Below are 144,179 nucleotides of genomic sequence, written 5' to 3' on the forward strand. Positions count from 1 at the left end.
ACTTTTTTATTTTTTTATATTTTTAATTAATTTTATTCATTCACTTTAAATTTATATATATATATATATATATATTTTTTTTTTTATTTTTTTTTTTTTTTGCAGATAGTACTACATTCGTGAAACACATGTATATTTTATAGACTTTTTTAAAACGATAGCTGTATACTTAAATGACAATATATATGGGCACTATGGTGAACATTTTTTTCTTCTTTTTCTCTTATTTGTTTTTGCTCTTTTATTTATATTTTTTGCTTCACTTTTATTCTTATTTTTTGCTGCATTTTTATTCTTATTTTTTGCTGCACTTTTATTCTTATTTTTTGCTGCACTTTTATTCTTATTTTTTGCTGTACTTTTATTCTTATATTCTGCTGCACTTTTATTCTTATATTCTGCTGCACTTTTATTCTTATATTCTGCTGCACTTTTATTCTTATATTCTGCTGCACTTTTATTCTTATATTCTGCTGCACTTTTATTCTTAATTTTTCCCCTTTTTTTCTGTTTTATCTTTTACTAGAAAGATTGTCCTGAATGAACATTTTACAGTTTCACTGCAAAACGTATATATTCTGTGTTATTACTTTTTTCATATGAACACTAGTAAAAATGATAGATAGAATATGCGTGTTCATGCTTTAGTGTAGCATTATAGTACCCAAAAAAAATGGGGGGAAAGAAAAAGGTTTATATTGATTTAACTTGTAATTTGATTTAATTTGATCTTATACGATATAATTCTATATAATTCGTTTAACGTATATTTTATTTTTTCCTTTTTTGCTGAAGTACAAATAGATTCCTTAAATTATGAAGAAAATATATTTACCTTTTTTTAATTTAAGAAAATTGGCCTATTGAAATTTTTTTTTTTTTTCTTTTTCAAATAACAAAACGTTGGGTATATTCTTATTTATCATTTTGTTTATGCAAGAGTTTGTGTAAGCTCCTATTAAAGGTGTAATAACGTAGGACAACATTTGTTCAAGAGCATATACATATGAATATGCACATGTATACATATATACATACATACATGTGCACGTCTTAATGTTAACAAATAGGATGATAGCTAGGAATTTAATCTTGCATTTTTACGTCCTCTTTCAAGGCTTCGTAGAAAACTATCATAACTTAACTTTTGTACCAGTCATACAATGTAAATTAAAATTAGTGATAAGAGAATACTAAATGATGAAAATATTGTGAAATGTGAGTACTTTACATAATTCTTTTTTTTTTTTTTTAGTTGTTGTTTAGCCATCATAATCTTATAAGTATATAATTAGAGAAATCAATAAAAACATTTTGTGAGTAGGGCAAGTAATAATATAATTTAAAAAAAATATTTAAAAAAGAATTATGATAAGCCTAATGTATGATTTACCTTTTTGTTAATTTCCTTAACTTCTTATATTTTTTTTTAGTTCATTTAGTTACATGCATGTTACTGAAACATCTAAACGCATATTAACATATTCATAAATTATGACAAATAAGGGAAAAAAGAAAAAACGGTATGAAGGTGATAAAAAGGAAAAACAAAGAATTCTCCGTTGATACAAATTCTGAGGCAATTAATTTTTTGTGTAAATTTTCATATCCCTTGAAAATGTGTACATATATTTTATTTAATTACCATATTTTATATTTTCCCTTTTTCATTTTAATTAAAATTGAAGCTATAATATAATGATTATATGTGAAAAGAGAGGAGTAAAAATAGCTAGTCTTAGTGTCTTTTTTTCTTTTTGTTTTTCTTTTTGTTTTTCTTTTTGTTTTTGTTTTTCTTTTTTTTTTTTTTTTCATCCTTTTGGGTAAAATTAAAAAATATTCAGTATATATTTTTACACAGTGTAGAAATAGAGATGATATGCTAAAATTCTAAGCTTTATGAATGCAATAGAACTACAGAGTTACCATATGTATTATAAAACAATTCCTTTTCTTTTTTCTTCTTTTTCTGAAATGTTGAAATATATTCTTAATTTGAATTTTATCATATACAAAAATAATTTTAACTTATCCATAGTGTATTTTGCATTTTAGGAAATTACAAAAATATGAATAAAATTTTGCTTGGCCATTTTTTTTTTTTTTTTTTTTTTTTAATTTCTCCTTTTCAAAAACACTGTAGATATATAAACCGCGCTAAATAGAAAAAATAACTGCGTTCTTAATAGGACGAAAAAAAAAAAAAATAAATAAAAAAATGAGATAAAATAAAATAAAAAGGCCATAAATAGCATATTATATAAATTAAAAAAATTAAAATGCTTTATTCTTTGTTATGTTGAAAAGGCATCAAAATTTACGTTACAGTCTTTTAAATCAATTTAAACTGCTGAAGAGGCAATAACATATTTAAGCAGTTATAAGTGCAAACGCAAAACATGTGCATATATACGTACGTATATATACATATGTATTGTATATATGTATATGTATGTATATGAATGTATGTATATGAATGTATGTATATATGTATACATGTGTTTATGTATATATATGTATGTACATGTATATGTAGCAATCACAAGGTTAGCGCAAAAATGATTTACAGCAGCTAGTTGAAGGGTACATATTAAAAATTATCCAGGTTCTGTAAAGTACATATATTTTAAGGCTATTTAAACAAAGCCGCAGATACACGCAAGTGAGCACGAATAAAATAAGCTCAAAGGGCATATATATATATATATATATAATGTACATATGTACATATGTACATGCGTAATATATTTATCTATATGCATATACCCATACATACATGTACGATTTTAAAGCATAACGCAACAGAGTAATTATGCTCAACTTTCTGTTAATCACGAACGATTTTAAAATATCGAAGCATTAAGGAAAAATAGTAAAGGGCAGAAACACCTATACTTGTTAGCAGATAAATAAATGTAGAAACGTACAAATATAAATGTGTACATAGATACATACACAAATAGATACACACACAAGTATATACACACGTCCGTACAGAAACCCACGTACTTACACGCTTGTTCCATTTTCAACTCATCTCACTTACGTTCGTAAAAAAAAAAAAAAAAAAAAAGGTATCAAGATGGACATGAATTTTGGCTTCGGAAATGACGCATTTTTTGAACAAGGGAACAGATCAACGGATAAAGAAGATACAGAAAAAATAAAGAAAAATGAATCAAGTGAAATAATAAAGAAAAATAATGAAATAGATGAAGAAAAGGAATTGCCAAAAGAATTGTGTGTACCTGTTACTATAAAATTATTATTAAATAAAATGGCAAACAATGAAGAATTTAAAATACATGATTTTCAAATTAGTGGAATAATTGTATTTGGAAAAGTTTGTAAAATTAAGGAACTAGCTAGTGCAACCATTTTTGAAATTTGTGATTACACAGGAAATATTGAAGCAAAATATAATAAAGATGCAAAAAATGAAAAAGTAAAAAATCATATAGAAAGCATAAAAGTCAATGATCATATTAAAGTAGTTGGAGTAGTATACTCTCCAGAAAGTAAAACCGAACTAGTACAAATAAGTATATCATATATTAATAAAGTTGATGATTGGGTATCCTATTTTTCTTATTTCACCTCAGATGTAATATACTGTTATTTAAAATTATTAAAACTAAAAAATATATATGCATCTAATGGAACAATTAATGAAGAGAAACCATGGTCTCATATAACATTAGATTCATATTACAATCATATGGATGATATTGACACAGATATTATAAAATATTTACACACAACTGCAGAAAAATATGCAAATCAGCAAGATATTTTTAATAATCTTCAAAAATACCATTCAGAAATGAATATAAAGAAATCGTTAACAAAACTTATCGAACAGTACGATTTGGCTCAGTATGAAGATATCATAAGCATACCTTAAAGAAGATATACAGAGAGGCAGAAATTAGAGATTGAAATTGTTGCCGTGGTGAGAGTTCAGATGCATAGGTAGAGGAAGGTGGACAGATAAATAGCTACCTCCCCAATGAAAAGGTAGTTACAGTGATTTGCATATACTCAATAAATGAAGCATAAATGCGATGAAACCAATAGGAAGCGAGTGATATGCGTGCGCTTATGTTTTAATATACATTCATGCATACATACACCATGCGTACATGTGTGCATGTGTAAGCATAAAAATAAGCGGTACACATTGATGCTCATATGTGTTTAAAAAAAAAAAAAAAAATGTACTCACTAAAAGAAACAAAGAAACGTAAAATTAAAATGCAATATGTGCTTGTGCGTACATGGGCAATTTCATATACGTCCATGAGGATGGAGAAAAAACGTAATTGGTCTTAGCAGTGAAACCAAACATTTATATATATGGCACTTTCTTTTTTTTTTTTTTTTTTTTTTATGAAAAATTAATATGAATATGAAAAACTATTTACCTATTAATTTGGAATAATATTTTAAAATAAATTATGTAACATTATTTCATTTTCCACCGCGCCCTTTTTTTTTTAAGTATCATTACACCCCTATTTAGGTTAAACGTTACGACTTACTGCTTTTGCATTTGAATTTTCAAAGGCAAATTATTTTACTGCACTTTTATTTCATCTTTTTTCTTTCTTGCTATTTCTGCTGCTACTGATAGTGGTATTACTACTACTATTCCTTTTATTATTATTATTATTTTTTTTTTTTTTTTTTTTTTTTTTTCATTTTTCTTCCTTTTTTTATAAATATTAAATGACCTTTTTTGGACAAGTTCTCGCACATGAGTTGTTCCTCAACAAAATGAAATTAAAAAAAATTGTACAAACAAACATATGAGATAAGCAAATGAGTTAAGAAATAAATTAAAAAAGAGGCGAACAAATAAGTTGATAAAATGGCAAACAAAGGCGTTAAACGCATGAGTTAAATGCGCATATATTATTATAGGAGAGCTGATTAGTTGTCCACAACGAGAGTAATAAACGGAAGCAGCGATCAGTATAGCGCACATACGTAATATATATATATATATATATGTTTTTACAATGTGCGTGCATGTGGGATAATTTCCAATTATATGCCTTAAATTTTGCGCTTGTTTTAGTGCCAATTTTTGTACTCCTCTCCAGATTCAAATATGCGGGATGATGGAAACCTATTTTTATTTAATTTTTTTTTTTTTATCTAATAATACTGTTTGATAGAAAAAATAACCTACGCCTATAAAAACAATGATTATACTAATAAGAAAATAAAAAGAGAAATATTTATCAGTATCCGATATAAAGGGAAATTTAAAAAAGTAGAGAACTACTAAAGTAATAGGAGTGGATGATTTTAATATTAAAAAACATTCAGCTGATGAATAATTACTATAAAAGGAGGAAACGCTTAAATTAAATAAAGCATTTACAAGTATATACAAAAAGTAAACAACAAAAGAATATCTACAATTTTCATTATTTTCCATTGTATATCCTGAAAAACACTTAAGACTATCCGTGATATATAAATAATAAGACACTTCTTTATTTTTATTAAATAATAATTGAAAGTAAATAATGAATGGTAGTAAAAGAATTTGAATAAGTGAAACATTGAATGATAGCAAAAGGACACTCATTTTGTCTTCTCCCTTTTTATATTCTTTTTTTCTACTCAAATTATTTTTATAAGAGCAGTCCTTTTCTACTGCTATTTGTACTACTTCTTTTTTTGTGCCTTTGCTTATCATTGGGGATACATTTCTAAAATGAATTGTCCTATCGTTATCATTATCACCTTCATCAGTGTCTTTAAGAAATCTCTTAGTATTACTTTCTTTTTCTATATTACTCTTTAAACCTGATGAATTGGAATTGGAATTGTTGGCATAATTGCACGTATCTTCCTCTTTATTTATAAAAGAATTATCTTTATTTGTATCAAGATTAGCGTATTCTTTTTTACGGTTTATGCAAACGTTTTCTATATTCATTATACACTTATTATTTTGCATAATTTCGTTATGTTCCTTGCAAACCATATAGTTGTCTTTCTTTTTCTTTTTTTCAATTATTCCTTTCGCTTCATTTCTATCCAATGAAGATGCATATTTTACGTCTTCTATTTGGCACAACTTATTTTTCGATTTTCTTAACTCGAACCCAGCACAAGAATTGGTTTCTGGTGTGCTTTTTCTGCCCTTTTTGAAAAAGATTAGCAAGGCGTTTCGACTGCGACTGCTTCTTTTGTCTTCTTCTATTCTGTTGTTTACTTCGCGTTCTATTTCGTCTTCTTTGTCTTTATCTTTTTTTTTTTCTTCTATTTTTTCCTCCTTTTCATCATTTTTTTTTACTTTCCCTTCTTTTTTCCTCTTTGTCCCCTTTTCTTCTCTCTCCCTGATGTATTCGGAAAAAAATATTTCCCTGACTATACCTCCAAATGATGTTAAGAAAATTGAAAATATGCAAAAGAGAACTGAAGCGAATAAACTGAATGGCGCTGCACATAATGGCGAATTACAGGAGTAAAAGGAATTATCAAGAAGATTGCTGTCCCAATTATTTTGATTAAGATTTATATAAAAATTTAAATTGATAAAATAACTAACTAACACTTGCTTAGTTACATTTGTTATGGTCCATTTGTATACGAATGGGAAATAAAAAAAAAAGAAACCTATCAACACAATTACAACTGATATAGCATGATGTATATTATATTTCCTTTTTAAAATTAAAAAAGATAAAATAATGGAAAAAATAAAATTTAGCTGATTAAGTAATAGTAATATAGTTAATGGAATTGCTAGCTGGGATACAAAATACAGAGTATTGGATATTATATCTAATAGAGCCAGTAACACAACATACTTAAAGGCCCCTAAACATTTCCATTTATTTTGTATAGCCAAAATGATTTTGTACCTTTTCGCTTTTTTATCAGAAATAATGTCCTCACCTTTTTCATGATATTTATAATTTTCTAAAATGCCCTTTATGGTTTGTTCGTTAAAATATCGCATATCTTCTTCATCTGATATGTCTTTCTTCAAACTAATGCTATATGAGTTACTAATTTTACTTGCATTTTTATTTTTCTTATTTTTACAATAATGTGGACTATGTTCTTTTACATTTTTATTTTTCTCAATATTACAATAATGTGGACTATGTTCTTTTGCATTTTTATTTTTCTCAATATTACAATAATGTGGACTATGTTCTTTTGTATTTTTATTTTTCTCAATATTACAATAATGTGGACTATGTTCTTTTGCATTTTTATTTTTCTCAATATTACAATAATGTGGACTATTTTCTTCTGCATTTTCCCTTAAATACATTTTTTTCCCATTTCCCTTATTTTGAGGACACGCACATGGGATGCTTGGATATGAATTTCTTTTCTCCACTATGAGCTTTTCATATTTCCTTTGATGTTTACTTCCACTCCCATGCTGACTCAAACAGGGGTTCTTATCATAATTTACTATTCTGCACTTATTTTCATCATCACTCCATGCACTGTTATGATACCGTCGCTCCTGTTCATTACCCTCGTTCACCAATAAAGGTTCATATATTCTTTTTTTGTGAATATAGAAAAATTTCAAAAAATTTTTTTTTCCCTTTATTACTTCTCTATCATTTGAGTCAGCTAAATAGTTGTCCTCTTTCTCTTTTTTTTTATCACTCCTATTCTTTATTTGATTACTTTTACATTCACTTTCTTTTTTTTTCTTTTTTTTTAAAAAGAAATTATTTATGCACGGGTATATATAAGACCAATGTCTTTTCTTTATGCTTCCAAATTTAAAATAAACAATACACAAGATTAAATAAATTGTTACATACGCAATGGCATTGTAGGAAGCAGTTAGACTATCAAAATTTTTCAAAACCCTATTTCGCATTCTCCCGCATATATTATTACTTACTCCTAGAATAACAACTAAACAACCATTACAAAAAATTAAAAAAAAAAATTTTATTTTATTTTCAGTGGATGAATCTTTCGGAAAACACTTTTTTTCTTCTTTCTGTGAAATATTTCTTACCTTATTACTCTCCTCCTCGAAGTACTCATAATTTATACTTATCTCATCCTGACTGTTTAGTTCTACGTAATGTTGTTCTGTTCGTCCATTACCTAGGCAGTTATGTTCCTCAAAATTATTCATAATGGCTTTTTTGCATTTTCTTTTCGAATGCTTACCCCCACTTGCGTTGTATTTGTCGATAACGCATCGATTTTTGCTTGCGCTAAGTTTTTCAGTATTCCTATGATAATCTCCTAAAATGTAATCTTCATTTTGCGTACAGGAAAAATTGCAATCATTAATAATTTCTTTTTTGTTACCCTTTTGGTTATCTTCCTTCTTTTTTTGCTTCTTTTCTTCTTTTTTTTCAAAGTATTCTTCGTTAATAATTTTATCCGCAGCTTTAATTTTTTCTCTTTTTATTTTTTTCAAAAAATTAATGAATGAAACACTTTTGTAATCCGTAAATTTTAAAATACAATTATTCCTATTAATATTATCTGCTTTAATTTTTTTATTCTGAGCATGCAATCTATTCTTTTTTTTATAATATGCAATTTCCTTTTTTCGTTGTTCCACTTTTAGTTCGCTGTATGCAGTATTTTTTTCCGCAAAGGGGATATTTTTTTCCTCGCACTGAATTTTATTTGCGTCCCACTTTACAAAATTTCCCTTGTACACTCCTCCTGCTTTTATTTTCTCCTGGCACCTTTTTGCTTTTTCAAATTGTATATTTTCAGCATTAGATTTTTTTATATTTGCATCATTTAGTATATTTATATTTATATTTATATTTTCATCAATCAGTATAGTTTTTATATTTCTATTTTCATCAGTCAGTATAGTTTTTATATTTCTATTTTCATCATTTAGTTTATTTTTATTTTTATTTTCATAAGTTAGTAAATTTATATTTTCATTTTCATTAGTTAGTACATTTTCATTTTCATTAGTTAGTATATTTTCATTTTCATTAGTTAGTACATTTTCATTTTCATTAGTTAGTATATTTTCATTTTCATTAGTTAGTATATTTTCATTTTCATTAGTTAGTATATTTTCATTTTCATTAGTTAGTATATTTTCATTTTCATTAGTTAGTATATTTTCATTTTCATTAGTTAGTATATTTTCATTTTCATTAGTTAGTATATTTTCATTTTCATTAGTTAGTATATTTTCATTTGCATTTTTAATTTTTTCTGTTTTACGTTTTTCCTGCACTATGCAATTATTTTTTGCCCCATTAGGTAAAAAAAATTTGTTAACACTTTCGGGATGTTCATTTTGTTTATGGGAGTTATTCTTTTCCTTTTTTCCACAATTCACTTCTATATTTGTATTCATTTTAAAGAAAATTTTTTTTTTTTTTTGTAAGCGTTATTTGACATTTTATTTGAAATTTTTATTGAATTGTTTTACTTAATTTCAGTATTTCTGTCACTCCAATTTTTAGTGCTCCACATCGTTTTTGAAAAATCCACTTTTTCTTTCTTTTTAACTTACGTTTCAAAGAAAAAAAAATGGTGTTTGTGTTGAAGGGGTTATAAACATGTGAAAAGGCTTTAAACATATATATGCATGTATATATGTATGTGTACATATGCGCAACGTTGAACGGGTCCCCATTACAGGTGTTTCATAAAAGGTAGAACAACTTAACTTAGTATGAAGCGCTAAACAAGCCGCTAAATGGTTAATGGCCACTGCAAAAATGTACATATATGCCCATACGCGTATATATACATACATACACACGCGCATACATACATGCATACATACGTGCATACCTACATGCGTATATACACGTGCAAACGTATCAAGGGGAAGCTAGCCAATTGTCCTGCCTGGAAGGATATACTAACAAAGCGCAATGCATAAAGGAAAAAAAACATGGCAAGTCAAATTTTCTTTTTTTTATTTCTTAACTTTTTGAACAAATTAAAAAATAAATTAAAGAGTTAGAGGCATGAAACATATCTACAATGACTATTTAAAAAATTGTTATGTTGCAAAATATAGCAGCGAGTTATGTACGTAATACATATTATATATATATATATATATATATATATATATATATTAACTGTACATTTATATGAGGTGAAAAAATAAAAGATGATACCATTTTTATAACCTCCATTTCGTTAAATTCAATCACATATGAATAAAATATAATGAAATAAGAAATTATTTATTTTTTTTATAAATACCTTTTTACGTAAATTTTATGCGTATTAACCATATACGCATTACGCTGCTAGACAAGAAATTGAAATTTTTTTTTTTTTTTTACAATTTAATTTGTCTGTGTAGAAACATTAAAGGGGTGTGGCTGTCCTTAGCTCATAAGTATGTATATATTTCTTTTCTTTTCTTTTTCCCTCCCTTTGTTCATAAAATATTTCACAACTAATTGAATGAGTCAGTTTCTTCCTTTTTTTAAAATAAAAAAAATACATACCTTAATTAGCTTCATAATTGTTGAACGTATAAAAGGAGGAAAGAAGTAAATACTTCATTTCCCCCCCCCCATATATTTAAAAGAAAAAAGAAAAAAAAAAAAGGGATGACTGTTATACAGTTATAATGAAAAAAAGAAAAAGCAAAACTGCAGAATTAGCAGCAAATTACAATGAACACATAAATGATATAAAAAAAAAAAATTATTGCGAGGGACCCATTTAAACAAAATTACTTGTGAACATCCCCCAGTGGTAGACCCGCATGGGGGCAGGGGTATTCTTCAGTACCGTTCCGTACAACGTGAACATAAGCATATATATACATTTACGAATATGCTTATATATATATACGAATATATAAATGAATACACACATGTATGCCTGCTTTGCAGTTGTGCTTCCTCTGAACAACAGGGAGAACAAATTTGTTCTCATTTTTCCAACACACGATTTAAGTAGTAGTACTATTCTTCGAAATGCAAAATTAAAGGAATATTTTTTTTCATATTGTTGTAAATTTTAATGTTTATTATAATAAAAAAAAAAAGAAAGAAAAAAAAAAAAAAGGTCCTTTTAAATGATACTTAAATGAAATGTAGCTTTGCTTTATTCTTCCTGCCAAAATGTGCGTCAGTACACATATATATGTACGTATGTATAAATATATATTAATATACGTATATTTATAAGTCTAATGCACACAAAAACCTCAGTACCTTTAATTTTTTTAAAGCGATTATTCCTTATAGGCTGCATAAGGGAATATGGCTTACCATTTATGTAATCCATTTTTCTTTTCTTTTTTTTCCCTCATTTTACAACTATAATTTATGTACAGTTAGGCTAAAAAAAAGTGCAGTCAAAAAATAAAAAAAAAATGTTGAATAGAGGTATTAAAGATCATTTAAAGAAATTACAAAAATGTTGTAAAAATGTAAAAATATCTTAAAAGCATTTCCAAATTGTTTGTAAAAATGTAAGAATATAGTAAAAGCATTTCCATTGTGTTTGTAAAAATATCATAAAGAACTTTTAAGTAGACAATATAAAAATCTGCACCATAAAAAAAAAAAAAAAAAAAAAAAATTTTTTAAATATGTAAGATCTTATATTTGAAAAGGAAAAAAAAGTCATAAAAAGTTAGAATTTAAAAAACAAAAAATTGGTTGTATATACAATATTTTAAAAAAGACAGAACATTTTTTAAAAATGCTTATCTGTTTGATCTTCAATAGAAAAAAAAAAAAAATATATATATATAACCAGATAAATGACCTAGTGAATAACTAAACGAATGACTGAATAAACGATTTTAACTCTCATCAATAGGGATCGAAGAGCTATTTTTTGTACACACAAATTTAAATGTTTGCTATAAGGTACCCCTTCATTCAAGAAAGGAGAAAGAAGAATAGTAAAACTTGGATGAACAAATTCTTGAAAATAAAGCGGCGGGGGTAGAGCGCACAAATATATATATATATATATATATGTGCGTATATACACATATGTATGCTTATACACACACCCATATCCACGCTCGCTTGTAACAATGCTTGATAAGGAATCCCAAGAGTATGAAAATGCGCAAAGTGAGCTAAGTGCTCAGAGTGTCCAAATTGCCCTAAGTAAATATAGCAACACCGAGAGCGAAAAAAAGAAAAGGATGCAAAAATTAAAAGATGCATTTGTAAAATGCCCTAACGATTTAAAAACGTACTTATACAATATTTGTGTTAATTTTTCGTACAGTGATATTTATCAAGAATATATTAGCAGACTGAGCTTAAATACATACAACAACTGTGACTACGATCAAATAAGAAGTAGTTCTTATATATCTAAAAAAGATTTTCTAAAATATTACAATTTCCAATTTTATGATAATAAGTTTGAATTAGAATCTGACGAATATTATGAGGACACACTTTTTGAAGACTCAGATAATTTTAGTGATATGGAGGAGGTGGGAAGGTATGTACTAGCACGATGTATGGTAAATACATACAATGGTCAGACAAGTAAAATGAAAAATTTACTACTATCAAAACCTCAGTATGAAGTTGCTCCTTCATATCGAAAGAAGAGAGGTAAGGAATGGGCAATCCAGAAACCTCATGTTGATGGAAAAATTGAAAGAAAAAAAAATAATAATAAATGTAGAGGAATGGGAGTAGAAATAGGACAAGGAGAGAGAAAAGAAGAAGGAAAAAGTGCGAAGAATACTAATTCAAAATCGTATACGTCCCAACTGCTAAATCTAATTAGCCAGCGGAATTCCCACAGGAGTAATGCCCAGAGTAGCAGTAATTGCAGCAATGCAAGCAGCGACAGTGGTTTCAGTGGCAGCTCTGAGGAAGTCTTGAGAGCACACATGAGAAGAGAACAAAATTGCTGGAACAAAATGATAACAAGGAAGTGTTTTTCAGTTGTTACCCATGTAAAAGACCCAAGGGAGTATTCTTTTATGCCCTTTAATTTTTACTCTTTTAATAATTACGATATTAATAGGAAGAAAATAAAGAATTCATGTAATAACAATTACTTTTATATGCTAGATAATTTGGAGGAAGCTCAAAAGGATCAGTGTGTTGAAAAGTATTACAAGTACATGAACAAAATAGTAGATAAGGAATATTTCAAAATAAGCAAAAGTGGAGAGGAGAAGAAAATAAAAAAAAAAAAAAAAAAAAAAAAAAAAGTAGAGCAGCAGCAACAACAACAACGAAAACAACGACATGTACGTGTACATGCTCATGGAATGATCAGACATGGGTACAAAAATAAATACGAAACGGAGAATAGCTCAATGTTTAAAAGCGATAAAAGGTTGGTGTGGAATGAGGAAAATATGAATACAGATAAAAAGGACGAATGTGTAGTCCCATTGGAAGATTTACACACAACTGAGTGGGGAAAAACGCCAAATAAAGCAAATGAAAAAGATGCGGTAAACGCATATTTCGAACAGCAGATGAAGGGGACAAATGTAGACAAATCAAAGAGCTGTAGTCTCTATAGCAACAAGAGCATAAAAAGATTATGTTCTGAAGAAATAGAAATATTTTTTAAAAAAGCTTTAAAAAATGAAATTATAAATTTTAATCAGAAAAGGATTGACAATAGAGATAGATGGAATTCGTTATATCAATTTATATGCTCTTGTTTAGGTGCCTCTTTAGCTACTCAGTGTTACTTAGATCTACCTGAGTTAACATCAGGATTAGATTACATACTGCTTTTACTGCTAGTCCTATTTTGCTATATTTTTATAGGTTTACCATTAGTACAAATCGAATATGCATTAGGACAAGTATCACAAAGTTGTATAGTAAACAGCTTGAGCTTTTTGAAAAAAAAATATAGGGGAATAGCAATAATTTCTTTAATAGTATCCTTTCATGTATTAACGAAAAACATTAACACCAGCATAGACACGGCAATAATTATTGCAGGTTCGCTCAAGAAACCCTTGTCATGGAATATGAGAGATTGTGAGGGAATCTTGCACAGAATGAACTGCATTAAGAATGACAAGTGCAAATGGGTGGGGGTACCCGCCGACAAGGGCTCTGGAATGGGTGATAATTACAGTAGTACACATAGCAGTAGTTATAGTAGCCAACATAGCTATAGCAACTACAGTGGAAACAATGACAAGCATGTTTTTTTGCAGAACTTCGAGGGTAAAACTTCCATTAGTGGTAAGCAGTGTGTATCAGCTGGGATTTCAGAAGGGGTGAGTTATTTGTCGGAAAAAATAAAATTTGTGTGGAAATTTTGCTCCCTATGTGTAATCATTTTAATTTTATATTTTTTATTAATAATAGAAGGAATGTCACTGCATCAGGGTTTACGGTATTGTTTTTTTCTCTTTTTCACTATTTCTTTTTTTCAAATGTTTCTACTGTATTCTGAAGTACAGCAAAAGCGGGTACAGTTAGCAATAGAGGGAAATAATATGATAAATGCCAAGTTTTATAACACCATATTTTTTAGTGAAGATAATTTTCTTTACTTAAATTTTCCACTCATAGCCCAAATATTTAGCATCGTACTACTCTCTCTTAATTGTTCTACTGGAATAAATTATATGTTTTCTTCATATACAAATATAGGAACAAATATTTTAATTTCTGCTTGGTATGTTATATTTGGTTCATGTATAAGCACAATAATACATTTCGCTTATTACTATTTATGTTTAGACCTTAGTACCAATTTTGCATCAGTTAACGAAAACAAAGTTATGGTAAACCATTTGCTTAATGACGTTTACAGAATAGTATTCCCTATAAGCAGTTCCTCTTCTTCTGTAGATTTTTTAATTTTAAAAAAAAATAAATATTTCCTAATATCCCATAGTATATATATAGTTGCCTTATCAAGAGTAAAATTTTCCAATATAATGAGTTTTGCATATTTTCTTTCTTGTACTTGTGTATTACTTACAACTTGTGCTATACATTTAAAAGGAGTAGTCATGATATTAAAGGAAAGTAATAAATTTAAAAAAGTTAAGAAAAAATTTATTAGTCTATTTATAATTATCGTATATTTCTTCCTAGGAATATATAGTTTATTCCCTTTTGGGTATAATACTATTTCACTACTAAACTACGTAATATTACATTATATTTACTTGTTTGTTATTGTTCTACAAATAGTTGTCATAACATGGTCATATGCATATGAACATACAGGAAAAATAATAAATAAAAAAGGGTTACAGTATTACTGTTTTTTTTTCTTTTTTTTTATTTCACTCTTGGTAAGTATACCTATTTTGCTTTATTTTTATAAACACATCTTTCCAAACTTTTATTTTTTAATGTCTTGTTTATCCTTCTTGTTTATACTAATTGTATGTGTTAATGTATTTGTCCTTCTAAGAATTAAAACTAACACACGGTTGAGAGAAAAGATGTATTTCTTTTATATATATAACATGGACTTGTTAAGGAAAAGGATAAATAATATACTGGTTGGGAAAAGTCGAACCTATGATTTGCATAAAAAAAAATATAAAATTAGCAATTTCTTCCAAGAATTGACAATCCCATGGTGCTATCTATTGAAATATTTTATTCCGTCAATTTTAACTATTTTAGTGTTTTCTAATTTTTTGTATGCCATTCATATTTTAGGCCTTAGCAGGAGTAGCAGCATTCAAAGGAGTTTCCATAATACTCAGATACAGGAGAAGGATCATCCAGAACAGGTCCATATGGTCCCCTTTATCCGTATGCCTAATTTAAGGACGTCGAAAGGCAAAAATCGAGAGAGCCAACATGGAGGCAGCGTAGAGCAATGGGGTGCCTATATCAAAAGTCATTGGGGGGAAAAAAAGAATAATCCCAATTTACATGACCATGGACAGGTAACAAAATTTACACTAATGATTGGTAGTGATGAAGATGTAAAAAAAGGTGTGCATACAACTGTAGAAGACAAAAAAAGCAAATCAGATTATTTCTTCAAATGTTCCATGCAGTTTGTCGTTACTGTGTTGTTATTACTGCTTACGTTTGTTGTTTCTTTAATTTCTTTTTTATATCCTGGGAAAATTAGTATATTCATTTGTCCTCCAACTAATATGTGGAAAATTAGTGATATACATTTAAAAAAACAAAAACCACTAAATTGTTTGTATACAAGACGTATATTTTTCTTTGAAGAAATTTTACCAATTGAAAAAATTATGCCTGTTTATGTATGGCGTCATATAGAGAAGCATATAAACAGGGAGAACTTTATATCCTCCTTACAAAGAGAAAATGAAAATAACGAAACTATTCATGATAAGACTTACACATATTTAAGTAAAAATGAATTTGAGAATTACATTTTCGACTTAATCGCTCGAGGTTCTAATTTGTGTGACTTTACGGATAGACAACGAGGGCCGTAAATCATTTTTTTTATTTATTAAATGGGACATACTACGTATGTATATATATATATATATATATATGTATTTACATATATTTACATGTATTTACATGTATAACCGCATTTTTGAAGATTAAAATGTGAAATGAGTTCGCTTAAACATTTTCACTGACAAATTATGGAAATTACACAAAATAAGGAAGTCCTCAAAAGAAATAGCGTTGTACTTTTTTTTTTTTTTTTTTTTTTTTTTTTTTCGATGAAGCAAATAAAGCGTAATTTGCGGGATGAAATTAAGCTATGTTCTGAGAAAGGGGGGGGGTAAAACAAATGGAACAGTGGAACAGTGGAACAATGGAACAACGACAAAGCATACATGGAACAATATAACCTTCTACAAATAGTAATCCATTTATTTCGTTTTACCTGTCGTAATTTTTCTTCACATTTTGATGATTTTTTTCTTTTGTACAAAACAATAGTGCACATATTAACCTAACTCTTTCCTACAGCCATGAATTACACAGTGTTCGTTCTACAACGCAGTGAAATATTTGATTGATAAGTATTGAACAAAGAAAAAAAAAAATGTCTTCACATTAATATGTATGTCAAATGTTATAAAATGGTATGCAAAAGAAAAAAAAAAGAAACAAAAAAAAAGTACAAAAACGAAGAAAAATGGAAATTAAAGCTAAACAAAGCAAAGATGAACGAAACAAACGAGAAGGACGAAAAAAAAAAATTAATTTTTTCTATTAATCACAACTCATTTGAGTGGCTTCATGCCTAACTCTTTTCTAATTTGGTTCCATTTATCAATTGGTAGTCCGTCCTTTTTATTTTCATCATATGAAGAGCCATCATTTTTCTTATTTTCATTTTTTATATTTTCATTTTTTATATTTTCATTTTTTATATTTTCATTTTTTGTATTTTCATTTTTTGTATTTTCATTTTTTATATTTTCATTTTTTATATTTCTCCTTTTTTTTTTTTTTCTATGTTTTTTCTCTTCATCGATGTCTTCACTCATACGTCGATTCCTCTTCTTCTTACTAACCGCATATAACTCTAAACTGGTGCGCATTTTTTCCCCCTCCGATGAGTATTGTTTTTTTTTGTATTTGTACCATGCATACTTCTTCTGGGACTTTTTCTTATCCTTTCTACTGACACTTCTGCGGCTACTACTACAACTTTTTATGCTTCTATTTCTACGCCTGCCTCCACTACTACCACTGATTATGCTTCTACTTCTTGCCCTACTACTACCACTGCTTATGCTTATACTTCTACTTCTGCCGCTACTATTACCACTGCTTATGCTTATACTTCTACTTCTGCCGCTACTATTACCACTGATTATGCTTCTAGTTCTACTTCTACTTATGCCGCTACTATTACCACTGATTATGCTTCTACTTCTACTTCTACTTATGCCGCTACTATTACCACTGCTTATGCTTCTACTTCTACTTCTTCTTTTGATTCTTCTCCTTTCCCATTCTTGGTCCTTTTTTCCAGACTTCTCCCTCCTTCTGATTCCCCTCTTTTCCTGCCGCCCTTCATTTTCATGGTCATACTTTTTACCTCTTCTTTTTCTTGCTTTATGCCTTTCTACGCTGTCCATACGGCTCTTCCTATACGTGTTACGCAGTTTTAATTTTAAGTTTTCTTCATTACTCCGGGATGTGCAGTCATCTTCATTCCTCTTCATCTTCTTCATTTCCATTTCGTTTCCCTGTTTTCCTCCTTCTCTGTCTGATGGAACATTTAACAATTCTTTGTAGTATTCTAGGTTAATTTTTTCTAATAGATTATTCTCTTCCAAAACTTGTCTTTTGGTTAAGGTAGGAAAATCCACATCAAAAAGATTATTTAATACTAAGCAGTTGTCAACAAATACATCCATATATATTTTTTGAAATGTACCATCATTTGATCTCATTCTTATTTTTCTATAGTCGAATAAAATGGGTTCTAAATTTTTATAAATTTCTAAACTTTTTCCTATGAGTCTTAGATAAAATATACCTAAAGCTCTTAAATAAATAAATTCCTCATTTTTTATATACTCATATATTATATCTTTGTCGGGCTGAATTTGTAGTAACTTTAAAACTAGACATAAAAAGCGAGTTGGTTTTCTGTTACCTCCATACGTCCCTCCAACGTATTTTAAATTTACCGCTTGGTCTATTATAGATTCGGCTAAAAAAAAGGAGAACGCGAAAATAAAAGAAAAAATATATTTATAATTAATACATGTGCAATGTCATTATGTGATAATAAAAACCTGAGCATGCACGGATAAAGAAACTTTCGTGCATCAGAATAGAAGCACATCATCACATAGGCATATATCCTCATAGTCACATGCCCCCATGAAAATGATGAAACATTGCTAAGAAATGTACGGCAAAAAAATTAATAACTAAACGTTAACAAATAAATAAAATGGAGCATTCATAAACGGACATGTCAAAGCGAAGCATTTCTCCTTCCAGTATGGGCTTTCATATATTTTGCTTCTTATGATATTTGAAATTAAGTATTGCGGATTGGATCCAAAAATTTTTATGGCACTCGCATCTGTTCGATTGGCCATCCTTTCATTTCATCTATCGTTACCGGTTAGTCGCCACGTATATGTTTACATATGTAAATATACGTACAAATGTATACGTATTTATAACCAAAGATTTGTAAAAGTAAAACATCAAACTGTTATGCTTCTAGTTGTGGGTTGTTCATATTATCCTCTGTACTTGGGATTAAGAATTCTTTTTTTTCTTTTTTTCTTTTTTTATTTTTTTTTATTATATATATATTTTAAAGCGTCCTGTGTTTCCCGTTGTCATTTGCCCTCTTCATTCGATGGACATTTTGGTTTATAAACATTTTCTCTTCATATTTCTCTTTTTACATGACAAATTTAACTTTATACTAGTACGATGTTTCTGCTTCCTCTTTTACATATTACCCTGTTTTTTCATGTTATGTTTTACCATGTTTTGTTTTGTTTCTATTTTTTTATTCTTGTTTGTTTTTCAATGTAAATTTTATTTTATTTTTTTTTTTTTTTTGGTACATTCCTCACTGTTATACTATTCTTTTGTTTTATAGGAAAGAAAAAAAAAAAAAAAAAAAAAATAAAATAAAATAAAATAATAAATTAAAAAAAAAAAAAATAAAAAAATAAATAACTGTACGAAATACGCTATTTTTCTAAGCACGTGGAATAGTGCCTTTATCTTAAGAAAAAAAAAAAGAAAAACCTATGGCACTACCTTTTTCGAAGTCAACAGTAAATCATATTAGGGAAAATTCAAAAATATCTGCCGTGCATATTTTACAAGCATATCTGTTAAGCGTTTTTGCTATTTTTGAGATGTTGAGAAATTGAATGAGGGAAATGTTTCTCGTTCTCGTTCTCGTTCTCGTTCTCGTTCTTTTTTTTTTTTTTTTTTTTTCTTTTGATCATACGCAGCTTTGGCGTAACCGTATCCCTTTTCTTTGCAGTTCATGGCTGTGCAAGGGATTAAGTGCTATAAATGTGAATATAGTGCAAGCTAGTTTGTCCTTATATATATGTCTATGTATGTGTATATATATTTATGTATGTAAACACAATGAACAACAAAATATCTGGCGTACGAAATGGTCTCCTGCTGCTACTACGTAAGAGACATTTTGCCAGTATTTACTCTCCTAATATTAGAAGAAACGTACCTGAATATATCGACTTCAATACCTTTTTTCCGAAAAAGGAAATCAAGCCAGATATCATATCCGCCTTTACTATTGCAAAACAACAAAGACTAGAAAAACTTTTAGAAAATAATCCTTTAGTATTGTACAGAGGTAGAGTAGTTAAAAATTTATCATGTCCAAAAATAAAATATTCAGGTAGAAATAATGTAGGCAAAATAACTACGCGTCATAGAGGGGGGGGTCATATAAAAAGGTTAAGATTTATTGATTTTAAAAGATCTAGAAAAGATATATATGGAACCGTTTTAAGAATAGAATATGATCCATCGAGAAGTGCACATATTGCTTTAATTCAATATGAAGATGGTGTGTTATCTTACATTTTAGCTCCTCTTTTATTAAGACCAGGAGATAAAATTATTGCTAGTAAACATGCAAATATAAATCCAGGTAATTGTTTACCTTTAAAAAATATTCCAGTTGGTAGTATTATTCATAATATTGAGATTAGACCCGGAGCAGGAGGACAACTAATCAGAGCAGCAGGTACATATGCAACTGTGTTAAGTAAAGATAGCCAGTATGCAACCGTCAAATTGAAATCTACAGAAATAAGAAAATTTCCTTTAGAATGTTGGGCTAGTATTGGGCAAGTGTCTAACTTAGAAAGACATATGAAAATTTTAGGAAAAGCTGGGGTTAACAGATGGTTAGGTAAAAGACCTGTAGTAAGAGGTGTAGCAATGAACCCTTCCAAACATCCACATGGTGGAGGTACCAGTAAAAAACATACCAAAAGACCAAAGTGTTCACTGTGGGGTAAATGTAGAGATGGGTATAAAACCCGAAGCAAGAAAAAGCCGCTCGGATTAATCATTAGGAGAAATTTGTGCGGCCGTTTGCAGAAGAAGTATGGTGTTCCTGTGTAGTAGTGAGTAGTCCACTCGAAGTTCTCCTTTTTTTATTTTCTCTTCCCCCTTTTGCATATCGTTCAGGGAGGGGGAAAAATTCAAATAGTTATAAATTCTAAGCGGGGTTAATGGGGAATATTTTGCCGCTTAAAGAGAAGTGGTTTCGTTAATTATCAAGTGAAGCAAGATGTGATGTGTGTAAATAGTTGGGTGCATGCGCATATGAGGATGTATATATTTGTATATATGTGGATGTGTAAGTACATGTATACATTTATGTATGTGTACGTATAAATGAGTACATAATAAGGCCCTTGCAGTTTTATTTATATGTAAAGGTATTCTAAAACTACCCCACGGGCAAGTGTTCCATTTAAACAGTTAAGTGGTGCTATTTCGGCCAATTTGCATCAAAAAAAAAAAAAAAAAAAAAATATATATATATATATATATATATACGTGTATTATATCTGAAAATTATGATGAAAATCTCTCTATTTATAATCCATAAAAACGGGAAGAAATGAAATACAAATAATAGACGAAGCCTTGGTTTTTGAATGCTAACTCAAAAAATGTAGTGAAAAGGAATTTTATTAAAAAAAAAAAAAAAAAAAAAAAAATATTTTCATTTAACATCTATGAAAAAGGTTAGATAAGTTTTATATATTCAGAAATATTCTTATTATGTTTTTATGAATTTAATTTCCCCATGCAGCATTTAGCACAAAAAGTATATAAGCTGCTTTAACAAATATTAAAGCAACACCCCTCAAAAAAAAAAAAAAAAAAAATTCACGAATCTTGATTTGTTCAGAAAATATACTTCGATTTTTTTTAGTCTATTCCCCAATTCGCCATTTTATTTGTTCAAAAGTTTATATATTTAAATATTTATATATTTAAATTTTTATATATTTAAATTTTTATTTATTTATTTGTTTATTTGTATATATATATTTATTTTTTTACCACTTTGTTTATTTGCCTACTTTTAAGGTGCAACATAAACAAAAAAAAATTTACTTCTGTATGTATAAATGTAATATAAAATTTTCCTTTTTTTTTGTCTTTTTTTATACATGAAAACATTCTATTACACGACACCACAGTAACAAAAAGAAAAAAATAATTAAATATAAATTAAATACAAATTAAATATAAATTAAATACAAATTAAATACAAATTAAATACAAAATAAATACAAAATAAATACAAATTAAATACAAATTAAATACAAAATAAATACAGAATAAATACAAATTAAATACAAATTAAATACAAAATAAATTCAAATTAAATACAAAATACATAAAAAAAGTAGAAAATAATGTTTTAGTATTTTTAAAGTGTTAAATGTAAAATGTAATGTTTTAAAAAAACAATCTTAACATATATTAACATTTAAAATAATTTTTTGTGTATACATATTTTATTTGCATATTGTTAACATACTTTTCCCGGTGTGGTTATATAGTGCAAAGGGGACAATTCTTTCTAATAAGTAAGAACAGATACTAATTTTTAACTAACATATATTTTAAATATGATACAAGTATATTATAAATACCTGTAGATGCAATTCTGAGTAATTTTTTGACATATGCAGTATTATCAGGTTGTTCACAACTTAGGCGCATACGCATGTATACATACATACATACATACATTCATATTAGCATATATACACATAAACAAGTATGCATATCACCATACATGCAAACGCACGTACATACAAATGCAATTACATACATATCCATGTTCCTCTTTAAAATTACCTGCTTTCAATTAAACGCTTTACGTAGACTCTTTAAAATGTGTTCATTTAAAAAAATTTTAACAATAAAAATTTGAAATTTTTTTTTAATTTGTTCATCGTAAAAAACAAACAGTGGTGAATGCATATTTTATTAATGTTTTTAAAGTTCCCCTTTCAACTATAGGTATACATATATATATATATACATACGTACATAGGTAACATATATCATATGGACAAATATATGCACAGGCATATGCACATTTATTACTAATTCCCCACAAAGCGTATTTTCTCCCTCTGCGGAAGAAGAATAATATGTACATTTTTCTTTAACACACACACATACACATATATATACACATAACGAAGAAAGGTAGTTAATTTTTATTTTCCACTATTTTTACCTTTTGTGGGAATATTTGCTTTTTCCTTCAATTTTTATTTTTCCTATTTTGAAAGTGAGAACCTCGAATTTGTGTTATTGATTTAATTTTTACATTTCTCATCCTCCTGCATATCTTTGCATATATGTACATATATATATATATTATTTTTAATGAATAATTTTAATTTTGCTGACATTTGTCCATATATTCATTCATTCCGCATTCATTAATTTATTTACGTATTTACCTAATTGCATAGTTATTTACTTATTTGTTTATATATTTACTTGTTTGCTTATTTATTTACCTTCATTTTTATTTATTTACCTATTTGCTTATTTATTCATCTATATGTTTATTTATTTACCTATTTGCATATTTACTTATTTACTTCTTCACATTTTTTCGATTTCACTTTTTTTTTTTTTTTTTTCAAATTCTCTTTTAAATCAATTCAAAAAAACAAAATGCAGATGCGTTCATGTAATACTCATGTGAAAGAATTCGTAGGAGAGTTTATAGGAACATTTGTGTTGATGTTTTTTGGGGAAGGTTCAACAGCAAATTATCTTACAGTTGAAAGCGCAAAAGATTGGTTAAGATTATGTATAGGATGGAGTTTAGGTGTATTTTTTGGAATTTTAGTATCAGCCAAACTAAGCGGTGCACATTTAAATTTAGCAGTGTCAATAGGATTAGCAAGTATTAAAAAGTTTGAATATGTGAAAATACCTTTATATTTTTTAGCACAACTACTAGGATCCTTTTTAGCTACATCATCAGTATATGGATTATATCATGGTTTTGGAATTAATAAAATTCCTGAATATTCATGGGAGACGTCTAGAAATGCGGCTGTTAGTATTCCAAGTGCTTTTATTCATGAATTAATATTAACGGGAATATTATTATTTGTAATATTAGTTGTAACTAATGAAACAATATGTGGAGAATTCCATGTTTTGAAAGTTAGTGGAGTAGTTGGATTAACCATTTTATGTATTGGTTTAAGTTTTGGTGGTAATACAGGTTTTGCTCTTAATCCTTCAAGAGATTTAGGTGCTAGATTCCTTTCGTTAATTGCTTATGGAACAGATGCATTTACAAAAGATAGCTTTTATTTTTGGATTCCTCTTACTGCTCCAATTGTAGGAGCTGTAATTTTTTGTCAATTTTTCGATAAAATAATTTTCCCATTAGTAGAAATGGTAGAAGACAATAAAGGTGTAGCAGAGGTATAATTTTTGAAAAACGTTCATACTATTTTTTTTTTTTTTTTTTTTTTTTTAATAATTATTATATATTTCATCATCTCTCAGCACTTATTTTAGCTGAAGTAATGACATCTTTATAATATTATGTTATACCTTAAAAATTACTGTTTTTATATTTTAATTTTTTGCCATTTTTATACACATCCAATTTGCTATGCGTTTGTTTATAAATACATCTTCTGTTGCCTATTTATTATTAAATCTGTGTTCTCGAGGGTGCACATAAATAGACAAACAGATAAACGTATGCATATAAATATATATATGTATATATAAATAAATAAATAAATATAAATATAAGTAAATATATATATATATATATATATATATATACGCATTTTTAACGATTTCACGGGACTATGAAAAAATACGATCTTCGTACACCCATGGTGCACAAAATTTTCGAGTGCGTGTGTACTCATCTACATGTATTTATGTGTGAATCCAGAACTGCAATTATTTGTAATCATTTCACTTTAGCTGCAATCTTTAAAATTTGTTTCGTTTTCTCTCCTTTTTCCGGTATGCTTATATATATATGTAATATGTGAGAAGGTGCATACTAAAGTTATTAGGCGGAAAAGAAGAAACACCACAATTTTTTTTTTTTTTTTTTTTTTATATATTTCAATCCTTATGATTTTAGAGGTACTCTTTAATTATTCTCATTTTGGTAGATGTGCTTGCGTTGTTCATATTTTAGTAAGTACGTGAACAGGTAATGAGTACTTAACAAATATGAATTGTTAATGAGTACTTCGCAAATATGAATTGTTAATGAGTACTTCGCAAATATGAATCGGTAATGAGTACTTCGCAAATATGAATCGGTAATGAATACTCGGTAAATACGAATTTATTATGTTAGTATGTGAGAACTGGTAATACTTGGTAAATCTGAATTTGTTATGTTTACCCAGCAAATGAACATTCGTTATGCTATATTTTTTTTTTTTTATTTTGCTTTGAATTATTAAAAATTTTCGCAGGAGATGAAAGGACAGTAAATAAGAATTATTTAAAATGTTAGCGCATGAACATGATTCAGAAAAAGTAGAGAGAAACACCCATATTTAAATAATATCGGCGTGAATTAGTTATCATAAGAAAAGAAACAGAAAAAAAAAAAAAATAAATAAATAAAAGAAATAAAAGAAAATAAAGATTAGCATAAATACATATAAATATGTAAAAAGAAATATAATATGTTTCACAACTGTGTCTTTATTTCATTTTTGGTACCATAATTCTGAAAATTCATTTTCTGAACTATTTATAAAAATTTTTTGTGGAGCATAACTCTGGCTTGTTACCTTTTACCTCCTGGCAAATATTATTTTATACAGGGGAATTTTCCATTTCTATTTACGTTTAATTAATTATCTATAGAATTAACAGCATATTCGCACAGTCTACTAATATAATTCGTTAGAATGGAATATCCTCAAAAAATTTATACTACTCTAACAAATGTTATTAATATTGGTGGTTCATTTCATTTTATTTCAGTTCGTAGCGTAGTTATATTCTTGAATTTTGTATTTAAATGAATGAAAAAAAAAAAAAAAAAAAATATATATATATATATTTATATATATATATACATATATATGCAAAGAAAAAACGCGCATATATACTGGCAGTTCTACGAACTCTAAACAAGCAAGTGAAAAATAAAACATAAAAAATAAATCGTATTCGAATAATAAGTACATACACGTATACATTTATATCTATGTACTTATGTATGTACATATATGTAAAGGGAATAAAATTTGTTAATGCTGTTTAATTCCAGTGGCTGCATCATGTGCTCTCTCAAGTTTTTAACAATTTGGAAAAAAAAAAAAAAAAAAATTTCATTTTTATTTTCTGATGTATAGCAAATACATAATTACTTACATATAAACCCATTTTCATTTTGACACATTTTCCTTTATATCCATATCAAACCTTTTGATTTTTAAATAGCCCCACTCTGTTTCTGTTAATGTTTGAGCTACTGTTATTGTTTCTATTTCCGTTTATTTATTTATTTATTTTTTTTTTTTTTTATTGTAACTACATGAATTATGTTATCTGACAAAATGATAACGCTTAGAAGATCTTTCTCTTATAAGAAGTTTATCTCTTTATATGGTCCGTGTACTTTTAAAAGATTTGTAACGTATTATACTACAACGCATGAATACATTAAAATAAATGAACAAAATTTGAATGATTTAAAAAATAAAAACAACGTGCAATGTAAAATAGGAATAAGCAGTTATGGAACTGAAAAATTAGGAGAAATTGTTTATATAGATATAACACATAACATAAATGATTATATAAAAAAGGGGGATTGCATAGCAACCATTGAAAGTGTTAAAAGTGTAGGGGATGTATATACCCCTATTAGTGGTAAAATTGTCGACATAAATAGTAAAGTAATAGATAATGTCAATTTAATGAATGGACATTCCGAATCCGAAGGATGGATTATGGAATTATTAACAAACGATATAAATGAAAAAGAAATAATGGACAGTACTGAATATAAGAAAGCATGTGAAGAAGAAGAACAAAAGGAAGAAAAGAAAATGGAACAGAGTGAAATTAATTGCCTAGAAGAGAAAAACAAAAATAAAATTTTTGATTTAAATGATATCAAAAGCATTGAAAATAAAGGGAAAAATAATTAAGATAAAGTAATTTTTGAAATAGAATGACTTACTCATAATTTTCTTATTTATTCTGTCTTCTCAAAGAAGAGGGTTTTATACGTCATAAACGGTGTTATATATGAGGAAAAAATGTACACCCCCATACATTTATATATTCGCGAAACTCCATGTAATTTTTTATTATTATGAAATGGAGTGTATATAAAAATTAGAAAAAAATAATAAAATGGCTAATATTTTTTTTCTTTAAATATTCTTCATACCAAGTAAAAGGTGAAAATATAAAGGAAAAAGAGACACCACCTCAGTTATAGAGAAATACGCCTTTTTGTATGTTATCAAAATAAACCCTTAAAGGTATTAGCATATTACCGTATTAGCATATTAGCTTATTAACATATTAGCTTATTAACATATTAGCTTATTAGCGTACTACCATATTAGCATGTTACGGTATTAACGTGTTACCGTATTCTTATGTTGCTTTTCATGGATTTTGCAATTTGGAAAAGAACAGATAAAAAATATTATGAACAGTTCTACGCAACAACTTGCGTAAGACAAACGTTAGACTTTAAAGTTTTATTAACCATATAACCGCCATTTATTATTCTATATATATATATATATTTTTTTTGTCCTATGTATGTAATACGGTGCAACCTTTTTTTTTTTTTTTTTTTTTTGTTATACTTTTTAAAATTTAATTTTGCGTACATTTCAATAAAACGAATGAATTACAATTTCGTACTTAATAAAATTGTGTAAAATTATTTATTTTGTTATTTTATTTTTTTCTTTATATTAAAAGAAGTTTGTATTAAATACTTTAATATAAAACTAATGAAAAATAACGTATTTGTTGTACATTATTTTTGCATGAACAGTTCATAAAAAATGTACAAAAATTAACAGTTCATAGCTCAAAAAAAAAAAAAAAAAAAAAAAAAAAAACATGCAAACTGCAATATTCTAAGTATGAATAATTTTTCCGTTCGCAATATTTTGCCTGTTGCTTGTGGTTTTTCGAAAAAAAAATTTTATTATTTTTTTTTTTTTAAAAAAAAAAATTTCAAAATAATAAATTGTAATAACTAAAGTATTAATCAATTAAAAATTCAACTAATGATCTATTATATTGTTTTTCCATTTAAAAAAAAAAGATCTTAGAAGTATTTGTGTATAGAAACACACAACAATTCAAAAAAAGCAAAATACTGTTGTGCATATATGTACGTTTATACAAATATATATATATATAACACTTTTTTGTGAAAGGAAAAAACTTCCATTTTATTAATGCACAGTAATACACACAAACAAATTTGAAATACGTTATTTATAAAACATTCATAAATAACTGAGAAAATATTTTTAAAAACTTTGAAGAATCTTTTGACAGTCACAATTTAATAAAAATGTGTTGTTGTATATGCGGATTATTGCTTTTATTACTGGTAGCTTTGATTGTTGTATTGGTTCTTAATGGGGTTATAAAACTGACCTAATATATTTCTGGGGAAAGAATAAGGAAAAAACATGTTCTGGAATTGGTATTGTGTATTATATGAGAGAATAAAAATGATTATGCGGTTATATCAAGTGTTAAACTCAAGGACTGAGGGATTTTTCAAGTATTATATTATCTTTTCAAGCACAGAACATAACAATGGAATCAATTACATTTTTACACCAGAACTGAATATCAACAAGAAGTAAAATAAACAAAAATAAAAAATGTATTATCTTCCGGAAGCGCAGTAAAAAAGAGCAAGAAAGCATTTTCCTTTCTTTTGTGTACAAATATGAACATGTACACATATAGACATGTGTGGGTATGCATGTATGTATGTATATATGTATATATGTATATGTATCTGTATACGTATATGTATATGTATGTGTATATGTATGTATATTCATATGTTTATACACGTATAAGTTCAGCGTCAATGTGGGAGCTAATAAAACTATATTTTGGCCCTCTATACCTTTCGATTTTTCTTATTTAACAGTAGTTTGTCTTAACATTATGCTTCATTTGTATATTTATTTTTCCTTTTTCCTTTTTTTTTAAATAATTTTTTTTTTTTTTTTTTTGTATTTTATCAAAAAAAAAAGAAAATCTATCATAAAAATTGTTATAAAATTTGTGTATACGTGCAAGTATATTTCTTAATTAGCATATAAAGGTTTTTTCAATGCAAATAAATTTAACTATACTTTTTGAAAGAAATGCCAATCTTTTGACAACTCAAAACTATAGCGGAAGGTTAAAATGTGAATACACAAATGTATATGTACATACATATACATACATATATATATATAAGTATATATATATAAATTTCTTCAAACACCCTAATATAATCATCACAACGCTTCTTCACATTTTTGCACTCATAAATAACATAGTTATGGGAAGCAACCCTCAGATAGTAAGGACAAAACAACCATATATTATCTTGCAGTGTTGTGAATGAATAAAGGAAAACATAAAATGCAAAATTTTTGTAAATTCATCATATAATATAAAATGCGTATTCTCTTTTTTCATTTTTTTTTTTATTTTTAATATAAATAAAAATTCTTTTCACAATTAGAGAAATAACTGTTTAATTTAAAGAAATTTATTTTACATTTAATCAATCAATTTCTCGGCTTTCGTTTTCTCCATTTTTTTTTTTTTTTTCATAAATAAATTAGTAAAAATAGAAAGGTAAAAAAAAAAAAAAAAATTCCATTCAATTTTGTTTGTATATATTTGAGATCTAGTATGCGATGTTATGTAAAAAGATACATGAAAAAATCCTGTTTTTACATATATACCTTACGAGGAAAAAAAAATTTTTCAAAGTATTTAAATAAATGCATTAAAAAAAAATATAATTTTTTTGTTTTCCTTTTTGTCGAATGGATTTATGGAAAAAAGAGAAAAAAATATACGTTTGTGTTTGTTTTTCTATATCTATTTATTTATTTTATATTTTCCCATTTTATATAATTAAAATGAAGCGTATATGTATATAGAGAAAAAATGCTATCATACCAAATTTTCAATATTTAAGAAAATATAAACGGTGAGAGCTTGTACATTTAAGTATTCCCAGCTGAACCAATCACAAATTTATGAGTTTTGATTGGAAGAAAAATATAGGCCCAAACGAAAATAGAAATGTATGAAAATAGCAACATACATAAATAGGAATGTACGAAAATAACAACCTACATAAATAGGAATGTACGAAAATAACAACATACATAAATAGGAATGTACGAAAATAACAACATACATAAATAGGAATGTACGAAAATAACAACATACATAAATAGGAATGTACGAAAATAACAACATACATAAATAGGAATGTACGAAAATAACAACATATATAAACAGGAACAGATAAAAATATAAAGCATTAAAACAATAAATCAGTTCCGCTGCTTTTCAGTTTTAACGTATATATATGTATATATAGATATATATTACAATGGCTCAACATAACATATTTGACACCAAGGGAACGAAGGGTAAGAGAAAGAAAAACATCATAAGAACAAAAAATAGTAAAGGGAGAATTCCTGTGCCAAAAGAGACCAGTGAAAGATATAAAAGCATTTTAGATTATTATATAAAAGAGAAAAAAACAAACAAATTTATTGACAAGAGGAAAGGTAAAAATTTGCATAAAAGCAGTAGAAAACGTGAAAAGAAAAGAATTTTTAATTTAAATGATGATTCAAATTTAATTGATAAGCATATTAGCACAAATTTTGATAATCCCACTAGTGACAATTCCGGGAGTTCCGGAAGTAACAGTGGGAAATTACGTGGTAGGTTAAAAGATAACCGGAACAGTAATACTAAAAATAGCTATTTTCAAAAAAAGATCGAAAAAAAAAAATTATGGAAAATTAAGAATTACGGAATAAATGATAAGTTACTAAAATTTGACGCACATTTTGATGACATTAGAAGGAGTGTCCTTTGCGTAAATAACAATATTAGTAGTGAAATAAAAAATGGGGATTTGGAGAATAGAAGAGGGGAAAAAATAAATGATATTAACGTTACACATAACACTGAACAAGTAGAAAAACTTAGTGTACACAGCAAATGTAAGCATACCGAGCCAGTTGGTGAGAACACATATACAAGTGTAAACAGGAAGGGAAAAGATCGACTATTGGATTTAGATAAATACTCAAACAAAAAAATTTATGAAAAGAGAAATAAAGTTATTATAGTGAACCAGAGAGTGGTGAGTACTAATGGGCATGATGGTAGGATAGAACATGGTTCCAAGATCTCTTCTGTAACAGAACATGAAAAAAGGTGTACTCCACATGTAGCAAGTGAAGAAGAATTTCATACGAATAAGTTAATTAATGCGAAAAAGGAAGAGAGTGGTAAAATTGGCTTGTCTGATAAAGAAGGAAAAAATGAAGATAATTACAAATGCGCAAAGGGAAATTCGTTCTGTTATATTTCGGACGAGAGTGACAATGAAATTATTGAGGAAATATTTAATTATAATTCAATTCCAATCAATACAACAGAAACTGTTGATATTCCAAAAGACGAAATAGATGGAGTATTAGAAAGATTTTTAATGGACGGAAATAATAAAGTTAGCAGCTATTTTATTAACGATTTAAATGAAGAAAAAAATAAATTACCTATCTCTATTTGTATTGAAAATAAAGTATATGAGCTGAAAGATATGGTACAACTGATGGATAGACATAATTTTTGTTCACAAAAAAAATTATTATATAGAATATACTATTTAAATGTATTTAATAATGAAAAGAAGAAAAGGAGCATATCTCATGGGTCTCTCTTTTTTTCCTTATTGGATTATTGTGTACTAAATATATATAAATGTTTAAGGCATAACTTAAAATTATATAATCTTTTCCAAAATTACAAAGACATAATTTTACTGTTTTGTCATAGTATGAAAAAAGAAGTTTATTTGTATATTTCATTTTTATTGTTAATTACATTCTGCAAAACTGTGAAAGGCGAAAATAAATATAATGAATTTTATAAAAATAAAAAAAGAGTTTTGAAGGAATATATAGATTTAAACAAATGTAAGGCAAATAAAAAATATGATGTTTATATATATTCAAGAATATTAGAAAGTGCAGAATTGTTTAATTCAATTTTTGAAAAATATTACCAAGATGGTGGTAATGTATCGTATATGCACTTTTCCATTTTATTTTTAGCCTTACTTTTATACCCAATAAATAAAAACAGCACCAATGCAAAGATGGCGCATGGTGAAAGTAATAATGATGATAATATCAATAATGATGATGATATTAACAGTAATACCACGAAAGGGAAAGAGAGGAACATAACGCACAACTATTTTATAGACATCAATAAGCACAATAAGGACGATGAAATCATTTTGAATAAGTTTCTTCATTTGGAAGAGGATCATAGCCATTTGGAGGAGGAGGAGGAAAAATCAGTATTCATTTCCTACATAACGGAATTTATCGAATATTTGTTTTACACGTATTTTTATTCAAACAATAGTAATTTAGTATGTAAACAAGTTGAACAAAATTATGATTATATATTTAATGGTAACACATACGCAGATGGAACAAGTATAGAAGAATGTATAAGAAATATTGAGCATTCTTTTTCTTTTAAATGTTTTTCCGAAAATATGAATGATGAAGAAATAAATAAAGAATTAACAAAAGGTGAGGATAGTAAAAGAGAAGTAAAAATGGTAGTTATAAACCACCACCTTGGAATATTTAAAAAAAAAAAAGAGTTAAAGAATGCCGTGGTGTTGTTAAATATATATAACATAATTTTAGAAAATAGTAATAAAAAATATAGCCCTGCTTTTTTTTATTTGTCATTTAAAATTTTAAATACTTTGTTATATTATATTATTTATGAAAAGAAAAAAAAAAAAGAAGTAAAAAATAGGAGTAATAAAGAAGACGAACAGATAAGAAAAACAGGAGAAGAGCGATATAGGAAAAACAAAGATTATTTATATGAATTATCATTTAATACATTTAATAATTTAATATTATTTTTGAAAGGTTATATTGACAATGATATGAATATTTACATATTGCTAAACCACATAGTTGTACCAAGCCTATTTTATTTGTACGCAAACTATTTACATTTCATAATTAAATTTAGCATAAAAATTGATTTTATGAATATTATTACTAGTATTCGAAATTCAACTATTTCAGAATCGTTAAATGCATATAATAATACTTCTAAAATATATAATAGTAAAAAAAAAGAAAAATATTTCTTTTCCCTACTATATATGTATAAACTAGTGGAGTATTCAACGGCATTTCGTATTAAGACAGTAATACACACAAGTAGAAACCAACAGAGTATTCCTGTATTTACCCCCAAATATGTCAATAATAGGAACGCCAAAGACCTTTATTTTATGAACAACAATCAAAGGAAGTTTGCAGAAATGAAATCTTTAAAAAAGAAAATCAAGCAGCAGAAAAAATTGGATTACAATGAGGTAATACGCGAGAGTTTATGCGCGTGCGCGTATATGAGTTATCGTTTGTTCGTTTGTTCGTTTGTTTTCTCGTTCGTTTGGTCATCCTTTTTTTCTTTTTGCTTTTTTCAGATGAAGAAGGAGAATAGTTACCTCATCGGGCTTAAGGCAAGAGAAGAGCAGGAGAGGGTAAGGAGAAACCGGGAAAAATACAAAAAAATAAAATTGATGGCAAAGCAGGATGTTGAAGAATATAATAAAATGAAGACCTACACGCACTAAGAGGGGGTGAGAGGTAAAAGGCACCCGAGGTACAAGCTCACGCACACACACACATCATTACCGCATACGTGAATACATGCCTATGTATATATATGTGCGCACGTGTACACCACTACAACATCCAATTTTTTGATGAATTTTGGTAGCTACTACTGCCTTTGCCTTGTTCCCCTAGTAGTATTTTATGGTATGATAATTTTATTGTCATGCACGAATTTTAATATTAAACATTAAGCCGTATGCGTAATGCATAATGAGTAATGTGTTAAGCATTAAATATCTTAATAGTTTAAAATTAAAAAAACAATAAAATTACAATAAAATTACAATAAAATTACAATAAAATTACAATAAAATTACAATAAAATTACAATAAAAATACAATAACAATACAATAATATTAAACTATAAAATAAAATTAAAGTATATTTATAACATAGTTTAGCTTTTTTTCGTGTTTATATGCATCGCTAATATAATTAATCATGTAAGTGTATCTTTGATGATTTTCATAAGTAGAATAAATAAAATGATATAAACCAAAAGGCATAATGAAATTTCCTTTTCTTCATTAAATACGAATAAATTTAATGGCAATATAATAAAAATATGACGCAAAAGTAAAATTAAACCTTATATAAAGAAAGTATTAAGGAGAGAAAAAAGGATAAGAAAGGAATGGGGAGAAATAAAAAAAAAAAAAAAAAAAAAAATGATACTATACGAAAAGTCAATCACTTCGTAAATATTGCAAAGTTTCTTCTGCGGCTTGACAGTTTGTGCATGTACATATATATATATATATATATATATATATATATATATACATACATATTATATACATTTCTTATTGACATACATTATAAACATACATTATACAGACAAACACGTACGTTCACAAGATATATATAGAAACGCGTATTCGTTCATATACACATACACCTGTATTGACGTACACTCAAGCCCTTGCCAATTTTTCAGAGCACGCATCCATTAATGGATCTTAAATTTAGTTAGACACCTTTTTACTTTTTTTTGGGGGACTCGAAGTTAAAATCCTCGTTCATCATATTACGTATGTGCTTTAATTTTAGCCCACACCACTCATATTTATTTATATACGTTGATGTGTAATTCTTTTCATTTAATTTATTTTGCATAGATATATGATCATATAAATTATTTATGTTCGTTCTTATTTTTATTATACTTGAAATGTTTTCATTTATGTCCTCATAAAAAATATTCGAAATTAAATCCCTCCATCCGTTTCTTTTTAATAAGCCCAGGCTTTCCCTTTCCTCCTTCTTGGGAATCATGTAGTACATGTACAGTTCACTGCATCCTGGGAGGCACGCATAAAGGGGAATAAAAAGGAAATACAGTGATATAAAAAATATAAAAAAAAATCATTTTTTGCGCTTATTTTTTTATCCTTTTTGTTCATAAATTTTTATACACACACGCACATATATATATATATATGTATAGTTTATTTGTTTGTACATTTATGCACTTTCTTTTTTTTTTTTTTTTTTTTTTTGCCCATTTACATTTTGAACATCTGCTATCATTTTACGAACTCACCTATGATCCTTTCATAGGAATCCTCAACATCGGATATATTATTTTTGATTGATGTGCATGGACATGTATTTGATAATTCAGCTGTTTTTCCAATATTTTCTTTTTTAATATTCTTAAGGTTCAAGTCATAATGAACAGAAAAACAATCTGTGTCATAGTGCATGTTTAAACACATGTATTTATATGAGCATAACAATAAATAACACTGTCTGGGGAATATATCAATATCACTAAATATTATGTACAAAAATTTATCCGACAACTTTTTGTTATTATTACATTTATCATCTTTTAATGATTCATTCTGACTAAAAGTGGGGTACGTATAATTACAATTATGCTCAACATTATGATGACATATATCATATTTATGTATTGTTGAACTGTTTAGAATTGATGCGCATTCTTTATTAAAATTTAGGAAGTACGTAGCAGGGTACAGATAGGCAGAAAAATTGCTAAAATATTGCTCTTCACTTTTTACATATGTATTATTATTATTATTACTATTACTATTACTATTACTATCATTATCATATTCAAAAACAATATTATCGTTGCTATTACCATTTTTGTTACTCTCTCGAAGTAAGTGTAATCTATCATAAAAGCTTTTCTTTTTCTTCGATGAGTGTTTTGTTCTGGTAGTTTCTTTTTCTTTTTCTTTTTCGCGGTGGTCCTCCCCCATCTGCTGCTCTTGTTGCTTCTGCTGCTGCTCCTCCTCTTCGCTGCCAACATCATTCATGTGCATATCTTCCCTTACTTCTTTCCTGGCATTCGCCGCATTAACTAACTGATTACAAATAGCTTTATTTTCTGAACATATATTATTATTTAGAAATGCCTCTAAAATAACTCTAGGTAGAAACGCACACAAAATATGATACGTTGATTTAGCATTCAAAAATGGATGAGCCCAAATACATTTAATATTTAATTCAGATGTACCTAAATACTCAATTAAACAACCACATATAATTTTAGAAATATGAATAGAATTTCCATCAACTGTTGTCGGAAAAGAATTAGTATTTAATGTTATAATGATACCAGAAAAATCATCTAATAGTATATCATCATAACTATTTTGTATATTTTCTAATAAACTTTTATCCAATTCTAATAATTGAAAAGGTAAATTTCTATTTCTAATATCATTCTTTTTATTAATCAAGTTTTCCACATAGCTCCAATTTATTAACATTTTTTCATGTAAAAAATGACGATGTCTATATATATTAGAATATTTGAAGAAATTTAAACTACTGCTTAGTATTACATCAATCTTTTTTTCCTTAATTTTAATTTCTGTTATTGTTTCTTTTAATTTTTTATACCTTACTTCTTCATTCTTGATCTTCTTGTATTTCATATAGTTCTCTTCTTCGCTATTATTAGCCGTTAAACTGTTTATAAGATCGCGGATGAACTCGTTTTTGGCTCTTTTTATCTCACTTTGCTTATCCGTCGTACTGCTAGTATTAGTTGTGCCGCTAGTATTAGTTGTGCCGCTAGTATTAGTTGTGCCGCTAGTATTAGTTGTGCCGCTAGTATTAGTTGTGCCGCTAGTATTAGTTGTGCCGCTAACATTTGTTGTGCCAACGTATTTCTTCATTCCTCTCTCTTTGGCCTCTTCTTGGCCAACATATTCACCTCGATTCAATTTTTCAAATATACCTAAAAAATTTTTATATTCTTTTTCTATAACCTCTTTAGCACTATCACTCAAATAATTTAAATTATCATAAGAATTTCCCTTTTCCAATTTTTTATTTTCAACTTCTTTTTTTTTTTTTATTTTTGCATGACTGCTCTTTTTGTATTCTCTTCCGTTATTCTCGTTATACGGACCGTTTATTTCCTTATTTGAAAAAAAAGCCTTATCTTTCGAAATGAACTCCAGTTCGTTTTCATCTACATCAGTTTCACAGCTGTTTATGTCATGGTTATCATTATGGATACCATTATAGCCACCACTGCAACCACCATTATTGCTATCATCATTACTGTTCTTTTTACTAATTACCAATTGCGGGAAATCCAAAAGGTTGTCAGCACTTACCAATTCCTTATCCTTTTCTTTATCATGAGAATCTATTATATGCCTAACGATACGTGTGTCATTATTATTTTCATTTTTGTCCGAACATATATCCATATTCACATTGGGAAATGTGGGATGTTGTTTCTCTGTGTTTTCTTCTTTGGAATATTTTTTTTCATTTTTCTCATCCTTCATGACATTCTCTTTTTTCTCCTTCTCTTCCATCTCCCCCTTTGCTTTTGCTCCCTCCTCTTTTTCCTGGCCTCCCTTTTCCGTTTTCATCTCAGAAGTAGCTTCCTCCCTCTTACTGCCTTCTCTTTTTCCCTTTAATTCATTTTTATAATCATTTATTATACTGACAATTTTCTTTTTTTTTTCAATAAGTAATTTTAAATCATCTGGAATACTAATAGGTAGGTGTTCAATTTTAAGATTTAAATTATACATTTTAAAAAATTCATTCGTTTCATTAATTAATTTTTTACTTTGATCAATAGCAAAATCTGGGAATTTTAATTTTAAATTACTGGTATAATTTTTTTCATTTTTCTCATCATTCGTTTGTATTTTGTTTAGGTTATCTTCACATTTCACTTCGTTAGAACTATTTAATATATTATCATAAATTTCATTTTTGCTTATATCACTTACGATGCACAATTTTTTCTCTTTATTATTCCTCTCTTGTATATAACCCTCATTATGATCGTCAATTTTTTTTTTATTTTTTTTTTTTCCTCTAAATCATTTGTTGGACTATCTACATTTATACGCGTATCATTAGGATAGACTACAAATTTAATGTGTTTATCTAGATGACCTTCATTTTTCCAGTTGGCATTTATGTTATCACTTGTATAGGGTTCATCACTGTGTAGATTGCTTCCACCGACCTGGATAACATTATCATCATTATTATTACAACCATTCGTGCTGTTACCACCATTCGTGCTGTTACCACCATTCGTGCTATTACCACCATTCGTGTTATTATCACCATTAGTACTGTTCGTACTATTATCATTATTTTTATCATCGCCGCAGGTTTTACTATGTTCGTCCAACTCATTCCTTTTCTGCGTTGTATCCCCCGTTTCAGTAACCTCCTTTTCACTAGAATTGTCCAAACCATTTTTACTTGAGCTAATTATACCATTACAAATGTAATTACATGTGTCATTTCCACTATCCTTGTTATATTCCTTCAACTCTTCAATATGTATTTCTAACAAGCCAACCTCATCACCATTAACTTTATTGCTATGTGCAGTTCTTTCATGAGATAAATCTGTGTTCTGAGTGTTGGAAGCGTAAGGAAGGAACTCCTTTTTTCCATTTTTCTCTATTAGACTTTTAAAAATTTCATCAATTCTGTTTACTTTTTTGTCTTTTCCACTATTTTTTGCAAAATTTAAATTGTTCATTTCGCTTGTTGTAGTACTACTTACTACTTTTGTCTTCTTGGATAAGCTTTTTTTTGTTATAATTTTTGTTTTCTTTTCTTCTCCTCTTGTACTACTAATATCATTTTCATCTCTTATGCCTATTTCTACTTCATTCTCTGGTAAACTGTTTTCTACACTTTTCAAACTTGTTCCTTTTACCTTTTTAGCATTATCTGTAGCTGTAACTGCAACTGTAGTTGTAACTGCAACTGTAGCTATAACTGAATCTGTATCTTTTTTTATGATTTCATTATTAGATTTGTTCTCATCTTCATTTAAGCTCTTTACATTGAAGTACATCTTATTGCTCGCATCGAATGTTTTGTTTTTCTTTTCCTCCTCATCCTTTTTAAATGATAAAAAAGTGCATATACTAGGAGTATATGACGTACTCGTAGCAATGCAAGTGGACACGGGTGAAAAAGCACTTAACTCGGTAGCAGTAGCAGTAGCAGTAGCAGTAGCAGCACCAGTAGCAGTTGCTGTGGTTGCAGTTTCTGTGGTTGCAGTTGTAGTTGTAGTTGTAGTCGTAGTAGTCGCAGCTGCAAAAATCATGGGGTTGCTTTTTTTTGTATCCCTTGCACTCGCATGATTTACAATATCGGTGCTCTTCTTTATACTAATAAAGTTATCAATTAAATAAACATTATCTTTATTGTGTAATTTCATTAATCTTCTTTTTTTATTTACATTCACATCATTTTCTTTTTGTTCTAAATTTTGGACTTCTTTTTTTTTTTTATTTTCATTTTTTGGGCTACTAATATTTTCCTTATTTATGTCCTTTTTTTCTGTATTCAAATTGTCCAAATCATTTTTTTCTTTCTCCGTGCCATTAATATAAGTATTATTAATTTTATTTTTATCAGATGAAGATACTTCTTCCTCTTTATTACTCCCTTTTTTCAAAATCGAAAATACATCTTTTACTTTTTTTGTAAAAAAATTTTCCATTATTTCTATTTATATGAGCTCTTTTTTTACTGCTCAGAAGGTTGTCCTTTAACAATACTAGTAAAACGAAACAATAATAAGTTATATGGTAAAGATAGCGTGCATATATATACATGCGTACACACATATATATACATATATATGCATATATATGTACATATACATAAACTGATACATATATGTAAATATGTTATTGAGAATAGTGCTCAGTAAAAATTAAATTTTTAACTAATTGCCTGAATATACACAAGTTACTTCTTATTCTTTCCCTTATTTTTTTGTTTTGCTCACCCAAGAAATAAATATATGCAAGTATGTGTACTTATATCATTGGCATATATATACAAGTATATGCTTCATTATAAGCATAAACGTAAAAAAAAAAAAAAAATATATAAGAAAATTTGCAATCTTTCTTATATCAAGAAAACTTTTCTTAAAAGGCAGCATACGTGTAAAAAGGAAAGTAAACTGTTAAAATGGGTTAACACAGGAGCAAAAGATGGGCAGAAAATAAAAAAATGAAGATATAAAGAAATGAAGAAAAGAACAAATGAAGAAATAAAGAAATGAAGAAAAGAACAAATGAAGAAAAGAACAAATGCAGAAAAGAACAAATGCAGAAAAGAACAAATGCAGAAAAGAACAAATGCAGAAAAGAACAAATGCAGAAAAGAACAAATGAAGAAATAAAGAAATAAAGAAATGAAGAAATGCTGAAATGCTGAAATGATGAAATGATGAAATGATGAAATGCTGAAATGCTGAAATGATGAAATGATGAAATGCTGAAATGATGAAATGATGAAATGATGAAAGAAATAAAATAACGAAAAGAAAGAAAAGTAAATAATTAAAAAAAGGAAAAGAAAAGAATGAAAAAAGGAAAAGAAAAGAATGAAAAAAAGGAAAAGAAAAGAATGAAAAAAAAGAAAAGAAAAGAATGAAAAAAGGAAAAAAACGTATTTGTAATTAAAAATTAAAAATACAAAAATGGTTAAAATTTTTTTTACGTTTTTTCTCCTGCACTTGCATGTAATTCTATAAAAAATCTAAGCATACATACGTACAAACACATGTGTATAAGCATATAAACACTTGTGAGAGTGCACATAAGCACTTGTAAATGGGCGTACTGACATGTACACATAGGAATATACATACATATTCACATACACATACACATTCACATACTCATACATATTCACATACGCATACATATTCACATACGCATACATATTCACATACGCATACATATTCACATACGCATACATATTCACATACGAATACACATTCACATACGCATACACATTCACATACACATTCACATACGCATATACATACTTGATACATGCGGCCTGTGTCAAAACAGATGATACTGTTAATATCATTTAAATATGTAAAAATATTTTTAGTCCTTAAAAATATATGTGCATTAAATAAAAAATAAAGGAAAAAGTGAAAAAGAATGGCGAAATAAGTGAGGAAACATATTACAAAAAATGACGAAACAAATTACAAAATATAAGAATAATATATTTGATAAAATTTTACTTCAAGGATGATAAACCCATTTACTGTAGTTCAAGAACCTTATTCTTGTTTCTTTTCATACTTTTTAATTTTTATCAAAAATGCATAGTTGAAATAGCAGCAAGAGACTTTGCAGAATTTTTATAAATGAATTACTTTTTAAAGCCAATAATGTTTTAATTTCCTTAAAAAGAAAAAAGCTGATTAAAAAATAATTCATGCTGTGATAAAATTTGCCTAACTTGATCATACAGCCACGATGTGCTATTATAAATATGTATATATATATATATATATATGCACTTATATATGCATATTCACGTATATACATATATATGTTATCTATATGTGTTTAAGGAATACTACTACTGTAAAGACTTCCGTTTTATCCTGCTAAAAATCAGAATCTTTTATGGAATAATACAAACTTATCAAAGATTTTTTTTTATTTTTTATGTATACAATTTGGAACCATAGAATTTTATACGGGAAAAGGAAAAAAAAAAAAAAATCTTTCTGTATCAAAATGAACATTTAATATATTGTACAAATATAGCTTTTGCATTTGGTACGTTCTACGTTCATATTTTTTTGCATCCCTTTGGTAATTGTATAGGTATTCATCTCGTTAACTATTACAATAACAAGTACGTTAACAACCACCATAACAGTCAAGTTAAAAATCAAGTTAACAGTCATGTTAACTGTTTAGCTGAACTTTTGTCACATATGCAAAACGCATTGTGCATAATTAAATTTAAAAAAAAAATATAATGTATTAAAATATTATTTACTTATAATGTTTAAGTTAAAAAAAAAAAAAAAAAAAGTAAAGGAACAATAAATGAAAGGATGTTCTATAAAATGTAAAAATTTAGTTAGCTCTTAGAAGGGTGTATAAGTGCGTGTGTGTGTGCATACGTACACATACGTGCATACACATGCATATTCTCGTATTTTCCAATTTCTAAATTGCATTTTTGCACACACGCACATTGCTGTGTATATAGAAATTGAACAGGGTCGTTTTTCTTTTGTAGTTTCTAAACTCACGTATAGTCGTCTTGAGTACTTCAATTAAACGGTTAATATTATATGAACATGTGCACATCCCATTTGATGTACATATATATATATATATATATATTTGCATTATAAATGTATACTTGTACGTATTTGAAAATACGGATGATTACATTTCTCTCATACATTTAGTGTAGTCACTTTATTTTAATATACGTTTGTGCTTCGTTTGTGCTTTGTTTATGTTTATATTTTTTCTCTATTTTATTCTTTACGATCTTATAAAAATGACCAAAAAAAAAAAGGGGTCAACATAATAGTAAATATTTTAATGCTGCAGTTGCTACACCTTTGTTAAGTTACACGTAAATTCCGAATTTTGTCATCAATTTGCTTTAAAGGAAAAGAGGAAAAGCACATAACAGATTTTAACTTTGGTAGATTAAAATATTTATAAGTGCTAATATGCATATATTTACATATATATATATATATATATATATATGTGAATAAACTTTGAATTGGTCTAATTAAATAAGAAAATTTTCAAATAGAAGAGAACTAGGACCAAGGAAATGCATACGATATTGTAAAGAAAAAATACAAAATAAGCAAAAAAACGGAAAGAACGCAAAAGCGAAGGAACAAGATAACGAAGGAACAAGATAACGAAGGAACAAGATAACGAAGGAACAAGATTACAAAAGAATAAAAAAATGAAAGAACATAAAAACCGAATGAACAGCTTATTTTCCCTTATCCCGCATTGCTCGTTTGGACTATCACAGTACGAGAAATTGTAAAAAAAAAAACATTCAGAAGTGCACATAAGTATGATTATAAAAATGCATATTCATATAAAAATATATATACGATTAAATAGAAAAAAAAAAAAAAATGAAAAATAGGAGAAAAGCAAATTATTAAAATTAGTTTATTATTTTTTTTTCAGATCAAATTAGTTGTTTATCTTTGCTAGCCAATTATTTCTTAGTTTCTCCTTTCTCGTTTCTTGTTTTTCATTTTTGCAAATTTGTTATAATTTTTCTTTGTTGTATTTCCCTTTTTTGCGAAAAAAATATTAGTGCATTATTAATTTTTATAAATGGAAAATTTTTAAGTGGAAGAATAAAAAAAAAATAGTACAAGAAAGATAACAAGGAAAACGAAGCCGTTAAAAAGGTATATGCATGTGTAATTATGCACTTGCGCAATACACGAACAAAATTTTATATTTCAAGCTAGGGGCCTATCCAGCATATTCTCCTTAAAAATTAACAACGAAAAAAAAAAAAAAACAATACGTCTGAATATATGGAAAAATGCAATTATTATTGGATAAACATGTTTAAAATTTTTTTTATGTTTAAATTACATTTTTATTTTGATAAAGCTGATTATGATATAAAAAATTATGATAAAACCGATGATGATGAAACTGACAAATATTGCATAATTTTCACTGTCTTTAGCGAGAAATAACGCTTGTACGGGCATATGCGATTTTAAGAAAATTTATACACGCATATGTGAACTTCCATAAATAAACCTATATATACATTTTCGTGTGTGCACTCTTATGTTTACTTCCGCATATATATATATACACACTCGTATGTACAATTGGGGTGACGCAAGCAGTTGGCGAAGGAAGGAGGTTTAACATGACGAACCCAAAGAAAGAACATAGTGAAATTCCCCCCCAAAAGGGAAAATTATATTACAAAAAAAACTCGAAATATATAAATTTTATTTATAAATTTGTACAATGGTATAGAATAGAAAAAGTGGTTGGACCCATATGGGTGCATAAGTATTCTGCAACGATATCATTTTTACTATTTCTCTTTTTTTTTAATTTAATACTTGGTATTAACATATTGTTATTGAGTTCACGATATACTGAATGTAGAATCCCATATGAATATAAAGATCAGTCTTATACGAAATATACAATAGTTAAAGTAACACATGAACACTGTAATGGAAATAAACATTTGAAGGTACTTGAAGGGCAAATAAATGTCCATTATGAAATTCATGGTATTCAACAGAATCATAATGGGTTTATAACGAGTTTAAAAAAAGAACAATTAAGTGGAAATATATTTTTAAAAAAGGAAGAACTGAATGAATGTTTTCCCTTGATTACATATGAGCATGAAGGTGTAAATAAATTATTACATCCGTGTGGTATATTGCAATGGAATGTTTTTACAGACAATTACATGTTTTATGATAGTCAACCTGATGAAGCACCATTTCCAAATTCTTTACCATTAAAACAAAAGGTAGAAGACATAACAATAAAATATTTTAGAAAATTTTTTAAAAATCCTAGTCCTATACTTGTTAATTTATATAAAAATAAAGTTTATTTTTGGATGGATGAAGAAATACAATCATATATTTTACAAGAAAATAATGAAACTAATGAAAAACTAGTTGTCTTGCCTCAATCTTTAAAATATAACAAAGCAGGAAATGCTATTGAAAATAGTCATTTCATAAACTGGATGATACCTTCAGCATTTAATTATGTTAAACGTTTGTATGCAATACTTGATGGCCCTTTAACATTTCCTTTTTATATTTACATTGAGAACAATTTTAAAATTAATTATACGAAAATAATTGTTATTTCCAATTCCAATTTTTATCTTAGTACAACTTTACTAGGAGTTATTTTTATCATAACATCCATTTTAGCTCTTATATTGGCTTTTATGCATCTCATACGAATGAGAAAATATAATTTTAAATAGGTGTATTATAACCTCCTTTCCATTTTTCACCGTTGGCAGTTTCTAATGGCACGTATGAAACTGTTAGCTAATTTGAGTAATACATTAGTCCATCCGAAGAAGCGGTACCTCCAACTGACCGTTCACTCCAATTATTAATACAAAGACGTTTTCGCTGGTCCATTTTGGAAAAAAAATATTTACATGTACCAAGGTGTGCACTTTATAATGACTGGAATTTTCTCCCACCCAGTTTTTCCTTTTATTGCTTTGTTTTTGTATATTTTATGTATTTTGCTTATTTTGTTTATTTTTCATATTTTGCATACTTTGCGTATTTTGCATATTTTGCGTATTTTGCGTATATTGCATATTTTTCATATTTTTCATATTTTGCAAATTTTGCATATTTTGTACATTTTATACATTTTGTGCATTTTGTCCTTTTCTCTGTGAACATTCTTATCATTAGCTATTAACCGTTAATTATTTTTCCTTTTTTCTCCCATTTTTCTCCCATTTTTCTCCCATTTTTCTCCCATTTTTCTCCCATTTTTCTCCCATTTTTCTCCCATTTTTCTCCCATTTTTCTCCCATTTTTCTCCCTTTTTTGTCCCTTTTTTGTCCCTTTTTTGTCCCTTTTTTGTCCCTTTTTTTCTGTAATGTTGGAATAAAGATTTGATGTCCCTTCTAAATAATATCAATTTAAAATATATTTTTCAAAAAATCGAAATTTTTTTTTTTTTTTTTTTTTTAAAGTACACACATGTGTATGTATGGCCTTAAATATTTATGAACACAACAATTTACAAATGTAGCTAGCTCATCAGTAATTTTGTGTTTCCATGAGAATTTTTTCATCTTTTTCGAATTTTTAAAATATAGTTATGAGGTACACTGTACTTAACAGAAAAATGTATATGCATTTATGCGCGTATATATATGTGTTTGCGTGTTCGTATGCTTTTGTTTTTGCTCACTTGCGTATGTATACGTGCGTCTTTTCTTATTTGAAAAACTGTGTAGTAGCAAAATGTGTAGTAACAAAAAAAAAAAGTTGTTACAATTTGACTACAGTTCTGCTCGAACATTTTTCCCCTTTATCACATTTGATAGTACCTTTTTTTTGTTATTTGATTTTTTGTTAATAAAAAAAATTGATGTTATTTTATTAACCCGTAAAATAAATTACAAGATATTAGATCACTACTTGCATAAAGAGGAAAATAAATTCAGAGGGAAACAAAAGGACAATGTAAAACGCGAAATGGGAGAAAAAAAAGAGAACGTGGAAACATGACTTAACTAATTTAACACTCTAAAAGGTGAATACTTGTTTTTTCTTTTTTTCCCCATTTAAAGAACATACATTTTTTTTTTTTTTTTTTTAATTTGTAATATATGTTTTATATCCCAAACATGCAAGTTGCATAATGGGTCTATAAAAATGTTATATAGGCTTATTACTTTTTTTGAATAATTTCACAAATTGAAAAAAAAATAATAAATTAGTCCTTCAACAAAACTAAGATTTCAAATATGTAAGAAAGAGTTTGTTTCACTTAATTTTTTCCTTTTTAATAAAAAAACTATTCGGTATCTTAAAATATATAAGAAAAGGGAAAAAAAAAAAAAAAAAAAAGATTTAACATAAAATAATTTTAACAAAAATTATGCTTTTTCTTATCTTTTTTTTTCTTATTCTTTTTCTTTCCATTTGCATGTGCTATCAAAATAAGCACTATAAAAAAATGGTGTAGCTTTATTCAGATCCATTTTATAGAGAAAGAGAAAAAATATAGGCACAGTAAAATATTTTAAAATATGGTTAGCAAAAAAAAAAAAAGGGGTGTAAGAATTATGCTCATGTTTATATATGTTCTGCCGTTGTACAGAGGGATTAAAAAATATGCCTTTATATTTAACCTAACGTAATATATGTATGTACATATACATATATATATATATATATATATATATATATATATATATATACTGAACTTTCACTTTTATATTACATGTGGTCACTTCCTATGCTATACTTATGTACACATATTTGAAATAGTGTAAATTTTATGTGTAAAATAGTATTAATTTTTTGGTATTCAATTATAATTTTGAAATAAAAAAGCTTAAATTATTACTTTTTCATTCTTGAAAAAAAAAAGGTACATAACATAAAAAAAAGTAACATATTTTAACAATACTGTTATAAAAAAAAAAAAAAAAGAAAAAAAAATTTATAAGACGTTATACTTCAACTTGCTCTTTTTAAAATTTTCCATTTTAGTATATATACACATATGCACATGTACAAATGTACACATGTACATATATACCTGTTAATATCTACTTATTTGTTTATTTCATTATTTCATAATTACATTATTTCTTTTTTTCGATTTTTTTTTTTTTCTTTTCTTGATCATATATATTTGTTACCAAACAAATAATTAAATTCAATGGTTCTTGTGCCTTTTAATTTTTTTTCCTTTTACTTTTTTATTGTTGAGTGATTTAGCTCCAGTTCTAGCATGCAACTGTTGTAAAATAAAAAATAGAACCAGTTCGATTTGTTTTGTTGCTGTATTTGTTACTTTTGTTGTTGCTCTTGTTGTTACTCTAGTTGTTACTCTTTCTGTTTGTGTTCTGCTTTTCTTTTCTTTTTTCTTATTCCACGTTATTTTTTTTTTTTTTTTTTTTTGTGTATTATCCACAAAATATATATAAAATTAATTGTTTTTTTCTTATTGTCCATTTTTTTATTCGTTTTTTTTCTTTTTTTTGTTTTTTACTTGAACTTTTTTAAATGAGAAATTTAATGGAAAAAAAAAAAAAAATTTAAGCAAAAAACTTGCTTTGTAACTCAAAAATTTAATTAAGTTCTTTATTTTTATTTTTATTTTTGTTTTTTTATTTTTTTTGTTTTTTCTGCTTTTTTTTTTTTTATTTTTTTGTTTTTTCTGCTTTTTTTTTTTTTATTTGTTTTCTTTGTTGTGTTTCTTCTTTTGGAGAATCTCTTATTTGAATTAAGAAAATATAAAAGCAGTTAAAGTAGATCTATTTATTTTTAATGCACAAGATAAAAAACTTTAAGTGCAAAAAAAGAGAAACAGAAAGAGAAAAAAAAAAGAAAAAATCATAGTTACACATTGCCATTTGAATTATAAGATATATGTGTAGTATATTTATAAAAGTATAATTTTCCATAAAGTAGATTATTTGTGTAACACATGTGTACTTAATAAAAAAAAAAGGAGGAAAATTAAAAATATTTAATTTAATTTATTTAACTTATTTCACCTATATATCTCATTTGTCATATATAACTTATTTTACTCGTTAAATTTGCTTAATTTGTCAAATTTTTTTAATTTTATTTAATTTTATTTAATTTTATTTAATTAATTTTTTTTTTTTTTTTTTTTTTTTTTTGAATAACCATAGAATTGGAGTGGGTTTTATACAATTTTTTTAGGAGTTTATCATAAGTGTACATGTGGATATATTTATAAGCACTTCTATGTATATGTATATATAGATGTGCATAATACATGTATACATAAGTACATCATAATTATTTTATAGCTATATGGTAGCTGCTTTCCCAAATTAATGCGTTAAATTAAAAGTACATAATTTTTTCAGTTATATTTATTTTAAGCAAAATGAAGAAATTATACTACATTTTACTTTTGAGCACTCAATATTTAATACATGTTTATGCCAGCCCAAGAAATGCAAAACACGGTAGGTTAAATGGTAGTGGTGGCACATTAATAGAAAAAGGACAAGTAGTTGAAAGAAGTACACGTATGAGTAATCCATGGAAGAAATATATGGAAAAATATGATGTAGAAAAAACACATGGAGCAGGTGTTAGGGTTGATTTAGGTGAAGATGCAGAAGTCAAAAATTCAAAATATAGAATACCAGGTGGGAAATGTCCAGTATTTGGAAAAGGTATTATTATTGAAAATTCGAATGTAGATTTTTTAACTCCAGTAGCTACCGGTAATAGAAATTTAAAGTCAGGGGGTTTCGCTTTCCCAGCTACAGATGATCACATATCTCCTGTTACTATAGAAGTACTTAGAAAAAGATATGAAGAACATGCGGATCTTATGAATTTAAATGATTTATCTTTATGCTCAAAACATGCATCAAGTTTTGTTATATCAGATGATTTAAATACATCATATAGGCATCCAGCTGTTTATGATGAAAAAACGAAAACATGTTATATTTTATATTTATCAGCACAAGAAAATATAGGTCCACGATATTGCAGTAAGGATGCTGCAGATAAAGATACTATGTTTTGTTTTAAACCAGCGAAAACGGACAATTTTAAGCATTATGCATATTTAAGCAAAAATGTGGTCAGTGATTGGGATGTTAAGTGCCCTCGTAAAAGTTTAGGTGTTGCTAAATTTGGTTTATGGGTCGATGGGAATTGTGAAGAAATTCCATCTGTTAAAGCATTTTATGCTGATAATTTAACCGAATGTAATAGAATTGTTTTTGAAGCTAGTGCTTCGGATCAACCTACACAATACGAAGAAAATATGACGGACTATAAAAAATTAGAACAAGGATTTCGAGACAACAATCCGGATATGATTAAAGGAGCATTTTTACCAGTAGGAGCATTTAATGCTAATTTTAATAAGAGCAAAGGAAAAGGTTTTAACTGGGGTAATTATGATAAAATAAATAAAAAATGCTTTATTTTTAATGTAAAACCAACATGTTTAATTAATAATAAAGATTTTATTGCAACAACTGCTTTATCACACCCAGAGGAAGTACAAGAAGATTTTCCCTGTGATATTTATAAAAATGAAATCGAAAAAGAATTGAAAAGAAACTCGGGGAATGTAAAACTATATAGTCTTGATGGGGAAAAAATTGTACTACCTAGAATATTTATTTCAAATAATAAGGACAGTTTAAATTGCCCATGTGAACCTGAAAAAATTACCAACAGTTCTTGTGATTTTTATTTGTGTAATTGTGTAGAAAAAAGAGCAGAAATTAAGGAAAATAATGAAGTAGTAATAAAGGATGAATTTAAAGAAGAGTATGAATACAACGAAGGAAATTCAAATAATAAGAAAACGTTAATAATCATTGGATTAGCTGGAGGAGTAGGAATCTTGGCTCTTGCTTCCTCCTTTTTCTTTTTTAAAAAAAAAACTGAGAATGAAAAATATGATAAAATGGACCAAGCAGATGTTTATGGTAAATCCACCACAAGGAAAGATGAAATGTTAGATCCTGAAGCATCCTTCTGGGGGGAAGAAAAAAGAGCTTCACACACTACCCCCGTTTTGATGGAAAAGCCATATTATTAAAGAAGGAAAGCAAAAAAAAAAAAATTAAGTAAACGTGAACAAAAAAAAAAAAAATATTCTAGTAGGCTAGATACAAAATTAATCCAACTAAATAAAAGAAATAGCATTAACTTCTAAAGGGATATAATGACTATAATTTCTTATAATCACGAAAAGATAAAATATGACTAAAAATTGTAACACGAAGCATTTATTAATATGCAACAAGGGCTAAAATAATTCAAAAAAAAAAAAAAAAAAATAGTAGTAATAATTGCGAAAAATTAATTTATTAGAACGTTTGAATGGATCCATAAAAAAGCTAGAAAAAAAAAAAAAAAAAAATTAAATTGAATGTAGAAGTTACATAAAACGTTGTGCAAGTTATGTTTTAAAAACATTAATTTGCTATGTCGAAACGTTCCTGTCCGTATTAACAAGTAATAATAATTTTTCCTTACTTTATATATATTTTTACAATCTTTCAAGAAATATTCATAACGCTTTAAATGCATTTTTTTTTTTTTTTTTTTGTTCCTTTTTATGATAACCTTTTATAATTAAATTGTTGTTTGTTTGATCCGTTCCTGCCGTGTATATATGTTTGATGTATGAATAATAAATGTATATGTATACATATATATGTATACATATATGAATGTATATGTAAACATATTTATATATGCACATATATATATATATGTTTACCAGCACATATGACGATTAAACGTTATAAAATGAAAAACAAAATAGGGAAAACACATTTTTATATACTTTTTTCGAATGTTTTGATGTTTACACATAAAACAATATAATCCTAAATTTCTAAGATTTTGTTATGGGTATTTTGTTTATATTTTTTTCACGTATTTTTTAAATTATATTTTATTTTAATATTATAATTTATTTTAAAATTATATATATTTTTTTAAATTTTTAATTTGCTTTTTCATAAATACGATACCTAAGGATGTTTTATTTACATTAATATACGTTATTGTTACACTTTAATAACCTCCTTTTTATTTAATTTTACAATAATTTGAGTTTTTACTTTTGTTTTATTATCACTTTATTTTCAACATTTAAAAAATCATTACATACATTCCTTTTGTTTGTTATATATTATTACTTACATATTTTATTATATTAAGTTCCTATTTTTTTTTTTTTTTATTTTTTTTTTTTATTTTGTGTTATGATTAAAAATTACTTCATTATTAACACAAAAATTTACTTATTATTTAGAGGATAAGAAAAGAAAATGACTTAATAATAATTTTAAAAAAATACAATAAAATAAGAAATATTAGATTGTGTCTAATATAGTAAGACAATTTGGAAGGAAAATATCCTCGTGGAAAAACAAGCTTTACATTACAGCTTAGGAAACATAAATTTATTTTTTTTTATTTCAAGGGGAAAAAATATGTTATATTGACGTTAAGCGTGAAATAAATAAAAACTATTCTTGTTATTATGTGTAAGCTGGCACAATAAGTTTAATAGAAATAATAATGGAAAATCAAAATGATCACAAGTACAAATATATTTTTGTATAATACCAATACATATATATAATATAGAAATGGAGAATGATTCATGAAAAGGGTAAGCATAATTTGTAGTTCGCTAATCCTTTGTTCTCGTTTATTTTGTGAGAAAAAAGCGATGGGAGCAAGAGAAGAACAAGACTTCAAAAGGGAGAAAAAAAAAAAAAAAAAAAAAAAATACACATAGGTACGTTTGTATGTATGTAAGTATATGTACATGTAGATGCATATTAATTTGCATAAATAATTACCTGTTTACGTTTGTATGCGTTGCGTACGTAAGTTCACATGCATACTGCTGATACGTTCCATGGTACTTAGTACACATAGCACATAACATATTGTTATGTTCACTCACGAAAAGATGCCAACAAACTACAATGAAATAAGAAAGTTGTTTAATTACTACATTAGAGAATATTATTATCAGAAGTCAAAAGGAACATATTTTGTTCATATTAAGAAACCAGGAATATTGTTTACTTCCTTAAAATTTTACAAAAAAAAAAAAGCTCTTTTTCCTAATATATATGACTGGTATTTTGAAAATTTAAGTGTTTTTAAAAAAAATAAAGATATATTACATTATGAAAATAATTATAATATAAAAAATATATATTCATATAAAATAAATAATGGAAAAGGGAAAAGAGAAAAAAATGATGTTGAAACTGGTAGTATATATATAAATAATTCTGAACAATGTTTAGAAAACATTTACAAAACAAGTAATTTATATTATAACATGAATCCCGTGTATTTATCTAAAATATGCTTATACGATTTAAATGATTTTCATATTTTATTTTCAAATAATTATTATGATGCATTCATGCAGTTCTATTATAGCATTATATCCTACAAAATTGATTTAAACGATATTAAAATTTTCCCTAATTTAAAAATATTAATTAGTCATATTAAAAATGTGAGCAATATAATAAATGATGAAGTAATCAAAAATACTTATATATATTTAATTAAACAAAAAAAAATGTTCAATGAAGAATATATTAGAAGTATTTTTAACAGTATATATTCCGTTATGTTGCATAATTGTCCTCTATATTTATTCGTGGATAATTCTGAACAGTTCAGAATAATTCTTAATTTTATAAATAAGGTAAAAATAGGAAAAAAAAAAAAAAAAAAAGAAGAAAATAGCTTGTAAAATAGATGCAAAAGAAGGAGTAAAAAGAAAAAGAAAAACTAAATTGTTACAGTGGGAAACAGTCTTTTCAATATGTATACGTATAAATGTATGTATGCATGTGTGTGTGTATGTGGGTACATTTATTCATATGTATTTATTATGTACCTTTTTTCATATGTGCGTATTTTATTTACAGAATGAAGTGAAAAACATATTTGAAAGCGCTCTACCATATCCATATTATTTAATAGTAGACGACAATATAAATATTTATAATCTACAAGAATTTAATATTTATTTAAAACAAATTTTTAATAAAAATTTGAAAAGACCATTTTATAGTGCAGCAAAAGAAAACATTTGCAGTACATCTGAAGATGCCGTAAATCACAGCCCTCTTGGGAACAATCGTAATGTTCCTAATAGCAACAGCAATTCCACTACAACTTCAACAGACTCAACACACATGACCACTTTCATTGCTACTAGCGCGACCACCACTATTGCTACTAACATGGCCACTGTTACTACAACGATCAATACCACCCCTAATAATAACAGTGATAGTAAAACGGGTAAAAACATCCACTGTGTTGACACGCTTAGCTCGAATAGAGAAAAACCTCAAGTAGTCCCAAAAAGGGGAAATAATAAAATTTATTTTTTCAAACTTATAAAAATTTTTGTTATGAAGCCAAACTATCGTTTCATAGAAAAAATATAAAAAAATATGAAAAATTAAAATTTTTTTTTTTTTTTACGTGTTATCATAGTACGTTAAGCACAGTATGCACAAGAAATGAAAATCATGTACTCTGTTTTTTAAACTTAAACGAATCGCACACACGTGCGTAGATATATGCGTATGTTTTTGTGAATTCCATCATATGAATTAAAATTTGTATATATATGCCCACACCAATATACTTGCTATTATATATACCATATACATATCTATATACTTACACCTTATATAGATATAAGAACAGCGTACACGTGCTACGTAAGTATATAAAAAATGCCGCTTTCAAACAAGTGTACTCATCTAGTTCTTGTGGTTTACCTGACTTGTTCAGTATTTCACTCGCAAATATTCTTCTAGCTCTTTTACTTCTGTGTTGGAATATTGATCAATATTTTTAAGTGTATGTACATATATATTATTTTTTGCATCGTTATTAATTATAGAATAATTGGATAAAGAATTAATAAAATAAAAAATTTGGTATTTGTCCAATAAGCAAAGACTATTATTTATTTTGTTGAAAATATAAGAAAACAAAATTTTATTATATTTTATAAAAGACAATATTTCCAATATTTGTAATAAATGATTATTATTCATTATTTCCTTATTTAGTAAGAAATAATTTATTATTTGTTCAATTAGAGAATATATCTTTTCCTTTAAAACATGGATATGGGATTTGTGCTGAATTAATATGTTACATTCATTGGAATGAAAATAAACACGAAAGGAGTGAAATGTATTTATAAAAGACTTCCCTTTTAAAAAAAATATACAAGAATTTAGTAAAATTATAAATGTGTTAATATTAGTACATGTTTTATTTTTCAAAAATAAAAGTGGAAGGGAGTCAAAAAGATTAACCACAAAATGATTGGACATGCTGTACATATGTAATACCAAACAGTAGTTACTAAAACTTATTTTTTCGACATTGTATTTATTTGCTATTATTTTTAAAAAATTATTTAAATATGAATCATTTATATTATAGCTTAGTAGTACATTCTCTTTTAAGTTAACGAAATAAATTGTTTTTTTGCTTTCTTCTTCAAATCTGTAAACATTCAAATTAGGCTCGCCTGTAGTAGCACTACTTTTATTTCTCTCACTTTGGTTCCTATTGTTACTACTCCCATAGTTACTATTATTATCAGTGCTGCAGTACTCATCTCCTTTTGTGTACGTGCTTAGGTAGTCTATAATGTAAGACACATCATATTCTTTTTCCAAAATAGTGTTGTTCTTTCCCTCCGTCGTTTCTGTTACATAATGATCTATTAACTCGAAATTAAGGGTAAAAACATTTATGTCTTTTTTAATCCTGTATAAACTTAAACCATTTAAAAAATGTACGATATATGTGTATCCAAATTTTAACTTAAAAAAATGATGAAATACATTTGATATTAATAATACTGAAACAAATTCGTTCCCATTTTTTTCCTCTGTATTTATTTTGTTTAATATTTTATAATTATATAAATATGTACATATGTGCCTTAGTATATTATCTAACACGAAACTTGTATAATTTTTTGTTAATTCGAACGTTTTAAAAATTTCCTTATTTGTTTTCTCCTCTTCAAAATTAAAGTCGTTTTGTACACTGGACGCTGATTTTAGAAATGCCTTTTTTTTTCCATCACTATAAGCATTACACGTTTCGGTATAACTATGATTATAACTTTCACTACAACTACTTGGATGACTACTTTTATCCCCTATGCTTTTGACCATTTTCCATTTCTTTCTACCGTATACTACCTTTTGACTGCTAACATGTTCATGAAATTTTACAGTCCCATCTTCTGTATTGTTGGTACTTGTACACTCTTTACTCTCGTACAATGGGAAACTGTTATTCCTATTTACTATTTCACTGAGTAATAAATGATTAAAATATATCTTTTTTTTTAATGATTTCAAGTCTTCTTTTCCTCTGGAATTATTACATACTATATTATTTGTAATCTTTTGTGGGTTAATGTAATTTATGTTATTGATAATTTGTATATGTATGTTATCTAAGTCAACTTGTTTTATATCTTTATTCTTATTCAACAACTTAATTATTTGGGGGATTTTCATACCATGCACATTTAATTTGTTCTCATTCTCCGATAGAAAAAGGAAGTATTTTGTCAGGCCAATCATTAAGGGGATATGTACATTTGGTATAATCTACGTTATACGATCGTGGGTAGGATATATGGCTTATACACTTTGGTGTATTGCCTATAACATATGGCATAACACGTATGACCTATTATGTATAACATATCACATATGCGCCTCAAAATAAAACAAAAATGCCGCGTAAAAGACGGGGTAAGAAGGGATGTCTAAAAATAATTTCTTTTTAACAAATACTAATGGTTGGGATATATTTAATTTGGTTTAAAGGCTCATGCACATAATCATATTTGAAATATTAACACCTCAGGTTAACAATGTAAACTACGGAATGGCAAATAAATGATACGAACAAGTGATGTAAACAGTGGATATATACATTTGTTCAGTATGTGTTATACTGTTCATATGAGCTCAATATGATGTGCTTCGTATGATACGCGAAAATGTTGAGAGAAAATTTTTTATTGTGAATATTGCGTTTCACCGTGTACATTAAAATGTAAAAATAAAACGTCAAATAGGCAAAATAAGAAAAACGAAACATGAAAAATAAAATGAGCAAAATAAGCAAAATATGCAAAATAATCAAAATATGCAAAATATGCAAAATAAGCATAAAATAAGTAAAATAAGCAAAAAATAAGCAAAATAAGCAAAAAATAAGCAAAATAAGCAAAAAATAAGCAAAATAAGCAAAAAATAAGCAAAATAAGAATAAAATAAGCAAAATAAGCATAAAATAAGCAAAATAAGCATAAAATAAGCAAAATAAGCATAAAATAATCAAAATAAGAAAAATAAACAAATGGTAATTGAACAAACTACTAGACGAATGGATAATAGCACGATGAACTTGTATTATAACTCCTCTATTTTCTTACGAACGAAAGTAATGTATCTCCCAAAATAGAATTTGCTTCTACATTTATAGCTATATGAAGAGGGGAAAAAAAGAATTGAAGATATTTTTATTTTGCAGGTACAATTATATCTCTAAAAATAAAAAAAAAAAATACTTATTCTTCTATTTGCTGATGTACTAATTTGCCCATTCGCAAATTTGCTAAATTCCGTTAAACGCAAATATAGTCATTTAAAAATTGTTTAGGACGAATGATGGCCATACTACCAGTTTAGGAATGGGAATTTATAAAAAAAAATATATCATTACCTGAGGAAGAAGAAGAAGAAAAAACAAAATGAACAAACATTTGGAAAATGTAATACCTGATGAAAAAGAGTACAAAGAAGAATGTTTATTTACATCCATTGATATATTTAGTGGGCCACATCATTATTTAAATTTTTATTATATTTGTGAAATAGTTTTTAATGATTTTAATTTTATATCCCCCTATCACTGTTATTTCTTTTTAAGAAATAAATATGAGAATATAGAAAAGATTGAGAGTAATTTTGTGCAAAACACTGATTTCACTTCTTCCAACTATAACCATGTGAAACTAATAAATGAAAAAAAAGCAATTGAACTATTCCAAAATGATGCTACAATATATTATGACGAAAAGGAGTTAACAGAAGAGAAGCGAAACTCGCTTGAGATCGTCGTTGATGTTATAAACAAGTTGACAATCCCCGATTTAATGTGGGTTTCGCAGTACCTAAGTGAGGTAAAAAAAAGAAAATTTAAAGACATATATGCATAGGTTTATATGTGTATATGTTTGTATATGTGTGTCTACATATGCGCGTTTGGTATTTGGGAGTTTGGGCATATCCGTGGGGGAGGGGCGTTTGGGTGAGCAGGCCCATTTTACTTCCCCGTTTTTCTGCTCTATTTTACTGCTCCATTTTGCTTCCCCATTGTGCTTCCCCATTTTACTGCTCCATTTTGCTTCCCCACTGTGCTTCCCCATTGTGCTTCCCCATTTTACTGCTCCATTTTGCTTCCCCATTGTGCTTCCCCATTTTACTGCTCCATTTTGCTTCCCCATTGTGCTTCCCCATTTTACTGCTCCATTTTGCTTCCCCATTGTGCTTCCCTATTTTACTGCTCCATTTTTTCGTTCGACCCGTCCACCCGCTGCTTGCTGCTTGCTACTGCACCATTTTCTCCAATTGATGAAATCGTTCTTCTTTCCCCTTTTTACTATTCTCCAGAACCCTGAATGGAATAAGAACAAGTTAACATGGATGGAGATGATACAACGAGATAAATTTCGAAGATACGAAACTATGAGAGATAATTTAAAAGAAACGGGTAGTCGTGAAATAATATATAAGGTAAATACTGAAGATGCGGAAAAAGTCGAAAATAAAAATATGATAAAAGATTTTTTCTTTTTTGGTGTCCTTGAAAGAAAAGGACAAAATAAGTTGGGTAGAATTTATATGAACATAAGAAATGATTTATTAAAAAATACGGAAATATATACTTGGCTGATAACAAACTGTAATATGCAAACAGATAAAAATTTAGTGGCAGATATTGGTATAGAGGAAAAATATTATGAAAAGAAAATTGTTGAGAGTAATGATATTTGTTATAACGATACATTAATTGAAGAAACGAAAAAAGAAATTTCAGAAACCCTTAGTTGTAGGATGTCTAATAGTTTTACAATTGAAGAGAAAACTCAAAATTATTTTTTTGAAAAAAAAGTATATATATCATTCGGGAAAAATGATCATAATGATATTATCTGTTTAAATCCATCTATATCCAGATTCCACTGTGTCTTGTTTTTTTCTAAAGATTATCATCTCTACTTAGTAGATGTAGGATCGAAATCTAGAACAAGATTAAATAATACCCTATGTGATATTCATAAAAAATATAAAATTCGAAATCAGGATATTATTAGTTTAGGAGTATCTAAAAGAACATATAAAATTAGGATATATATTGACAATGTTTTATCTTATCTAGATAAGAAAAAGAATGAAATTAATCAAAAAATGAAAATAATGAATGAAGAAATAGAAAATCCGTTGAAAGCAAAAAATATGCTCAAATTAAAAGTCTCTAATATTTACTATAAATGTAATGAAAATGATATCGTGGATTTTTTTAAAGATTGTGGTCAAATTAAAAAGGTACAACTTTATAATTTGTCAGCTAAAAAAATGTTCAACAGTAGTTGGGGTACAGGGGCAGCTAGTGATGGTACCCACAAGGGTAACACCGATCGTAATAACTGTGCAAACCTCTCGAAGCGAAAGTTTTTAAAAGAAGCCATAATTGATGTTTATGATGAACAAACTTCAGCTAAAATTTTTCAAAAAAACGATATGTTTTTTTATGGGAGGAAAATATATATTACCTATTTACCCCTGGAAAAACACAAATCGCGTGGTTTCAATTTTAATAAAAAAAAAGAGGAAAAATCAAATATTCAAATTACATACAAAAGTAGCAAACATAGTGGCGATAGGATTATACTATCAAGTGAAAGGATTAATTATAGAAAAAATAAAAATGAAAAAATATATACCAAAAGAAATCATAACATGCGCAGGGGGGATGATGAAAAGGCGGAAATCAGGTGCCATAGGAATTACACAAGTCGCAAAATTGGCTTGAAGGAAAGACATAGGGGGGGCAGTGCTCGGAGGAGAACCAATAGGAGTTGCAGAAGAGGGGAAAGCAGCAGCAGCAGCAGCAGGAGTAGGAGTAGGAGGAGAAGTGAGAGTAGTGGGAGGAGTGCAGATAATAGGAGAAGTGCAAGTAATAGGAGAAGTGCAAGTAGTAGGAGAAGTGAAAGTAGTAGGAGAAGTGCAAGTAATAGGAGAAGTGCAAGTAATAGGAGAAGTGCAAGTAATAGGAGAAGTGCAAGTAGTAGGAGAAGTGAAAGTAGTAGGAGAAGTGCAAGTAATAGGAGAAGTGCAAGTAATAGGAGAAGTGTAAGTTGTAGGAGAAGTGCAAGTAGTAGGAGTAGTGCAAGTAGTAGGAGATGTGCAAGTAGTAGGAGTAGTGCAAGTAGTAGGAGATGTGCAAGTAATAGGAGAAGTGTAAGTAGTAGGAGTAGTGATGGTGAAAATAGTAGTAGAGGTAGATGTGGGAGTAGTAGACGCAGGGACAAACGAAGGAAAAACAAGCAAAGCAGGCTAAGAAAAAGATTTGGGGAAGCTCATAAATATAGAATGCGAAGCATAGGTAGGAAAACGGAAAACATTAATTCCACTAGAAAAAGGAATAACAAGGGTAGTACAAGTACGGCTAGTGAAAGAAATAGCTCTTATGAAAGATATATAAATAAAAAACTAATGGGAACAAAAAGGTGCAAATTATGAGGATAATAATTTCAAAAACAGGGATATAACAAAGAGAAGAAAATATTAAACTTCATATTAAAAATTATGGAAATTTATTTACCGTTCATTGTAATGGAAAACTATAAAATAGTGAACATGGGGAACGGAATAAAAAAAAAAAAAAAAAAAAAAAGGGGATACGTCTTACTTGTTTTATTCATTTGGGCGTTCGCTCATTCGTTCTTCCTTTCATTCATTACTCTCTTTTTTTTTTTTCTTTATTGTATTTTTTTCAAGTTCCTTTAACGCAAAAAACGGGTGTAACGTTTTATAATAAACTGCACAATATTTATATGAGTACGAAAGCGTAATTAGCCAGGTAAAGGACGAACAAATGATTTATTTATATTTGTTTGCTATATATAATGTGTGCATTTGTGAAGGAAACATGGAAATATCAACTTAAATAATTAAGAGCATCCACAATAATAACACAATAGTGTTTTTATTTATTCCAATTTGTTTATTACCGTTTTTTATTTTCCTTTTTTTTTTAAAACCTTAATTGTATGTATCGTAAGGTGTATTGTAAAACCATTATTTTATTATCATCTTTGGGTGAATAAAAAATAAAAAATAGTAGATGACAATGTCAGAATGTCATAAAATTCGCAAAAAAAGTGATAATACACATTTATGTATCATCCCTATTATCCTTTCATGTAGAATGAAAAATATTAATGGTAAATTTGGAAGTTAGTGAAATATAATATTTTTAATTTTTAGTGTATCCAGTAATCATTATAGCTTTAAAAAATTTTTATAAATCATAAAATTTTACCTGAACAGGTAAGGTAAAAATTGCGTTTGCTAGGGGGGGGGAGAAAATATTGTTCTATAATACATTTTATGCTTATGTGAAAATCAAAATTATGATATATATATAAACGCATTTTTTGTTTGTATGAAAAGGAATAGAGGAATATTAGCCGAATTAATTTATATCAGTAATTAAACAGTTACTTACGGTTAATATAATTAAATAATTTTCTTCACAAATTTCGAAATTTTTTTATATGCGTAAATTTTACTAAGTATTTTAGGGCATTTCGTTTTTAAAAGTTCACAAAAAAAAAAAAAAAAAGCAGCACTATAAGTAAAGAGGTGGCGCTGTTAACCACATTGCCCATATGAATATAATTATATAATTACATAATTATATAATTATATATATATGGGAAAATACATTTATATGTATCTGCTAGACGTATATATTACGATAAGTTCACATAGCTTAAGCAGTGCCAGAATAGCTCAAACATAAAAATAAAACCTTCTCGTACATTTCATAAATTCAGTTTTTTGTATCTTATACAAAATTAAAGTTTTCGAAATAACTTGATAAGTGCCTTTTTGTTTTATTCACATTTATTTGGAGGTTCTTGGACACATAAATGAATGTAAGCAATGAAATTTACACTTCCATATATATATGTACATACGTGCACATATAATCATAGAGGATGTACATAAAGTAAAATACAAATATATACAATCTATTTAAATGTGCTTGGTTGAACTTTAAAAAGGAAGGCTTGGGTTGGGGTAACTCAATGTAAAGGTGTAAAATATTACTATTAAAAATTTAGAAAAAAAAAAAAAAAATGAATGCATAAATGCACTTAGCAACTTCTATATCTCAACTATTTGTATATAAAGATAAATTTACAACAATCTGAAAACAAAAAAAAAAGAAAAAAAAAAAAGAAAAAAAAAAAAGAAAAAATATTTTTTATTAAACTATTTTTAGTGCATTACTGATAAAATTAAAAAGTCCGTAAAAATTTACAAAAAATTGTATATTATTATATTTATATATCAAATTTTGAAAAGAATTACATATATATATATATATTTATGTATGATGGGGGACGATATTATTCGTATGTATTTCTTCTCATTAGCTTAAGCATACGTTTATAAGTATATTTATTCGTAAGTACAGTATTTCCTTTTTGTTTTTCCCTCACATACTTGTTTATTTTTGTTGAATTTTACCATCTTTTAACGTTCATTTTTGTAATTCATCTATTGTACTAACATTTTACGCTTTACATTTTTCGTTATTTTTTATTTTTTATTTTTATTTTTTTTTTGGCGTATGAGTTAATTTTTTTTTAAATAGGAATGTCAAAAGGTAATATTTACATCACTTGAACAATATTGCTTTTTTATCCATAATTATATGTATGTATAGTTGTGCATTTGAATACGTATACGATATACATGCCAATGCGTAAGTTAAGATGCCATACATGAAATGCATGCATATATATGTATATGCAAGTAAGTTCAACATGTGCACATGAATATTATCATGACTGCAAACAGCTACGCATAGGTGGAAAAGTTGCACAGTAGAAATATACCCGTATACACATATATACATAAATAAATAAGTGAATAAATACACAAATACGTATATGCACATACATACATAATATATATTTGTACATGCGTGTGTCCATACGTATGCAGATGGACATATATGTCTCTACCTTTTGAATGAGTAAATTTCTGCTATTTTTACTATCCTCTTTTGTATTACATAGTCAGAAAAAACAATTTTGCGTAGTTAAGGGAGTTCTAGGAAAGAATTCCTCCGTGTACGAGTTAAACAAACAGGGTAGTTTGACGAAAAGGGAAAGAAGGAATACATCTAGAAGTATAGGAAGCAGTATAGCTAAAAGGGTAAGAAGCAGTATAGCTAAAAGGGTAAGAAGCAGCATAGCTAAACGTTTAGCTGAAGGAATAGCGAAAGGAAGATCGAACCGAATGAATAACAACATGGATAATAATAAAGAGGCAATTGTCGAAATGGGGTTGCAAAACTTGGTAAGGAGTAACAATAGCAACGTTTCCTTATCATTGAATAATTACTCAAAGAATATAAAGGATAGCCGATCGAATACAAAATTAGTAAAAAGCAATGTAATAAGTATTTTCAGTTTTGCATTGAAATATATGAATAAAAAGAGTTTAAACAAATGGCTAAGAAATAATGTTAAAGCTCCTTTTTGTGATACATTTGTTCCACATAATAAACCCTTAGCTTATATTAAATTTAAATGTTCTGAAGACATGAAGATATTTGAAAAATTGATAGAAAATAAACGATTTCATCCGAATGATAGTTTATCGACTATTAAAATTTACAAGTTTTCTAAATATTCTCAGAAAAGAAAAGGTAGTGCAGAGGATAGTCAGGTGAATCGTGGTAGCAGAGACACTGGAAAGAACATTGGCCATAACTATGGCAGTAATATTAGCGGCAGTGAGAGCAATAACTTGAGCAAAGACAAGCACGAAAGGAAGAAACAGAAGGTGGAAAGCTCATTTAACCATGATGTGAAAAGAGAAGAAGATAACGAAGAAGAATTATTAGATTTACAAAGTATCATGAAATTAAATAGAACACAAAAATACAAAAGCATAGAAAATTATGTAACACCTTTTTACAAATATTCTTATTCAGATCAGATAAAAATAAAACATAAATTTTTAGAAAAATGCAAAGATCAAATTTTAAGCAACCTGAAGAGTAAATGGATGAAGCAGAGTTTGTTGTTCGGAGATTTGGAGTCCAGTCTTGTTGAAGAGGAGCTGAACCTGTCAAATGGGTGTACTAATGCAGGAAGTGGTATGACAGTACATGGTAACCCAAGAAGCGGTTACAAATGCTACAGTAATATTAGCAGCAATAACGGCACGAACAACAACGGTACCGTTTGTGGAGGGAAGAAAAACAAGAAGAACGAAACGAGCAAGGACAGCTGCCTGAACAAAACTGTACTAAGTGATATCAAAATGAATAATAATAATTACAGAGAAATATCATTAGAGAAAAAAATGGAAGAGTATGACTTCGAGATAGATAGCCCTTTATATCCTGATGAAAAAGGAATTAATAGTTATAGGAATAAATGCGAATTTACCATTTCTTATGATGAAAATAATAATGTTGAAATTGGATTTGTAACTGGAAAGATTAGAACATATTTGAATGACAATAATGAAGATAAAATTTTGAACGACGATAATAATTGTAATTTTAGTGAAAATAATATAAGTAACAGTGCATCTCCCATCAATGAATCACATAGCACTAAACTTAGGAATAAGAAACAGAAGCAATCCTATTACTTAAACCCTATAGTTAAAAATGTTGATGACTGTATTCACATTCACCCCTGTATGAAACAAGTTGTAAACGAAATGAAAAATATAATAAAGGTTTCCAGTTACCCCGTCTTCGATAGGGTTTATAAAACCGGTAAGGCTCCCCTAAGAAAGCGCGGTGTGCGCATGTGTGCACGTAAACATATTTACATTTGTGCACACTTATATACATTTACACGAGTATACATATATACATACATGTACATAATTATACGGATGTGTATTCATACCTTTCCGTGGCCTCCAATTTCATTATGTTTCTCCCTCTTCCCCCTTGCGCAGGTGTCTGGAGACTGCTGGTCGTTCGTTTCAACAGCAGAAATGAGCTCATGATCACTGTTCAAACCTATACATTGGATCAAAAAAAAAAAAAAGAGATAAAAAAATTATTAATAAATAGATTAACGAAGAAAAAGGATGAAGCCTTTATGAGTTTTTGTAATTTCAAAGTCGTTTCCCTATATTTACAAGAACATGACAAATCAAATGATTCTTCTGATCAATCACCAAATGAACATTTGTGGGGAGTAGAATATTTAGAAGAAATAATTTTAAATAATCGATTTTTCTTAACACCGTCATGTTTTTTTCAAGTTAATCATAGTAGTTGTGAAATATTGTATAAACAAGTTATTAATTATATAAATATAGATAAGAAAAAGAAAAATTATATATTTGATTTATGTTGTGGTACAGGTACGATTAGCATTTGTGCAGCTAATGAAATAAAAGAAGGAGATGTACATATTATTGGTATTGATATATGTGAAGAAAGTATTATTAGTGCAAAAAAAAATGCAGAGATAAATAAAATTAATCAATATAAATTTATTCAAGGAAGAGTTGAGGAATTATTTGCAAGTGAAATAAAAAATATTTCAGAAAAAAATGTAAATATAATTGTTATAGTTGATCCTCCAAGGAGCGGTCTGTCTAATAGTGTTCTTAACATTTTAAGTTCAAATCAACTTATTAACCAAATAATATATGTCTCATGCAATCCCATTACTTTAATAAATAATATAACAAATGTTTTGTTTCTTAATGAAAATTTAAAAATAAAAAATCTTGTTTTTGTCGATATGTTTCCACATACCTTCCACTTAGAATGTATTACAAATGTTATGAAGGTATGATAGGTCTCGCATTTTAATATGTTGATCTGTTAGTAGCGAAATAATTATGTATTTGTGCGTGTGAATTTTACGCATATGTGTATTTACACATTTGCTCATTTATGCGTACGTTGACGTACTATATATTGCATACATGCAGAAACAATCATACGCATTTGTTCCCTTTGAGCATACCGTGCATCTCCCCCCCCTCTCCCCATAGACCATACCATTGTTTTATAAACGTTTTCTTCCAAGTTAAGATTATTAAAATATTGTGAAAAAAAAGACATTATGGGAAAATTAGAATTTATTATTTGTATGTATTTTTTTCTCATAGTAAAAGCCTGCATTCTGCAGTTCTACAGTATTGTAGTATTCATTTTGTTAAAAAAATATTTTGGCAGTGCGAAAAAAAATATTTTTGTAATGTGAAAGAAAATATTTTTGTAATGTGAAAGAAAATATTTTTGTAATATGAAAGAAAATATTTTTGTAATATGAAAGAAAATATTTTTGTAATATGAAAAAAAATATTTTAGTAATCGTGTTGCGTACTATTCTGAATTATGGCTTTCACAGTGTCGGTTTTTTTTTTTTTTTTTTTTTTTTTACAAATTCCATATAAATCAACATACAAAATTATAATTTTTTAAAAAATATTGTTCTAAATGTATATAAAAAAGGAAATAATGTTTTCCCATAGCTTAGGAAAGTTTCATACGTATTAATAATTCGTATGTATGTGCATGCGTCTCTCGTGTATGCACGTGCCATATGTACATGCCTTGTATGAGCAATACTCATAATATAAATTATATATATATATATATATATATATATATATATACGTATATAAATGTGTATATGTAAAAACAGATCCAATATTAAGTTTTTTAATTTGTGCTTTTTTAAAATTTACTTAGGCCGTATATTTATAATAATGAATAAGAAACACTCCGTAAAGGTTAGAAGGTGGAAGGAGTGCTAAAATTATTGAGCTTTGCATATTTTTTATTCCCTTAACATTTTTGAATGTTTTTCTGTAATAGGGACACACGTATACAATATAACCAATTTCTCAGATCAAGTCAAATATTATTTTTAAAATAGTTGAACCATTTAATAGTGAATAGTTTATTTTTCTGCCTAAAGAAATGCGACGAATGTTCAGTACTTAACGGTTTATTACTACTTTACTTTTTTTTTTCTTTTAATTTATTAGATTGTTTTTTTTTTTTTTTTTAAAAAATGATTTTTTGATTCATAGAAGAAAAATAAAATGAGGACGCAAAATGTAAGAATAAAATGCGAGCGAGACAAAAAGGAAAAGAAACCCCAAAATTTGAGAAAATTTTGATATATTGAACACAAATTGACGGTTCGCACGTCGTTTATCATTCGCAATTGCTGTAGCTGCTGCTACTGCTATTGTTATTGCTACAGCTAATCTTTTTACGGCTGCCCTTTTTTTTTTTGTTCTTTTCTCCTCAATTTTTTGAACAAAATGAGCATAATTGTAGCTCTCGTGATGTGCTCCCTTTTGTTCCTTTGTAAATCAGACGATTTGACGTCAAAGAATTCGGAAAATCTTTTAAATAAAAGTTTAATAGATATACTAAATTACAATTTCAGTGTAAATGATGTTATGGGAATATTTGAAAATATTTTTAAGAACAGCGTTGATGATTTTAAAATTGAAGAAGAAAACCATGAAATAAAAAATCTACAGTTTAAGAAGTATAATTTTGATCAGCATAATTATAACTTTATGTACACCTCCTTTACGGACTACTGTAATTTCACTATACTTGCTTCATTGTTGTTGCGCCTGTGAGTGAGAGTGTGTATGTGAATGTTTGTATTTGTGTTTTCGTTTTCTTTTGTGTTTGTGCATGTGCATTTATGAAAGTTTTGCATTAATCGTGTGCCTCTGCGTCCCTGTTACACATATGCGATCATGATACAACAGAATGTTCCTATTTTTCCTGCTTCTTTGCATTCCATAGCTCTTCTATTTTTTTTTTTTTTTTTTTTACCTAACCCTTAACGTCCCTCCCTTCATTAGGCCTAAAGGAAGTTACAAGCGACAAGTGCTACGAATACTTGAATAAAGATCATATGACAAACATTTTTAAAAACGTGAATCACAAGTTCTATTCTCGTTTTAGTAAAGAAATAAATGAATTAAGATACTATACATTCGAAATAGAAAAATTATTAAAGAGAAAAGATGATTTGAATGATAAAATTTTACGAACATTTGATGAAATTAAAAATTCAAAGAGTTCATTAACAAAAGCAATGACAAAGAAGTCAGGTAAAACATTACCTATTATTAAATACTTTGAAGAAATGTCGTATAATTTGAAACATGCAAATAAAAGTTTAAGTTTTTATGATATGGTTATACAGTATGGAAATGATTTAAATTGTATTATAAAAGGTGCTTTAGTTGAATATATATATCTTTACAAGCAAACAAAAAATTATCAAAAAAAATTAGAAAAATATATAGAAAAGAATGCTCGAGTTTTATCAAAGATGCATAAGAAAATTATTTTGAGTATTTTTTACATGATTTCAGATATGAATAAAACCAATGAAAAAATAGACAATATAATTAATAAAAAAGTAAACGAATTTAATGAATGGGTAAGTTACGAAAATTATAATTATGTAAAAAAACTAAAAATATTGAAATCAAATGTTGATTTTAACCTTGATGATATTAATGAACTTATTGATAATTCAAAAGAAAAATTAGAAAAAAATAAAATCGCTTTTGTTAATATGAGCAAATATTTATCTTTTCAAAATCCAAGTAAAACAATTATGTCCATTATTCATTTTCTTAATAATAAATATTCCAAAGATGTTAATATATTTTTTATATATAATGAAGAATATATGAATTTTAATTTTGATCAAGAAAAAAAAAAAATCAAACCTTGTAAAATTAATATTGATACAAAATCAACAAATAATTTTAATTTTGTTCATTTAGATTTTATGGAAACATCTAAATATGAAAATTTACTAAACTCAATTACCAATGAACAAAATGATCTCAAACATGTAGACAGACAAAAAATTGAAAATATTGTAAATGAAATATTTCATCCAGATGAACAAGGAGAAGATAATAATTGGATTAAAGAAAAAGAATTTGAGGATGCTAAAAGTAAAATTTCTTATAGTAATCTGAATGAGGAAGTAAAATTGTATACAAGCAAAATGGAAAAAAGTATTGATGACACAATTAATGATTATTATTTTTTTAAACCAACTATTAAAAGATACATACAAAGTGTTAGGACACTTTTAAGAAACGCCATTTTTAATTTCAATAAATATATTTATTCTTTTGAAAAAAATTTTACCATACATGTGAGTGATAGTTATAGGGACTCTTCACTTGCCACCGACAGGGGAGACAAAGCACCTTCCGACAGGCAGCACGACTCGAAGGAAAGAAATAAAAAGCCACAACTGGGTTCAGAATTAGGTGTTGAATTGAATGCGGGGTTAAATTCCGAGTTAAGTGATGAGTTAGGCGGCGAGTTAGAAAGCGAATTGGAGAGCGAGTTAGGAAGCGAGTTAATTGGCGAATTGGGTGAAGAGTTAGGGGGTGAAGTGGGAGCTGATGTAACAGAGGGCGTGGAAAAGGAAGCGGAAGATGGTGCAAAAGAGACTGAGAATTCTAGCGAAAATATCTCCAACAATAGAGTCGAAAATGAGGTCAAAAATGAGGCAAAAAATGAGGTCAAAAATGAGGCAAAAAATGAGATTAAAAGTGAGGCAAAAAATGAGGTCAAAAATGAGGCAAAAAATGAGATTAAAAGTGAGGCAAAAAATGGGACTGAAAGTAAAAGCAATAACCAAGGAAAAAACATCCATGATGAGGACAAAAAAGGAGAATCTAAGAATAAAGACAAATTCGAAAATAATAAGGATAGTGAGCAGTATAACGAGCAAGATGATGAACAGAGTAGTGGAGGCGATGGTGAACGAAATAATGTAGACGATAATGAAGAGAGCAGTGAAAACGATAATGAAGAGAGCAGTGAAAACGATAATGAACAGAGTAGTGAAGACGATAATGAACAGAGTAGTGAAGACGATAATGAACAGAGTAGTGAAGACGATAATGAACAGAGTAGTGAAGACGATAATGAACAGAGTAGTGAAGACGATAATGAACAGAGTAGTGAAGACGATAATGAACAGAGTAGTGAAGACGATAATGAACAGAGTAGTGAAGACGATAATGAACAGAGTAGTGAAGACGATAATGAAGAAAACGATGCAGATGATAATGATTGTGCATATGAAAATAATGATGCAGAAAAATGCGGATGCGGCTCTAACGAAAAAACTACGAGCAGCATGTCCATATTTCAAAGCGGAACTCTAAAATACCTATGGAGGATACCTTTTATTAATAACCTATACAATATGTGGAATAAACATAAAAACAAGCGAGCAAATAAAAAGGAAGTTGAAGATATTGACATATATGAGGTAGACAAAGAGGAAATGGAAAAAATATTCACCAATTTCAGTAACTTGAATTATGAAGATTCGATAAAAAAAATTAAAGAAAATATTTTTTATGCCTTACCAGATATTGAATATATTTTAAATGTTTTGCGAATATATAAAGAAAACAAAGAAAAAAATAAAGACAAAAATTTTTTTTATGATGCATTTTATGGAAATGATTATATAATTATAAAATCAAAAGGTGTACATGTAGAAACATTTATTTATCCTTATTTTGAAACGTTAAATTTGCAATTAAATGAAGTAGAAACATGCAGTTCGAAGGATTATTATACGTGTATGAAAAAATACGTTCGAGATAATATTAAAAAAGAACTTATAAATGAAAAAATAGTGTTTGTTTATTTAGGAATCTTTAAAGACGAAGTATTCAAATTGCCAAAATTTAAAATTGTGGATGATTTAAAAAAAGCTCATTTGAAACAATTTTTAGAAAACCCATATGAACATAATTTTTTAAATAATTTTTTTGTTAAAAAATATGAAGAAGAATATATTTTTTTTCAAAAATTAAGAATTTTTACCTTATATCATTCCAAATATAAAAATTCAAATATATATGGTATTGATTTCAACTTTTACGTTTCATATTTTTCAGATGCAGACTTAGAATATTTACCATTATCCTACTACCATGATTCCATAATTTATTTTAAAGTAATCCTTGCTACTTCGAAATATGGCTATCAAGAAATAGTTCCAGTAGATGATGAAATAATAAAGTTTGGTCTAATGCTTTCTTTAGATAATAAAAATAAAAATGTTCATTATTTAATTTTATCAGACGTGATAAATGATACAGATTATAATTTGGTTAAGAGCAAAACTGGGGTTGTCAAAATTTGTGAAATATCTTACAAAAAATTTAAAATAAAATTGATAAATGAAAAATATAAAGTTCAAGTAACAAGAAACATGAAAATTATTTTGCAAAAAGAGGTTACTTTTAATAATAGCAAAAAGAGAACACTGGATTATGTAGATACATTTTATGATAAGATGAATAAAATTATGAAAAACAATATGAATCTGGAACTATTCGGAAAAACGTTCTTTGTTCATTTACAAAGGATATAACTGTGTAGTGGCGAGGAAATGGCATGTTCGACTTTTTCTGAGTGCAATGTATGCGCTTGTTTATTTTGCCGCACGTTATTTTGTTATACATTATTTTTCCGCACGTTATTTTGTTATACATTATTTTTCCGTACTTTATTTTGCTTAATTTTATTTTACTGAGTTTAATTTTACTGCACTTAAATCTACTGTATTTTATTTTATTATTTTTTTTTTTTTTTTTGTTAAAAGCAGGAAGACGCTTTCTTATTTAAAAACATCGCGCACGCTTAAGTGCCGTTATATATATATATATATTAACAGTTCATCATCGACTTAGTTTTTACCTTTTTGACTTTTTGTTAATTTTTTCAGTTTATTATTCGACAAATGGGTGTGCTATATGTACATTAAAATGATATCCTCTTGTTTTCCATTTTTAAAATCTGCGCAATTACATTATTTTGTATGCTTTTTTTTTTTTTTTTCTCGTATATTTTTTCATCCCTTCTTTCTTTTTTTTTCTCTTTCCTTTTCTTTTTAATTTTAACGATACCCTTTAAAAATTTACGTAATATATATTATTCTACCCATTGTACGTTATATAAGTTACAAAAAACTTAACTAATTTCACGTCTTACGTTTTATATCTTATGTTTTTTTTTTTTTTTCTCTATGATGTTTTTTTCTTTTTTAATTAAATTTTTGCAGAATCATTTTGTACGTAATATTTTTTACTTTCTTTAACTACCCACACATTATTGAAATCATCAATTTTGAAAATCATACAATTCTTTAAACATTCATTGAAGATTTTTCTTTTATATGTATATATAATATATGTATACATAATACAAAAAAATAACTCATTAATTTTGTAACGTTAAAAATAACTGTTGTCTATTTTATGTAAAGAATAAATCAAGAACAGAACCATTAGGATCTCCACATACAATAAAGACACAATTTCGTAAACCTTCAATAATTATAAAAACATATTTCTTATAAAAAATAGTTTATATTTAATATAAGTAAAACATTTGTCCATATTTTCATTTTTATGCGCCTTTATTTACTTCGTATATTTGTAAATTATAAATAGTAATTTTTTTTATATTATAATTAAAACTGCGAAGTTTAAAAGTATGCAAAATGCATACTTGTTCATATATATGCAAGGTTACGAAAAAGGAATAGCTGGCTTAATAATGTTGTAAAAATTAAAATTATGAACAGGCAAGAAAAAAAATAAAATAATAAAAATAAATAAATAAACATTTAAATATATATATATATATATAAACGTACATATATATAAACGTACATATATATAAACGTACATATATATAAACGTACATATATATAAAAATAACTATAAAAAGGGTGCCAACATAAAGACGTTATGATAAGCTGAACATTTTCTATGTACGTGTACATTTAATTTTAAAAATGAATTTTGTCAAGTATAGTATATTTCGTGCATTCGTATTTATGTACATCGAATATACGTTGTATTCTTTTTTTAATTTATATGAGACAAGCAAATTTTCTACTCCCTCATAACATGGATATAAGAAGAAACAGGATGGGGCTAAAATTGGTATAAGAAGTTTACATTAATTTCTAGAGTTCTATATTATAATATATACATACACATATATATATTATCAATGTACAGCTGAAATCTTGCTCATTTGTTAATTATTTTTTCTCTTGTGTTTTTTCTTCCTTCTTTTTTGAAGTAAAAACAGCTGTATTTTTTCATTTAATCATTTTTATATAATTTTTTTTTTTTTTTGTGATTTTTCTTACCTCTTATTTTTTTACCCATACAAAATTTATATTCGTGCAGTAATAAATATATGTATATATTTATATATATATATATATTTGTATATATTTATATATATATATATATTTGTATTTATTTATATATATATATATTTGTATATATTTATATATATATATAAATACATATATGTATATATTTATCTATCTATCTATATCTATATCTATATATATATATACATAAATATATATATACATATATATATATATTTTTTTTTTTTTACTCTTTGCATACATATATTCACGCACAATAAATCACACATATAGATGGGGCCATAACAATATAATTGCATGCTGTGCAATTTGTGAGCTTTGTTTAATTGACTTCCTTTTTGCAATTAAGCTTTTATCTAAATAAATAAAAAAAATACAAAAAAAAAAAAAATTATATGACAAAACAAAGAAAATGCAAATATGAAAAAGGAAATAAGAAAATAACTTATATGATGTTGTTTTATACACGAAATAATAATACTTTTTTTTAAAAATAATGTTTCAGTGATTGTTATTTATGAGAACAAATTATGATAGCATACATAATAAAATATTTTGTCAAAAAATAACGTTCAATTTGCATATGCCCAAATTCTTTTTTTTTTTTTTTTTTTTTAATTTTAATAAGGAGAAAAAAAAAATAAACAAGTATATGTACAAAAAGCTTTTATGTGCATTACGTATATATCTATATGTATATATGTACGTGTGATATATTGTATGTTTTACTTAATAAAACGTACGTATATATACTTATTCATGTATGTGGTTAGCCTTTTTACATTAGTGAAGAAAAGGTTCAAGGAACTGCAATATTTAACATATTTTTTTCATTTATTTTTCATATATATCTTTATTTTTAATTTAAATAATACACATTCAAACATATTTAAATCAATCTTTTTAATTTTGTAGAGTACTTTTATGCTTTTTTTTACAAAATTTTAGCTTTTATATCACAAGTAAAAACACATATTTTTCAAACGTATAATAGCAACACGAAAATCTTTTTTTTTTTTTATAATGCGTATATTGCGGAAAAAATAATAAAAAAAATGTTAATCTTCTTTTTAAGTATCCTTTAAATATATTTTTGAAAGCAACATATGTATACATATTTCTACATATTTATGTAAACCTCATCGTTTTTTCTTCTTTTGCCTGAGCCCGAAAAATACATTCATATTAAAAAAAACAAATAAAAAAACAAACAAAAAAACAATATATAAACAAATAAACGAGTAAACGAATAAGTAAATACATCTACAGTATACTGGAAGAACAACCGTAATAATAGCAAATCCTCATCTTGTAGTAGATCTTAAATTAAAAAAAAAAAATTAGCATAAAACTTGGAGATCCTGTGTTATTTGAACAAAGCAAAGCTTTAAGAACCAAACGCTTTAACTTAAGCTTTAACCGATTTCTAATTGACACACATATATATATATATTTATTTATTTGTATATCATAGAATAGCTCACTGGTAAGTTTATATTATTAAGCATCTATGTGAATTATGAAGTGCTTTTATGAACATGCAATATGTGCATGCCTACATGAAATAAAATTGCATACCGTTTATTTTGATAATACGTGTTTCGCGAGAAAATATTTGCACATTGGTAAAGATATAAGGAATACAAAGTTTTACGTACGTATATGTATAGCATTCCCTTGTGTACAACATAATTTATGAGATAAATTTTTTTAATGAAAATATGTGCTGTTACGTAGAAACAGAGCGTTAATTTTTTAAAAATGTTATCCAGAACCATACATAATTTTACACAACTCCACTATATATATATATATATGCTCACGTTTGTATATACGATTACGCATGAGTCATATTTGATTGCCTTTTTGTTCATAACATATATGTAACTTGTTTGTACCGTATTATGAGAAAAAAATTATCTATTTTTTAAAAATAAAAATTATTTCAAAATTGCATAATACTGCAGTTGCTCCATATATATTGTGCGTTTATTTATTTATTTATTTTTTTTTTTTTTTATATGTTCCTTTCCTTTTTAGAAAATCGAAAAAAATGGCATCGTTTAATAAGAAAAATGTTATGAATATTTTAGAAAAATGTGTAAAGAATAATTTATTAAAAGATAAAAGTCGTCAATTATGTACGAGCAAGGTAAATTTTAATAGAGCGTCCGGAGATATAATAGGTATCGACTTAGGTACTACGAATAGTTGTGTTGCAATTATGGAAGGAAAACAAGGAAAAGTTATTGAGAATTCAGAAGGTTTTAGAACAACACCGTCAGTAGTAGCTTTTACAAATGATAATCAAAGATTAGTTGGAATTATTGCAAAAAGGCAAGCAATAACAAATCCAGAAAATACCGTATATGCAACAAAAAGATTTATAGGTAGAAAATTTGATGAAGATGCAACAAAAAAAGAACAAAAGAATTTGCCTTACAAAATTGTTAGAGCGCCAAATGGAGATGCGTGGATAGAAGCACACGGGAAAAAATATTCACCGAGTCAAATAGGTGCTTGTGTATTAGAAAAAATGAAAGAAACTGCAGAAAATTATTTAGGAAGAAAAGTGCATCAAGCTGTTATTACAGTACCAGCATATTTTAATGATTCTCAAAGACAAGCAACAAAAGATGCAGGTAAAATTGCAGGTTTAGATGTATTAAGAATTATTAACGAACCAACAGCAGCTGCTTTAGCATTTGGATTAGAAAAAAGTGATGGAAAGGTAATTGCAGTATATGACTTAGGAGGTGGTACATTTGATATATCTATTTTAGAAATTTTAGGAGGTGTATTTGAAGTAAAAGCAACAAATGGTAATACATCCTTAGGAGGGGAAGATTTTGATCAAAGAATTTTAGAATATTTTATATCAGAATTTAAGAAAAAAGAAAATATTGATTTAAAAAATGATAAATTAGCTTTACAAAGATTAAGAGAAGCAGCAGAAACAGCTAAAATTGAATTATCAAGTAAGACACAAACTGAAATAAATTTACCATTTATTACTGCTAATCAGACTGGACCGAAACATTTGCAAATTAAATTGACTAGAGCTAAATTAGAAGAATTATGTCATGACTTATTACATGGAACTATTGATCCTTGTGAGAAATGTATTAAAGATGCAAATGTTAAAAAGGATGAAATTAATGAAATAATCTTAGTTGGTGGTATGACAAGAATGCCAAAGGTATCAGAAACAGTAAAACAAATTTTTCAAAATTCCCCATCAAAAAGTGTGAACCCAGATGAAGCAGTTGCTTTAGGTGCAGCTATACAAGGAGGTGTTTTAAAAGGAGAAATAAAAGATTTACTTCTTTTAGATGTTATTCCTTTATCATTAGGTATAGAAACTTTAGGTGGTGTATTTACTAAATTAATTAATAGAAATACAACAATCCCAACAAAGAAATCGCAAATATTTTCCACAGCTGCCGATAACCAAACACAAGTTAGTATTAAAGTTTATCAAGGAGAAAGAGAAATGGCTAGTGATAATAAAATGTTAGGCTCTTTTGATTTAGTTGGTATTCCACCTGCACCTAGAGGTGTTCCACAAATTGAAGTTACATTCGATGTTGATGCTAATGCAATTATTAACATATCCGCTATTGATAAAATGACAAATAAAAAACAACAAATTACTATTCAAAGTAGTGGTGGTTTGAGTAAAGAAGAAATTGAAAAGATGGTTCAAGAAGCTGAATTAAATAGAGAAAAAGATCAACACAAGAAAAATCTAACCGATTCTAAAAACGAAGCAGAAACTCTAATTTACAGTTCAGAAAAACAGATAGATGATTTCAAGGATAAAATCTCAGATGCAGATAAGGATGAGTTAAAACAAAGAATTTCGACCCTACGAGAAAAATTATCTTCAGAAGATTTGGATGCAATCAAAGATGCTACGAAACAGTTACAAGAAAAATCTTGGGCTATTTCACAAGAGATGTATAAAAATAATGCTGCTCAGGGTGCACAACAAGAACAACCAAAGAGTGAAACCAAAACAGGGGAGAATAAAGACAATGCATAAAACTTTCAAGTATACAAGAAAAAGAAGCAGGAGTGTGTGTGTGATGGGGGGGGGAATACACGGTGCATATTAATAAAAGAAAAGGAAAAAATAAAATAAAACAAAATAAAACAGAACAAGACAAAATAAAACAAAATAAAACAAAACAAGACAAAATAAAACAAAATAAAACAAAATAAAACAAAATAAAACAAAACAAGACAAAATAAAACAAAATAAAACAAAACAAGACAAAATAAAACAAAACAAGACAAAATAAAACAAAATAAAACAAAACAAGACATAATAAAATAAAATAAAACAAAACAAGACAAAATAAAACAAAACAAGACAAAATAAAACAAAACAAGACAAAATAAAAAGAAATAAAATAAACTGTTATAAACCAGTTTACATCAATTTGAACCGTTTTAAACATTTGTAGGGCACACAAGTAGTAATGCGAATTTTGTTTCCCTGCAAATGTTCGCATGTTTCGTATTTAAAATTCAAGGGTACACATGTACCATTCGCAGAGAGACTGAAAAATGAGTTTCTTCGACGAGCACAGGTGTGTATGTATGCATACGGACATACATACGGGCATACATACGTACATGTATATGCACGTGCATACCTGCATGTATACGCCCATACGTACGTACATACATATATACATTTTTATACATAACATCTGCAAATATTTCTACATTTCGCCTAATTCCAAACCAGTTAATCGACTTTTAAAAACGCAAAAACGTGGAAAAGTTTTATTATGTTATACTTAACTATGTGAATAGTTTTAGTATTGCACATTAAATGTTTTATTATCAAAAAGGGATGAAGCCTTTTTACTATTTATTTTATGTATGAATTAAGTATGCATTATTCTTTTTTCTTTTTCTTTTATTTCTTTTTTGATGCATTCTATAAAGTAAATTATATGTAAATATGTATATATTTACTCATTCTAGAAAGAGGAAAAATACAATAATTCACCTCATTACAAAAAAAAAAAAAAAAAAAAAAATGTGTACTTTATTATTTTATTTTATTTTTTTTTATTTTAAATGTATAAAATTAGATAGGCTTTTTACATTTTTTTTTACGCGTATGACAACGTATATTTGCATATATATTTGCATATATATGTGCATATATGCGTGCATATGTTATCTTTATATAAGCACACATGTGACTGTAAGCAGGGAATTCGCCAAGCGCAGAACGTATTATTTTATGAGCCTTTGCTTTTATTATACATATATGTATTATACATATATGTATTATGCATATATGTATATGTGTACACATTTATATATGTGGGTGTATACGTATATATATATGGGTATATATTTATATATGTATGTACATATTTATATATATATTATTTTTCCTTGCTTCATCCTTTGAACATGAAACATAAATACACTGAAATAAATTAACGACGTGTTATATAAAAATAAAAATTTTTTAACTATCAAAAAAAGTTCAAAATGCTCATTAAGTCATTTACCCATTTTAAAATAAAACTGTTTTTCAATTTTATGATATGAAAAGTTATTCACAGATATTGTATATTTATATATATATATATATATATATATATATATATATAATATATGTGTGTGTATATATATATAATATATGTGTGTATATTTAAATTTACCCTGACAGAGAGCTATTTATTATATATGTGAAAAAAAAAAAAAAAAAAAAGTACGAAAATTGAGGATTATAAAAATTAATTAGGTATATTGAATACACAGATAAAAGTTTATCACTCACAAATATTTTATTGCCGTACTTTAACATTTTTTAAACATGATTGCTAGTCTCACTTATCATCATATTTTCATTCTGTCTATTCAGTGTGCAGTATGTTGTTTATATCTTCTGACATAACATTTGTTCCTGAACGTTCAACTATATTTCTCCGTGAAAATGGGATAACTTTTTTATTCATAATTGTACGTATGAGTAGAAGTATATACGTGTACATGCATATAAGTATGTACGTATACACATTCACATATAGCTGTTATGGACGCACGTATGTCATATGCAGATGGACAAAATAGGTATATGTAGATGTGTATATTCCATCGTTCGATAGTGCATAAATGTATTATACGCACACATATATATGCATACATACACATATATTTCTATATATCTATATCTATATATATATATATATCTATATATATATATATATATATATATAAAGCGCGTTTGACTAATAACTGAAATTCCTTTAGCTACAAAAGGAACATGTACAAAAACTAGTTAGATGGCTGGAAAGATAAATAAACACAAAGATACGGTTAATGGGCGCAAAAAATATCACGCACCTGCGCATTTTAGAAAGAAGAGGTACATTAATTATACTTATTGCTAAGTGTGGAGGGGAGGGGAACAAACAAAGCTTGACGTGCACATATACATACATACACATAAATATATAAACATTAGTACTTATCTACGTACGTACATACATATATACCGAACTAGACGCAACGTATGCTGGGTACAACCCGGTGGCCGCAAAATTTTTCATTAGAACTCGAATGAGTATAAAACCTATTGCTTTGTTCCTATCCTTTTCAAGCTTTTCACAGTTCTAAATTATTTTCGTTTAAAGTATTAGGTGAAAACTTTGGGACATTTTTTACTGTAAATGGAACTAAATTGTCCACAGAAGACTTGCCCATCATCATTTGTGTAATAAAATTTTTTATGGATTGTTCAGAATAATTTCCTTTTAAAATGGAATAAACATTTTTTGAAAAACTAATAGCAATAACAGTAGGAAAACCAAATGTAAGATTTAACTTTTGTACTATATCTAACTGATCTCCTGCTTGTGTCCACAAAAATGAAACAGGTAAATTACTTATATCCTTAGTAACGTTTGTTAATATATTAATATAAGAATCAAAATAGCTAGCTTCTGTATCTTCTTTATTTGGTAATATAGCCAAAAGGCATACATCTTTTTCACAATATTCATCAAAAACTTGTTGAGATGTCAATTGAATTACTTCTTTTTTTTCTTTATAATATTTTAAAAAGAATTGATAAAGATCTTCTGTAGTCCTTGATTCATTATAATTGATGGCACTATGTAATGTTTTATTTCCTGATGGAAATAATTTAAAAGATGGATATCCATTTATTTGATAAGTTTGTGCTGTTCTTTGTTCAACTGTTGCATCAATTTTTGCTATTCTTGCATTTTTTAAATGAGCAACTTTTTTGGCAAGTTCATCAAATATAGGATGTATTGGTTTACTATGACCACACCAAGGGGCATAAAAAAAGACAAACCACACATTATCATCATTTTGTAAAATAGACTTATCAAAATTAGTATCATTTAATATAATTACTTTACCATCATTTTTATTTTGATTTTTTTTTTTTTTATATGAACTCTTATTTTTACTTATATCTATATTTAATTCTTTTAAACGATATTTTTTTATACTATCATATATAAAGCTAACCACATCTTTTATTTTGTAATTTCCATCGAATTTTTCAACTTCTTTTTTATTATCCTTTACAAAAAAAAGGTGTATATTTGGATATACTTCAATTTTATATTTATTTGCTATTTCTTCATTTTTTACAGCTAAAATGGTTATATCATCTTTTACCGTCTTTGCGATACTAATAAAATCATTAGCAAAGCCTCTGGAGACTCGGCACCAAGTAGCGTAAAATTGAACCAAGCACATTTTCTTCAAACTTAGTAATTCTTCCAATTTTTCAACTGTTTCTACTGTTTGTATCTCTTTGACATCCGCATATAAGCTCCATGTACATTCCATAAAAAGGAAAATCAACGGAAGCAAAAGTATTGTTTTTCCAAAATTTTTCATTTTTAAGAATCGGTGTACAACAAGCATGCAAATGGGAAGTCATGGAAATACAAATGTGTATCAAGTATAGCAGGTACTGTATTTACTTTTTAAAATAAACAAAAAAAGAAAAAAAAAAAAAAAAATGAACAGCAAAAAAATTTTGACTTTTTAAGTATAAACTGGGCAGAGTATATTGTTCAGTGTATAATATTTAATGAATAATACAACTAATTAATAGCATATGTAATGGATAGTATACGTAATAAATAATACAAATATTTTATAATTTATGTAATGAATAAATAGTTAAAAAAAAAAATCATGTAACTGCTTTTTTGGGGGGGTGTGAGGGTACTAAGAAGAAAGAAAAAAAAAGAAATATAGGAAGTGTTTAAGTTTACATAATTAAGTACAGTAGGGAATAGCCCTTAAACGTACATATGTGCGTATGTATATATGTACGTAGTAAATATGTAAATACGTTAGTATGTATGTATTCGCTTTATAAAGCGTAGTACTCATGCTGTACGCTTAAATAAGAATAGTAAAATTATTTCAATAACATGAGGTAGACTTATTTGCAATTAGGTGCCTATGAGTCAACTAGTTCATTTTTTGAAAAAATATGAAAACTGAAAAAAAAAAAAAAAAAAAAAAAAAGGAAAAATAAACATATCCACGGAAAAAAAAAAAATAGTCACTGCGGAAGAATAATGCAAGGATGGCGTAGCTAAAATGGGAAAAAAATGAGCCGATCGTAGAATTAAGAAGAAAATGCGCACACACACACACACGTACATATGTAATACTTACATAAATATATATATATATATATATATATATATATATATATATGCACATTTATGTTTGCATGTATTTATCCATCCGTTCGCGCATATGTATGCAAAACTTTTTGTGGAAAGGGGGAATAGAGAAAAAGAAGTTAAAAGTTAAAAAAATGAATAAGCCCTTAAAATAAAATGCGAATATAGTTTGAAGTACAACATGAACAGAGCTCAGTTTATTATATGAAAAAGCTTAAACTAAAAAATGAACAAGGTACGCCAGTGAAAAAACACCGAACAACGGTAGGTATGTATGTGTATAAACAATAGCCTCTTTCGTAAAGCTCAAATGTTGAAAGGGGGGGGGGGAAGCGTTGAAAGTTAAGATACTTTTAACACGTAATTTGCAAAGTATGTTTTAAGGCGATTTTTAACATGCATGCACTTATGTATAATATGTACATAAATGTATACGTATATGTATACGTATATGTTTACGTATATGTTTACGTATATGTATGTATATATATATACTCAGGCATTCCCAAAATCACAGTACGATGTTTGATATATGCTATTTTGTGCTCATTTCAAAGCTGTTCCGCTGAAACTTAAATATTATATATATACACATACATATATGTACATACATATTTATATATTCACGTTTTAATGCACGCGGAATGAATACAAGGACATCTTTGTCTTTTCACCTATATGTTGTAACCCCTAATTTTTTAATTATCGTAGTTTGGATTGTAACGCGAATCTTATTTAAATTCCTTTAAAAAATAAAAATAAAATAAATAAAAATATCTAGCTAATAAAACAAGATATTTTGTATAGGCATAAAAATGGGAAGAACAGTGAGAAGCGAAATAAAGTATAAGTTTGAGAATTTTTTACTTATAAAAAACTTTAAAAATATATTAAATAAGTATATATATTGTCCATAACATGTTATTTTATTTAAGTGTAAGTTAATTATTATCTATGATAAAAGAAAAAAAAAAATCAGAAACATCGTTTTACGAGTTCATTTTGTGCAAAAATTCTGTTAAGGTAACTTATCGCAGTTTAAAATACTACTACTAGAACGGTACATTTTTTATATGTGATTAACTATACATTATTTTACGGCATTAATTATATACACTATATATATGTATATACGTGTGATCCTGTCAAATAGTGTTGTTAAAGGTGTTACATATTTAATAAATATTTAAAAAAAAAAAATAAAAATACTTGTACGACATTTACGTACTTTCAAATAATTATTTTTGCTGCTATAATTATGCAAATAGAGATATAAAAAGTAGTTTTTTATTCATAAATATATACTTTTCTTTTTTTTTCATTCCTTTTTCTGTTTTTTCTTAAATGCATTATTATTAAATACAATTTAAAAGAAAAAAAAAAAAAAAAAAAGTGAAAAAAATAAGAGTCCTTTTTTGTCGAAAAACGAATAATTTACAAGTCAATCTCATATACTAAAACATAAAGTAGCATTTAAAAAAGGGAAAATAATTAAAATTAAGCGCGTTTACTTCAGTCAGTTTTATACATTCCATGTTGAATTCCTCATCCTGAACGTTGTTTCTGCGTATTTCTTATGCTTTTTTACGTTGTTATTTTTCTTTTTTAATTTTAAAAGTATCAACTGGTTATGTTACTATCCCTTTGAAGGACTATTGTTGATTTGTTTTTTAATTTAAATTTATATTTTAAGTTTAATTTTAAGTTTAATTTTAAGTTTAATTTTAAGTTTAATTTTAAGTTTAATTTTAAGTTTAATTTTAAGTTTAATTTTAAGTTTAATTTAAAGTTTAATTTAAAGTTTAATTTTAAGTTTAATTTTTATTTTAATTTTTATTTTTTTTATAAAAGATTTTTTATTGACCGTTTTTCATATATTTCGGTAGAGGTATTATATTACATTTTCTTATCTTATTTTTTTTAATTGAAAGTACAATAATATAAAGCAGATATCATTTGGGATGAAATATTTCGTGAAAGTATATAATTCCCATTATTGTGTACCCTAAGGTAAATTAAGAAAATTGTGAGTATTCTTATGCAGAAGAATATTTTGGCGTACCATGTAGTGTGTTGTATATATGCAAGAAAAACGTAAACTTATAAACGTGCAAACAGGAATATGCATATAAACATATACCGAGGCATGTACATTTGTATATCCTACTTATAACCGGAGCGATTTAGTACATTACTTTGCAAGTTGCAAAAAGGAGAGGAAAAAGAGATCCCCTTAAAAATTAATACCCGGTTGCGCGGTTACAAGAATACTGTATATATACACATATTAGGGTGAACTGGCACCCACGGGTACCCATTATTCCATGTGTAAACATTTTAATATATACATATATAAATAAAATTATATAGAAGTATAAACATACATAAGTGTAAGCATATATATGTGTAAGCATATATATGTGTAAGCATATATATGTGTAAGCATATATATGTGTAAGCATATATATGTGTAAGCATATATATGTGTAAGCATATATAAATGTAATTATACATACATATTTACATATACGTGCGTCCATTGTGCATGTATCTCCACGCACGGGTGTGCTAAATGGATAAGTTTAAAAGATGCAAGAAGAGAAACTTTAGGAGTCTCATAAAGAATACCAAGTCGTTAATTAAGAGAAAGAATAAGAACCAGTCAAAGATACATAAAAGCAATATTTTAACAAATGAATTTATAACAAATATAATTATAAAATACGTAAGGAAGAGTAGTGTAGGGAACGCAAATGGTAGTTCCACTTTTGATGAGTATATGTCACATGGGGGAAATACTACTGAATGTATAAAAGAAAAATTATTTAGCAAAAAAGAAATTGTTGAAACAGATATAATAAATAATTGTTTAATTTTTGATAAGAATGAAACACTGAAAAGTATTAGTTATAAAATTCTTTATGGTATTATTAAAAAGTGTGTAGATCATGAAAATGTATTAATGAAAATAGAAGAACTTGGGTTTTCAGCTGAAAATATAAAAGATAAAAATGATGACAATATAAATATATGCTCAAAATATAAAGTAGATACTTTTTTTAATTATATATATAAAAGTTTAAAAGTTATAAAATGTTCAAACAATTTTAATGTATTATGCAAATTAATGAATGTTATAAAATATGTTATCCATGTCTTGCCATATATGTACAAAATAAAATTTTTGTTTTTTTTTTGTTCCATTTTTAATATATATCAAAAGCTACACGAGAGGGGAAACCATGGGGATAATATAGCGAATACAAAAAAGGCAAAAAATGTAAAAACTGCAAAAAATGTAAAAACTGCAAAAAATGTAAAGGATGAAAATAGTGACAACTTCCCTTTTACGAATGTGGATGACCATGAATTCTTGAATATATTTTTTGAACTAATGAATGAATTAATAAATATTAATGATAATTACAATTCTTATGATGATAATTATAAAATTTTTAACTTTTTCGTTTTACGCTGGATGTTAGTGTATTTTAAGAACAAATACCACTTTTTTTCAAAGAAGAATATTTGTTCCCGAACCAAATCAAAATATGCTATTCTTTTACTTACAGTACTAAAACACTTGCATGAGAGTATGAGCTTCGATGTGCGAAGGGAGTTTAACGAAAGTGAACAGAAATATTACTTATTAAGTGGTGGTCCAGACATAGCAACAGATGTAGAAGTAAATGGAGGGGCATACGTAGAAGCAAATGCCGCTGCACATATAGTAGCAGATATAGCAGAAGACGTGCACGACGAAGGGAGAGCAAGCGGCGTTGACCATTTGATAGAGAGGAAAAAAAATGGGCATTCAAATATAACGAATTATATGGACATCTTATGTAACAATAAAAGTGTTGGAAGTGAGAAAATAAAAAATAATAAGGCTGAAATACAAAACATGATTGAAATTTTTTATGATAAGGTGGATTTAAAAGTAGAAAAAAAATTGAAAGAAGTGAAAGATACTATGAACATTTTAACGCAAAACATTTTTATCATCATTTATAATTTATTTAGCAATATGCATATTATACATCAGCACATAGTATTATTATATTTTTCTTTAGATTTTTTAAGAATATGTGAATATGAGTACTCTTATTTTATTATTTTTAATTCATTCCAGTTTTTAAATAAATTATTAACTGTTCAGAATTTTTTAATTCATGCACCATTATTTATGGCTGTTCAAGAAGTTTTCACATTTTATGAAAAAATAATTATTCATTTGTACAAGGAAAAAAATGATGACCTAAATGAAGAGTTTTATCACTTTGTTGACTTGTTCAATAATAAGCATAAGAGTATGTATGAAGATGTAATAAAAAGAATATGGAGTTTGTATATGTTGATAATTTCAGATGAATATATGAAACGAAAGGATAAAAATTTGAAGGATAATTCATATGTTAATGTGCATGTTGAGCAACATCAACAAGTGTATGCAAATAATATGAACGAGGTAAAAACATTTTTAAAAATTAAGTATTTTGAATTTTCAAATGATTATAGAAATTATATACTAACAAATGTTAATGAAACATATAAAAATATATTAACTAGTTGTTTAACAAAATCGTTTCGTATATTAGGTTTGAATTATTTTTTCGAAGAATATTTTTTTTTTTCAAATAATGAATTATTAGCTAAGGATATATTTATATTAAATAAAATTCTTAAGGATACAAATAAATTATTTTACGGCGGTAATTTAAAATTTGTAATGAATTTTTTTTACCCTTTATTAATGTGTTATATTAATTTATATGAAAAAGAAGAAAAATATAGTGTAAGGAGCAAACTATTTTTGACATATATAAAAAATGTGTTAATTCATTTAACTCGGTCAATGAATGATTGTATTAATTTATACTATTTCATGTCAACAAAAGTTGAAGATTTTTATATATTAGTTACTAAGCTTACAAATTATGATGATTTTAATTTATTACCACTTTTAATTAATTTTTTTGAGCATTTTTATTTGTCTACGTTAAAAATAAATGATGAGGTTGAATGTTTTTCAGGTTTTATAGGTGTTGAAAAAATGAAGAATATTAAATGTAAATACACAAATATAAATTTAAAAAAAAATAATTTTTTTTTAAATTATATATCAGACAATTTGTTAAAAATTTTTATTCCAAAATTTGTCTCTATTGTAACTTTTTGTTTAAATCAAAAATTTTCATCTACTACTACATTAGTGCAGGAAAATATGGTAAATATACATACGACTATAGAGAAATTTTCCGACTTGATACGTGTGTGCTTATACTATACGTCAACTACAGATTTTAATGATATTATAGTTATACTAGAGCAACATATATTAAGAAATGAAATTGAAAAGAATATAATTTCTGTAATTAGCTTGCTACTAGTTTTAAAAATGTTCACCCCTTTTTTTTCATATGAACAACTCAAGTTATGCTCTACGTATTATGAAAAGTTAATTCATTTTATAGGGGTTGAATTGAGGAAGAAATCATCTTATTTTGCTTTCATTAACTGCAAAAATTTTATGTCTAAATTGAATGATAGTAATGATAGGCACATTAATTTAACGAGAGGAGATGAGACAAACAAACAGGAGGTCATAAGGGACTCCTTGTATTATAAATCTGTTCAAATGTGTAGTAATGTTGTGGATGAATTACCCACCACTTCCAACCAGTTCAGTGGTCTCAGTAATATTAGCAAAGATAAAAAGGATGCGCTTTTTTTGGAAAGTAATAATGTTTATGATATAGGCAAATTCGACAAGAATATAAATAGTAATAGTAACAGTAGTAACAGTAATAGTAATAGTAATAGTAGTAACAGTAATAGTAATAGTAACAGTAATAGTAATAGTAATAGTAACAGTAGTAATAGTAACAGTAGTAATAGTAACAGTAGTAATAGTAATGGTAATAATGATAGCCTAAATGGCAACACGAACGTTTTTCAGGTTATGGACAGTGGAGCTGTAGAGGGGGATGTGAGTCTATTTAACACGATACATGCAGATAATGAGGAGAGGGAAGGACACTCATCTTATAATTACAAATATAATGATATGCGAAAGGAAGAAGAGGGGGGAGAAAAAAATGCACGAACAAGTAACAAAATTAAAGAAGTTATTAGAAGAAAAAGGGGTGGTGAAAAAAATATCCGAAAAAGAGATAAAATTAAAAAAGGTATTAGAAGAGAGGGAGGGGGAAAAAAAAATACACGAAAAAGTGAAAAAATTAAAAAAGGTATTAGAAGTGAGGGAGGAGAAAAAACAAATTTACGAAAAAGAGTCGAAAAATTAAGAAAAATAAAAATTAAGAAAGACTTAAAGAGCGTTATAGAAAAACTCATATATGCAAGAATCTTAATATTTGATAATGTTTCTGCGTTGTTTCAGTGTATTGCTAACATTTTTTTAAAGGAAATGAAAAAGGATAGTAGTAGTAACAGTAGTGATAAGAGAAGTTTTATAAATTCTGAAAAATGTGATATTATGCACCGTTTGAATAGTAGAGAGTTGAATATATATAACAACATATATGTGGGATACAAAATAATAGAAAATAATTTACCTACAATAATGACAAGAAAGAACATTTTTCTTTTTTTTGAAAATATTTCTAATTATAATATAAATAAATATATTAAAAAGTTTTATATCTATTTAAATAATTTAACATTATATTTAAAAGTATGCAAAGGTTTGGATCGAAACTACAGTTATGATTTGTTTTGTGCATTATTACCCATAATAATGAAATCATTATTTTACATAAATAAAAAATTTACCACAAAATTAAGAAAAAATAATTTATTTGAAAATATTGTATATATTGGAAAGGAAAACGTAAAAAATATCCTTTTACATGTGACTCCAGGTTTGTTAGTACAAAAACATAATTGTAAAAAAATAGCAATATATATATTATATTTATTAGTAAAGAAGTATAAAATAGATTATGAGGACCAAGTGCAGTTGTTTAAGGTGTGCATAGCTCTATCGAATGAAAATGAGAAAAGTGTACTAAAGGTCCTTCTGAAATTTCTTTTGATATGTGTGGATGTATTTAATAAAGATGTTGTGATAAGCAATATAACGGGGTTAATGAAACTGCTTAACAGTGTTTTGATGAACCGCATGTTTACATATTTAGTGGAGAAATTTATTTTAAAACTGCATGATTTGGTAGAACAGGGGGATGCAATAGTGAAAGGAATAGGAGAAGATCGAGTAGCAGTAAAAATGGTTGAAGTGGAGGAGGTATCAAGTAATGGCCTATCGGGGAAGACGCTGATTAATTATCTGGAAAAACCGGGGGTAAAAATTTTCAAAAGGTTAATAGCAAATAGGCAAACAAGTGGAAGAAGTAATAGAAGTGGTAACAGTAACAATAACAGTAGGAGTGACAAATGCAACTACAGTGTTAGTACCAGTGGTAATGGCGCTTACAGTGATGCGAGAAATGGGCTTATGCCTGTAAAGATGAATGGAAAAAAAAGAGTACCAAGTGTACACATGTTATACGCATCATCGGACTATAGTTTAGACGATATGTCGAAAGAACACTACGAAGATATATCAAACGATTCAGATAATAGTGAACTAAATTTGAGAGATGACAATGATGAAGTTGAAACAAACGGAGGTGAACAATTGAAGAACCAAGGGAGAGAAATTTTTGTCAAGAGTAAAAAAGAACAAAGAAGGAGCATTAGCAAAGGGAAAATGAGTAAGGAGAATAAGAGCAATAATAACTTTATTAAAAAGAAAAATGAAAATAAATATATTGCAAATTCATTTTTTGAAAGATTACAACAATGTAGAGGAGAAAAAGAGACTACATATATAAAGGAAACATTAAATAAAATTGTGTTAAGTAAAAAAAAAAAAAAGAAAAAAACAAAATTAAAAAAGTGATATATTATAATAAAAATATCTGTGAAATACTTTATAATATCCAAAAATGTGTTTTAAAAAAATCACAAAAAAACTTGAGTATCATTCCCCCTTTAACAAATCAAAAAGAAATAAACAATTTATTTGGTGAAAATTATTTTATCAAGAAAAATATAAATAAAGAAAAAAAAAAATATATACAAGAAGAAGACAGTCTTAGTAATTCGGATGAGGAAAAAATTGTAGGAGTTAGTAACGATGGAAAGATAATTATTCGGGATGTCTATTTGCATTCAAACGATTTGAAGATGAAGAAAAAGAAAAGTGATGATATTATAAATAAAAAATATAACCTAATGAATGAAAAACAGAATATGCACTACAAACTTAAGTCCAATAAGAAAGGAAAAAATAAAAAGAACGCAGATCTGTTCTTTACAGGAAGTAATAATTTATATAAATCAAAGAAAGGAAAAGGGGATATTATTAAGAAAAATAAGCCACTACCTTACTCTTATGTTCCTTTAAAACCAATTATGACTAGAGATAAATTTAGGGAAAAAACGCTTCATGCCTTTAGGTCTATTAAAAATAATGCAAAAGGAAAAGGAAAAAAAAAAAAAAATTAAAAAAATATCGAGACTACTGGAAAATGAATACCGACATAAAAATAGTGATCTGTTCTGATTTGTACAAATCTTAGATGAATTCATTTTACATATGTAGTCTTTCCTGTACATAACAACTTTTTTTTTTTTTTTTTATTAACGAAAAAGGATACATTTATTTAAGTGTATCTTGAAAATTGGAGCTACTAGGAATAGAAGCATATATTTAAGCATTTCATTATTTTGCTCAACTTACACAGTGCTACTAGAGGTAGCAGGTGTAATTAATAATTTAACGCAGTTGTGCTTTATAAACAATTCTTTTCGCCATTCTGTTTTATTCCATATATTTTTCATTACTTCAATTGAGCCGTGTTTATTTTCCCTCGTTTAAATCGTATTTTTAAAGCATACATGATAATGTGTATAATTAAAAAAAAAAAAAAAAAAGAAAAAGAAAAAGAAAAAGAAAATTAATTTTTGAACAAACAAGAACGTCGTGCATTTGAGTTGCTATTCAGTTGCTATTCGTTTATTTATCTTTAAGACCAGCATTTAAGATAAATCGTTTTTTTTTCTTTTGATACATATACATAAATACATACATACATACGTATATCTGTCCACATACATATATACATATATTTACAATTTATGCTCTTCCAGTTTGAGAATAAACAATGTTTCGGCTAAAAGGAGCTAAAATCTTCGTAAAAACGTCAAAGAATAAAATAAATTTACGCATGAAGACAACACATACCAAACGAAACGTCATACATGGGCGCATGTGTGTATGCTTGTATAAATACGAGAGCGTACATATATGTACATAATAATTGTGTATTTTACTATTTTAATATTTTTTTTTTTTTTTTTTTTTTACATCAGTCGGTGTAACGTTTTTATATAGCGTGAAACATTACTATTATGAATAATATTATTCTTACAATTGCTACTACTAAATTTATCGTGTTAATTTTGTTTTCATGTGAAATGGATATTTTTTTTTAAAATGGTATTTTGTCTTGATGTGTTGCTTTTGTTTTGTATGCGTTGTAAAATTTTTTTATTTTTTTATTTTTTCCCATTTTCAAAAGAACGCATTTCCTATTAATATATACTAATATGTATATATAATTATTTATTTATTCGTTTTTCAATCCAAAGTATAAAAATAATTAAATGCACTGAAAAATTATTTTTGGTTTGAAAACTTTATCATTGAGGTCGTACATATTTCAAAAATTTCAAAAAATTAATTGTTATATACTCATACTTGGAAAAGGCAAAATCAAATGCAAAAGCAAAAGAGTTCACTATACAGCGCGTTATGAATTGTTTAAGCTTATGTATTTTTTAAAAATTAAAAAATAATATGACTGTCCGGAATACTCATATGAAATAGCATTAAGACTATTTCTTTTTGCTTAGTAAGACTGCTAATGAGTCCTATTTGCGTACATGCATAAATTAGCATATACACCTTATTTTATACATTTACACACAAATATATATATGAACAGTATATGTGTATATTTACTAATTAGCATATATTTGTGCGTATGCATTTACGTTTGCCTACTTATGAGCATATGTACATACCAATGTGGTTATATATTTTATTTTTTATATTACATTAATTATAAATTACTCATAAATCCCCCATACACTTTCTAAGAAAAAACGCTTCTATTACTGTTTCACCTAAAAAGGATGAAATTGTGTTAATCTAGGTTTATATAAATACACATATATATATGTATATATGTATATATATACATATATGCACACAGACATACATACATACATACAAATACGTATGTGTGCAAACGTACTCAGGTATATATGCATACATGCCTATTTACGTATCTATGTGTTTCTTTTTGTTAATAATATTCTATAAGTATTAAATAAACAAAATGCTAAAAAAAACGTTCCACGAAAATGCTAATAAATATACAAAGGAGAATAAAGCAAGGTCTAAATCTATTTCTTTCTTTTCATTTTTTAAAAAACGCAAAAAGAGGGATAGCTTATATGAAAGCGTAATTTCTACAGATAATGACTCATATGTTGAAAGATCAAGAGATGATAAAAAAAAAGGTGAAGAAAGGAGAGAAGAAAAAGAAGAGGACGAAGATGAAGAGAATGAGGAAGAAAAGAAAGAAGAACAAGAAGAACAAGAAGTAGATGTACGAGGAAGAAAAAAAAAAAAACTGCAGGACGAGCATGTGTCTGTAGGGATGAAAAAAAGAGAAAACAATGAGGTGATATCTAAACTTATAGACAATTACAGTAGAAGCTGTAGTAACAACATTAGTAACATCGATAGTAATAAAAGTAGAAATAACAGTAGTGATAAAAGTAGAAATAACAGTAATAATGGCAATTGTAGTAGCGAACACGCGATGAATTACCGAGCATATAAAATGGAAAATTCTAAGGTAAAAAAAAAAAGAGAAAGCTTTTTTCAAAAAATTAATATATTGCAAAAATTTAAAAATAACAAAATAAAAAAGGCTGCTAGTTCTTTTTTAAACTTACACTCAGAATATATTTCCGCAGAGAAGGGTAATGAAGAGGTACTAAAAACTAGCTATATTGGTAAAAAAGAAAGCAGACAGAAAGGCTTAGAAATATTCTATAGTATGAAGAAGCTCAAAAGCTACAGCATAAAAGACGATTTTATCACCTTAAAACATAAAGCACAGCTATTAAAAAATAGTATTTCTTTTAGTAATAAAAGGAAAGGATGTAAAGGGAAACTAAGTGCTAAAAGTAAAAATTGCACTACTGAAGGTACTACTACTAATGAGTACAACACGAATGGGTTACCTTCAAATAATGTACACTCAATGATTACAAATGTTAATACTGTAAAAAGTGATAAGGGAATTTATGATAAAAGGGAAAATTACAGCCATTCTGGGAGAAATCATCTGCTAGAAACAGATGGTACAGGAAAGAGAGATACACGAAAAATCCATAGACGTGTGTGCGATAGGAGTAAAAAGGATGCCTACCATAACAATGGGAAGCACGCGGGGAGGGTCCAAAAGGAGTACGTGTTTGACCAATTTTCTGATGTTGAAATATGGGTAGAAGACAATATATACAATAAAGGAACTAAAATGAAAGACGAGGATAATAAAAATGAACGAATATTTAACAGTGATTGTAATGTGTCAAATATAAATGATTATTTATACCATGATGGTATAAGGGATGAAGATAGTTATATCTCTACAAACTCGAATGAGTATCATAAGGTTATGAATTCTTCACAAAGGAAAAATGATAATTTAAATTATAACAACGATTTAGTAACATATAGAAAGTGTGAAATGGAGAGGATGGGGAAAAAGAAAAAAAAGAAGAAATGGAAAAAAAGGGGAGAAGGCAGGACAAGTAAAGGAATTGATGGGAGTGGTACAAGTGAAGGAAGCGAAAGAAGCCCAGAAAGCGGCGGAAGGGAGGAAAAAATCGAGAGAAAATATGAGAGTTCATTCTCTCCAAAAAATGAATATAAAGAGATAGCAAATGCAGTGTGTACCATTAGTAATAGTTGGAGCATTCCCAGTAATAACGTAGCATATAAAAAAGAGGAAGGTACTGAACATAGTAGTTGTGATATGAACAATATAAATAGTGTACATGATGAGGAGTCAAAGGAAAACATACAACGTTGTCAATACAAAAATATTCTTAAAACATCAGATAATCCTATATTTACTGTAAAAAAAACAAATTATGCGAATAGTAGAAAATTAGCAGAATGTATGAATAGTCGGAGAAATGTGAGTGAAAAGGAAATCATATTAAAACTTATGTACAACAATAATGGGATATATTTCAACCAAGATGAGCATATTGGTAGTACTCCTCATCTGAAGGGTGCAAAAAATGCGCAAGTTTTGAGGTCTGACAAAACTGAGAAAATGATGTTAAACAATAATCATCTTTGTAAGATTGTAAACACAAAAGAGAGGATAAATTTAAATAAAGACGTAATGGAATTTAATCGTAAACTATCTAGAGACTCAAATAACAGAATGAAAAACATAACTTTGAGTAATAATGAAGAAGCGCATGAACACTCAAGTAGTAGAAGGATATATATAAATTGTTATGAAGATACGAATAGTGGGCACGTCGCAAAGAAAGATACAAGTATGAATAACGGTGTAGATAAATCAAATACTCATTTGAGGGAGTATGAACCTACGCATCAAAAATGTGTAAATAGTAACAGAAGTAGAAGTAATAGCAATGAAAACATTAGAGGAAGCGGAAATGATATGATTAATAGTGAAAAGATAGAGAGGGTAAGATCCAGTATCATTGACAAGTATTTAATCAACCCTCTATATAATTTATTTGCGCAAAGTAAAGAAGTAACAAATTATGCAAATATTTCATCTATGGAAGGAAATACACCTAATCAACATAGGGATAAGTATTATACTAATGAACTGCAAAAAACGTACAAAACAATGTATGACATATATGACGCTCCGAATATAGGCTGGTTCGGATGTAATAGAAGTTTAAGTAGTAGCTCCAGAAGAACAACTGCAAATTATTCGCTTAATAGAAACACACATTGCAATTCATTAATTAAGCAGAACTTCAATTATGACTTCATTTCTTGTATAAGAAATAATGCTACTTATCAGAAGAAAATAGTTTTGAAAAATACCAACGAAAAAGCACAAGTTGATAAGGCGGGAAAATGTATGAACATAAAATGTTTCAATAATCATTTTTTTCAAGGGGAAAAAGTACCCCAAGAATTTATGAACAAAAGCATAACAATGAACAACCTCAATCATTTAAGTAAGAGAGGGATGCAATCTGAGTACTTGGGTTCATCGCATCAATCTGCCCATTTAAATAGAGCATCTGCTTCGAAGGAAAGCATTTTTCGAACATGCATCCAAAGGACACATGCCAACCTCATGAACGCAGATAAGGTCAACTTATACGGAACTATATCAAAAAAAGACGAAGAACCATTATTTGGAAATAATTTACTCAGAAATGATTCGTTCAAGAACAAGTATAATAACCATAATTTTAGAGAAAGGATCTATACAAGCAATAAGGATTTGGGAACCGGTAGTCTTAAAAAGGTTAATATGATTATTAAGAAGAATGTGAAAGATCAGTTGACAAATCCGAGCACATTTCATGGCTACAATTATAGTAGTAGGAGTGGAAATTTACAGGTGCAAGACAGTAGAGAAAATTTTAATTTCGTCCATGATAGTGTTCCTAGTTATATAACACAAAACACAAGTATCAACACAGTTAAAAAAGCTAACATTGTAGGGACTAATCAGATGTATATGAATTGCGCAAAAATGAATGGAATGAAGGAAAGAAATTTTTCTTCTCAGAATGTTCATAATAATTTAATAGGAAAAAATGAGTTACCTACAGAATATATAAGACCATCTGAAAATAATTTCATTCCAAATGAACATGTTAATATTATTGGAGGTACAAATTTAAATAGGGGTATATGTCCAGCATATGGGGGATGCCATAAAAGGGCATTATGTTTACAAAATGGCAGATCACCATTAAATCATATGATGGTTAAGTGTAACCTTTTTCAATGCATTAAGTATGCAAAGGATAAACAATACATGTATAACAGTACTAATAAATGTAAAAATGAATACATGAAAAACAATTTAAGCATTCCTTTAAATTATCTAAGAAATAAAAACTTGCAAAAAGTGCACGGGTACGTGTCAATGCCTCAGGCGTATGTACGTCTTGCGAGAAGCCAGGGGCATGTGGACGCTCCTGATACTCCGTTAAACATATGTGGTGAGGGGGATCATAGTAATTATTACATCAATGGTGTATATAATAGCAATATATATAGAAATGTGCACAGTGATGTGTATAGTGATTTGCATAGAGATGCACATAATAGTGCAAACAGTAGTACACAATATAATACTCATAATGAAATACATGGTGTTGACAAAGTGTATACTGTCCAACGGGAAGAAGGTGTAAACCGATTGAGCGTATCGAGGCTGAGCGCCGAGGGGTTAGGAGCCTACCAAGATTGCTACACAAGAGACGGTAAGAGATATAAAAACGACATTGACCTTGGCTCTAATTACCTTTATATTAATAGTAACAATAGTAGTAAAAATAGTAGTAACAATAGTAGTAACTATAGTAATAACAATGATAGTAATAATAATAGAGATGGTAATAGCAATAGTAATAATAGCAATAGTAACAATAACAATGATAATAACAACAATAGTAATGGCATTATTCATGGTAACTACGGCCGTGATGATGCAAAGAGGCGATGTTACTTAAATCCTGGTGATAACAAGTATAACATTTCTCAAGAGCATTTGAGACAGCGTAGTGAATGTGCTTTAGCTAATAATCATTTCAACGAAATTTTGAATACATCTCTCAGAGCTAATTCAATGAATGAAGAGATGATGAGAACATGCAAAAATGAAAAAACATATTTTCCTGTAAGAGAGAAAAATCGCAAAGACATGTTAAAAAATTATTTAATTAACGAGAGCCATATTGAACGTTGTACTACCAACAATATAAAACAATTCGCTCTTCATAATAATGAGCATAACATCTACAGCAGTTGTAATAAATATTACAATAAAGAGGAATCAGGAAATATTTGTACCAATGATAATACCTATGAGATGGAAGATTCCCTATGGGTAGCCAATAATTCTACTATTGAAAAAGATACACATAATTATGATCATCATAACAATTATATACATAACTTTGAAGCTAACAACCCAATTACAGAGGAGTGCATGTATTTCAAGTCGGAAGAGATCTCGCACCTATTGGCGGATGGGGGAAAGGACAGTGAAGCGGAAAATAAAAGGGATAGTGAAGAGGAAAACGGAAAGGTCAATGAAGAGGAAAACAGGAAGGCCAGTGAAGAGGAAAACAGGAAGGTCAGTGAAGAGGAAAACAGGAAGGCCAGTGAAGAGGTAATCAAAAAGGGTCGTAGCGAGAAGAGTAAAAAACATAGTAATGCCTCTCACATTTCGAACGATATATTTGCCGATTATCAAAATAATGTACGAGAAAGGAGCAGTGCGGCGTACCTAGAAAATTACAATGATAATTTATACAAAGGAAACTATTGCAGTAAGCAAAATGAGGGGAGCAGCCTGATGAGGGCATCGCAATGCTACCGTGCTAGTTCGAGCAACGCTATTATTATTCGTGGCAACAACAGTAGTCTAATTAGCAGCAACTTTGACGATTATAGTAGTGGTAATAATAGTATGATGAAGTTTCACAGTTGCACTCAGTTGACCACACTTAGGGGAACCTTGAAAAGAGAAAAAATATCAAACGGTACATTTAACACCAAGCGGAAGGGTAAAACGCTTAAAAAGAAGTTGACAAAGAAAGAGGGTATAGTTAAGGATAAGAGAATGAGTAGTATTGGAAAAGAGAAAAGTAGCTATGCTATAAAGAATAGAAATTATTCGAGCGAAAAACAGGAAAAAGTGGAAGTTTTAAAAAAGGCGAGTATAGTAATTACAGACGAAAATTTAAAAACAAAACAAAACAAAACAAAACAAGTGAAAGGAGTGAAAAAAATAAAAGTTTTAAAAAAGAAAGCTTCAAAAAATGTAGCTGAAAAGGACAAAATGTGTCAAGTAAAAAAAAAAAAAAAAAAAAAAAATAGTAATAATAATCATGATAATGATAATAATAATATTAATAATAATAATAATGATAATTGTGAGGATACTATTATTAATTACAAAAAAGAAAGTATAATGAGTTCAAGCAACTCGATGTACATCCTTAACAAATTAAAAAATGAAGAGAAAGATGTTGTTACAAGAAAGAAGATTGAAAAGGGATGGGGGAAACGTAACCGATTTAACATAGAAAAAGAAGCGTGCTCTAGTACGTGTGTTAAATGGAAAAGTCGTAATATTAAGAGGAACCTTTCTAGCACTTCTAACAAGATAAAAAGAAAATGCAGTTATGAAAAAAGTGGCTCAGGTTTGGGTTCTAGTCCAAGTTCCGGGAAAGCTTTGCATGATGAGAACGGAACACCCATCTTGAGTTGTAAAGTAGAAAAGGAATATACAACAGGGAGCGTAAGGAAAGTGCAAAAAAAAAGAATAGAAGCCAAGGACGGAGAAGGTAAAGAAGTAGGGCGAAAAAACGTAGAACGCAAGGTAGTATCATTAGGGAATTCCTCTAAAGCTCACATAGGTACAAATAAAAAAAAAAAAATAACTAATATATTACAAATAAGTAAAGAACAAAACCAGGTGTGTGATAGTAGTAAGCAGAAAGAAGAATTATGCCTAAATATAATAAATCATAAGGAAGCTAAGTGTATAGATAAGGTGTATTATAGTCCATCTTTTTCGAATATAAAGGCATATAACGGATCAAGAATTATAAGGGGGTCTCCATCAAAAGAGAGGTCTGCATTGATACTTAAGGACTGCAATAGTAGAAGTAGAAGCAGCATAAACAATAAGAACATACAATCAGTGGCTAATAAGGAGGTTACGAGAAGTGCAGGTAGGGAAAAAAATAACAAAGAACAAGCCGCTTTAAAAAAAAATGATGAAAAAATATGTTCTTTAAATAAAATGGAAATGCCAATTATTCTCGAGTTTGATCATTTTCACGAGGACGTTAAAAAAATGAACCACATATTAAGTAACTCAAACAATAGTAATTTTTTAAATCTACTAAAATTAGAAGATTTAATATCTATTGAAAAAAAATTTATTAACAATAATGTGTATATTAATAAGCATATAATAACATCTAACGCTAAAAGGGGTAAATCGGACGGACAACGTGGTAGGGGCGGCGCTAGCGGAAGTGACAGTGGAAATGATAACCGTAGTAACAATTGCTGTGATAGCCGCTGTGATAACCGCAGTGATAACCGCAGTGATAACCGCAGTGATAACCGCAGTGATAACCGCTGTGATAGCCGCTGTGATAACCGCAGTGATAACTGCTGTGATAACCGCTGTGATAACCGCAGTGATAGCCGCTGTGATAACCGCAGTGATAACTGCTGTGGTATCGTGTATGACAGCAATTTTAGTATCGTTTATTTAGAACAAGATATGATATACTTAAAGAAAAAATTGCTAAGAACTATTTTGCGCATATTATTAACTGATACCTACACATTCAACGAAATTAAAATAACTATTGTGTTGCTAACTTTTTTTATTTCCATAGAAGATCATAGAACAATTTGTGCGAGTTTGTATCCCTTGTCATTGATTAATAATTTGATACAAAAATTCAAATTAAAAATTCATAAAAAAATAAAAAGAGAAAAAAAAAGGAGTGATTTAACCAGTGGTCAAGGTAATATTAGTAACCTGTATTCTCATACAAATATTTCGAAAAACATACCCTTTAGTTATCTCTTTATTTGCGATGGGAAAAACTACATATGCATTAATGACAACTCGTTAAGGGGAAAATCGTATAAAACCAAAATAAAGTTAAACAACTTATTAGGGTATTACCACTATATCAATTTAAATCGATTAACGTACTACCTCGAACGAGCGGGTCACAACGCCAAAAAGTAGGCAGCCCCTTTTGTGCAATGTTAAGCATGGCAACTTGGGACATCCACGTTTTGTCTATTTCTATTTCTATTTCTATTTCTATTTCATTTTATTGTATTATACTGTACTATACTGTATTATACTTAAGTGTATCTCATTTTATGGTGATATATTTTTCTTTATTTTATTTTATTTTATTTCTCTTTTTAAAATTTAGCTACACATATGACTGCATATCTGTGTTATCTGATTTACACAAAAAAGGAAAAAAATAAATTGAGAATATTTAATAAATACATATAATATAATTAAAGGGGGGAAGTTTTTTTTTAAAAAAAAAAAGAATAATCCTGATTTGATTTATTAAAATAATTAATTTGTTTTTACGTATGTATTAAAAAAGTTCACAGTCTGGACATATGTATATTTGTGCATTTCCATATACTTATCTATCTATATTTGTATATCGGTCTGTATATACATGGACCTATATATATATATATATATATATAATTTTTTCTTTGTTCTTTTTTTTTTTTCATGATAAAACAACAGTATGTATAACATGCAGTAACTACCAACTTTCACGTTTTCCTCTTTCTGAACACTCCTTTTTTCATTCCCCATGAATTATGCTCACCCTTCTTCACACGCTGCATACCGTATGTTTTGTTTAAATTGTATTTTAGCACCAAGCCGAATTTTGTATCCAAGTAGTTACTCTGTTAGAACGGGAGAAAAAAAAAAAAATAAATAAAAAATAAAAAGTTATGTAATATGCAAAACGTAATAGACAAAATGTACAATGTTAAACGCCCTTTTGCATTTTGTGTAGCCTTCAAATTTTAAACTGGTGAAAATTGTACACAATATTAGGAAGGTTATACGTACGTATACATATGCGAATGCCACAAATGGAAGGAAAAATCTTACCTTGTCTAATTTTTCTTCTATTTTTCTAAATCCTTCCTTAATTTTGCCAATATTCGCTTCCTGTAAATGCACATTATTTTTACATAATACTTTATATACACATATGTACACAGATATGCCCAGATATACACACCCATAAATATACTGTGAAGTTCTAGCAGTGCATTATTAGCCCTGAACTATATATCCAACATATCACATGTTTATCTTCCTATTACCAAAATTTTGAAATCTAAGTAGTTTAGAAACATCAGAGGACGCTTTGCAAAATCACAAACGCACAAAACTGTTTCAGTAGGAATCTTTTCATTATTTGAGTTCATCTAAGAAAAAAAAAAAAAAAAAAAATACAAAGGAGTGCAACACTGAAGCAGCATTCTAAGTAACAGTCGAACTAATGTATAGAAAGGTTAACCCATAATGAAATACAACTCAAAAAAAAAAAAAAAAAAAATTACCAAAGGCTTGACTATGTTCGAAATTTCGCTGTCAAATTTTGAGTCCCTTTTAAAGGCATTGAAAACAAAAAATTGCTTCCCATACGGTTCTATCTAATAGACATAAAAAGATAATGGTAGAAATTACTAATATTAGAATATAATTTGTTGTACAGTCATTATCCTAGATGATATAATTATGTAAATGAACTATTATTTATGATGCCACGAAAAAAGAAAATTGTATTTTCCTTTTACTGGGTGTATAGCTGAGCATCCCTCAGGTGGCCAATTGAATCTTCTCATACGGTTATATATTACCTCTACCAAAAAAAGGAAAATTCATATATACCAATATGCAAACATTTACATATATATATATATATATATACACACCCATATGGTAACCATTCTATCTTTTTATAAGAGAATACTGGAGTTGTTTTTTCTTCTCTTATATAGCAACTTATGAATGTTTTTTCTTTTCCTTTTTCTTTTATTTTTTCTATTTTCCCCTCCTCTTTATTATTCTTACTTTTATGAGCATTTAAACGAAAAACATTGTGTCTAACCCCCCCTTTATTCGTGAACGATGTCATTTTATTTTATTTTTTTTTTTTTTATTTTATTTTTTTTTATTTTATTTTTTTTTGGTTTTTCTGTGTTTTTCAATTTGTGTACAATTTTTTAATCGTATTCACAACAAAAACAATATTTCGCTTATATTGTAACTTAAATCAAATATAAAACAATAGTGCTTTATTTTAATTTGCCTAATATATATATGTTTATATACCTACACAAGTACATACTTATATACATATATACATACACAAGTACATACTTATATACATATATACATACATAAATGTGCATATATAAATATTGAACGGCTTGTACATGATTTAAGTTCAATAATCACTAAATAAATGATCGTAAATTATTGAAAGTAGCGGTCGGTTTAACAGAATAAAGAACATACCGTTCGCTACCATTTTTTTTTACAACGTTACTATAAATATATGTATATATAAATATATATATACATGTTTGCAGCATACAACGAAACATATAAGGAAGACAAAACATGATAAGACTAAAAGGAACTCATATTAGTGATATCTTAAAGGACAGAACAAAATAAAAGCTACAAAAAAAAGGATATGAATTTCATTTTCCTAATTAGTTACAACAAAAAAAAAGATACTACGTAATTATTCATATGTAATAACATACATACATATACATATGTATACATACATATATATATACATATATATGTATACATATATATATACATAAATATGTTGATATATTTGGTAACCATTTCCATGTCTATTACATATTATAAATAACAGTTAACAAGTATTGCTTGAACGACACAATTATTTAGCTTATTCATATATACTTATATGAAGAAGTATACATATATATGCATAAAAATGTATATATGAAGTATAAATATATATATATGTATAACTAGGAAACATTAAATAGTTCAAAAGTACTTAAATGCGGAAATTAAGAGAGTTTTCAAAATAAAAATTTAATTTTATTTTTTTGTGTATTTATTATACCAATGAAGTATTAATTTGAATAGTTTTCTCAATTTTTCGTTTCATATACACATACGTGAGTATTTTTTAATTTTTTCTTTAGTATTATTATTATTAAATTATTTCGTTGTTCATCTTGAAATTTATTAACTGTTCATTATTATTCAGTAATTTTTAAAAAAATTTTAATTATTTTAATTTTTATATTTCTTTTTTTTTTCCAAATTCATTAGAAAGAAAACCTGGTTTATCTCATGCGCACATGTATATATATATATATATATATAATACTTATATTTATATAATATGTGCATTCATATGTGTATATGTAAATATAAAGATATATACTTTATTTATGCATAAATATATACACATATATATGCGCCCATATATTCATATATTTTATTGGTATAAAGGGTCATTTCATGATTTTTCGAAAATTCGTTTAAATATGTACAAGTACATATTTTTTTCTGTTTCCCATATTGTTTAGACTATTAAGTATATATATATATGTATATATTAAAATTCGTAGAGATTTGCATAATATTACTAATTGCACGCCATAGTTAAATATTAGGGAAAATTTGTGTTAAATTAGTGACAATTTGCAAATGGTTAATATATATATTTATATATATATATATATATATACGTATAAATGTGTAGTTTTTTATTTTTCGAACGTGTAAAATATGTGTACTTTTTTGTAAACCTTTGTTGTTATAATTTTTTCAAGTCCATATATTAATAATTTTTTAATACAATTGTTGTTTGTTTACAGTTCATCACTTTTTTAATTTTTCGCAATCACATATTTTATTTTATAATATTTTTTATAATTTAATTTTTTTTTTTTTTTTGTGTTATAAGAACATATATGTGCATATCTGCAAAAAGATATGCGCTAATTTGTTCGTATGTATGCATTTATATGTGTATATATGTATGTATTTATGTACATATGAATGTTTATATGCGTGTATGTGTTTATGCGTGTATGTGTTTATGTGTGTATGTGTGCCTATGTACACATACTTGGTGTATGGGTGAGCCCGTGATCTAATAAATAAACATGCACAGGCACAAATATATGTACAGAACGTAAGGGAAATAAAAACATGAATAGCTAACTAAAAAAAAAATGTATGATAAGATCATAGAAAAACTAAGTTTAGCTTCTGTCAATTTGTTATCAAAACTAGGTTATGAAAAGAGAAAAAGGGAATGTAAATTAAAAAATAGAAAGAAATATAAGAAGAAGAATAGGAACTATCCGTTATTATTAAGAATTGAAGATAATGCTAATAAGAAAGAAAAAACACTATTTTTTCATTATAATTATAAAAAGAAACAACAATCGTTTCTATATTTATTTAAGAAAAAAAAATATCCCAAAATTAAATTTTTATATAATGATATTATTAAGACATATAAAAATGAAAAATTTTTAAGTGATTTTTCCTTAGACCTTCTTCATGAATTAACCAAAAGGGAAAATTGTACCAACTTTTTGAGGGCAAGTGAGGTGTACACGTTATTATTAATCTTAAGTCAAGAATTTTTAAAAAGATTCAATGACGATAAGGTTGCTTCTGTTATTACCAGTGATGGCACCGCAGTTCCGGGTGATGGTGCATATATGTCTAATGAAAGCAACGTGAAGATATTAAAAATAAGTTGCTATTTGCTTAAATACTTAATCACGAATAAAGCGAAAAGTGAAATGCTAGATGACTCTTTTATGTTGTTCTTTTTGATAAAATTGAATTATATAGTTAACAAAAAAAAAGATATTGAATATAAAGACTTAAAGAAAAATTATCATTTTTATTTTTATTTTTTGTTACTTTATTACTATCTCTTTGTTTATAATAATATGAAGAAAATTGTTCTGTTGCCTCCAAAAAGGATCTTTAAGTATTCCTTCAGCAAATTAAACGAATTTGCATTAGTTTATAAATACTTTGACTCTATAAAAAACGATATACACAATATAAATACCTATGGAATATATACACATAATAACAATTTTGATAATAATATAAGCAATAAAAACAAAAGCAAAAACAAAAACAAATATGTTAACAAGAAGAAATATACCGACTTTTTAAAAGATAACTACATAGTTAATTTTAACTCCTTAAAAGAAAAGTGTAATGTATTTTTTAAATTTAATGATATTTCAAATATTCGTTTTTTAACAAGTATGAGTAAGTTGAATGTTTTGCACATGGACTCGCACGAACATATTATAAAACCCAAATGTACACTTCTGAATGATTCGTTAAATAGCTACGTGTTATTTTTGTTGTCAGTATTGTTTAATTTAGATAATAAAAGTAGCACAGGGAATTGCATAGAAATTAAGCACATAAACGATAATGACGGGATTAGCGGTAGCAGTAGTTACAAGAGTAGTAACACAAATAGGAAAGAAGGTTGTTATAGTAGTAGTGGTGGAGCAAAAGAAAACGAAATATTTTTACATTCGTACTCGGAAAAAAAGAAGCGCACGAAATCTCCGTGTAATTTGTTGTTAAAAAACATAAATAACAAGAAAACAAATAAGATGAACAAAACAGTACTACTAACCGAGTTGACATATCAGTCGTTGGATTATGTAACGTTAAATGAACACATGTGCTACTTCAATAATAAGGGGAAGAATAGTAATGTTAGTAGTGTTGGCAGTGCCAGTGGTACCATCAGCGGCATTAGCACTGATAATAGTAGTAATAATATGATTGAAAATTGTCTGAGCGAAATAATAAAATATATTGAGAAAAGACGCAAGTTAGTATATGTGGGTAACACAAAGGACGTTGACATGGTTTCACAAAATAATGATAATAAAAAAAATGCAAGGAATGAAGAAAATATATTATTTAATATAATTAACATAGACAATAAATTAAAAAGTAAGAATAATCTAAACTTAGAAATTTTGTTGAAAAAAATTAATGACTTGATGAATATTATTCAGGATCCGTCTATATATATAAAAAGTGGGCTTCACATAATACTAAGAAATGTGTGTATAAACAAGTTGAATTCCTTAAATCTGGATCTTCTCTTTCTGATAAATTTATACTCAAACAACAATTTTAAAAATAAGTTTTTTCACTATGACCAAAGGTATGTTGAGCCGATCGACGTTCCACAGGGCAGAGATAGCAGGGGAAGCGGTAACGCCATTAGCAGCAATAGTAGCGATTACGTAGGACAAAATAACAAAAATACAGCGAAGAAGCAGATAGAAAGGAAAGGGAGCGAAAAGGAGTACTTTAACATTGAAATGAAAAAGAAATCGCAGGGTGTCACTATGAAAAGACAAAGCAATGAAATATATAATGAACTATCTGTTATTATTAAAATTTTTGCAAACAATTTTTCAGTAAAGGATTTAACGTATAATTGCTTTTCTGTTTTATATAGCATGTATAAAAATATATTACAAAATATGCTCAGAATATCATTTAATTTTACTTATTTTATTAGTGCCGAATTTTATTTTTTTAATGACAATATAAACTTTCTTTCTTTAATGAATTTAAAAAAGGAGCTAATACCAAGTACTTTATACTTTGACAGTGTAAGAGCATTTACAAATATCAAATCGCATTATAAGTATTTTATGCATATGATAATTCCAAAAAAAAAAAAAAAAAAAAAAAAAGGTAAGGAAAAAAAGCTAGCTAGGAATAATAAATATATCTTGTTAACTAGCATACATGATAATGCGCCTGGAAGTGATGAGGATAAGGGAGTGATAAAAAATAAAAATTCAAAAAGAATATATAAAACAAAAAAAGTTAAAGAAGTTATAAAAGTTAAAGAAGTTATAAAAGTTAAAGAAGATATAAAAGTTAAAGAAGATAGAGAAGTTAGAGAAAATAAAGAAACTAAAGAAATAAGAAAGGAAAATCAAATGAATTACGCAGAAGGTACAGAGAATCAGCAGAGTTGTAGGAAATCATTTGATTCATTTCTAGACAAACTAGACAACATGCTAATGGATGAAACTATACAGAAAAAAATGAATTACAAAGAAGTATCGCTTGCATCCTCTTATACAGAAAAAATGAAAAAAAAAGAAAAAAAAATACTATTAGATGAGCACATGTACATGATTAACAAATTTAATCATCATTTTTATGATGTACATGACCGTCTTTTGCCTGTATACATTTACTCAAAAAAGTGCAATATACGCAGAAATAAAAAAAGTAGGACTCATAAACATACCGAGGGTGAAATTGGACAAAAATGGGAAATCAATTCGGGAACAGAAAGGGAAAGGGGGGAAAAAAAGGAGAACATGAGGGACGAAGAGAAGAAGAACAACAAAGAACAAAAGAAGAAGATGGAAGTAGATATTGTGTTCGTACACGGGTTACGAGGAAGCGCTCATCGTACATGGAGATTAGCAAACATGTATCATGACGCCGATAATCGTCATTTTTATTATAGGAATAATATAAAAAAATGCAGAAAAGGAGGAGGGAAATTACTGCGTAATGGTAGTGCACACGTAGGTGATGGTATAAACAATGATAATGATAACAATAACGATAACGGAAAGGACGATGGCGGATTCAGTAGTATAAGCAGTAACAGTAGCACTACTGGTGTGTGGACGTTCCTTGATATTAATAGCAAAGGAGAAGGAAGAATGTCAAAAGAGGAGACGAGTATTCAATCGTTAAAGGGGAAAAATGAACCGAACGAAAAAGGAGATGATCTACTAAATATTAAAAACGGTAGTGTCGAAAATTTGAAAGAAAAAGAAAATGTAATTACGTTTGATGAATCAAGAAAACAAATAAGACAATGTATAAAAATACGTAATAATTTTCATTTCATAATAAAAAAAAATGTAATTAATATACTAATGTTAAATTATAAACATAACCAAAATATCTTACCATTATATGTTAATACAAAAATTATAAATAAAAACATTTTTAAATCTTTATTTCTGCATAATAAAAAATTAAAAAATGACTTAGACCTTTATAGCGATTTGTTTTCTCATCAACTGTGGCCTATGTATATTTTATACCCTCATAAAAAAAATATTAATATTTTTATTTTCAATTATCATTCGCCTTTGTACCCGGATTCTAATTATTATATGAAGGTTCACTACAAAGAGGGGAAACGCATGAAGGAGGAGAATGACAAGGAGGATGTAACAAGCAACAATTCAGTTTACATGGATAACATCAAAAAGGAAAATAAAGAGAATGAGTCAAATAAAGAAAATAAAGACAAAAAAGAGAACACTAGTTATATGTATTCCTATTTAAACACAATAAACTCTTTTTTTAGCAGAAAAGAGGAAGATTATGAACACTCCCTAAATAAAGAAAAATATTTCTACACAGATAGGATGAATTTGGATGAACTATCGAATTTTCTTTTAAAGAAGTTAAAAAGTATAAATTTGGGTAAAAAAAATGATATCATATTTATAGCTCATTCTATGGGAGGACTATTAACTCAATATGTATTATTAAAAGATGATAAAATTTTAAATAAAACAAAATTTATTTTTTTTTATGCTTCTCCCCACTTTGGATCACCACTATCCTCCACAGCTCTTTTCTTTAAAACATTTTTATCTCCGTATGTTTATCAGCTGAATGATTATGGTTCGTTATTAAGTAACTTGCAGTATTCTTTCAGGGAAAGAATCAAAGAAAAAAATGTAAAAGTCTATTCTTTCTCCGAGTCGGAAAAGACTCCCTTGCCGCTTATTGGTTTGAGCAAAAAAAAAAAAAACAAAAAAAAAAATAAATGTATAAATGAACATATATATAAAAAAATGTATAATTAAGTGTATAATTAAATGTACAATTAAGTGTATAATTAAGTGTATAATTAAATGTACAATTAAGTGTATAATTAAGTGTATAATTAAATGTACAATTAAGTGTATAATTAAGTGTATAATTAAATGTACAATTAAGTGTATAATTAAGTGTATAAATAAATGTAAAGTAAATGTATAAATAAATGTACAAATATGTAAAATCAAAAAAATACTATAATCACTTTTGCCACGTACTACGAATTTATTGCGGAGAAAGGGCATTGTTTAAGCAAGTCTTTTTCACTACGACGTACGTTTGTGTAAGTGTGTTTGTGTATATATGTATATGTATGTATGCATTTATGTGGCAGCCTTATCAGCAGCGTTGTTACGTGTATGCAATGATTTCTCATTTTTGTAAAAATGAGCATATTCATTTATGTGTAATATGATTTTGCGTGCTTTTTATCCGTTTTTACATAATTCAACTAAACAGTTTTTTACCTGACCATTTGCAAAAAAGAAAAAAAAAAACCTTCAGAAGTGTTCTCTTTATGTTTTATATTTTTTATCTTTTACTTTGTTTTGTTCTGTTTTGTTCTGTTTTGTTTTGTTTTGTTTTGTGCTTTTCATGTTTTTTATATTTTGATTTGTTTCGTTTTGTATTTTTTAGGGGTGTACACAATGATTGTGCCAAGCATCAGCTCCTATTTGCATTACGCTGATATATTTGTAATTATTAAGAAATGCGACCATTTGGATATTAGTAAGCTAAATAGCGAAGAGGATGTAAAGTATTATTATTTAAATAAAGCAATAAAGGAAGTAATGAAGGTTAACTAGTGGAAAAAAAGGGGTTATTTTTACAAAATGGTATAGACATAAATGTGTGTGTGTGTGTGTGCTTAAGTATGTACTTTGACCGTTGATGCCCCTTTTAAAAATTAATGCTGTATATATATATGTATACGTACGCGTGTACATATTTATAATTCATGAATCATACTAATTTTGTAATACCTTTTGAACGTTATCCCGTTTGTACATGTGCATCATATAGATATATTAAAATAATTTGTGTTCAAATTTTTTTTTTGTACTAATCTTTTGAATTTTCATTTTTGAATTTTGAATTTTTAGTATTTTACTAACAATTACATTACACTTATACTTTTACCTATACGTTTACGTTTAATTTTTTATTTTTTTTATTTTATTTATTTTATTTTATTATTTTTTTTTTTTTGTGGCGTTTTTATTTACAACAAATTTTAATTACATTCTCTCTTTTAAATATGGCATTTAAAAATATAATAAAAACTACAAAATGTTCAATGAGCTTTCATTCATGTTTTATTGGCATCTTTTTTTATTGATTCCTTATTGCTTTATCAAATATTTGTAAAAAAAAAAAAAGGGAATAAGAAATTAAAAAGAGGGTACATATTTAATTTATGAGAAAATTTTATTGGTAGTCAAGTGGAAAGAGGTTCCTATTTATATTTTTTATAATAGGTGGTTTCTGTCATAACGATGGGTACCCGACTTCTTACTTTCGTTAACACGCTGAGTAGCAGAATTTGCTCATGAGCTTGCGTATATGTGTGTATGCACAGATCGAAGGTAAATAACAATAAAAAGAAAAAAAAAAAGAAAAAAAAAAGAAAAAAAAAAGAAAAAAAAAAGAGTATGTATAGATGCCCGCAATATTCATATTAACAATTTTTGCAAATTATTCCCCTTCTTTATTTTATTAATATCAAATGTGCATAAATAATCTCAGCTTAATACATTTTTTACTTTTCATATGATGAATATTTTTTCTTCTTCCTCTTCTTTTTAATGAACGTTCTATTAATAAAGAAACAAATACCAATCAAATATGCACTAAAGTTGTCTGCTTAAATTTAAAATTGAAAACAAACATGCATTATATATTGTCTGAAAGTGAAGGAAAATTATAAATATTCCCTCTCCTTATTTTACTATATCGCTAGTTTATTATTTTCTTATTTTCCACAAATATGGACAATTATGAACTTTTATAAGGGGTTAACAAATAAAAGATTATTCCTGTAATTTTGAAAGTGTTGAGAATATGACGTTTTCACGAGTAATTAAAAAAGTAAAATAAGTAAATAAAATAAATGAAACAGATTGTACAAAACAAAATATGCAAAATAAATGAAGTAAAATAGAAATAGTATTAATTATGTGGAAACAAGAATCGAAATGTACAAAACTACAAATAACGGAGGTGGTGCTTCTTATAAAAATACAAAAAGAACTGAGCACGCAAAAAGTGAGCTGACATGGAAATACTTGCCAACACTTAACGTAAAACGTTTTTGTTTTATATGAATAATTGCTGTTTTTTTTTTTTTTTTTTTTTTCATTTTTTTTTCTTTTTTGCTTTCCCTAAAATATGAATATTCCACTAAATTTATCATAAAAGCGTTTGTTTATCTACCTAAGAATGTGCAAGCGTTGAAATTAGTGTAAATTCGAAAAGTGCACTCGTATGTTTCTTAAGCCCCAAAAGAGTATATACACTGTTCTTAATCTTTTAATACCCATAGAGATGGTGTTGTAGGATAAATGAAAAACAAACTTTTAAATTAGTTTCTTTTAATTTACTCTCTCTTAGTCTTTAAATTCCATAAGGTTATGCATAACAGCTTCTTGCACTTCTTCTGGCGATATATTTTTCATCTCATCAATGAATCTTGTTTTACTTTGGTATATGTGGCTCGGGTTACTACTGCTATTGCTATTGCTATTGCTGCTGTTGTTATTACTTCTAGTGTTATTAGTACCGCTAAGACTACTATAATGGGGATTACTACTGATAAGGGTATTCTTAACTATGTTTCCGCTGCACTTAGGTGATCTACTAATACTATTATTAATATAAATGTGGTTATTAGTGTAAAGGTAGTTGTTATTATATATATTGTTACCATATTCTTGATTAATAGCATAAGCGTGGTTGTTAATGATGCTACTGTTGCTGTTGGTGGTACTATAGGTATTATTGTTGTTGTAAGCATGGTCGTTGCTATAGACAACGCTGTTGTTGTATACAGCATGATAAGTGTAAACCTGCTCCTCATTGCAATCCTGGTTGATGTTATTACCACCAATGGAAAGGTGGTTATAAAAGGGATTACTACTATTATTCTTATAATTTTTAAAATTCATGTTATTCATTCTTCTTTCATAATTTTTATTTGAATAATAAGGTAATAAAATACTTTCTTTTTTTTTCTCCTTTCCATTGATTGGAACACCCGATATATCATTCATGTATGAATTTTCTATAAGTGTGTCTGACTTAAATATATCATTTTTAATTTCATTATTTTTATTGTTATTATATATGTTATTTGACATATTGGATCTCCTGTTATGTATGCTTTTTCCAGATTCGAACTTTGTCAAATTTAAATGCATATTTTTTTGGTTAAGTGAAAAGCTATCATTCTTTATGGTGGCCATATTTCCATAGGTAATAGAATCCCTTCTATTACTACAGTTGCTGTTACTTATTAGGGCATTCAATGGAACATCAATATTTTCACATCTACTGGAATTTGTTGTGTTAATGTGTTGATTTTCACTACTATACATTGTATTTACTTGTTCATTGAACACATTTGGGTAATCGTACAATTTTTTTTGGTATGGAAATACACAGGGTTTGGACTGCAGCGGCTTATTGGAGGAAGTGTTTTGAGTAGCATATGGTGCAATAATTGGAGCACCATTTGATACAGTAGTTGGGTTTAACAGAATACTAGGTGGGGATGTGCCAAAAATGGGATGATAGCTCAAATTTGATGCACTTAGTGCATGCTGTGAGTTGTTATAATTATTACTATTGCTACTAGTATTGTTATTTCTGTTCATATTAGTCATTCCCATTGTAGAAAACCCCATCGGCGGTATCCCCATTACAGGAGTTAACAACGTAGCAGTGGAGGCCCCATTGGGTACTCCCCCAACAAGGGGCCTCTGGTATGGCATATTCATATTGTTCATTTGAGCTTTAAAAAAATTATAAGAATCGTTTCGATTTGGAAAAATATTATTGATATTATAATTGTAATAACTGAAATTATTTACTAGTGTATTTACAGGAAAAACAGGATGACCGTGCATCATCATGATCATCATATCATTACTTATAATAGCATTGTTCCTGTCATAGTATGTATGTGCTAAATTTTGTGGGTTACTATTAAGAAAGCTGTTATTGCTATCATTTAACCTTGTAATACTATTTTGCATATAAAAAGAATTTGTGTTAGCACAACATGTAGGTAATAATTTTTCTGAATCATCAAAATTACAATTTGATAAACTAGGCGGTGGTAATATATACATATTATTTATAGACCTATTAGCAAATTTGTAATTGTAGTTATTTTGAATTCTGTTATTATAATTTTTTGATTCCTCCCTATTGCTCAAACCATCAACACTTCTTACATCGCCTGCGCAGTTATTCTTGGATGTTACATATGAGATACTGCTCCTGTTATGACCTCCACCGTTAACGCTTCCACTGACCCTTATATAGCTACTTTCACTTTCACTGCCACTTCCACTGCCTGCATTGTTTTCCTTATGAATGGTGTTTACCTCCTTGTTGTATTCGAAACTGCCCCTATCATAGCTCCTGAAACCGTTTATACATTTGTCTATGATATTGTATTTCTTATATTTGTTATTAGCATATTTGATGTTATAATTACTTGATGTAGTAGTAGTAGTACAATTAGAAGAATTGTTTGCAGAAATATTATTTCTTTTTGAATTATGTCCTCTCTTATTTTCATTTCTTGCTGTACAATTTGTATCATTTGCAAAATCTTTTCCTCGTTCTTTAAAATTTTTATATTTATTATATTTGACATTTGTCTTGACATAATAATTGAAGTGTGGAGGTATATAATTCGTTTTATCTATTCCATGTTCCTTCTTTAAATATGCATCATCTACCTCTTTCATAAGTTTTGTATACGAAAAAACGGCTTTTGTAAAATTTTCCTTCTTTCCATTATTTTTCTTGTAGTCATCATATGCACAATTAATTTCGTCTCTACTTATTTTGTTTATATTACTCTCAAGAATACAACTGTTATTCATTTTTCTTTCCTTTTGTCCAACATCCTCCTTTAAATTAGCTTGAGGATCTTCTCTTTTATTATTATTACTATTATTATTATTATTATTATTATTATTATTATTATTATTATTATTATTGTTGTTGTTGTTGTTGTTGTTATCATTATTATTACTGCTATTCTCTTCTCCCCCCATAAGTATGTTCTTCGCACTGTGGTCATTTTGCGCACTTTGATGGTCGTCCTTAGCTCTTAAACATGTATTCTTTCCTCCGTTCTCATTCAAATTCTCTTTCTGCTTCTCCTCTGTTATCACTTGCTTATATATTTTTCTACCTTCATCATGTGTATTATCAAATGACCCTGTTTCTTCTTTTCCTAAGTCCTGTTCATTGTTTTTATTTGAATCCGTTTGTTCACTTTGCTCATGTGCCTCCCCTTCCTTATTATCCATTTTGTCTAATGTGGAGAACTCATTGTATGGGTTCTTTTCAAAAAGATTATTATTATTGGTTGACGCTTCGTCCTTCTCATAATTCTCTTTTCCTCCTATTTTGCTAAATGTATTTCCACCATTATTCGTTATATGGCTATTTAGTTTAGAGTTGTCCCTTTGCCCCGTCTCACTTGATGTGGTTTCCTTATTTTCTTCAACCACAACTTGTACTTTTCCCACTTCTTCAGCATTTTCACAGCGTCTTTTCTGTTCCTTCTCCTCATGTGCACTTAAATCATTTTCTGCTAGTGCATTTTCCCCTTGAACATCACAATTTAAACATAATATATCACTACCATTATTTCTTTCTTCACTGTGTCTTTCTCCTAACTCCTCCCCATTTCTATCATTCATTCCGCTGATATTAGGTAAAGGGATATTACTCTCTTCCTCCTGATTTACAAAATAGTTGGATGTACTAACATTTTTCAGTTCACTGGTACAATCACTTTCTGTAAATTTATATTCCTTTGTGAGAAGGTCCTTTTCTCTATTTTCGTTGGTGATTGTTAAACTTGCAGTAACACGAATGGGAGAGTGATACTCGCTGTTGCCACTTCTACTTTTGTAGTCATCGTTATACTTCTCATGGATGTTACTGTCCCCATGTTCCCCCATCCTTTCACAGTTGTCCCTTCCGCTTTGCCTTTCGATGTTCACTTCGCTTCCTCTAGCTTCCTCATGCTGCTCCGAGTGGATGTCTGTCCCATCCGGCTCATGGTCTTCTTTTCCGCTTTTCCTGTTGTGGGTGCTGAAGATGCAATCGAGGAGGTCTCCTCTTACATTTTTCATTTCATTATACAACAATTTCATATTTATTTTATTTTTTAAGGCATATTTTTCTAATTCTGTTCGTCTATAATTTCTTTTTCTTAATTCTGTGTGACCATGTGCATGTCGACATTTATCTCCTGAGGGACACGTCCCTTCTTTATCAAAATATTTACATAATTTAGTTTTATAATAATCTGGAGTTGCTCTTAATTCTAGTTCACCATGTGCATAAACACAATGCTCATCTTGACATTCATTTTTTATCCACAAATCGCATATTTTTGTTTTAGTTAAATTAATGATATTTCTTAACTTGTCTGTTGAGTGTGCATATGAACAATTATCCCCTTTCTGGCATAGTCCTTTTTTTAGAAAGGGACATAATTTGATTCTATAATATTGATCATGTACTTTTTCTTTCATTCTTGTATGTTGAAAATCTTTTTGGTACGTATTCGCACCTTTAATACAATCTTGTAGTTTATTCAGCATAGGTGGACCAAGTTTTGTGGTACAATGAGATAGTGTGTTCACGTTGACTGCAGGAATATGCTTCGTCAGTTCGCTCTGCGGGACGCGGGGCACTGATACGGCATTTTTCCTCATAATGATATACGGCTGTTGCTGTTGCTGCTTCTGTTGCTGCTTCTGTTGCTGCTGTTGCTGCTGCTGCTTCCAATGATGCATGCTGTTTAATGTATTTTCAAGTGGAGCACTTTCTAGGTAGAAGTAGTCATTGCAGTAATATGCATACGGATTGTTACTGTTACTTCTACTTCTATTGGCATTGACGAAACTGTTACCAGTACTACTGTTGACATTGACATTACCACTAATTCTGTAGGCACTTCTTAATATGTTACCATCTACGTAAGGCTGATCATACATATAGCACTTCATATTGCCCATGCTGTTGTTTCTACTCATTCTTTGATTAAAGAAATTTTGTTCTGTACATGGTTCTATACATGGTTCTATACATGGTTCTATACATGGTTCTATACATGGTTCTATACATGGTTCTATACGTTGTTCGATATATGGTTTTCTACATGGCTCTCTACATGGCTCTCTACATGGCTCTCTATATGGCTCTCTATATGGCTCTCTACATGGTTCTCTACATGGTTCTATACATGGTTCTATATATGGTTCTATATATGGTTCTATATATGGTTCTGTACAGGGTTCTATATATGACCTTATACATGGCTCTCTTACATACATACCATAGTTATTACTACTATAATTCTTTTCTTTTTTTTCATTATACATGCAACTGAGATACCTTCCATTGTAATAATTGTTCTTTTCCTTTTCTTCAAAAGAAATCGTCTCTTTCTTTTGCTGTTTATAATATTTGATATTTTTTGGAAAATTTTGTTCTTTTTCTTTATTATCGTTATACATTACAAATTCATAATGTTTTTCTGTTCTTGTAATATCTTCATTTGCGTAAAAATCGTATAGAATTTGCTGATTTTTAAAAACTTTTTTATTCTTTACTAGTCCTAAATTTTTAATGCTCCTTTTATTCACGTGTTTCCAATTCATACGGAACGAATCATAATTTTTGTCTTTGCTTTCACATGTATCATATTCGGACAAACGGAATAATTTCCCCCCTTTCTCATGTCCACCTCGCTCGTGCTTCGGCCAGTTCTGTGGTCCGTTCTGCTGTTCGATCCGCGGTTCACTATTCGATTCATATTGAACATCTTGATCACTTCCCTCGTCAGGCTGTGAATCTCGCTCGAGCTCTTCCTCCAATACCTTGTCCTCATTACTCTTTTTCCTTTCTTCCTTCTTACCTTCCTTCATATCATATTTCGCTTCTTTCGTATCTCCATTCATATTTTCACTCACTTTTTTCTTATTCATTTTTTTTTTTTTTTTTTCATAAATATTGTTGTACATGTTTTTATTTTTGTTGTATGTGTTATTCTCTATCGAACTGTTATTCTCTTCATTGTCGACATTCCCTTCATCAAATTTTATAATTTTAAAATTGTCTTCTAAGTAGTATGTTCTATCTTTTTTCATTTTGATGTAGTTGCCTTTTTCACTTGCCTCTACTAGTGCCATATTTTTTTTTTTTTTTTTTTTTAAATAAATAAAATCAGTTCATGTATGCAAGTATGCTTATATATATATATATATATATATATACATATATATATATATATATGTAATATCACTTCAACTAGTGAACAAGGAGTGATATACATATGTACATATTTGTACACATGTATATATGTATGTATAATTTTACTACTACTTAATTTAACGCAGAAATGATCTGCTTTTATTTGGATATGTGTATATAGTTCGTACGTTTTTTACTTATTCGAAAGTATAAAATTTAAAATGCAAAAATGGATGGGTTATCATGAGTAAACTTTTGCTCATGCATGTACTTTCGCCCATCTCTCTCTCGCTGTAACACTATTTATACGCATATACATACATAAGCATAATTATATATATGAATATGCATTTACACGCATAAGCATGAGTACACATAAGTATATATCCATTTGCTCAAACAGAACAAAAATCGCTACATTGGTTAATCATCACATAGGTTAATAAATTAACTTGGTTAGTATGCATAAACAAAAATATGTACGTTAAGGAAAAGTGGAATAAACAGAGAAAAATATATACTACTCTATTTAAACTAAAAAGTAAATATATTAAAATGATAATGTGGTAATATGCTAACATGTTAAAATGCTAATATAGCAATATGCTAACATTATGATAAGCTAACATGATGATATGCTAACATTATGATATGTTAACATGATGATATGTTAACGTGATGATATGCTAACATGTTTAATAATCTTTTTGTTTGCTGCTCTACACTTTTATTTAGCTAAGGCATTAACAAAGGGTTTAAAATGTTATTAAAGAAAAATAAAATAAATAAAACATATACACATACATATATATATATATATATATATATATATATATATATATATATATAAGTATACATTTGTGAAATTGTACATACTAATTATCTAATAATAAAGGTGCCATAATTTGTTTATTTTTAGTTTATTTTTAGATTTTTTTTTTTGTTTTTACTGGGTGTTCTTTACTATTTTTTGTTAATTTTTTTTTTTTTTTTTTTTTTTTTGTCTATTATATTACTCCCTTTTAAAAGAAATAAAAACATAGTAACTGGACATCAGAATTAACGTATATAAAACAAAAAAAAAAAAAATTGTTACAGTTAATGAATGTGTATATCACACAAAGGTATAAAAAAAAAAAAAAAAGGAACAACAAAAAACAAGGAACGATAAGAACGAAACGATAAGCGATGAGCAAAAAGCAAGAGGAACGAAAGCGAAGAACGAGAAATGAAAAACAAAAAAGGAGTACCAAAAAAGGTGAAACGAAAAAGGAGAAAGGAAAATGGAGAAACAAGGAAACTCAAATTGCTATAAATAACTGTGAAATTCCTTTTTTTTTTTTTTTTTTTTTTTAGTGCATCAAAATAAATACAATACACTAGTATCGAAGTGTAGCACTTAAAACATGTATAATTAAATGTCAAAGTTCATAAAAAGAATTTATACTTACAAACAACACAGAAAATAATGTACTTCTTTTTGCATTCAGTTATATGTTCTTATAGGTTGTTTTGCCAAAAAAAAAAAATATAAAATAAAAAAAAAAATATTGTAAAATAATATAAAATAAAATAATATAAATTAATATAAAATAAATAAAATAATATAAATAGAATAATATAAAATAAAAAGATATACACATGAGGGGATACTCACATACAATATTCTTCAATTGGTACTGAAGCAACTACAATTTTTCGATGCAGTTTTCAATGTTATGTAAAACAATATAAGCACATCCCCAGTAGTGAACATATATATATATATACATGCATACATAAATATATACATACATATATATATATATATATATATATGAAAATTTTTTTGTTTTATATGAGTTAGTCCTAATTTTGGGTGATACTACAAATTCGAATAAACTAGTAAATTAAAAAGAAAAAAAAAATTGCAAGAGAAGCAAGATAACGAAGTTCTTAAACATGTAAATATAAATTTAATTTCAAAAAAAAAAAAAGTGCACTAGTTCAACACTTTTAATTGTCTCTTTTATAATAATTTTCAGATATATGGAAGAAAACAAAAATATTATTTTAGGTCCATAAAATTCACTTGAGTTTGTTTTTTCTTTTTTTCTTTTTTATATATCTAATCATACACTTGGAATTAACTATATCCATTTTTATATGTTATCAATTATACATAAGATGTAATATACGGATCAGAAAATGTAACTTACATAGGTAATAAGAATGTTGTACGTATGCACGTATACATATATATATATATATATATATGTTAATTTTTTGAAAATTTTTAATTTTCCCTCAACAGATGAACTACTTTTCAGTGAACATTTTGTCTCTCCTTTTTTTTTTTTTCTGTTTAACTAATGTAAAAATGTTAATTCTCTACGTCGTTCATTTTTTCCCCTTTTCAATGTTTTCAATTAGTACTAAAATAAATTCATGGAATGTAAAATAAAAATGGTAAACAAAACTACGGTAGAATTGCTCCGAAAATACTATTTTTATAATTGTTAAAATATATGCATATTTTCGTCATCCGTGAATATGTTTGCTTATTCGTAGCACTCTTTTTTGATACTACGAGCATGTATGAGCATATTATGTACGTGTACATATACATATCGGTGTATATATTGTACGTACAGTATGAAATTATGTATGTATGTAATTGTGTATGTATGCATAAATGCAGATATAGGTATCTTATACAATGCATTCTTTTTACATTTTACACAAAGGATAGCCACTTAAATGTACATTACTTATACATATTTATGTATATATATATATATATGTATATAATTAATTCCGCTACTCTGAGGTGTATTTTTGCTTGTAGCACATTTTCATTTTTTACGATTTGACTTATTTTTCTCCTTATTTTTTTATTTTTTTTTTTTGCGACAACTTTTTGTATCCCAAAAAAAATATTAAATCTATTTTGACAGGCTTAATTAAAAATGATCGGGGTGGGATGGAAAAAAAAAAAAACATAAAAATAATATTGTATATATAAATAAAAAATAAAGAATAAAATTAAATATTTTTCAAACAAATTATGGAAAAAAATTATGGAACGTATTTAATTTTATGGTAGATAATCAATATAATCAATTTAGAAGGAAAACTGCTGTCGGTACTATTAAAAGTGGCAATTAAGAGAAACATTCATTTGTTAAAATAAAGATCTACGCAAAAAAATATATATGCATACAAACATACACACATATATATATATATACATGTATTCGTACATACTTATATACATGTATGCGTATATATATGTATATACATACTTAAAATTTTTTTAATACAATCATCTTCAGATAAAAAAAAAAAAAAAAAAAAAAATATATCCAAAGGTACACATTTTTTTAATTTCTACTGCTTTATGTTTCAACAACTGGTGGAAGCAAAAATGCTCCATTTATATGAATGGATTTAATTACTTTCCTTACCTTATGTACGGACGAACTCTAACCTACTACAAGATATTCTAAAAAGAGAAATATAAGGAGTCTAATGAACAAATAACATTCATATAGCATAAAAAAAAAAAAATAAAAAACCAACAACACGAACACGTTAATATTTAAGCACAAATTTATTAATAGTTCACGATAAATTTAATTCTAAAATATATATGTATATTTTAATATATGAATATATGTATATTTTAATATATGAATATATGTATGTATGCATATATGTTTGTGCACTTTTTCACATGTAAATTTGAACTTTTTATGTGAGCATGTATTATCACAAAAGAAAGGTTATTTCTCTAGAAGGCTCTGTTTCACTGTTACAAAAAAAAAACAAAAAAAAAAAACATCGAACTTGATATGTAAAATTTTCATGAAAAAATTGTACACATATAATTAAATTGTGGGAATTTTATAAATGGAAAAAATTAAAGAAAGGAAAGAAATGAAAAGAAAAGTGTTTATTAAAAGGAAAAAAGATTTAAATTTTAAAAGGTAAGGAACACACGCATTTAAAAAATTTTCCCCTAAATTATACATTTGGTGTATATATGTATGTGTTAATGTGTGCATGTATGTATGTATGTATTCATGTTTTTATGTATATGTTTTTATATGCAAATAAAAATAAAAAAAGGAGAAATACAAAAACAAAACCACATTACAAGCACATCATTTTTAATTATGTTTAATTATTTCCTATAATTTTTTTAAAATTAAATATAAAATAAAATAAAATGAAGTAAAAAACAAAAAAAAAAAAAAAAAAAGTGCTCATGTTTTACATGAAATATACAAAATAAACCATTATTCTATATACAGTATCTGTTTTAATATTTTTATTTTGTGTACGAAATATTCAAGGGGACTTCATGTTTTATTCGTGTATTAATATCTTTATTCCATTTCTTATTTTCAAAAATAGAGTATCCTTCTTATCATATAATTTTTTTTAATTCATATAACAGAACAAATCTTTTATGTTAAAGAAGCAAACACATTTTAAAGCGCTTTTCAGCAAACGCGCACGCAGGTTTTTGAGCGAATATTTTGAAGAACTGCTTTAATTTTAAAAGTATACACATATGTACAGATGTACAAGCGAAGTAGAATGATTAGTTCGTAACACACCTGATATACGGGTCATATAAAGGAAATATAGAACAAAATACTTAAAAGGATAATAGTTGAATTCGACCTTTATATGTAAAATATTGATATATATATATATATATATATATATATATATTTTTTTTTTATTGTTTATATTAAACTTAAAAATGTACATTTCCATAGGGATTTATTAAGAAATAAACGAAAAACACTTTAATTAATACAGTACTGTGTTATTATAAAGATGCTTTATGTACACATTATTAAATTTAACTTTCATGTAAATTTACAAATGAAAACAGCTGTTTCATTTTATGTCAATATCACAAATAAACATCAGTAAGGGTTACCCCCGAACAGTAGGAAATTTACATATATGCCCACATATGTACAGGTATATGTATATATATATATATATATATATATATATATATATATATATATATATGTTTGGTAAAACCTTGGATAGCGGGCGTTCATCCAGAATATCTTTCACCTATTTTATTCTCTTAGACATGCACCTTAATAAATATTTCAGTATGGGAACATGCTTTTATTGTTCAAATATTCGTATAATATATAAAAAATTTCATTAAAAAAAAAAAAGGCACATTCATAAGAACAATATTGTTTTTGTTCCTTAGATATACAATAATAAAATAAAAACATTGTTATGTTTGCTTAATTGGTAAATCGAAAATTTATATTTATTTTTGAGCAACAAGACTTTTATACTTTTCAACTTAAAAAAAATAATATTCAAAAAAAATCTACTCTTATTAGAAATGCAAGTTTAAAAATTTTGTAGTTTTTAATAACAAAATAAAATAGTAATTATTGTTTGTCACAAAAAGTGTAATTCAAAATGGTGTACAACATGTACTCGTGTGTTCGTGTTCGTGTTCGTGTTCGTGTTTGTGTTTGTGTTCGTGTTTGTGTTCGTGTTTGTGTTCGTGTTTGTGTTTGTGTTTGTGTTTGTGTTTGTGTTTGTGTTTGTGTGTATACGCTTGTATTTGTATTTGTACTTGTTTTTGTGCTTGTGCATGTTCTTGAGTGTGTATATACGGTACGGGTATAATATACACGCCTCAACGTTTTACATAACACAAAAAAATTTTGAATTTTTTTTTCCCCTCCATACTGCAAAAATAGGAGTAATATAAGGTAGCCTCTTTTATTTTCTCTCCCCTTTTTTTACTGGAAATGTAAAAAGCAGTTTTTGCTAGTGCATATATATATGCTGCTCCATCTTGTGCTTACAAACGTATCATATATAATTTGAGCACTCTGGTGAATAAGCACTACGGTTCAGGCTTTTCTTTCCCTCATTATTTCATGTTAAACATACTTTCCACAGATTTTAAATTTAATCTTATAGTAACATTTAAACAGATTAATTCATTTAATAAATACCTCAAAACGTATGGAATATAAATAATTTTACATGAAACTTTACAAGATTTGCAGATTGCCAATTTAGCATCTCCGCCAATATGTCGACCTTTGGATATCTGACCATTAGAATTAAATTGCATAATAGGAGATAAGATTAATCCACATTTTGGACAAACAAAACATTCGTGTCCATCCGAATTCAACAAAAATCTTTCATTAATTAAAAAACTGCATCCATGTGATATTAATCCATCTCTTTCCATTTCCCCTAATCTGATACCTCCATGTTTTTTTTTTCCTTTTACAGGTTGATGTGTTAAATGACATACGGGTCCAGTTCGCCTTACTTGAGCTTTGTCAAATGCCATATGCCTTAATCTTTGATAATATATTACTCCAAAAAAGATGTGCGCTTGCAGTGGTATTCCATAAATACCACTATACAGTAGTTCTGTTCCATAGTAGTCATACCCCTTGTTCAATAGCAGCTTTGCAAAGTAATCTATTTTTTCGTCATATGCCACCCGCGAGTTGTTACCACTACTTCTACCATCACGCCTACTACTGTTGCTGTTGCTGTTATTATTTATTTTATTTTTTTTCTGTTCATAATTATTTTCTGCACTAATATCCTCCGTTTCATCTTGTGAACTGTTTTTCTCTTCCCCCCCTAGTTCTCCCCTTTCTTCCTTTTTTTTTTTTTTTTTTTTTTTTTTTTTTCATCCCAGATATTTTGGTCAGATAAATTTTCCGCAGAACTTTCATCATGTGCCCCAGCTAGCCAATTTTTTTCTTCCGATTTTTCTACGACGCCTTTTACCTCTTTTTCTTCCTCTTTTTTTTTTTTTTCCAGAAATCCCTTAACACCGCAATTATCGATCCACTCATTATTAAAACTTCTTTGTTGTGGGTACTTCCTAAACGGAGTAGCATCAATTCTTTTTCCATAAATGGAAGCGGCTTTTCCACAAATACTTTCTATAAGCATACCAACAGTCATACGTGATGGGATACCATGTGGATTAAAAATAACATCTGGTACAATTCCGCTCTCTGAAAAAGGCATATCTTCATGTGGAAATAATCTAGAGACGACTCCTTTTTGACCATGCCTTGAAGCAAATTTATCTCCTACTAAAGGTGGTCTTGTTGTTCGTAATCGTACAACAGCAACCTGACCAGACTTATAATTTGAGTTACTTACAAAGTCCACAAAATACTCACCGGAACTCTTAAACATTTCATATGTCGTTATTTCATTTTTTCTATTAATGTAAGAATAGAATGCATCTCCTTCTGAAATTTTCTGTGCAACAAAGGGTAAACCGTCCTTGTTTAACATTTTCCCCTTCTGTTCGTAGGTGTAGTTAGTATTGACAGCCTTAGCGCTATTATTATTATTAATATTATTATTCTTAGCTTCGACACTATTACTGCTTGGGTTGTTACCGTTGGTATTGCTGCTTAAGTATCTGATGTTATTACCCAACTGCAACTGTGCTGCTTCCCCCTCCTTTTGCAAATCTATTAATTCTGTTTTGTATATATGGGTCCTAAAAATACCCCTCTCTGCACTTCCCTTATTTATTATTAGAGCGTCCTCCATATCATACCCTGTGTAGGATAAAATAGCTACTACTGCATTTGTTCCACTTGGGTAGTTATCTACTCCATATAACTCATAGTCCCTCGTAACTACTAAAGGTAGTTGAGGAGTTATCATTCGATATATTTTATTTGTAACTGTATACAACATGTTTAAGCTTTGTATTCCCATAGTCTGTTTCAACATTTGACATTGATATATATTACGAGGACTCTGATTGTGATCAGAAAAAGGAGTTAATGATGCTAAGAAAGACAAAAAAGATGTCTCTTTTAATTCCATATATTCAAACTTTTGTGGAATTTGTTCATATATATCTATATTCATATTTTCATCACTATCTATATACGTTGTTGATGATATATTATCTCCGTTTCGTTCTGAACTAACATCCGAATCGTTGCTTGTTGTTTCGTAATCCGAGCTGCTAACGTAAAAGGCGCCCCTCCCACTACCATGGCTACAACTACCACCACGGCTACTGCTATGAGTACTGCTACTACCGCTTCTAGTGCTGCTACTCCTATCACGCGCTTTATCGTCCAAAACGGCTAATAACTCCTTATTTACCCTTGAGCTGTCCAATTGGCGCACCCGTTGTTCATTGCCTTCTTCTAACGTCTTTCTATTAGATGCAGAAATTCTCTTTTTATTATTATAAAACAGATATTGCTGTTTTAGGGTTAACTTCTTATAACCACATTTTCTGGAGTTAACTAATTTCTCTTTTCTTTTTAGCAGCTTTCTTGATAAATTATTTCTTTTGATGTCTTCATAATTAATGGCAATGGATACATAAGGTTGATATGAAGGAGATATAAATTCAATGCATTTAATTTTCAAATTATATAATGGTCTAATAAGTCTTCCTGTATGTGTATTAATATTTATAGCATTCATCAATGTTGATTCATTTAAATATGCATTTATTTCGAAATAGGATTTCATATTATATAAATTATGATTTTTGGCATATTTTAATTTATATATAGTTCTCTTAAAATCATCTTGTCTAATATAAGTAATAGGAACTGAATCAACAATAATAGGAATAGTTTGTTCTTCATATATAGTTTGTATTCCACTTGTATCATCTAAATTTACATCAATACCTATTTTTTTTAAATACAATTTTATATAAAATTTATGTGGTTCGTTAGATGCCAAATTATGAACATAACAATATTGAGTTAAATGATTCAATAAACCACAAGGAGTACCATCAGGTGTATGAACAGGACATATAAATCCCCATGACTCACCTAATAATCTTCTTGGACTTAAAACTTTCACATCTTGAAAAAACGTGCCTCTATGTATGGATCTAAAATTTGTTATTAACCTTAAATTATTAATTTCATCTGCTAAAACAACCCATCCACTAGTTTGTTGATACGGTATTTTATCGGATATAATATTTCCAGTCTTAAAAAAATATAATATACACTTACCTATATCTGTTAAATGCCTTACACAATCTAAAAACATTGCATTATCATTAAACAATTCTTTTAAATAGTTATTAACACCTGTAAATAATTTCTCTTTCTCGCTGATAAATATCAATTTCAGTTTTTTCAACGAATCGTTTCTCTGGCCGAAGTTTTCCACACTTTCTGTAGGGAAGGGAAAAAGAGAGAAATATTTGTCATGTACAGGTGCTCACTTATATAACATATGAGACGTAAAGAGATAGAAGCACATAACAATGGAAGCACATAGCAATGGAAGCACATAACAATGGAAGCACATAATAATAGAAGCATATAACAATAGAGACATATAACCAGGTAACAGACAAACCGCTAACAGCCTAACCGCACATAATCATACATTGAAATGCAAACCAACGCTCTTACGTGCACGTAAATTAGCAAACGGAGGTACTTCCACTCGCGCGTAGGCACTCAAACGTATGTGCAAATTACCTTGCTGGGTCAGGAACGCTTCCCCCCTATCGGAATAATTATTTCCCAGTGGAATCTGATTTAAATGGCCTTCACTAATTTCATTTTTTACCATTTCAGTGTATCTATAATATATATTTTTTACAATTCCTTTAAAAGTTTCGTATCTTTTTTCTAAATGTTTATAAAATGATCTACTATAATGATGATAAAAACGACAAAGACAAACTATTATTTGTTCTTTCATTATATTTGACAGTAAATTACTGCATGTCGTAACTCCTTGGCTCTCTAATGAATCCCTGTTAATTGGTGATATTAATTTGAATTTACTTAAAACTAATGTTTTAAACATAACACAAACCGTTTCAAATTTTTCTGAGTTATTTAGTATATGGGGTAATATACAATACTTTAAAATATTTTTGCCTTTTTTTTCAAACGTAACTGAATTGATCTTAAATAATCCTCTTTTCATATAACAAGTTTTCCCAAGAAAACTAACATTGTACTTATCAAATATTTCTTTTTCATTAATATCATTTTTTAAAAATATAGAATTTACATATTCCTCTATGTATCTCTTTGCATTTTCATTCTGAACGCCTATTTTGAGTTTATTAAATATATAGCATTTTTTTTTTATAGGACTTAAAAGTATTAGTAATATATGAAATGGGATTGAGGATGGCGTATTTTGATATCTAAAACAAAAAACAACAGAATTATATCTCGAGTATGTTAAAAAATTTGTCATATTCGAGTTATCACTTAATAAACAATTAATATGAACAATTCTGTCAGTACCAAGAAGTATAGTATTATACTTTCCATTAATTACGAATCGAATAATTTTCAAACGCCCTGATATAATAAAAACCCCTCCTAATAAATTTTCATCTTCTCCTTTTTTCACTAATTCTTTTTTACTTAAATTATTTAAATTGCATATATTCGATAAAACCATTATAGGCATATTACCAACACTAGCTGTATAACTCACTATTTCATCTTTATATTGTTTATTAATTTTTATTAAAATTTCTCCTTCATATGTTCTATTAGATAATTTACATAAATAGGGATAATCATTTCTTGATTCCCCACTTTCACTTTTTATTACTGGATTTTTTACTTTTATTTCACTTATGTAAAATTTTACTGTATCATATGCTTTTTTATTAATATCCATTTTTGTATACATATTGACCTGAGGTGAAAACTCCAATACTGGTAATGTATCTGGCATATTTTTTACATAAACATTTATAAAAGAATTAAAATCATCAATATGAGATTGAAGTAAAAATTTTGTAAAAATGTTGTAACTTCCATTAATTATTTTATGAACTTTTAATTTCATATGTGGATATAAAGACTCTATAATTTTTACATGTAACTTTATTTCTTCCTCTGTAATTTTTAAATTAAATTTTTTTAAACTATCTTTCTCTTCCTTATTTTCACTTATACTCATTAATTTATTGCTACCGTTGTTACTTTTATTCCCAATATGACTGCTTATTTTTTTATCCCCATTTTGACTCCTAAAGGTAAATGTATTTTGTATCATCTTTAGTTAGTATACACCTCTATCTTTTAAATGTTTTAATATGAGTTCCCTTTGTCGTGGGGCTCCCACGCTCCCGTTTCTTCTTTTTTGTGTTTATAGAACTACGAATGCACGGCGCGTCGCAAGAAAGTATCAAGCGTGCCGGCATATATATATACTTGAGTGCATATTATATACATACAAGCATATATTTACATATATACATACACATACATATAATACATACACATACATATAATATATACACATACATATAATATATACACATACATATAATATATATACATACATATAATATATATACATACATATAATATATATACATACATATAATATATACACATACATATAATATATAATACAGTATCTTATCTCTTTTCAAAATGCAGTTTTTGAGTAATAGCTCCCTTATAGCGTCTTCACAGGGGCGAAATACATTACAACAAAAACGCTGCTGCACTTGCCATAAAAAATTTCTAAATATGGTGGATGTAAAAATAATTTATATGAATAAAACAATATTTATGTATAAGGATGTCCTCATGGAATATCTTTTTTCAAATCAGCTACAAGCACAGTTGTAATATAAAGCAACGTTATATAAGAAGGGGAAATTTTGGAGCAGAAAAAATATGATGAAATTGTTGCTAATGGGAAGAAAGTATGTAACATATTCATATATACATATAGTGTATGCATACGTACATATAAACGTATTCAAACGTGCAAGTAATATATACAAAAATGCAATAATTAGCTCCAACTTAATACTATATTCGTTCAGTGAACAAACAAAAGATGTAGGACCACGAAATTTCAAATCGACAAAATTGCTTTTAAATGAATAAAATATTTATAATAAAGAGGTTGATAAATAGAATATGTTAAAAATCAATTTAATTAAAAGCGTTAAAAACAAAAAAAAAGTATATCTTTTTTCCTTTTTTTTTTTTTTTTTTTTTTTAATCTCAATTTGAGAAATATTTTAAATGTATTATTGAATTCGAAGAGGCACGAAAGTAAAAATTATTTCCTATTCATTTTAGGATAACAACATTTATTTATTTATTCCATTTTATTTTACCGTGGTTTTCCGATTTTTTTTTTTTTTTTTTGAAAACTTGTGATTTTTAATATTTTTGTTCTCCATACATATTACATGCATACGTAATATATATATTTATAAATGCGCATGATGCGTACAGTAATTAATCAAAAGTATTTTTATATTTTGTGCAATACGTGTACCTACTGATAATAAGTGTACGCATTTACGTATACATAAACATATATACATATAAATATACATATATTATATACATATATATATATTTATATGCTAATACGTGGCTTTTTTTAATTTTGATATTTTTTTTTTCTCTCAAATGGCAAGTACACATATATTTGAGCAAATAGATATGAATATATGATTTTTAAATATATTTCTATTCTCCATTTTATTTTAGTATTTCTGGTTTGGTTAATTTTTTTTATTAAATTACATTTTTTTTCCCGTACATATAAAATATAATTATATATATATATATGTACATTTATGTACATTTTGCTATTTAACATGAATTTTTATCTTGGGTTATAATATATTTCATTTTGTTCATGTGGATTCACATTTTTACATTTATTTATTAACATGTATGCATTTGATGTTCGTATTTTTTGTTGCCGCTTCGTATATTTTATAACCTGTTCGTATATTTTATGACATGTTCATATTTTTTTATGACCTGTTCATATTTATTTATGGTCTGTTCATATTTATTTATGGCCTGTTCATATTTATTTATGACCTGTTCATATTTATTTATGACCTTTTCGTATTTTTTATGACCATTTCGTATTTTTTATGACCATTTCGTATTTTTTATGACCTTATATTTTTATGATTTCGTATTTTTTATGACCATTTCGTATTTTTATGACCATTTCGTATTTTTTATGACCATTTCGTATTTTTTATGACCATTTCGTATTTTTTATGACCATTTCGTATTTTTTATGACCATTTCGTATTTTTTATGACCTGTTCATATTTATTTAAGTATTTATTCATGATATGCGCATACCCGCATTCACACACAAACTAAAATTCTTTCACAAATCGTTGATGGTTGATATTCAGTTTTGGTCATGTTTAGATTTATTTACACGAACTTTTATTAGATTTGAATGCATACTAAAATTTATTCGAACGCGTATATAGTATTATTTTCCAAAAGATGACTGTGTTAAGTGCAGCTATAAGCACAAAAAGCAAAATTTTGGTTTCTCGGCAGTTTCAGAATATTAGTAAGTGTGATTTGGACTCGTTGACTATTCCCTTTTATAATTTAATCGAAAGAGAAAGAAGTGATCACACGTATATAGAAACTGATAAGGTACGATATGTGTACCAACCGTTGGATAGCATATATATTTTTTTAATAACAAATATAAACTCGAATATTATAGAAGATTTAGAAATAATAAAAGTGTTAAGTCAGATTATACAAGATATATGTCAAGGAAATATAAATGAGAGTACAATTTTAAAAAAATGTTTTACGATAATTTTTTATATTGATGAATTAATTAAAAATGGAGTAAGAGAAATTGTAAATACGAATCAAATAAAAACATATATTGAAATGGAATCACATGAAGAAAAATTACAAACGATAATAAGAGAGAATAAAGAAAAAGAAGAAAAAGAAAGAAGGAAATTTATTGCTTCGAAATTAGAAAAAAATAGACAAAAACAAAATAAAGGTAGTACTAATAGTTTTATTTCAAATGATATTATTAGTGCACTAGAATATAATACTAGTATTATAGACAATTTTATATATAAAAATGAAGAGCCAGATATTATGGATGAAAGTTTCGGTACGCATAAAGGTATGCAGTTAGCTAACAAGAGAGATAATCATATAAGAATATTAGATGTAGTAGAGAATAATAAAATAGAAACTAAACCTACAATAAATGTTAATTCTCTTTTTGATAAATCAATTAATATAATAATAACAGAAAATATTATATGTACCTTAAGTTCTGAAGGAACTTTATGTGATTTAGATATTCAAGGTATTTTCAATTTGCAAATAAATAATCATAAATATTCTAAGGTAATAGTAGAATTAGAAAATGAGTATTTAGATAAAGCAAAAATACATCCTATATTAGACAAAAATAAATATAATTCTAACGTATTAGAGTTAAAGGATAAAGGAAAAAATTTTAGAACTAATACTATATACCCGTTATTAAAATGGAAAATAAATTATTTAAACGATTCTTATATTCCTCTTAACATAAGTTGTTGGCCATGTGAAGACAGTGAAAGTACATTACTAAATTTAGAAATTGAAAACAAAATGAAAAATATTGATGAAGTTATATATGACCTGAATGTCAATTTAATGTGTCCATCATCGAACAAACCGCAAATTATTAGTAAAGATAAAGGAGTTATTGAACATGATGGTCTTTTATTATCTTGGAAAGTTGGTACATTAAAAAATAATCAAAACTGTCAAATAGAAATATCTATTCAGTCCAAACCAGAAAGTGTTTTCCCCTTTTCTGTGGAAGCCAAATCGAATATGTTATCCCATAAATTGAATGTTTTAAAAGTTTATGATGAAGATACAAAAGAAGATGTAGAATATGAAGTTAAGAAGAATATCACATATCTTTTTACTATTAATAAGTAGACGAGTATTATCATGAAAGAAAAAAAAAAAAAAACGAGGATTGTATTATTTCACGACAGTGCTTCATTTTAGATAATATTTTCAAAATCAGATGTGTGAAATCGCCATTTTGTTCTGTCGTATATGAAGTATAGTTTTAATCTACCGAAAAAAAAAAAAAGGATAAAATAAAATAACAAAATATTAACATGTCAAAACAACCAAATGAGTACTCGTTTGAACGTAAAGAAAAGGAGTTAACATTAGCAATCGATTTTTAACTGGAAAATAATTTTTTTTTCAATTTTGGTAGTTAAATTGGGATATGGGGGCTGGAGGGCTTTGTTTTTATAAGGTATCTCGTCTGCTGTCGCTGTAACTCTCTCTCATTTTTTCTTTTTCTTTATCTTTATCCTTTTATTTTTATTTTATTTTTTGGGTCTCTTTTTTTCAAGTGCGCATGGGGAACCATGTATATTTCCCATTAATGCATTTTTCTAATATGAACTTAAAAATGTAGAAAAAAAAAAAAAAAGGCAAATGGCACGCGCATATAGAATTAATAAAATCTATAAGTTAAAAGTGTAGTAGCATTTTGAAATGGTAGCATGGATATGGGACGTAACGCAAAATTGTGCTTTGTGCACTGCGTGTATATATATATATATATATATATATATATATAATCTTGCGCGTAAACACGTGCATATCTATTTTTTGAACGGAAGTTGAAGAACAATTTAATTTATGTTATGCCACGTTATTTCCACTTTTGTATATACTGTACACGTTAATTATTCCACTGTGAAGAAGCTTTTTTTTTCTTTTCCTCACATACATCATTTTCTATTTTTTTTCGTAGTTTACAAATTTATGTATGCGTTAATGTAACTTCGTGTGATGAAAACTGCATCAGAAGAATATGCCGCATTATCTATATAATAATATATATATATTTAGACAATACTGAATTGTGTTAAAAACATCGAATTTATTATAAGTTTGCTTGTTAACATATGAAATTTAAGCATAGCAAATTTTTAAAGAAAAAGGAAAAGAAAAAATAAGAAAAGACTACTTTCTCGACCAATATACTAAAAAAAAAAAAAAAAAGAACGACATATTATATATACATTTTTCCAAGATCCAGTACAGTATGAGAACCATTTTACGCGCTGAAAAAGTCAGTTTTTTTGAATCAATACATGATTAATTATAACAAGGACACAGTTACTTAGTTCTTAAAGGTAATTACAAAATTTTGGTAGACATGTTAAGGAACACATGTGTATATGTGCATATATTGGAGCTCCTCTCGTTTCAGGCTTAATATAAAAGTTATATTTCTGTTCTTTAGACATATAAAAAAAAAAAAAAAAAAAAAAGAAAATCCGTAGCATTACTATATGACAGTTAAGCGAATAGGATATATGCGGCATTTTACCCCATTAAAAATGGCCATTTGTGTAGGTCCATTAAATATATTTGCGTATTTATGAATATATGATGTTTTTTTTTTTTTTTTTTTTTTTTATTCTTCCGATCATATTTCAAAAGATTGTCTGTAAAATGAAAAATGAAATAATTGAAATAATTTATATATCTTAAATAATTTTTATAAGAATAAAGTGTAAAAAGGGGCTATTTGTCTTCACATTGATGCTACTTAGATAAGAGGGAAGGATAAAAAAAAAAAAAAAGAAGAAAAGTAAAATAAAATAAAGCAAAAATAAAATAAAGCAAAAATAAAATAAAGCAAAAGTAAAATAAAGCAAAAGTAAAATAAAGCAAAAGTAAAATAAAGCAAAAATAAAATAAAGCAAAAGTAAAATAATGTAAAAGCAAAAAAAAAATAAAAGTAAAAAAAAGCAAATGCAAAAAACAGCTATATTATACGATCGCTAAATAACAAGTCGTAACAAAAGCAGAAATGTTTGCCTAGATTAATATTGCTCCTGAGTTTGATAGAGCCAAATTTAATGTGTCAAAAGGTACATAAGGGATTTTTATATAAAGACTGTGTTTTGTATGTCGGTGAATACGTTGTGTCTGATGATACGGCAGATGAAATAATTGTAGATAACACTAAAGATGAATTAGGTAAAAAGAAAAACGACATAGGGGGTGAAATTACAAAAGAGCAATGGGAGGAAACAAAAGTATATAGACTGAATAAAAAGAAAGAAGAAAACAAAAAGGAGAAGAGGGGGAAAAATGATAATAAGGAAAAAAACGAAAAAAGAGACGAAGAAAAGGACGATATAGTTGTCCACAAAAATGAAGATAATAATGAATGCAATATTTATAGTGATAATAAGCGCAATAATTACAGGGATGACCACAAAAATGAAGATGAAAAAGGAAGAAGGATAATTTTGGAGGGACCCGGAAAATATATCAAACAGAACGAAATTTTCGTTGGTAATTTTGAAAAAAATGAATACAGGAAAGGGATATGGGTTAAGTACAGAAATATACATAATTTATTTTTCTACATGAATATATACGATATGATGCTAAAAGAAAACCGAGTGCATGAAAAACATCAAAAAAAAAAAATAGACATGGACAATTTTAAAAATTTGTTATATGTACCTTTAAAAGAGGTTAACATATACATAGGGGAGTTTGATAACAATATGTTTAACGGATTTTCATTCTATTATTTTTACCCTTTCTTATATATTGGTTATTTTGTCAATAATTTAATGAACGGTTATGGCTATATGTTTTATATTGCTTCTGTAAAGGAAGAAAAGGACAGAATGGAAAAAAAAAAGGAAAAAAAAGAAAACATTTTTGCTACTTATAGCTTGTTCGATTTCTTATTCGTAAATGGGACGAAAAATGAAAAAGGAATAACAAGAGTGGTAGACACAAAATGGTCCGAGGAGCTCGTAAAAAAGGAAGGCGGATTAACGGTGGATATAGATGTTGACGTTGATACGACTGTCGATAATGCTGTTGTTAATGCTGTTGATGTGGTAGGGGAAGGAAAAAATGGGAAGCAAAAATTACAAAACGGTAAAAATAAAAATAGCGCTCATAAAACATTGAAGCCGAAAGAGAAGGATAATATCAAGGATAAACTATTATTCAGGACCTATGAGAAAATAGAAAAAATGATTAAAGAGAAAAATGAGTTAAGAAAAAAGATTCGAGAAGAGATGAACGGAAAAAGCAGCTCTATCAATTTAATAGACAAAATCGAAAAAAATATTTTTAAAAATTTTAAATTGCAAATTAAAAAAGATAACAAAATAAAAAGGATAAAAAAATTTTTAAATGAAAATGAAAAGGTAAATATATTCGACATTTTCAAATATATATCTTATGATAATTTATTTTTTAAAGGGTATTTTTATAACAACCATTTTTCATCAAACACCAACGAACAGGAGATATACAAAACGATTTTTCTTGAATTGTATAAAGATAGTATCATTAAAAAAATAGAAGTAATTAAAAGAAATGTAATAAATGGAGTATCTGATGACGATTTGCTTATAAGTAATCAGAATGCCTTATACATTTTAGAAAAACGAAAAAGGAGTATTGAGGGAGATGAGTATGCCACTAAAGAGGATGGGAAAAGTGTGTTCGCTGATAACGCGCAAGGTGAGGGCAAAATTGGGACGCAAAGTGGGGGAAAACTCAATGCAAAGGAAAATGCAAAAGATGTAAATGAAGGCACGAAGGAGGGAATACAAAATGAAAATTTTAAACAAGAATATTTTAAGGATATCATAGACTTTAACTTGCTTAAAAATATTTTCGAATCAACATCACACAGCAATATCAACTATTCTGTTGAGGTAGTTACGGACAAAGAATTTCTAAAATACAAAATAAAATGTAACGAGTTAATAAAAAAAATGGATGAAGGAAGGGAAAATTGTCTGGATAAAGTTAATTTAAATTTAAACGGATACTACCAATTAGTCGTTTTAAATTTCAAGTGCAAAGACGAAACATCATTTAATTTAAATATAAACAAATGTAATATTCAAAATATACACAAAATAAAAATGTTTTTTATCTCTTCCGATAAGTCATCAATAATTAAATATAATGCATTTCATCTGCATTATATATTTGTGTACATTAGAAGCGCAGAAAAAAAAGGCAAAAATAAACTGAAAAAAATTAAAAAATAGAAAATAAAAAATGTAAAATTAGCACCTTAAGCATAAACTCTTTCTTTATGTTTCTCCATCAGCTTAAACTTCTTTTTATGCTTCCCTTTTTTTTTTTTTTTTTTTTTTTTCTAATTCCTTATATTTAAGTGGTATTGAGTGTATGCTTTGTTCGTATAAGAAAAAAACAAGAAAAAAAAAATTTTTTAAATATTGAACCATAAACAATAAATGATCAATAAACATTGAGCAATAGTATAGTAGTAATAATCATAAACTTTTAATAATAAAAGGATGCGTAAAAAAAAAAAAAAAAAAAATGCAGAGAAGGCAGATAATAAAAAAGGTTAAAAGCTGGAAACCCTCGAAAAATTAAATTAATACCAAATAATTTTTTAGGCATTATATGCTACAAAATTAAGATAGTAATATCTATTTTGATTATGCAGAAATAGGCGAACCGGCACCACTCCGTATATAACAGATATAAATTTATGTGTGTATATATATATATAGATAGATATAGATATATATAAGCATATATAAATATCGTATATGTATATACATTAATATATGTGCCCTTATAATAATATTTATATATATATATAGAATAATTTATATTTGTTTCTTTATTTAATGAATTATATGTTTATTCTTTTGTTTAATTTCCCCCGACCACCCCTCACTATTTACATTTCTTTCGCACATTAAATAAGCCCAAGGACACAATATTAAAATGCAAAGAACAAATTTTAACGTTTTTTCAGAAGAATTCTACGATAGACAAAATGTATTATCTGTTAGTGCAAAAAGAAAAAATAAAGCAGAAACTACACAGCATGTAGGATACGAGGAATATACATGTGTGTAGTAATATACACGTAGTCAGATGGATATATATTTATTTTCCCATTTTTTCAATGTTTTTCCATTTTTTCCCATAATTTTGCATTTCTTCCCAATTATTTCTCATTATTTCTCGTTTCTTCCTCATTATTTACATCTTTCTTTTTATTTTATTTTCCCATATTTCTGAACGATTTAAGGCGTTAAATAACTTATTAATATGCTCTCTCATTGTTGGTTCGTGTTTCGTCAAACTTCCTCAATTAAAAAAAATTATTTCAAACAAAAACGCAGCTGGTCTTTCAATTATATCATTCTATTTAGAGGTACTATTTTTTTTAATAACTACATAAGTTTATTTATGTGTGTTTATGCGAACAGTATTTTGTTTGTGCAAACAATTAGGGAGTTACTGCAAAAGGAAAGATGAATAATTGTTTATGAGAAGAGACACACGAAACAGTTACTTATGCATATAATAAAATAGTACTACAAATTTTAGAATAATATAATAATAATTAATTGCCTTTCATTTTATTTCCAGATAATAGTATCCACTTCTTTAATAGCCTTTTCCATAAAAAAAAAAATAAACTATAAATTGTACCTTGACATTATTTTGATAAGTTAAAAAATTACATATACTTATATGTATGTGTGTGTGTATGCTTTTATGTATATATGTACGTATGGACGCATATGCATATGCATTTTTGTATGTATGTTTGCCTTATGTAGGTTCGCCGAGAGAGTGAAAACTAGGGCGAAACGAAAGAAAGACAATTTAGGCTTTAATTTCTGTGCAATTTTTTTTTTTTTTTTTTTTTTTTTTTTTCACTTATGCCCTTTTCTGTAGACGTGCAGAATCTTTTAATAGTCTACTTTATGTGGAAGTACAACAATAAATATTCAAAATATAAGAAAGCATTCAAAATTTCATTTTATGTGCTTTTTAATTTGTACTTGCTTTTCGCCTTGCCTGACGTATTGGTCCCTCTTCTTGGAATTACCTCTGCTCCATTAAGTTATTCGCTAAAAAGGGAAAATAAGAGAGAAACGATTAAAAGATATGAACGAGTGGACAAACGAATGAACGATGAATATCCTTTTTGCATACGCTTCCCAACAATCTCTGCTTTTTCGAAATAACCGTAAATGCACATTTTCATTTTTTTCAGGGTGCCTTTCAAAAATACCCCAAATTTACCTAAATCACAAAAATAAAAATACAAGGAACTTATCATTTACATCTTGTGTTTTAGTCTTTTGTGGAAATCTTGCGAAAATATTTACTATCCTTTTTAACATAGATAATATAATTTATATAGTATGCAACCATAAGACGAAATTAGACAAATAAAAGAACAGATATTATGTGCACATACGTACATACGTGCTTACGTACATACATATATATATGTGTATGTTAATACCCACGTATAGCATAATAGAAATGAAAAAAGTCGAAAAATATTGTGCATACTTTTTAATAAATCAAAATAGACTTTGAAAATTACGTATTTTGGTGATATATTGCTTATATATTTATGCTCTTCATTTTTTAGTAGACTGCACTAACAATGGAGGGCAGTTCATTTTTACTACTATTATTATATTCGTTATCTTCATTATTTTATTTTCTAAGGTCAACTGTGGTTTTGTTTCTTTTTTAAATATTATCATTTTGCTGCAAGTAAAATCATCGAGCGAAAAATTGGACCTTATCGATATATTTTTTTTCGTTCTTTTCGTTCTTTTCGTTCTTTTCGTTCTTTTCGTTCTTTTCGTTCTTTTCCTCATTTTTATATTTTTTGTCCTTATGGCCTCTAATCCGTTTTTTCCCACATTTTCCCTTCCAATGTAATCTCCTCATTTTTTTCTTCGATTTTTTTAGATCTTTTATTACTGGAACAATACGAAGAAAGTACTAGCTCAAGCTGAGAAGAAAAATTTATGAATAAATATTTTTTTGTTTTTTGCTTTTTTCTTCTCTTCTTTTTTTAATTTTTTTACATTTTTCCTTTTTTGTTGTTCTGTTCTGTTCTGTTCTGTTGATTTTTTTTTTTTTTTTTTTTTTTTGTTACCTATAATCCCATTATCCCAGCTAAGTAAATTCCTTTAACATTCATTTTAGCATTTTTACAAAAAATAGTATGTAAATGTGTTAAATCAGGAGAGGGAAACAGACGAATAGGTACTTGATAAAGTGCAAGAAGTCTTTCCGCCATGCTGGTTGTACGTATATACATAAGTATATATGTATATGTGTATGTTTATGTGTTTATGTATGTATGTATGCACTTATGCATATATGTATGGATATTTCCACGTACTTGGAATTATCCCCCAGAGCTCTGTTCATTAATGTGAAGTTTATTCCTTGTTCATATTTTTTTTTTTTTTTTTGTATAAACCCTATGTACAATGTTATGTTAAAAAAGTAGACAATAGATTATAGAAAATGTGTGCCTCATAAGAATAAAAAATTACTTACAATCATATGAAAAAAAAGAAAATAATTGGATTTCTTCCGTTTTTATCCTGCTAAATTCCACAAAACTGTACACTATATAAACGCTGAATAATGCTCAGGTAAATGTTCTTAGCTAATGTTGGATCGTTTATAAATCTATTCCTTAGTAATAAAGAAAAAAAAAAGAAAAGAAAAATGCACGTTAAAAAGTTATTCTAATAAAGAGGTTATAGCCTCGTTCAAAAATAATTAAATGAAAAAAGGGCCTATTAATATATATATATATATATATATATATATAGTGTGTAAAAACTTATCTCATTAGGATAATTTTATTTACGAACTGTTTTATCAAGTCGTGCAGAATAAAACAAAAATTATACTGAAATGGGAATAAATTACGTACATTTGGTACTCGGGAGAAATATGGCGTTTAAAACTTTTAGAAGCCCTCCTTAGTGATTGTCTGCCTATCTGTATGTATATGCATTTATATGTATACGTATTCATATGTATACGTATTCATATGTATACGTATTCATATGTATACATATGTATATGTAAATATATTCATATACATATATACATATGAACATATATGTGCCAGCTAGCTATTAACAAAGAGTGGGAGAATATACTCAGCTTTCATAGTACGCGCTTTTTATTTGTTTCCAGTTAATGATATATATATATATATATATATACATGTGGGGAATGTTTTTTCCCCTTTTCACTCTTATGATGTGTACAATCAACCAAATATGTCTAAAAAATACCGCTTCAAATTATGAAAAATATTTAGTGCTTTTATTGCACTCTAATGTATGATGTAGAGCTTATCAATTATTTGAGCAATTAATTATAAGCAACGCGCTCTATATAACGAACGTTTTAATAGAACGTTTTAACAGAACATTTTAATAGAACTTTTTACACAATACGGAAATATCTACGAATAAAAATTTTCCAAAATTTTATATTTTTTATATTGTTTGTGTATGCTTCTCGTAGGTTTATATTCGTATGAACAAAGGTATTCAAAAAAAAAAAAAAAAAATAATAATAATAAAAAATAACAAATAACAAAAAAAAAATAAAGCATAAAAACATAGCCTAAAAATAATGCATAAACATATAGCTTAAAATTAAAGCGCAAAAATAAAGAATAAAAATAAGGCACAAAATTAAAGAATAAAAATAAAGCACAAAATTAAAGAATAAAAATAGAGAATAAAAATAAAGAATAAAAATAAAGAGTAAAAATAAAGAATAAAAATAAAGAATAAAAATAAAGAATAAAAAATAAAATAATATTTAGCATAAATATAACAAAATAAAATAATTTTTAATTTATTAAAAAATCACATAGGAATGCGTAAAATTGTAACAAAACATTTATTTCTTCATTACACACATATATATATATATATATATATATATATGCGTAACGCAGGCAAATCGTTAAAGAAAAAACATATACATATTGCACATTAATATGCATATATACACATATAGGAGTCATTAATGACTATAATATATTTTAAAAAAAAAAGGAATATGCAAAAGGTTAGTTATAAAACAAATGACACAGTAAAATATTGCTATTTTTCAAATAACAATTTTTACTTACAAAGTTTTCAAAATTTAAAAATTCCCCTTGGTGCGTCTTCATTCCCACGTTGATTGTGCCATATTTCAAAGTTCACTTTTTTTTTTTTTTTTTTTTTTTCCCCTATATTTTCCTTTTCTTTCCCTTCCTTTCCTTTGGTATTTTTTCCTCTCCTCTCCCCCTCACTTGGGTTCACTTCAATTTAAGGATAACAACGGACATATCATCGAAAAATTTTCTCCTACGATCACGGGGCATATTAACGATGTTTTTTATACTTAAACCCGCATGTACTGCACATTTTTTCAGAACTCTTCTAATAATTTCCTTGGAAGCTTTTTCAACTGAAAATTCATTTTGCTTAATAGTATCATATAATTCATAATCACTTAAAAAGTCAGAAACTCCATCTGACATAAGAACAATATATTCATCATCAGGATTTCTCTTAATTTTTATAACTTCTGGAAAAGCAGTAATATATGAAAAAGAATGTGGTTCATTAACAACAAATCTATTCTTTTTAAAATCAAAAGCAAATATTTTATGTTTTAAATAAAAATCGCCAAAACTTCTTGTACATTGTAATCGACCTTTAACATAACAGCGACCAACATCATTATGTAAAAAATCTAAATGATCTTTTGTTAAATTTATAACCTGACTAACTTTTGTATTCCCAATCTTCCTATGCTTCTTACACATTATAACATCATCTTCATTTGGATGTTCTAATGTTAATCTTATTCTTTCACTTAATTCACTAGCATTATGAATATTATTTAATTTTACCACTTTATCCTTTGTAATTAATAAACCTTTTGAGTCCCCTATATTACTTACATAATAATTTTCTTTGTCTATTAATACTGTTAAAGAACATGAACCAGTTCTTGTAAATCTTACATTACTATCAAAAAAAAAATCTTCTGCACTCTTTAAAATGTCTTTATCTAAAAGAACATGAGCTTCTTCTAAACTTAAAACAATATCACTTGGTGATAAAACATTATTATTACTTTTTCTTAATTTTTGTAATAATTGTTTTTTTATGTAAAAACCTAACCATCTTTTCGCAGTATCTGAAATTATATGTCCACCATGACCATCCATCACTCCAGCAAATATGAAACCACCATTTCCAAAATTGTTCTTGTCATTAAATATTGATTCTTTTTCTAAATGGATGCTAGAATGATCCTTTTCTTTCTTCATATATTCCTCCTGAAACGTTCCCGACGTACTTGCATTACTACTTCCGTTTTTGGTATCTTTGTTCATATCCAATTGTAACATGCTTACATTACCTTCTCCTCCTGTACCTTCGTTTCCCCGCGTTTCCCACGTATCTGTAGCTGCTTCTCCTTCTCCTACATTTTCATTTACCTGCATTTCCCCTATATTTGTAGCTACTTCTCCTTCTCCTGCATTTTCATTCTCCTGCGTTTCTAACGTGCCCTCTATTTTTTCTCCCCCTTCTGTACTTTCGTTAGTCGACGTGCCCCATGTATCTGTAGCTGTTTCTCCTCCTTGCGTACTTTCGTTAGTTGACGTATCCCCTATATTTGTAGCTACTTCTCCTTCTCCTGCATTTTCATTTGCCTGCGATTCTAACGTGCCCTCTATTTTTTCTCCCCCTTCTGTACTTTCGTTAGTTGACGTATCCCATGTATCTGTAGCTACTTCTCCTTCTCCTGCATTTTCATTCGCCTGCGATTCTAACGTGCCCTCTATTTTTTCTCCCCCTTCTGTACTTTCGTTAGTTGACGTGCTCCATGCATCTGTAGCTACTTCTCCTCCTTGCGTACTTTCGTTAGTTGACGTATCCCATGTATCTGTAGCTGCTTCTCCTCCTTTCGTACTTTCGTTAGTCGACGTATCCCATGTATCTGTAGCTACTTCTCCTCCTTGTGTACTTTCGTTAGTTGACGTGCCCCATGTATCTGTAGCTGCTTCTCCCCCTTTTATATTTTCACTAGTTTGCGTTTCTGATCTATCCACTATTTTGTCTCCCCATTCTACATTTTCACTAGCCTCAGTTTCTGACATGCCCTCTATTTTTTCTCCCTCTTGTTTATTTTCACTCTCCTTAGTTTCTAACATATCTGTAACTGCTTCTCCTACTTGTGTATTTTCGCTAATCTTCGTTTCCCATGTGTTTGTAGGTTCTCCATTATTTTCGCTGGTTTTCGTTTCCCATGTGGTTGTAGCTTCTTCTCCTTCTTTATTTTCGCTAGTGAGCGTTCCTGACGTTCCTGCAATTGCTTCTCCTGATACTGTACCTTCGTTAGTTTGCGTTACCCATGAGTTCTTAGTTTGATCTGATTCTTTCATAGACTCATCTACACCTTTACTATATTTGCCTTCTTCTTTCCCTTGGTCATAATGCTTATTTATTTCTTTATCTACAGTTTTCTCTTTCATTCCTTTTAAATAATCTGATGCTTGTACAACTGCTTGAGCAACTGCTTGAACTACTCTACTATCTAATGCGCCATTTAATGTTCCGTTTGTTTTCCCGCTTGCTTTTCCTCCTGCTTTTCCACTTGCTGTTCCACTTGCAGTTCCGTATGATGAGCCATAAGCTGTGTTATTTGATGTTCCGTATAATGGGTCCAGTTGTGCGATATCTGCTATGTTACTTGTTTTGTTATTTGTTGTATTATTTGCTGTTCCGTATAATGGGTCAAACAGTGCCATATCTACTATGTTATTTGCTGTGTTGTTTGCTGTGCTATTTGTTGTGCTATTTGTTGTGCTATTTGATTTGTTAACTGATGTGTTATTTGATGTTTCGTACGATGAGTCAAATAGTTTGCTATTTGTAGCATAATTTTCTGTGTTCCTTACTTTTTCGTATGGTGAGCCAAATATTAGATCATCTTCTGTTCCATAAGGTAAGCCATATACTCCACTGTTTATTCCATAATAATATGTACCACCGTTAGTTGCATTTCTAAATATATCATCAATTACGTGTGCAGGTGGGACCAAATAATTTTCTATTATGTTTTTTTCAAAATTCTTAACAAACTCCATATCATCTGTATCTGTTATATCTTTAGGATT

The 144,179-nt window shown here is 27.5% G+C and overlaps 29 protein-coding genes across 29 annotated transcripts in view; 20 read left to right on the forward strand and 9 right to left on the reverse strand.

Annotated features, from left to right (window-relative positions):
- Positions 1-3,082: 3,082 nt before the first annotated feature.
- Positions 3,083-3,904, forward strand: PmUG01_09041500 (nucleic acid binding protein, putative; the record flags this gene model as incomplete). The annotated part of the gene is made up of 1 exon (XM_029005115.1): positions 3,083-3,904. One exon carries the CDS (start codon positions 3,083-3,085, stop codon positions 3,902-3,904), a length of 822 nt encoding a protein of 273 aa, XP_028861737.1.
- A 1,233-nt stretch (positions 3,905-5,137) lies between these two features.
- PmUG01_09041600 (conserved Plasmodium protein, unknown function) lies at positions 5,138-9,346 on the reverse strand (the record flags this gene model as incomplete). Its single annotated transcript, XM_029005116.1, has 1 exon — positions 5,138-9,346. One exon carries the CDS (start codon positions 9,344-9,346, stop codon positions 5,138-5,140), a length of 4,209 nt encoding a protein of 1,402 aa, XP_028861738.1.
- Positions 9,347-12,016: 2,670 nt separating this feature from the next.
- On the forward strand, positions 12,017-16,375 carry PmUG01_09041700 (amino acid transporter, putative; the record flags this gene model as incomplete). The annotated part of the gene is made up of 1 exon (XM_029005117.1): positions 12,017-16,375. The coding sequence occupies one exon, from the start codon at positions 12,017-12,019 to the stop codon at positions 16,373-16,375; it is 4,359 nt and encodes a 1,452-aa protein (XP_028861739.1).
- Positions 16,376-17,125: 750 nt separating this feature from the next.
- PmUG01_09041800 (pre-mRNA-splicing factor 38A, putative) lies at positions 17,126-18,967 on the reverse strand (the record flags this gene model as incomplete). Its single annotated transcript, XM_029005118.1, has 2 exons — positions 17,126-18,570; positions 18,838-18,967. The coding sequence occupies 2 exons, from the start codon at positions 18,965-18,967 to the stop codon at positions 17,126-17,128; spliced, it is 1,575 nt and encodes a 524-aa protein (XP_028861740.1).
- A 1,024-nt stretch (positions 18,968-19,991) lies between these two features.
- Positions 19,992-21,002, forward strand: PmUG01_09041900 (mitochondrial ribosomal protein L2 precursor, putative; the record flags this gene model as incomplete). The annotated part of the gene is made up of 1 exon (XM_029005119.1): positions 19,992-21,002. The coding sequence occupies one exon, from the start codon at positions 19,992-19,994 to the stop codon at positions 21,000-21,002; it is 1,011 nt and encodes a 336-aa protein (XP_028861741.1).
- A 2,598-nt stretch (positions 21,003-23,600) lies between these two features.
- Positions 23,601-24,374, forward strand: AQP (aquaglyceroporin, putative; the record flags this gene model as incomplete). Its single annotated transcript, XM_029005120.1, has 1 exon — positions 23,601-24,374. The coding sequence occupies one exon, from the start codon at positions 23,601-23,603 to the stop codon at positions 24,372-24,374; it is 774 nt and encodes a 257-aa protein (XP_028861742.1).
- A 2,120-nt stretch (positions 24,375-26,494) lies between these two features.
- On the forward strand, positions 26,495-27,091 carry GCVH (glycine cleavage system H protein, putative; the record flags this gene model as incomplete). Its single annotated transcript, XM_029005122.1, has 1 exon — positions 26,495-27,091. One exon carries the CDS (start codon positions 26,495-26,497, stop codon positions 27,089-27,091), a length of 597 nt encoding a protein of 198 aa, XP_028861743.1.
- Positions 27,092-28,491: 1,400 nt separating this feature from the next.
- On the forward strand, positions 28,492-28,581 carry PmUG01_09042200 (conserved Plasmodium protein, unknown function; the record flags this gene model as incomplete). Its single annotated transcript, XM_029005123.1, has 1 exon — positions 28,492-28,581. The coding sequence occupies one exon, from the start codon at positions 28,492-28,494 to the stop codon at positions 28,579-28,581; it is 90 nt and encodes a 29-aa protein (XP_028861744.1).
- A 1,983-nt stretch (positions 28,582-30,564) lies between these two features.
- PmUG01_09042300 (conserved Plasmodium protein, unknown function) lies at positions 30,565-33,876 on the forward strand (the record flags this gene model as incomplete). The annotated part of the gene is made up of 2 exons (XM_029005124.1): positions 30,565-33,615; positions 33,727-33,876. The coding sequence occupies 2 exons, from the start codon at positions 30,565-30,567 to the stop codon at positions 33,874-33,876; spliced, it is 3,201 nt and encodes a 1,066-aa protein (XP_028861745.1).
- Positions 33,877-34,901: 1,025 nt separating this feature from the next.
- PmUG01_09042400 (conserved Plasmodium protein, unknown function) lies at positions 34,902-39,906 on the reverse strand (the record flags this gene model as incomplete). The annotated part of the gene is given in 3 exon segments (XM_029005125.1): positions 34,902-35,221; positions 35,464-38,233; positions 38,248-39,906. The coding sequence occupies 3 exon segments, from the start codon at positions 39,904-39,906 to the stop codon at positions 34,902-34,904; spliced, it is 4,749 nt and encodes a 1,582-aa protein (XP_028861746.1).
- A 4,220-nt stretch (positions 39,907-44,126) lies between these two features.
- On the forward strand, positions 44,127-45,227 carry PmUG01_09042500 (LEM3/CDC50 family protein, putative; the record flags this gene model as incomplete). Its single annotated transcript, XM_029005126.1, has 1 exon — positions 44,127-45,227. The coding sequence occupies one exon, from the start codon at positions 44,127-44,129 to the stop codon at positions 45,225-45,227; it is 1,101 nt and encodes a 366-aa protein (XP_028861747.1).
- Positions 45,228-48,874: 3,647 nt separating this feature from the next.
- Positions 48,875-50,563, forward strand: AMA1 (apical membrane antigen 1, putative; the record flags this gene model as incomplete). The annotated part of the gene is made up of 1 exon (XM_029005127.1): positions 48,875-50,563. The coding sequence occupies one exon, from the start codon at positions 48,875-48,877 to the stop codon at positions 50,561-50,563; it is 1,689 nt and encodes a 562-aa protein (XP_028861748.1).
- A 1,896-nt stretch (positions 50,564-52,459) lies between these two features.
- Positions 52,460-53,972, forward strand: PmUG01_09042700 (conserved Plasmodium protein, unknown function; the record flags this gene model as incomplete). Its single annotated transcript, XM_029005128.1, has 2 exons — positions 52,460-53,218; positions 53,445-53,972. 2 exons carry the CDS (start codon positions 52,460-52,462, stop codon positions 53,970-53,972), a joined length of 1,287 nt encoding a protein of 428 aa, XP_028861749.1.
- Positions 53,973-54,320: 348 nt separating this feature from the next.
- PmUG01_09042800 (conserved Plasmodium protein, unknown function) lies at positions 54,321-56,153 on the reverse strand (the record flags this gene model as incomplete). The annotated part of the gene is made up of 1 exon (XM_029005129.1): positions 54,321-56,153. One exon carries the CDS (start codon positions 56,151-56,153, stop codon positions 54,321-54,323), a length of 1,833 nt encoding a protein of 610 aa, XP_028861750.1.
- A 1,181-nt stretch (positions 56,154-57,334) lies between these two features.
- On the forward strand, positions 57,335-60,389 carry PmUG01_09042900 (conserved Plasmodium protein, unknown function; the record flags this gene model as incomplete). Its single annotated transcript, XM_029005130.1, has 2 exons — positions 57,335-57,766; positions 58,257-60,389. The coding sequence occupies 2 exons, from the start codon at positions 57,335-57,337 to the stop codon at positions 60,387-60,389; spliced, it is 2,565 nt and encodes an 854-aa protein (XP_028861751.1).
- A 2,526-nt stretch (positions 60,390-62,915) lies between these two features.
- PmUG01_09043000 (RNA (uracil-5-)methyltransferase, putative) lies at positions 62,916-65,725 on the forward strand (the record flags this gene model as incomplete). Its single annotated transcript, XM_029005131.1, has 2 exons — positions 62,916-64,683; positions 64,872-65,725. The coding sequence occupies 2 exons, from the start codon at positions 62,916-62,918 to the stop codon at positions 65,723-65,725; spliced, it is 2,622 nt and encodes an 873-aa protein (XP_028861752.1).
- Positions 65,726-67,211: 1,486 nt separating this feature from the next.
- On the forward strand, positions 67,212-71,347 carry PmUG01_09043100 (conserved Plasmodium protein, unknown function; the record flags this gene model as incomplete). Its single annotated transcript, XM_029005134.1, has 2 exons — positions 67,212-67,500; positions 67,773-71,347. The coding sequence occupies 2 exons, from the start codon at positions 67,212-67,214 to the stop codon at positions 71,345-71,347; spliced, it is 3,864 nt and encodes a 1,287-aa protein (XP_028861753.1).
- Positions 71,348-75,221: 3,874 nt separating this feature from the next.
- HSP70-3 (heat shock protein 70, putative) lies at positions 75,222-77,213 on the forward strand (the record flags this gene model as incomplete). The annotated part of the gene is made up of 1 exon (XM_029005135.1): positions 75,222-77,213. One exon carries the CDS (start codon positions 75,222-75,224, stop codon positions 77,211-77,213), a length of 1,992 nt encoding a protein of 663 aa, XP_028861754.1.
- A 2,594-nt stretch (positions 77,214-79,807) lies between these two features.
- PDI-11 (protein disulfide isomerase, putative) lies at positions 79,808-81,106 on the reverse strand (the record flags this gene model as incomplete). Its single annotated transcript, XM_029005136.1, has 1 exon — positions 79,808-81,106. The coding sequence occupies one exon, from the start codon at positions 81,104-81,106 to the stop codon at positions 79,808-79,810; it is 1,299 nt and encodes a 432-aa protein (XP_028861755.1).
- A 3,351-nt stretch (positions 81,107-84,457) lies between these two features.
- On the forward strand, positions 84,458-90,414 carry PmUG01_09043400 (conserved Plasmodium protein, unknown function; the record flags this gene model as incomplete). Its single annotated transcript, XM_029005137.1, is given in 2 exon segments — positions 84,458-89,770; positions 89,785-90,414. The coding sequence occupies 2 exon segments, from the start codon at positions 84,458-84,460 to the stop codon at positions 90,412-90,414; spliced, it is 5,943 nt and encodes a 1,980-aa protein (XP_028861756.1).
- A 1,898-nt stretch (positions 90,415-92,312) lies between these two features.
- PmUG01_09043500 (conserved Plasmodium protein, unknown function) lies at positions 92,313-100,019 on the forward strand (the record flags this gene model as incomplete). The annotated part of the gene is made up of 1 exon (XM_029005138.1): positions 92,313-100,019. The coding sequence occupies one exon, from the start codon at positions 92,313-92,315 to the stop codon at positions 100,017-100,019; it is 7,707 nt and encodes a 2,568-aa protein (XP_028861757.1).
- Positions 100,020-100,582: 563 nt separating this feature from the next.
- On the reverse strand, positions 100,583-101,967 carry PmUG01_09043600 (conserved Plasmodium protein, unknown function; the record flags this gene model as incomplete). The annotated part of the gene is made up of 6 exons (XM_029005139.1): positions 100,583-100,720; positions 100,932-100,991; positions 101,150-101,254; positions 101,390-101,482; positions 101,627-101,691; positions 101,904-101,967. The coding sequence occupies 6 exons, from the start codon at positions 101,965-101,967 to the stop codon at positions 100,583-100,585; spliced, it is 525 nt and encodes a 174-aa protein (XP_028861758.1).
- A 2,101-nt stretch (positions 101,968-104,068) lies between these two features.
- PmUG01_09043700 (alpha/beta hydrolase, putative) lies at positions 104,069-109,585 on the forward strand (the record flags this gene model as incomplete). Its single annotated transcript, XM_029005140.1, has 2 exons — positions 104,069-108,728; positions 109,416-109,585. The coding sequence occupies 2 exons, from the start codon at positions 104,069-104,071 to the stop codon at positions 109,583-109,585; spliced, it is 4,830 nt and encodes a 1,609-aa protein (XP_028861759.1).
- A 1,800-nt stretch (positions 109,586-111,385) lies between these two features.
- Positions 111,386-117,226, reverse strand: PmUG01_09043800 (zinc finger protein, putative; the record flags this gene model as incomplete). The annotated part of the gene is made up of 1 exon (XM_029005141.1): positions 111,386-117,226. One exon carries the CDS (start codon positions 117,224-117,226, stop codon positions 111,386-111,388), a length of 5,841 nt encoding a protein of 1,946 aa, XP_028861760.1.
- Positions 117,227-123,201: 5,975 nt separating this feature from the next.
- RPA2 (DNA-directed RNA polymerase I subunit RPA2, putative) lies at positions 123,202-128,354 on the reverse strand (the record flags this gene model as incomplete). The annotated part of the gene is made up of 3 exons (XM_029005142.1): positions 123,202-123,911; positions 124,028-126,490; positions 126,803-128,354. The coding sequence occupies 3 exons, from the start codon at positions 128,352-128,354 to the stop codon at positions 123,202-123,204; spliced, it is 4,725 nt and encodes a 1,574-aa protein (XP_028861761.1).
- A 2,237-nt stretch (positions 128,355-130,591) lies between these two features.
- On the forward strand, positions 130,592-132,067 carry PmUG01_09044000 (coatomer subunit delta, putative; the record flags this gene model as incomplete). Its single annotated transcript, XM_029005143.1, has 1 exon — positions 130,592-132,067. The coding sequence occupies one exon, from the start codon at positions 130,592-130,594 to the stop codon at positions 132,065-132,067; it is 1,476 nt and encodes a 491-aa protein (XP_028861762.1).
- A 1,958-nt stretch (positions 132,068-134,025) lies between these two features.
- Positions 134,026-136,203, forward strand: PmUG01_09044100 (conserved Plasmodium protein, unknown function; the record flags this gene model as incomplete). The annotated part of the gene is made up of 1 exon (XM_029005145.1): positions 134,026-136,203. The coding sequence occupies one exon, from the start codon at positions 134,026-134,028 to the stop codon at positions 136,201-136,203; it is 2,178 nt and encodes a 725-aa protein (XP_028861763.1).
- Positions 136,204-136,918: 715 nt separating this feature from the next.
- PmUG01_09044200 (conserved Plasmodium protein, unknown function) lies at positions 136,919-138,388 on the forward strand (the record flags this gene model as incomplete). Its single annotated transcript, XM_029005146.1, has 5 exons — positions 136,919-136,981; positions 137,229-137,354; positions 137,573-137,654; positions 137,885-138,052; positions 138,207-138,388. The coding sequence occupies 5 exons, from the start codon at positions 136,919-136,921 to the stop codon at positions 138,386-138,388; spliced, it is 621 nt and encodes a 206-aa protein (XP_028861764.1).
- A 2,914-nt stretch (positions 138,389-141,302) lies between these two features.
- PPM8 (protein phosphatase PPM8, putative) overlaps positions 141,303-144,179 on the reverse strand; it is a gene marked incomplete at both ends in the record, with an annotated part of 3,309 nt that continues 432 nt past the window's right edge. Inside the window, one exon of the mRNA XM_029005147.1 lies at positions 141,303-144,179. This exon is cut by the window's right edge and continues 432 nt beyond it. Within this exon, the coding sequence (XP_028861765.1) occupies positions 141,303-144,179 (2,877 nt within the window).

Source organism: Plasmodium malariae, assembly GCF_900090045.1.
Source record: "Plasmodium malariae genome assembly, chromosome: 9".
NCBI lineage: Eukaryota > Apicomplexa > Aconoidasida > Haemosporida > Plasmodiidae > Plasmodium > Plasmodium malariae.